The 108,144-nt window shown below is 30.2% G+C and overlaps 4 protein-coding genes, 1 long non-coding RNA gene and 1 other non-coding gene across 22 annotated transcripts; 3 read left to right on the top strand and 3 right to left on the bottom strand.

The window, feature by feature from the left end:
• Positions 1–5,901: 5,901 nt before the first annotated feature.
• LOC100141538 (uncharacterized protein) lies at positions 5,902–17,789 on the bottom strand. The gene is made up of 3 exons (XM_008193093.3): positions 17,359–17,789; positions 12,740–12,963; positions 5,902–10,669 (listed from the first exon to the last, which is right to left on the bottom strand). Exons 1-3 carry the CDS (start codon positions 17,402–17,404, stop codon positions 10,085–10,087), a joined length of 855 nt encoding a protein of 284 aa, XP_008191315.2. The 5' UTR covers positions 17,405–17,789; the 3' UTR covers positions 5,902–10,084.
• LOC135266339 (uncharacterized) lies at positions 16,174–17,320 on the bottom strand. The gene is made up of 2 exons (XR_010334323.1): positions 16,602–17,320; positions 16,174–16,553 (listed from the first exon to the last, which is right to left on the bottom strand). It is a non-coding gene; the product is annotated as an uncharacterized LOC135266339 (long non-coding RNA).
• Positions 17,790–20,865: 3,076 nt separating the features above from the next.
• Positions 20,866–21,896, bottom strand: LOC103312448 (uncharacterized). Its single transcript, XR_010335359.1, has 2 exons — positions 21,764–21,896; positions 20,866–21,706 (listed from the first exon to the last, which is right to left on the bottom strand). It is a non-coding gene; the product is annotated as an uncharacterized LOC103312448 (transcript).
• A 3,815-nt stretch (positions 21,897–25,711) lies between these two features.
• On the top strand, positions 25,712–79,264 carry LOC656926 (par-1 protein kinase). 17 transcript variants are annotated; one of them, XM_015978430.2, is made up of 18 exons: positions 25,725–25,849; positions 32,892–32,989; positions 33,047–33,249; positions 51,145–51,378; positions 53,828–54,048; positions 54,102–54,246; positions 54,301–54,563; positions 56,178–56,240; positions 56,631–56,811; positions 59,580–59,748; positions 59,809–59,820; positions 59,888–60,058; positions 60,177–60,321; positions 61,876–61,989; positions 67,089–67,274; positions 71,534–71,590; positions 74,234–74,508; positions 77,866–79,264. In XM_015978430.2, the coding sequence occupies exons 3-18, from the start codon at positions 33,085–33,087 to the stop codon at positions 77,922–77,924; spliced, it is 2,460 nt and encodes an 819-aa protein (XP_015833916.1). In that variant the 5' UTR covers positions 25,725–25,849; positions 32,892–32,989; positions 33,047–33,084; the 3' UTR covers positions 77,925–79,264. The 17 variants fall into 17 exon arrangements, with proteins under 17 accessions (XP_008191312.1, XP_015833916.1, XP_008191301.2 ...); XM_008193090.3 differs by lacking the exon at positions 32,892–32,989 and having other exon boundaries at positions 25,712–25,849; XM_008193079.3 differs by lacking the exons at positions 25,725–25,849; positions 32,892–32,989 and adding an exon at positions 49,872–50,852 and having other exon boundaries at positions 33,109–33,249.
• Positions 79,265–82,374: 3,110 nt separating this feature from the next.
• Ctps (CTP synthase) lies at positions 82,375–101,163 on the top strand. Its single transcript, XM_064358188.1, has 7 exons — positions 82,375–82,662; positions 86,966–87,136; positions 87,194–87,411; positions 90,208–90,752; positions 99,660–99,961; positions 100,212–100,538; positions 100,592–101,163. Exons 1-7 carry the CDS (start codon positions 82,497–82,499, stop codon positions 100,666–100,668), a joined length of 1,806 nt encoding a protein of 601 aa, XP_064214258.1. The 5' UTR covers positions 82,375–82,496; the 3' UTR covers positions 100,669–101,163.
• Positions 101,164–101,963: 800 nt separating this feature from the next.
• On the top strand, positions 101,964–106,444 carry Fib (Fibrillarin). The gene is made up of 3 exons (XM_963258.4): positions 101,964–102,124; positions 102,175–102,539; positions 105,778–106,444. Exons 1-3 carry the CDS (start codon positions 102,112–102,114, stop codon positions 106,363–106,365), a joined length of 966 nt encoding a protein of 321 aa, XP_968351.1. The 5' UTR covers positions 101,964–102,111; the 3' UTR covers positions 106,366–106,444.
• The last annotated feature ends 1,700 nt before the right edge of the window (positions 106,445–108,144 follow it).

The raw sequence follows: 108,144 nt of genomic DNA on the forward strand, positions 1-108,144 counted from the left end.
TACATTTCTATCAAGAAGTGAATAACAAAAACAATATTTCGTAAAATATAAAAATTCAATTTGGTTGAAAGACAAACTCGCTAAGACATTGTATAATTGTTAAAACATCGCGAAACCAATTTTCAGGTTTCAGTCTTTATTAGAATTAGATCAATAAAAACACTCCAATAATTTCATATGCAGGGTGTATCAGAAATACCTGTGTTAATTTTAACACGTAATAAAACTCATCAAATACAACAACTTTTCTATACAGCGTGCTCAAAAACTGGCGCACCAACTCAATGGTGTGTGGTAGAGAACTGGTTACATATAAAGGTAAAAATAGTAAAAAAATTCTTTGTATAAAAGTTATTGATAAATAACGGATTTTAGATAAATGATATGTGGCAACGTTGTCTAACAGTCATGATCGCAATAGAATTTGATCAACAATAAAAATAAATTATTTTTGAAACGGTTTCCTAGGAAATAATTCCCAGTGTTGGCACATCTACACATTGTGATTTTTTAGATGAATTTTAATGTTTTTAAATTAAAAAAACTGCTAAAATCTGATAGTAAATTTTAAAATAATTATTCATTGTTTTGTTACGATACGATTACCTAGTATGAAACATAAAAACATAAAAAAATAATAAAAACTAAAGAAGTTAACACAATAAGTTTGTAGTTCCAGATTTTTTAAAATATGACTTTAGGGATTTTTTCAACATTTTTCCCATAATCTGCACTTGCTTCTCAATAACGTACCACTGAGTTGGTGCGCCAGTTATTGAGCACCCTGTATAACATTTTGCAAAATTTTCCTTTACAATTTTCACTGTTTTCCTCCTATCTTTTGTGCAAACAAGTCGCTCAGTGTTTAATAATTAATAATAAATTGTTTAAATTGTCCGTTTCTATCATAACGAAAATAGTTCGGCTCCCTTATTTTTGTATTTATAGGCGGGTACACGTTTAGTATGTTATCTTTTTTCAAATTTTAAGTACATTTGCGAATTTTTTATTGAAAAATTTTAAATAGAAAACATGTTTTATTTGATGAGTTCTGTTATCTGTTAAAATTAAGACATGTATTTCTGATACACCTTGTATATTTTTGTGAGAATTTTTGGTTTTTTAGTTCCGAGTGAACAAAGAAAAAATTCCATGAGGTAAAATTGTTTAAAAAATGTATTTGAAATGAAAAATATTTCGTAATAAATTCAACGTTGTTCGACGAGATAATTGATTTACAAAAGTTTCGCGATTATTTTTTTATTATTTTCGAGTTATGTACGAATTGCATCAAGTTTTTAAGGTCAATAAAATCTTCTCCCCGAGATGAGATAACAACACCAGTAGCTGCCAAACGACATGAATAAGTCCTTTTGATCTTTCAACAACTGGAATTACCACGCCCATTATGACAGATTTGTACAATTCAGTCGGGATCCCCATCTATTTTGTTATCTCACTATCCTTCTTCGTTGCAGACGACCAGAACACAGATGCAAGCGGCAAGAGCCCTCGACGTAATCCTGTAACCTGAAACGTTCATTGTCAGCGTGTAATAGTGTCGCAAATCTGGACTCGTTGTTGCACTCTATATCCAAATTTGTTTGCCTTTTACAGTCCCTTGTTCAGTCCAACACTTGTGTGTTGCTGCTGCTGCTGCTGCACTTTTCGTCTCAGATTCTCCTAATTAAAATGCAAATTCTACGAAAACATCAAATGAGTGTAAAAAATCTTAACAGAGCGTCTCGCTAGTTTGGCTTTTCGACCAGTCTTTATGTTCTTTCTTTCTCCGGTGGGTTTTGATTTGTTTCGTAATATGACACTCTGGTCCTTCGCCGGAGCTGTAGAGAAATCTGATCCTTATGATAAATTCCTTAAGGACGTTACGGCTTTTGCACCACCTTGTTATTAAATCAGTCGGCTGCTTGTTATTTATTATTGCGTTCGTCGACTGCCCTTTTAAGAAACGTGAAGAATTCCAATAATGCTAATAAATATTTCTTTTAATTAAGCAAACACAAAATGCTTTGACAGAAGTTAAATAGGCAATTGAAAAAACGTGCGAAAACATTAAACTCCTACCTGTATCTACTTTGAAATCAATAGTTTTACCTACATGGTGATTCAAAAGGGTCGCTCATTCAGCTTATATACCGGGTGATCGGTTTTGATACCAAACACCACATGTAAGATAATGTTATAGAAATATTACGAAAATTTTATATGTGGTGTTCAGAATTGAAACCAATCACCCGGTATAATAATTTTTACATTATCTCTTACTAAGAAATAAATTAATTAATTAATTAATGGAACAAGTAAGAACTAAGGTTTTTTTAATAATCACTCTGTATAACACGTCCAAACCTATTTCCAGAAATGAGAAACACAGGCAAAAAACAAATGCGTTTTTTGACGTTGAATTCTTAATAGAATTAAAACAACGTAATTTTTATAGTACTACTAATAACGAAAATCTGTTAACTGTTAACTATTTGAGTAAAATTTTGTGAGAAAAAATTTTTAATAACTAATTTTTAGTTATTTTTTAAGTTCCAAGTGTGCAATGTTTCACAAGCTCCTCTGATCAACAGAATCGGTCATAAGAATCTTCTGGTTATTTTGTACTTCTTTGTTTTCTTCTTCTTCTTTTCTTCTTCTTTAATTTATTTTCTTTTTCATTCTCTTTTTGTTCACTTGATGTATTTTTCTTCTCATATAAGGTTTGAGTGTAAAAGCAGAGAACAGCAACTTGATATTTATCTGAACTCCGCCTATTTTTTTTACAAATAAAGTGTTTCTATTATTATTATTATTTTTAAAGCAATTTTACAAAAGTAAGTAAGACCCATTTTTAAAAAATCATTACGAAGTCGCCTATGAATAATTTCCTGCAAATTTGCAACAAATAAATTCAGAGTACCTTGTAGTTTTAGCAAATAGACAAATTTTAGTTAAACCACGCAGATAATATACAGAGTGTAAAAAGTTGAATAACTCATTTTTATAATAAGACCACCCTGTTTTTTTTCATGTATCAAAAGAATTGATAAGCTTTCTAACGGTATGGGGTTTGTATAAAAAATTTAAAATATTTTTCGAGATTTTTCAAAAAAATGATTTTATTATAAGAAAATTTGTTACCATAGATTCTGATAAGTCAAAAAATGGTAATTTATTTTTTGATATGTACTAATGTAACTAATTACATTAGTAACCTAATAATTACTTGATACATAAATGAATTCTGCTCAACAAGAATTAATAATAAAATAAATAAAAAAAGAAAACGATTTGTTGAACACTAAAAAATATTTCAAATTTGTTATACAAACTGCATATCATTAGAAAGCTTATAAAAATGCTATTAATATGTGTAAAGTAATTCACAAGGTGATTCTTGATGTTAATTATTTGAGTAAAATTTGAGAAAAAAGTGCGTTTTTAAATTAAAAATGTGTTTAAATACTAAAAAAAGAAGCTAGTAGTCTTTTTTCGGCTTTTTGCTGTGACTTTTTGAGACAAATTTCGTAGAAAATAGAAATATAAAATACAGTTTCTCACTGTAAAACGAATCATAATGAATGAAATATTAAAATAGCCTTATTTTAAACATTCGTTGAAACATTTTTGTCGTATTAGATGATTTTCTACATCTTTGGATAATTTTTTAGCGTGATCTGAAATGAAATCAGTCAAATCACTCTGTCAATTTTTTTATGTAATTTAGTAATTTTTTGACGAAATTTTACAAAATAAATCAGTTTATCGCTTATAAACAACATATATCTAGCAAAAAAGATTACAACAATGCCAGTGCTATCTTCACTCTTCTTAGTTTAGAGTAATTGATTTGCGAAATAAGCTCAAAAATTAATGAGTTTTTGGTTATTTTGCTTTGATTCCTCATTTACTCAATTGCTTTAGTTTTATTTTAAAAAGTTTTTTAGGGAATTATTAGTCACCAAAAGTTACCCCAAAAATTCAGATTACATTTCTTATCTTTAAAACTACTTATCCAATTCTTATAAAATTTGTTACATTGTTATAGACAATTATTTAATAGTGCAAAATGCGCTGGTTTAATTAAATTAATCTTTAAAGAAAGAAAATAGATAATTTTTAAAAAAATTATGTAGTTTCATAATAGTTTAGAATGTACTTCTTGATTTGATCTTATGTATTGAAAACATTGGCCTTATTTACAAGATTAAGAACCGTTTTACACAGATTTTATTCACGGCAACGAATCCTGAATTAAATTTTAACTTGCTTTCTGAAAATCAACCCTTTGTTAATTCATAATCTAATTACCTAGTTGAAAAATTGTTCTATAAACGTACTATTATTATTTTTTGATTGAACATATTATTTATTTTTTCCAACACTAACAATTTATACTATTTCTATGGTTCATTTAAACTTATGTTTTTTCTTCTTCTTCTTGTGTAAAAATAAGCATAAATAAGTTGCTATTAACAATTTATTTTATAGCTTCATAAAGTGCATGTCCCCATACAATTCAAGTAACATTTGATTTGTCATTTTCAAGTTACTAGAAAAATTAAAATTAGATACAAAACCAACTGTTGACAATTCCAGTAAACTGCCCCATTTTTTAACATTTTTTGGGTTAGAGGTTGGAAGTGTTAGTAGTTTTTTGAACTGTTGTAATCTCTCATAAAAAGTTAGAGTTAGAAAAAAAAGATAACACGTGTTTTTTAGTTTAAAAATTTTGCTCAATACGTTGTTTGAATTTAAAATACGAACTAAATTTTCAAACTATGTATAAAGCACTGTAAAGATCTATAAACTTTTAAAATATTAAAAAAAAATAATAGGGTGCGAAACAGCCAAGATAGATACAAAAAAATTTCAGAACAATGAACGATGACAATAAACAACTTGTTTACTTCATAATCCTGCACTCAAATCAGTCCCGAAACTTTGTAGCATTAATTTCAAACATAACAGACATCGGTTAGATTAAACTGATTAGATAATCTGATCTTAAATTAAAATTAGATTAAATTAAATTAAATTTAAATCTGATTTTAAATTGGTGTTTATCTTGATTTTTATTTTTATTACTAACTTTCACGAAAACCAATTGATTTTTGTTTTCAGACGCCAGAAGTGAAAATAATCGTAAATTGCTTGACTAATTAGTAATTAGTCATTTTTACGATTAATGCCTTCTAAAATAAATGAGCTGATTTCGGTAAGAAAAGGATATTAGAAAAATAAAACGCAACACGCAATTTTTGTAAAGCTTATCATTTATCTAAGTCACCTTTTTATTAATTATACAGAGTTCTTTTTAAATGTATTTTCCAAAAACAAATAAAAAATCCAGTTGGAAAATATTGGGGAAAGACAAGGAGTGTTATATTTTTTATAATTTTATACGTGTACAAATTTTTTGGTTCACTTTTAAACTGTATTTACGAGTAGCAGTTTATAGTCGTTTCTTTGACTAAATAATAAATAATAAACAGCATAAACAAAATTTCGGTTATCTTTATCATCTAAAAAAAGTAAAGAAAAATCAAAAACGAAAAATGTATAATAATAATTGATTTTGTTGTTTTTTTTAATGGGTCCACAATCAATAATTTTCAATTTTTTCTACCAGATGACCATATTAATTCAAATTCTTGAATAAAATATTTTTCTTTTCGTTTATCCCCTGTAGGCTTTATTATTTTCAAGCTAGCCTAATGGCAGGCAGCCAACTATACACAACCATGTACTAGTTACAAAATTTAAAATTTTTAGGTAAAATTTGTATAAATAACCACGTACGTTTGTACTTACTTTGCGTAAATTCTGATCTTAAATTAGATTCAAATTCTGTGAGTAAAAAAAAAAGTAAGGATAGGTAATAAATTAATGAAAGTCTTTAATTCAATATCATTTATTTCTAAATACTTATAATATCAATAATTGGATAATTTTATGTTAACATTACTGTGTCAATGTACACAAGCACATAAACTACACATTTAGTTTATTTTATTTTATGGAAGACAGACCATGGCAATTTCCCAAAATTATTTATGGAACAATTTAATTTTAATAAATTTTTCACTTCAATAAAAATAAATTATTCCATAAAAATTTTGTCTCCTTACGTTATTAAACTTTTACATAATAGTATTTACAGTGAAATTTGTTAATCAAAACTTTAACTAAGACACTAAAGCTGATCTATATTTCGAACAAATCAGACATCACAAAACTTGTTACTCAAATGTACATAACCACTACTACCAAATATTTCATATAAATACAGTTACTTGGATCACAATTACTTATCAAAGTATCACTAATTATAATAAATGTAATTTGGTGGTTGTCTGTTCTTAATGTTTTAACTTGTTTCTTTTCCGGTTTAATATTTAATTTATTTAGTTGGTTTAGTTAGGAGGTTTATTAAAGAATTTTTTGATTAATATATCACTCATAAAAAATCCTTAAAACACACAGTCATTTTTTAATTTTTATAAACTATCGTCGAAACGATTCACAACAAGTCGTTTAATTTGCATTAATTTTGTCCTAACATTATGTACATCCTAAGTATACTTGAGACAGGAGTTTAAACATCATCCTGAACGTGTGTTACCATTTACACATACAGAGATAACTGGGAGAAAAGAGCAGTACAAAAAATGATCAACTCTTTGTTTTCTCTTCCTCCGGTTTATCTCTGCTTCTTGATTACGTTTAACATTTGGTGAAACTGTTGTAAATATTGAAATACAAGCTGACTTACGTAAGATGACGTCCAAAAATTGTACGCAACACAATGTATTAAGTATTGCATACTTCTAGGGGCGTCATCTTGCGTGAATCACTTGTTACTTGCTATACGCCTAAAAACAGCATTATTATATAAATTGTTTGAAATTGAAAAAAATTACCTTGCCAAAATTTAACTACCATCTATCACATCTGATTTGATATCTTTTCGCAAAATTTTTCTGTTAAAAAATTAAATTAAAAAAAACAATAACAATAAATTGTATATTCTAGCAAGCGAACACTCAGTCTAATTACAACATCTCATTAAAATTGAGAATAATGAACTTCACTTACATGTTATTTATAATCGACAAATATATTTTTTTAAATAAATATCATAGAAAATTTATGATATGGTACCTGAAATACTTACATAGTAATGATATATACATACATAGTATCTATAATAATCAGCTTTTCAAAAATTGTCTTATTAATACATATTACGTTTTATGTTTATAGATATGCGTAGTAATTTTTTCAATTGACCAACAAATATGAAGTAGCGAAAATTCCCAATGAGCGAAACATTAAGTGGTGCTCTCTGTTTTTTTTCTAACTGTTAGTCAAATAATTAAATTTCTTTTTTCGAAAAATTATAAATACCGGAATTGCCCAAACATTACGACAAAAAATGACTACAATAAAATAATTATGACAGTCGTACAAGAGGAATTCCGTTTTTAAAACTTTCATTCATAAATTTTTGGACGAATTTTTGGCTTATTTTCACTTTTATGCATTAAAAACTTGCTAATTATAACGCAAAAATTGAAAAATGTTATTTTCTGAAGTTGACAAATTCTTAGGTGATTTTTCAGCTCGGTTTATTTAGGTAAACGTTTGTAAACATCAGATTAATGTTATTTTTTATTTATTTTCTTACAAAATAAGTGAGTTTCAGGTTTAAAAATGGACTAAATTGACTGAAATAAGATAAAATTTATTGGTTTCGATCAATTCGTCAGGCAATTTAGCGAAAGTTTTCGAAAAAAGCATTAATTATAATTTATTCTGATTTAATTGTATTAGTTCTTAGTTTTTTGTTTTTTTTTTTTGAAAAAACATTTCCATTTCTGGCTGATTTACTGAAACACTTAAAAAAGCAAAAATCTTGTAATTTTCGACTTAATTTTGAATTTTTTCGGTTTGCTACCTAAAGCTAAAATTTTTAACCCAAAAACTGAACGTGATTCGATCAAAAATAGAGTTTTTTCGGCTTATTTTGTTAAAATATTACTCAGAAACGAGTAAAACTATCAGCAATTTCCAGTTATTTTGTAATTTTCGGTGCGTTTTGATAAGTTTTTCGATAAAAAACTTAATTTTTACTTCATCAAGAGTCGAAGAAGGCTATTTTAGTATAATTGGGTGACGCTTCAGTTGGTTTTTAACGATATTTTGCGTTTCTGAAAAATATAAAGCACTTTGGATTAAAATTGATAATTTTTTGGTCTCTTCTATCCAAATGTAGAGAAAAAGACTGAAATTTTAGCTCTAAAGCATCCTTAAATGCTCAAGAAAGGCATAAATAACATTACTTATGATTAAAATTATTTGCTGAAAGATGGTTGAAATAATGCCATTTTCTATACTTTTAGCAAAATCCTTTAAAAAAAAACTTTATTATTTTATGTTAAAAACATGTATGAAAATTAGAAAAATGCCGAATTCACACAATTTTTGGTTCAATTTAATAAAATTTTGGTTTATTTTTACACAAATTTAAGAGACAATTTCTTTACTGGATGTAAACCATATAAAAACATTCTGAAAAGGAAAAAAAATATATGTTTTGTTCGATTGAATTAAACGATTTTTCGCTTTGTTTCTCACAAGAAACTGAGAAATACAGACTAAGCCAAAAGTAACACAAAATTCACATCTTTATTAATATTCACTTAAAAAAATCCTCGAACAGGTCGATTTTATTATTATAAATTATATAATTTTTTTATTTATCTTATAGTAACATTTGTGATGTCATTTATTTTTGAGTTGAAACATCATTTTTAACTTTATTAAATGGCAACCATATTTTTGTTCTGTTTTAGAAAGTACACATATTTATTATCTTACTGACAATAAAAAGAAAAATAAGTTAAAAAATAAAAAATTCTGTACAATTAATTATATAAAAGATAAAAGGATGTATCTTTTTCTGCTCACCTTACTTTATAAGTTGTTTATAAGCAATTGTTTTTATATGTTTTTTTAAAGCAATGCAAATGTTTTTTTTAATTTTTTTAAATAATTAGCATGCATCACTTAAAACCTATAAAACCTAAACCTAAAAAAATTAACAAAAAACAATCATCCCTTATAAATTATAAAATAAAGCAAGAAGAGCTTTTTGTATCAACTTTTTTATTTTTTTTTTGATTTATTTCTTTGAACTTTTTGAACTTACCGGAAAGATAACGATCTAAAACGTTAATCAAAAATAAATTTTGACATTTACAAAAACTAAAAATGACGTCATAAATGTCAGTATGGTATTAGAATGTGGCATATAAAAAAATGGAAAAAAATAAAAAATTAAAAAATAGAAATAGTTCGAGGATTCATTGAAAAATGACTAAACAAAAATATAAATTTTGTACGTTACTTTTAGTTCAGTCTGTATAATATAACTTACTTAAAAAATATAAAAATTATACATTATTCGATCGAACTTTATAGTAATACGGCTTATTTTGAATAAACTTCGCTCAAAAATGAGCTAAATACAGTAACACAAATCAAAAAACCTTTGGCATGATCTTGCAAAATAAAGTTGAATGAAAAATTGAAATTTTCCAGCCAGTGTTGACGCTGATAAAATTAATAGAAAAAATTACGTATTGACCTCAAAAAACATATGCTTTTGTACAATAAATTTCTTGTTCAAAATCGAGCAAATTAACTAAATTAAATCGATTTCGACCTTATTTACTGATTTTCCAGCTAAAAGATTTGAAAAGGTTTTTGATGCAATTCCGCACAAAAATGAACTAAAGGGAGTAAAATACCACAAATTTCGACTTAGTTTTGTGGATTTTAAACGTGTATATTCCGTAAAATAATGAAAAAAAAAATTAAGTACCACATGTTACATGTCCCACTCATTTAAAATTTTCCACTTTAACCAACATAAACCTCACACCATTGCTAGTAAACCGCCCAATGGAATTTACGTGAAGAAGCTTTTTGAGACTATTGCTTATCTATTTGTAATTTGCAATGGTGCAACAAAACAAGCAATTTTGGAACAACAATAAACTTCAACAATAAAAATTTACTCCATAGTGTTGTACTGCACATTTTTAATCTTAAAGTATCTAAAAATCCCATACCCCGTCACCGTCATCAAAACAGCTATCGCTAGAGTGGACCCAACAGCAATGGGTGCAGTTTCATCACGATATGTTCGTTGGGGTTTGCATTCAAAAGTGGGCCCGAAATCGTTACCTTTGTACATAAAGGGCTGCAGCTGCAGGAGTCTTAGGAGAAGCGTTCCACGGAGACCTGCAGGCGGATTGTCTTCTTCGTCCGTCTGCAGCTCGATATCAACCTCCTGACAAGCGTACGATTTACCGACTGGGGTAGGAATCAGCATTTCCTTGTGGTAGAGCTTGATAGGGTTGCCATGGGTTTGGATGCTCTTAAATTGGGGCAAATCCGGATTGACGGTCAGTTCGACGTTTTCAATGTACCAGCGTTCACCTCCGGGAGTTTTGGCAAAGTTTAACAATAGATTGTAGCCTGACCATGAGATGGTCATGAAGGAAGTGTCCTCTTTTTTGCAGTTTCCGTCAACTAAAGCCTTGTCAGGGATGAAGGAATCGGCTTGCTCTTCTAGGTTGTGCAACAAAAATTTAACCTACGACAAACGTTTGGAAAATAGCTATTTTATGCAAGACTATAAAGAGATTTTTAAAATGCTATTTTATTTTATCTACTCGGAAGAGTTAATAAAGAAATATACAGGCTGTTCCGTCTAAACCCCACATTAGAATGTAAGCCATTTTATAGTTTTTAGGCAAGAAATTGTTTAATGTTAAGCACTTTTCTCTAAACTGGTATATGAACATTCAGTATAGGAATGCAATGATCGGTATTTAATAATAATAGTAATAATAGAAGTAAAAGTAATACAAATATTAATCATTACAAATTTTATAAAAATAATAATAATATTAGTAAAAACAATAATTGTTATTATTATAATATATTGTTTTTAAAACTAGAGGCTTAATTTTTCTGAGCAAGAATAAAGCTTATATGAGTGTTATATGAACGTTTTTACATTTCTATAAAAATGATCATTTATAATCTAGGTTCTCAGTCAAAGTAAGTTATTTTCTAATTTTTATGCAAGAAATTGTCTAATGTTAAGCACTTTCGGCTAAGCTGGTATAAAAACATTCACTATATAAGAAAGTTATGATCGGTATTTAATAATAATAATAGTAATATTAATAGAAATAATAATAATAATAATAATAATAATAATATTGAACCCCATATTGAATGTTCTAATAAAGATATTTATTTGGAAGTTGAAACTCAGCTAGTCCGTTGAGTTCTACCCAATAAAAATATTTTCAAGATGGCGACATTTCCGGTTATAACGGAAGTCGTTACCAACTTTGTTATTTTAAATGGAAAGTTATGTTTTTCACTCTGTTTTTTGATTAACTGAGTTATTTTAAGGCCGTTTTTATCAGCTTTCCCTTTACCTAAGTTTAACCGTTTTCGAAATATTTAAGATTTTTTGTAAATTTTTGGATTTGCACGTGTCACTTAAAAAATCGGTAACTCTCTTAATTTTAGAGATTTCAAAATCATATTTGGAGAATTAAAAGAGAAAGCCTATATCAGTTCTCCACAGTGTTCAAAATTGCAAAAGAACGTAATAAACCCAAAAATTTTTAAGGTTAAATTTGGATAACTTCAAGTACCTATAATTTAATTTTTTCAAATGGGATGTCCTAATTTTAATTTTACTAGATGGAGAAGATGTTTTTTCTGCATCGATCTGTATTAGCATTCCCTATACCTATCTATAGTAATTTTCAAGTTATGTTGGTTTTTTTGACATAGAAAATTTCTTACTAACCACAGCTTTTTGCAGAGTTTGCCATCAAAACATTTCTAATCAAACAGACGATAAAATCTGTTTAAAAATGTGTTGTTTGTCTTGTGAAAACAAAATAAATTTATTGAATAACGGTTTAAAAAAACTTTAATTTTTTACATTTTTTCTGTTGTTTCTATGGCAAAGTATAAGAATAGACAATCTCAACAAAAAGTTACTGTAACTTGAAAATTATTAAATATAGGTATAGGAAATGCTAATACAGATCGATGCAGAATTAAATTCTCTACGATTTAATGAATTAAAACTTGTGCCATTGCATTTGAAAAAATTTAGTTGTGGGTGCTTAAAGTTCTGCAAACTTAACTTTAAACAGTTGGGATTTGTTATTCTTTTTTAGAAATTTGAAAACACCAAAGAAAAGATCTAAGCTTCCTCTTTCAAATGAGCTAAAAAAAATTTCCAAATTTTTAAAAATGGCAAAGTTATCGATTTTTGAACTGGAAGGTGCAAATTCAAAAAAAAATTAAAAACCCTAAATATTTCGTAAACGGTTAAATTTAGGTATAGAGAAAGCTTATAAAACTACCTTTAAATAACCCTAGTAATCCAAAAACGCATTAAAAACATAGTTTTCCATTTAAAATAAGAAAGTTGATAGCGACTTCCGGTATAACCGAAAGTGTCACCATCTTGAAAATATTTTCCTTGAGCAGGACCTAAGAGATTATGGTTGTATAAAAAAATTCAGATGACTATCGTTATTAGAATTACCGATACATCTAGTGTGGTATTTAGACAGAACACCCTGTAGTTTAACATCTGCTATAAAAAAAAAGCTGAGAAACTTACCTCAACTACGGCATCAGTCTTTAGTAAAATACAGGTGGTTCCGCCATTTCCATTATATCGGTAAATGGCGGCCCCTGAATTGTCTTTAGAGGCCGTACTAGATGGTGTTGCCAAAGAACCACTTCCAGGTTCTGTAGTTGAGGAACTGAATTTTGTATGACGCGGTCTAGGTGTGATTTGATTTGGAAGAGTTATTGCCGACACCAGTGACGAAATCGTTGCATCTGGCAAATTAGAAAAACTTACAGAGTGTCTCAAAATTGGCGAATTCTGAGTTCAGGGCATTGTAAACAATTACTTCAGTAGCCCAAATATAAAAAAAAGATTTGAGGCTTCCCACAAAGATGCACTGGCTTGAAATTTACTTTTTGAATTGTGTTTTTTCAAATGCAGGCTAAAAGTTTCAGTGTTTTTTGTTTTTTATGCTGTAAAAAATTAGCTTCATTCTAGAGTAAAAAAAATCTTAAATTTTTGTAATTTTCCGTTTCATTTTCAAGAAAATTATTTTTTTTTACCAAAATAAAGCTAATTTATCAATAAATAGTTTTACACTATTATTTTCCACAATCAACACTGAATTTTTTAGCCTGCATTTGAAGAAACGCAATTCAAAGTGCACCTTCAAACCAATGTATCTTTGTGTGGAAGCCCCAAATCTTTATTTCTTTCCTATTATTTGGACTACTAAAGCGATTTTTTACAACGCTCTGAACTCGGAATTCGCTAATTTTAAGACACCTCGTATATGATACGATATTTTTTGTTTTTTTTTTAATAGAGAATCAAAGAAATAAAACTGAAAAAAAGACAAAAGATTTAAAAGACAATTTTTGAGGAAAATTTAGCTCACTGGACATAAAAATACCTCAACTCATCGTAATTGTTGAGCACAGGTAGTAAAGTCAAGTAAATGCTTCTACTTGTAATAATAAAAGATAGACGTAGCTTTAAACTTTTTCTTACTATGGCTAAACAAATAATTTACTGTAAAAAAACAAACAACTTTATTAAAATCTACCAAAACTTTTATTCAAAAATTACGGCACTTGAAAAATCAAAGTAACTAGTGTGTAACTTTTATAACAGCAAAGATTTGTTTGTTAGCGGAATACGGTTTTGAACATAGGTAATTATTCTTTCAATAAATGAACTCTAAAGTTTATCGTATCGTTATACAGGGTGTCTGTTTTTCGAGTACCACAATAGAGATCTCAGTTATAAGAGATACAAGGTCAATTAAATTAAATTGAGAATTTTTATGCTGAATAATTATCTGAAAGAAAATTTGATGTCCCTTTTAGTTTTTCAATTACTGAAAAAAATAAAAAATTTGTAGTTTGTGTTTTTATCTTTTTAAGCGAAAACCAAAAGAGCTACACGTTTTTAAGTAGGACATTCTTCAGGACATTTTAAATCTGTCATTGCCTTTTCCAAAGCGTTCTTAATATCAGAGTTACAACACTCAAATCTGGTTTTTCCTACGAACGCCATTTTTGATACCTACTTGTATTTTTGAAAAGTTTTTTTGTTCCTGATTACAAGAGATTACATGATATGATTGAATCTTACATGCTGATTAAATTTAAGGAAAAAAAATATCTTTTTAACTTCTATCTTATCATGTCGTTTAGTTTTTAATATAAGTAAGCTTAGAGCTTAGAGGAATTGTGAACCTTTCAGATCCAAAATCAATTTAACATCCAAAATCTAGTTTGTTTAAAAACTAAATTGTTGTCGTTTTTTCCAAAGCACTCTTCGCAAAAAAAACAAAAACTAAAAATGACACATCAAATTTTCTTTCAGATAATTGTTCAGCATAAAAATGCGCAATTTTGCCCTAATTTAACCGAACGTGTATCTCTTATAATAACTGAGATTCCCATGGTGAAGCTCAAAAAACGGACACCCTGTATAGGGTTAGTCTGTTAAAAGTATCTATGTTTTTAACTGTATATCAAAAATGAGCGTTTGTTCATAAATACTCTATTTCTTTCTTTATACTACCTATGTTCCAAAATAAGTGATATAACTTTTAAAGTAAAACTGGACATTTATTTTGGAAGAGAGGTAGAATTATTTTTATTTCTAATGATATTCCGAAACAAACATTATTTAAAAAAAACATTGCTAGCTCCCAGGTAAGCCCCCCAAAAAAGTTAATTCGTTGCGTAGCTCATATTTAGTTCTAATTCGCCATTAGTTTAACATTTGCCAAGTAAAGCAACTTAATTCAAAATAGTTTTATTAGTAATTAATTATTTCTTAGTATGTCATTAAATTGAGTTGTCATTTACTCGTAAAAACATTTCATCATAATTTATTTCATAATTCCATTTCAGTGACTTAAATTAATTAATTAATATTAATAAATTGTATAAAATTCTGAAAAAAAATCACATACATAGAGCAATATATTTAATGGCAAACGCCCATTTCTGTGTGATTATTTGTATTTAGCAGACAGTAAAAATGTACTTTAAAGGGCTCACCCTGTATAGGTACTTCTGTTTGTAAACCTTTTAATTTTACAATTATTGTAAAGATTGAAACATGAAACAAAAAAAAATTCAAAACTAAAAAGTTTTTTTATTTTCCACAGTTTTATTCCTTAGATATTTCAAACATTTTCCGATAGAATTTTTGTATTTTTTAGTTTTTCTTAAACATTTCTTTACTCCAAAAAAACCTGGTAGAATTTTTTCATTCAAAGCAAATTTTCAAAAGACAAAACAACAAATATGGCATATTTTACAGTAAACAATTAGTAATAAAATTAGCTAATGAACCCCGATTATTTAAAACAAACAGTAAAAAATTTTGGTTGGAATTTGGTATTTTTCAAAGATAGCACTTTCCCAATTACTTTAAAACTAGAGGCTACGTATTAAATTATTACCACTTTGCTCCGGAACTTTTATATTTTATAACGGATGATAAAGGATGGGTCACCAAGAGCATTAAGAACAATTTTTCCATCTACTTATTTGTATAACTGCAACCAATGATTGACTTTAATTTTGCAATGCAATAAGGACACGAAAAATCTGTGTCTTCAAAGATCCTAAATATTTTGTTAGCATATTTTTACAATAAGCATAAGGACAACAATACATCAAGTGTATAAAACTACAAGGACTAATTTTTATCATTAAAACGATGAAATTAGGACAAGTGAATCATCCCCTATAAAACTAACAAAGTATAGTAATTAATTAATTAAAATAAAAGGCATTGAAAAGACTAGGGCCTGAAAATTTAATTGTTTCCACTTTTAATACTAGATTTGTTACGAGAATCAATCCAAACAAAGTGGTGAATGCCTTAGAAAAATACGTTTAAAATATTTTATGTACGACTGAGTTATAAAGTAATGTTTATAATATAATTATGCGGCCATAAAGTACTTCTTTATGGTACTAGTAAAATAAAGTAGCTTTATTTTCAGAAATGTCAAAATTTATTTGAAGTTATAATAATACATACATATCAACTTTGTAACATTGTAACCATATAAACATACTATTGCTTGTTGTAATAATGATTTACATTTATAACACTATTATTGTTGCCACAAATATTCATTCCTACAACTTCCTCGGTTCCACGCAAACTTGTAAATTTTTCGTGATTTTCCGAAGAAATGCTATTGCAGGCCAATGGTTCTTCACCCAAGATCAAGTTTGCAACCTTAATTTTAGTATTTTCACATTCTTCGATATAACCTTCTGCCACTGTAGTTGAACGCCAACCTCCGTGTCTTTTTATCCTTTCCATAGTGGCCCCTGCATTTGCCAGAAGAGAAGCTGAGCTACGTCTGAAGCAGTGACCTGTATATGAAGAAGCATTTTCAAGACCCAAATACTTGGCCACTATAGCAGGCACACCCCCAATTTTGTGGATTCCAACTGGTTGAATGGTACATTTTTCCTTGGTGTAGTTGATAAAAAATCTGTTGTGCGGTGTCTTGGTGGGTCGAATTTCCATATATCTTCTGACAAGTTCAAGTAGATTAACATTTTTGAGTTTACCTGCTGTTATTATAAAACATCGATCCACTTTGGTTTTGGTGTCTTCCAGCTTAATTAAAAAATGGGTTTTGCAGTCTTGAACACATGTTGTCGTTAATGTCACTAGCTCTTGACGTCTACATTATATGTTTCTTCGTACAAATGCTTGGATTTTGATGGTAACAGAGAATCTTTCGCATCAGCAGCAATATTTGATATTTCGCTGCAAGTTTCTTCTTTATTTGAACTGCACGTTTGCATTTTGCTTTCAAACACAATTTTCACATCACAAAAATAATAAACAATTCCGTAACCAAACAACCGAAAAAGCACACTTGGTGCGTTTCATTAAAATTTATTAATTTATTGAAGTTTATTAAATTCATTAATAAACCAATTTCGGCAGTCGAACATAAAGCTTTGTATGCAATTCGTACATAATTAGGCTTTTTGGACTTGTCCTATTTATGAGACTCGCTCGCAAGCTCGCTCGTCCATAAACTTAGGGCTCGTCCAATAAAGACCTGCATTATGTACTTATTACATAAATAGCTATTTTTTAATTTTTGTGTCACAATAAAAAAGAGTGATTTTTAGAATTGGAGTACTTACAAATTAAGAAATATTTTAAATGAACAGCCATTTCTTGTTGAGCCATATTGGTCTAGTTGCACTTTTCACCATCTACGAGCTTAGACTGTTCCAGTAATCCTTCAATTTGAAGACTATAATTCCATTCTAAACGTACTTACGCAGAAGCAAAATCCTCATCAATAAAGGGGCGCATGCGAAGGTAAAGACAACGTGGGTGAATTCATTGATAGAATTTCATCCTGTACTACACTATCGAGATTACCTTTAACCTTAGCAACAATATCACGTAGAAGGAAAATTAATGATAAGAAGTTTGGTATATTATAAGTTACAACGTCAGAAAAATCGATTTGTCATCTTCTTTTTTGTTCCTGTGTGGGTGTAACTTGTTATTACATTACTTGGTGTGTAGTTCAAGCTATTATAACATTCAAAGTAATTTACCTACCTACTCTATTTAATTAAAGGAGCAATGATAAAGTTAACTGATGGCTGTAAAACGCGCTACATTATTTATTAGCGTTGATTACTCGTTATCCAAGAAATTATATTAGGTTTTGCTTTATTTTTGAATTTTTATCTAGAAAATAAATATTTATCATCATATAAACATGATGTATTTAGTAAATTTCGTCAAACTGGTTGAAAAATACGCAAATTTGGACAAAATATAGGGTATTTTAAAAGTAGATAAAATAAAAAAAAGGGAACAAAAATATGATTATTTTATGTTATGGCTACCACTTTGTTTAATACCTATAGAGCGTGGAATTTTTAACTGGAATAAAATTCATAACTTTGATTTAGCTGATTTGGGTGAAAATTCCCAAAACAAGTCAATTTTTATTTTTCCTTGCCTACTTTTTGGTGAAAATGGTTTTTGTTTATCTGTTGTCAGAAATGCACAGCCACCTCTAACTTTTTCTTCAATTGTAATGGTATGTCAAGTGTCACTTCGTATGAAAGCCCTTTTCGCAAGCATTACAACGTATTATTTGTTTTTTGAATTTTTTCAAAGCCTTCGTGATAAAAAAATAAAAACCAATTATATAAGTTGGACATTATTTAATGCAACAATTGTTCAAAATGGGCACCGTTCAACTCCTGGGAAATAACATAACGATAGTAGCATGAATTTCTAACATTTTGCAACATTTCTAGTGTGATTTGCCTAATTTCAAATTATAAAAATTGGTTCTAATTTTTTTATCACATAGGCTTTGGAAATATTCAGAAAACAAAGAGTGCGTTGTATTCCTTGTAAGGTGCTCTTTCACATGAGGTGACACTTGACATACCGTTACTTTTGAAAAAAAAGTTAGAGGTGGCTGGGCATTTTTGAAAACACATAAACAAAAACCGCATGCACCAAATGATGTACAAAGAAAATAAAAAATGGACCTGTTTCAAGATTTTTTACAAAAATCGCTTATTTGCAAGTTACATGTTTTATTTTAGTCAATAATTCCACACTGTTTTAATTTTTTTATTATTTGGGCATTGACAATATTCAGAAAACAAATAGTGCCTTGTAATGTTTCGAAGTGCTCTTTTACATGAGGTGTCACACGACATACCGTTACATTTGAAAAAAAAAAGTTGGAGGTGGCTGTGCAGTTTTGACAGCAAATAAACAAAAACCATGTCCACCAAATGGTGGGCAAGAAAAAACAAAAAACGATCTGTTTCTGGAATTTAAAAAAATTGCCTATTTCCAAGTTATGAATTTTATTCCAGTTAGAAATCCCACACTGTATGAAAAAAATATTAAGAGCTTAATTATTTTTCAATGACAAAGTTACAAACGTACGTGTTTTATATTGAGTTTTATTTACCAGAAATAAAAAGTTCCTAATTAAATAAAAAACTAAAATGCTTTATCCCAATAATTGTAAGTTTTATATTAAAAAAATGTGTACTTAGATCAGCTTCAAAGAAATGATAATCTTTCTCATTAAATTTGCATACCTAATATTGTCTCCAAGACAATGTCAATAATACATTCTTAACATTACCTTGTACAGGTTTGAAACTGATAATTAGAATTATTTTTATTCTTATTATTTTATTTATTACTACACTAAAAAAACTTTAATCTTATTTTTTTAATAAATACTTAATACAAAAACTTAATAAACAAAATGCTTTTTAAATAATAATAAATAAATTATTGATATTTAATAAAATGTGATAGGAAAATTCTCGAAAAGTGAAACAAGGAAGTTGTATTTCATGTTGTAGTTTTCTTATAATTCTTAAATTTGTCAGTGCATGAAATCCAATAATTTCAAATTTTCAAAAACTGAGCAAAAAAACTACACCAATATAGAGAGTTTTATTTAAAAAAAATATATAAATTTACATTGATTCAATTTTTACAAAAAAAAAAAATTGGTGGGCATAAATTTTGTAAAAATGTATTTAAATATCTTAACGTATATCGAGAGAAAAACTTTCAACCAACAGCTTAACCTTCACCATTCTGAAAGTATTTGGATACAACCAAGAAATTAGCTTTTGCGATAATATTTTCATAGTGATAGTTAAATAATAATGTGTTATCCAAAAAACACCAAGATCTTTACTTTTCTTGTTTTGATCCGTTATTTAATTATATTCATTTTGTTGTTTGTACTTTATTTTTGGATATTAAAGCCTTTGTAATGTTAGATCCCTGCATAACTGTATACTAATGTATACTAATAAAAAAAACTGTATATAGAGAGAGGGTGTATCAGAAATACGTATTAGCTGTTTCAAAACTATAAAAACTATTAATGCACTTCAAAAAAATAATAGCTAATGTAATTTATACTTTCATTAATAATTATTTTACATTTTTATTGATCTTATTTAAAAAAAATAATCAGCAAAATGCGACGTTGGCGTTTTTATAGTTTTGAAATAGCTAATATGTTAATTTTAATGTGAATTATAGAAATGCCAACGTTACATTTTACCGAATTATTTTTTTTATAAAAATGTAAAATATATGTACTTATTAATGATTAGATCTCTCACTGAAACTACAGATTATATCCCATTTCAGTTCATAGTAGAATTGCATTAGCTTATTTAAATTTTTCGGAGTGAAAAATAAAGCACAAACTGAGAGTTTCTAAAAAAGAAAAGAATTCTGTGTTAAACTGTTGCAAAATTCTACTATGAACTGACATGAGATATACATTAGTTATTAATTCTTTGAAGTACATGAATAATTTATAAGAAATAACTTTTAGTTTTGAAGCAGCAAATATAAAGTTTTTTGTGTTTAATTTTAATTAGTTTAAAGCTGTAAGTTATTTCCTAACAAAAGCAAAAAAAAGAAAACCGTGATTTTTGTTGTGTATTCTTTCGTTTTTAGATTAGTATTTTGCCGCATTCACAACTTAAATTAAGCAGCGCACTACGTTTAAATTATTATGAACAACCATTTCTGATCAATGTATTTTTGCAATCAGCATAATAATTTTTCTAAAAAATAATAATTTTAATAATAAAAAAATTAAAAAAAAAATCAATTACTTTGAAAAGAAAATACAATTTATTTTTGATAAGTAATAATAAAATTATACAACAAAAAAAGTTACTTAAATGAGAAAATCAAAATAACGTGATCTTCCCGAAAATTTTCATCAAGTACCTATTTAACCAAAAAGTGAAAATGAAGAAAAATACCCCTGTGTTTGTGCCCTCAATTTGCAAAAAAGGCAAATAAATAAACAAATATACAAATAACTGATAATAAATTAAGTGTCTCAACAATTAGTATTAATAAATTAGTAACCAGCCTCTTTTAGTACATGGAGGGCATAAACAACCAGCTCGTCTTCTTGAACAGCCTGTAACAAAATATTCCATTCTTTCATAGTCTGAATTTCACAGGTTCTGGATGTGTTCGAATTTCGTATTAACTTCTCACGCTCTACAAGACATTCCTTGAGCTTACTCTGTATTTTATTTTCTATCAAGTCTATAACGGTATCATCAGGGATTACACAAAGTTTTACATATTGTTCAATTTCCTCTGGACTCGCAAAGGACAACAAGCGTCTTAACTCCATTTTATATTCCGCATCAAACATGCGAAATAGCTTAGAAAAGCACCGAATTTTCGCCTTTTCGCGTCTCAAACAACACCGGTGTAGAGTACTCTTCAAAGAGACTTCAAACTTCTCAACCAACTTTTTTTCCTCAGATGTAAGATTGGAGGTTTTTACTTTATTAGAATAATGCTTATCGCACAACTCGGTGTCGGACATATCATCAAAATCGACTGGTGCATCATTGGCGTTTTGTTTCAAACACTTCTGGAGCAGTGCGTCGTAAAGTATTTCTTCTCTCTCAGAGTCCTTCATGGTTTTTTCTACAAAATCGAATTACAAAGCCAATTAAAACGGAAAAGGCAACTTTTCCGTTTTACTTTTACTTTTACTTTTTGGGCTCATTTTTCACAAACAAATTATAATTAAAATAAGTAGTTGAACGTCTCCTAACCTAACCCAACAAATAACTCGCGCCAAATTGATTCAAGAAGTGCGAAACCCAAAATCCCTATGAACATTACAGTCGACCAGACAATCGCTGCGCGTATGGAGCTAGACCATTTCGTAAATCATTATAAAAACAGTTGCATATCACATTTGTAGAACATCTCCTGACCATTCTAATGTGTTCTATTACAAATTAAAACTTAACTGCATTTAATTTCTGCATTTTTTGTTCTCATATTCAAGCAATACAAACTGATTTTTTTCATCCCTTTATATCCTGCAATTTTCTTTATTTTTGCAGGAAATTAAGCCTTTTGATAGGGCCTTCAACTGTAAAAAAATCTTTGGATCTTAACAAATTTTTTAAATTGTTATCAAGTTTCTCTGTTTTGCAAACTTTTTTTTTTCACTTCTTTTATATCCTGAAACTTTTTTTATTTTTGCAGGAAATTAAGTCCTTTGATAAGGTTTTTGATTGTAAAAAAATCATAATCGGACAAACACCCCTTGGAACCCTAATGAATTTTTTAAGATTCTTTAAAATTTCCCGATTTCGCAAACTTAATTTTTTTTCACCTACTTTATATCTTGCATTTTTTTTATTTTTGCAGAAACTTAAGCCCTTTGATAGGGCCTTCGACTGTAAAAAAATCTTGTTCGGACAAACAAACCTTGTAATTTTAACTAATTTTTTTAATTTTTATAAAGTTTCTTTATTTTGCAAACTTTATTTTTTTCACTTTTTTTATATCTTGAAACTTTCTTTATTTTTGCAAAAAATTAAGCCCTGTGATAAGGCCTTCGACTTTAAAAAAATCTTGTTCGAACAAACACCCCTTGGAACCTTAACGAATTTTTTAATTTTTATAAAATTTCTTTATTTTGTAAACTTCATTTTTTTCACTACCTTTATATCCTCCAATTTTTTTTATTTTTGCAGGAAATTACGCCCTTTGGTCCACTATAATGTTCGTGCCGGCACCATTTTTGGTGCTATCTTCACCGATATAAAAACCCTAACTTTTTGGAACTCCAAGCGGTTTTGGAGCGAACTAATATTTAGCGGGTGTTTCAAGTTTGTGACCTTTCAACCACACACCACACCGAAATTAGAAAAAGAAATTTGGGTAAGTATATTTTAACAAATATATTTAATTAGGTCACTCGTTGTAAAGCACGATTTTTTGTTTTTGTATTGTTTTTTGTTATTTTGATTTTTATTTAATTTAGAAATATAGAATATTGACCTAAAATACACAATTTTTGTTATTCGCTAAAATTATGAACGAAATTAGTTTGAATTTTTTTAAATCGTGTTTATGTGAATCTAATTTTAAGAAAGCAACACGTTATGTTTTATAAAGACTGTTGTGTATATTGTGTTGCCTATATTAAATTTTTAATTTTTTTTTAATTTGTCTTTTTTAAAAACAGGCAAATTGTACGAAATCTTGGTATACTAGATGCTAGTTGAAAGTACATTTTTAGTATATTTTAAAAAACTATTTATTATACAAAAATTATCGTTTACTATCAAGTACTTTGTTCTTATAATATTAACTCACAAAATTTTTCATGTCTTTGTTACTAATCATTTTCCAAAAAAAAATGCTGAGACAAGTCAATTTTATTATCTTAAGAGCTACATTTTGACGTAATAATGACATCTGTAACGTCGTTTTCGAGTTGTGACTTCATTCTTATTTTTTTAAATGACAACAGACATATTTGTTTACTCTGTTTTAAAAAGTATTAGTTTTCCAAAACATTATAAACGCTAACGTCGCATTTTACCAAATAATTTTTTTAAATAAGACTGAAAAAAATTTAAAATACTTATTAATGATTAGATCATTAAAAAAATAATCTAATAAAATAAAATAATATTGACAATTAAACATAACGGACTTTTTTGTCTGTGATGACTTGTGTCCTAAGCGGCAATTGTTTTATAAATATTTTTGTATAATTGTATAATTAGAAAACATTCAATATGACACCTAAATACAAGAAATAATAAAAAAAAATATTTCGTATTAAATAAAACAAGAACAAAAAGTTAAAACTCTTTGAATCATACTTTCATTATTTTTTATAACTTCTTTTGCTTTATTTTTTTTAGTTTTTTTATACTCACCAGAAAGAAAAAATATGTATGTAAAATACTAATCAAAAATGTCAGTTGTCATAAAAAAATATAAATGATGTCATTATCATTACTCTAAAAACTATGGTCTCAAAATATAGCATTTAAAAAAATTAAATCGACCTGTTTGAGTATTTTTTTGAAAAATAATTCATTACAAATATATGAACTTTGTGCGTTACTTAAAAGTTTGCTCTGACGTTTTTTTACAAAATGACTCTACAAGAATTAATTAATTGCTAATTTAAACTAATTTGAATTATGCTTCCATTTCAAATTAATCGCGAATTAGAATTTGGTTACAGTTCAATATAAGTTACACAACAAATAAACTTTTTTGAGAGCTTTTTTAAAGGCAACGAATTTTTTTTTTATATAATTTTTGTACAAAACAACAGGTTGTTATAAGAAATAATTAAAATAAAACAGTTTTTTGCGACTCAATAATAATATTTAATTTATTTTTACTATAACTACAAGGGATTGTACAAAAATTCTAAACTTTAGATTCATTAGAACTGTAATAAAACCTTTCAAACTTATTTCAAACTTATAGTAGTTAATTGTTTTTGCTATGGCAATAACCAATGAAATAGCCAAACGTGTGTTAAAGTTTAACTACCACCCTTTAAAAAGTTACAAAATAGATCTTGTAGAGAACAAAACATAAGGTCATTCTCAATGACTGTGTGATTATTTCTTTTGAAATACAGCAAAAAAATACAGACTGTTCCAAAATGGTTGTTTATGAAGTCATTCTAATTTTATATTCAAGTAGCGTCAGAAATGGTCAGAAATAATTTAAAAGTGTTAAAGTGAAAAAATAAATATTTCTTATTTCATATTTTTTTTACTAAAAATGGTGCAATTTTTCCAAAGAGTGAAACCTCCGAATAACGGACACCTTTTCACAACAGACATTTTTGTAGGAACGTAACAAAACCTACATTTGGTTCACTTTCATAAAAATCATTATGGTGGCAATTGGGTACTCTTGGCATTAACTTTTATATGAGTTGTCATGGTAACAGGTTAGTCAATTCCACCACAATGGATTTTATGAAAGTGAACCGAAAGTATATTAAAATTTTTGCCTCCCATAGGTGTCCGATGTTGAGAGGTTTTACTGCATGTAGTTTGAGAATGTCTATTAAGAGTTTACAAAAATAAATACCTAAAAAGTATTTTTTGTTTCCCGTGTCTTGTGATCATTGTGTATTAGGCGCAGTCGTTAAAATTGTATAAAACATACTGTATAGTATTATTTCCAATTTTTTGCTAATAAAACATTTTTTAATCGTGCAGCTAAACAATAGATGCAGGCGTTTGCAATTATTTCCCGTGTCGTCACTTCGTTGTTAATTACTTAATAAATTAGCGTTTGACTAATTTCTTTTTTTATGATAATAGCTTACGGAAGTTATTCTGTGGTTCATCGTGTGGGGGAAGTCCGGAATAGCTTGACTAAATATGAATGAAAAAATGCAAGAAAATCGTGCTACTATAAATCGATGAAAATTTATTTATATTCATTCACTGCAGTAAATAAACCGTTGAAAGCAAATAATTCGAAGGAAGAATGCGAGAATGCCACTGTTTGATTACCCCTGAAGTGAAAATACAGCTACACTCTGGCACATGCGCACAACCAGTCACCTTGCCAATGACGTCACGGTAATTTCGTTCAATCCCCGCGCTACGTCTGCGAATTTTCGCGCAGGTTGGGTAGATGGTGCGCTGGGCGTCGCGTCGTAGCTAGTTGGCATGTATACGTTCAGTCTCCCAGCCATCTTGTAAAATTCTAAAAGTATGCTTTTTGAGGTGTGTGTTGGTTTTATGGGATTTTAAAGTGACCAGGGTTATTTTATGGGTGAGTTTTAAAATTAGGACCATTTCGTGCATTGTGTGTGATTGAGCTGCGGCTAAAAATCGCCGTGAAATGCCCAAGTTATGGTCGGAAAGTGTGTCCCTGTCATAGCTTTCACTCCATCCGCAAATCGAAGAAAATCACTGAAAAGCCCCCCGATTGTGCTCGAGCCCGGCTCGGGGGCGTAGGCCCCCAATTTGGGGATGGGGTTGTTTGTTTGTGTTGCGTTTTTGGTTAGAAATTGTGCCGTTTCTGCGAGGCGTTTAGGGTCATTTTTGCCTGCCCCAACTGTTAGCCTTATTAGGCAGACCTTTGACTTTCGTATTTGTAAGAAAATATTACTTTTGCAAATTATTTGTTTCCATTTATTTGGGGTCGTGGACTCGTTTTTTTATCAAGATTTTTACGTTCGACGGTCTGTGGCTTAACTATCACCGGAAGTCGGTTATAATCACTCTTTAAAGGTGTTTGGCTCTTCTTTTTAACGTAGGTATCTCTCGACTCTCAAATGACTCATCATCACCAATCCAAGACATTGCTTGAGGTCAATAATTTCAATCAAACTTTCAACTTCATCGCATTTTTACTTGTTTTGCCAACGGAGGTTTTTCCTTACTTTCTGGTTCGGTTGTTCTTTCGAAATGCACACTTCTTCCAATTCAATTATTCTAATCTGTTTCACCCACTTTTGCTTTTCTAGCCAGTCGTAAATTGATTATTTTGACATATCTTCCAAACAGCTGACTCAATTTTTTCTCATCAATGTAATTCTTTTCATCTTCTTTGTTCCTCCCTTTTGTATTTAGTTTTTAATCAATTTTTTGAATTCGCAGTGTAACAAAACTGTTTTCCACCGTATTCATGTTCTTCGAAATTTTATTTATAATTTTATTTATAAATTGCTTAAGGGGTGTTCCACGGATCGATTTTAGTTGTTCAGTTGACAAAACTCTTCGTAACCTTTGTTTTAACTAAGTTTTTTACGATCATTTTCATTAAAAGTTTTGTTGATCAACTTGAACAATCGATCTGTGAGAACAGCCCTTGTTTTTAATAAAATAGTGTTTTGGAGAAGCGTATTGAAAGATAACCATATTATTAATTTAATATTTGCCTAATATTTCCGCATAAATGATTGACAAATTTGCAGATTTCAAGTTCAAATTTCGATGATAAATTATTGTACATATTCATTTGTACCCATTGAGTGTGCTTAAGTTGTTGAAATTTTTTAAACCACAGCAGAGGGAACTTTATTTCTGTTTGCAACAATTTTTTGAAAAATTTTGATAAGCTTTAGCAAAAATCTCACTCTGCTTTCACCTCAAAATAGCGATAGAATGTGTAAAACACATTTTTACCAGCGATGTGGTTGTAAATTAATTAACAGTACATATTCTTGATTGAAAAAAATAAAAAATTGCTTAGTTTTCCGCAATTTTTACACTCACTAAGTAAATGACAATAATTATTGCATATTTATTTGTTAGTTAGCATTGGTACCATTGTTATTAATTCATTGTCTTTATTGTTTAGTCTACAAAGTTTGTTTTATAGTTTCACAAACTATTCTTTGTCTTATAAAGAGTGAGTTTAAAGTAACGCATATTTTAAAAAAAAGTCCTGGGGCAGGTCGTTTTTATTTTCGTAAATGCTGGATTTTGACACTATTTAAGATTTCTGACATCATTAGTTTTTGAGTATTGATATTAACTTTAATTTTTTCTTCGCTGTTTTTGGTGGCATACTTTATCTTCTTGGTAAGCATTAAAAATTGAAAAAATAAATTAAAAAACACAAAAAAAGAAGATATCAAGTAAAAAAAGTTAATTACACATAAAAGGCTTCATTTTTTCGTTTTTGTCGTCTTTAAAAAGGGCGATTGTTTTTTTTTTTTGAAAAATTACAATGACAAAAATATGAATTTTATTCGTAACTTCACTTTGTATATTTTTAAATTTAAAAGTAGATACTTAATGCAACGTAAAATCTTTTTGATCCTTTATTTTAATGTCAATTTGAAAATGGTATATGTATTAGACTTAAAAGATCTTATTCTAATAAGTATTTAACGAAATAAAATTGAGTATTTTTACTGTTGGCATATTTTTATCACGTGATTCGCTTTGTTAAAATAAAATACACAATACAAAACACATAATACATCGTGTTAGGCTCGACATCTTACTTGAGTCACCTTGTATCTAGTCATTGGACAAAGCAAATGGAAAAGAAGTGAACAAAGAGATTAAATTAATGAACAAAATAAACAAAACATTTTAACTTGCAAATTAAAAACTTAATTTTTTTTGAGTAGAATTTTTTTGTTATTATTTCAAGGCAAAACTAGTTTTGTCGGAGTATTCTTAGATTTACCAAGATTTAATAACGTTTTCATCTTTGAGAACGGGATTTAAAAATATTTTTGACCGTAAAGTGTAGGATTTTTCAGTCAGTTTTTAAATAGTATCCACTGGTATCAAATAGTAACTGGTATCCAGCTATTGGACAAAAGCAAATGAAAAAGAAGTGAACAAAGAAATTAATTTAATGAATAAATGAATTATTTTTACTTGCATATTGAAAACTTAAATTTTTCTTTGAGTATAATTATAATTATTCAAGGCAAGATTAGTTTTGCCGGTGTTTTTTTGGATTTACCATGATTTATTGACCTTTTCTTTTTTGAGAAGGGATTTAAAAAATATTTTTGACTTTTAGGAACATGATCTAAAGTAGTATTTTTTTAACAATGTCGTTTGGGCAAGATTTTTAGGTACTAAAAATTGTCATGTTGGTGGTTTTACCTAAATTGGAAAACGACCTAAGGAATTGCGTTTAACTTTCATGACACTCACTTCGTTCGTGCCATTTCGTGACCCCTTTTTTAATAATGAAATGAAATGTGTTAAATGAAATTTTTTAAGTAGTACCTACATTTTTTTTCTGTAAATTCTGTAAATCCAAACGGATATTTCTACAGTATGTGGTGCACTAAATTTTAAAATTAACAGTTGGACTGTATTTAAAAGCAGGGTAAAGTCTGCCTAAAGATAAACCGAAACCAAAAATATTTATATACAGCATGCTTGACTGGATGTCTCTATTCTTATTTTTTGAGTAATTCGCATGTGATTTCTATTTTATATCTGTGTTTTTGATTTTGACCTGGAATAGTTTTTTTAAGTGTCATTATGGTGATACAGCTACTATGTTGGATACAAATTTTCCATATTATCACTCACTCTGATTTTGCGCTTCTGATTAATTTAAATTCCTCTTATAAAGAATTTAGAACAAAGTTAACACGCCACAATTGATATTAATTGACGTTGCTGATTAAAAATGAATTAGTTCATTTTTGAGATGTTTTAAAGTCTGCAAAGTTAGATTAAAATTTGTTATCGCGTGTTATAATTTCACCTGATTTTATTTGATTTCTGTATCAGTAGTTTAATCTCTAAATTAGCATAGACAAATTTCTTTCTTCACTTTCTCATTTTAGTGACAATTTTCGATACAACTTGATCTAGGTCTTGGAAGAACGTTGGTATTATTAGTAAGATAATACGAGTCGATTGACCTACACCTTGAAGTTTCCTTATAAGTAAATGTATTGTGCTTGGCATTTGAGTGCTGTAGTAGTGTTTTCGATTTTTATTTTTCGTTACATTGAAAGTAATTCAGGTAATTATTAATTGTGCATTAAGAATGTCATAGCCACACACGATCAGTTAACCGCATTATTGTTATTATCTCTTAATGAATAAATTATTTTCTCCAAAGATTCCATGACGTTATTGATTGTTAAACATCATGTTTTTATATTTATGTGCCTTTACGCCATTCACAAACGAACGTAATTAATGGAAATTTCGGAGAGCATTTGTATAAAGTGCAAGAGTTTTTAATACAAATTAAGCCGTGGATTTATCCGCTAAGTTTGTCGAAATACATTATGGAGATACTAATGTTGATTTTGTGTTTGAAGGAGCCCAAGAACTTCCTGGTAACAGTGTATTATTATCGCGTATCATGTCAAATGTATACAAAGCTGTTGCAATCGATGACATGTTGATTTTGTCTTGGAAATGGCTACAATTCGGGGAATAAAGCGGATTTTAAATGAGTTAAATTCACACATTGCAAGGAATTCACTTTCCTAGAAGTGAGGTAATTATTGAAGTGATGTATTTTGTAGTTTAATCAGTTTTATTTTTGGCATATTTAATAACGCACATGAACTTAGCACATTCTCCACCTAACTGTAAAAACCGTCTTACAATAACTTATTTAAAAAGGTTTATCGATTTCGTCTACAAATTTAGTTCAAGTTGAATTTATCGAGTTTCCTTGGTTGACAATGTCATTGACTCTTGCAATTGTTGGTTGCTTGGTGGAAATAGAAATGCAATAATTTCAATGCAGGTCAGTTTTAAAATAATGCAGACTGCAAGTTGGTTTATTCACCTGTTGCCAAAGAAAAATTTGGTAAAACGTTACGTTGCATACTATTAACTGTATTTTTCATGTAATAAAAACCCCATCAAAGTGTAAGTTTCTAAACTTTTCATGCTAATGTGCACTAATGTCTAGTTGTAACTTTATATCTGTACAAGGTGTACTATTATCATGCATAGATAAATAACTATGTGTAACTCAGGTATAAAATTTCTGATTAGAGTAGTTGGAAACTTGATTGTTTTACTAAGGTTACAAATTAAATACACAGTATTTTATTTAAACGACAAGTATTTTTGATCAATAAAAATAATAAATGCATAGTAAAAATAATAAATGCTCAGAAAAATAATAAATGCACAGTAAAAATAATAAATGCTCAGTAAAATAATAAATGCACAATTAAAATAATAAACGCACAGTAAAAATAATAAATGCAGAGTAAAAATAATAATTGCACAGTAAAATTGTAAATGCACAGTAAAAATATAAATGCACAGTAAAAATAATAAATGCACAGTAACAATAATAAATGTACAGTAAAAATAATAAATGCCCAGCAAAATAATAAATGCACAATAAAATAATAAATGTACAGTAAAGATTATAAATGCACAGTAAACTAATAAATGCTCAATTAAAATAATAAACGCTCAGTAAAAATAATAAATGCACAATAAAAATAATAAATGCACACTAAAGATGATAGATGCAAAGTAAATCTGAGCGTTTATTATTTAAACTGTGCAAACTGAAACTTGATATTGTGCATATACGATTTTTTCACTGGGCAAATTTTAATAAAATACTGTGCGTGGTTTACTTGTCATTTAAATTTTTTACTGTGCAAAAATGAATTAAACACAGATCATTTATTATTTTTACTGATTAAAGTCGAATTTATTACTGATCGCTTTATTACTACCCTTTTACTAATTTAATTTTTAAATTTTGTAACTGATGAATAGGTGAAATATTTCCAGTTCTGCGTTTGAATTGACCGATCACTTTTTATTTTTGCCGATACATATGGCAAAGATCGTCGGAATGATAGCTATTCGATAAAAATTTGATGTTGGTATGTTATAAATAAGAAAAAAGGACAAGAAACGACCGTAACATATATTTATTTCACGTAGATTAGAATACACTTTAGAGATGGAATTTTCTTTGAAATGTGTGATTGATTTAAAGCACACACGGGTGTACACAATGCTTGCATTAAAATCAATGCATATTAAATAACTGTCAAATGATACAGTTTTATTGTTAACCGTTCGTAACGAATATGATATTATAGCATGTAGCATAGTTGGTTTAGGTTATCGACCTTTATTCAATATGTTATGTACCTAATTATATGACTCACATTTTGCAAGGTTATTTATTTTTTGTTCCTCTAATAATTAGAAACCAAAGAATAGATGAGTTAGACGCGGTGGCTATAGTATTGTAATTTGTTGAGGTCACCTTAATTTTTAACTTTTTCCTATAGTTTTGCTGACTCCGGCGATAATAAACTGCATTTGCGGCACTTTATCGTTAAAAATAAATAAAAGACAGATTTTTACTTCATATTCGATTAACTCGGGGCCCATGGCCTAGTTATAAATGCAAATGTAAAAGGAATAAATGTAATGAAGGTCGAAATTCAGTTTTTTCACGCACATTTTTGTCCTCAAGTGTGGTAAAAATTTATTGATTTCTTAACATTTTATCGGTTATTATTGTTTGACTAAATACGTTTTGCAATAGTTACGCTGCCACTGACATGAACTCGCAAGTTTCAACATAGAAAAAAGGTTAAACGGATAATTTGGACGAAAAATAATTATTCCATAAAGTGGCTGAATTTTCTTAGAACGGGGAAGTTTGAAGAATTGTCGGGAAAAGTGGAATAAAGTTCGCACCGACAAGGCGAGATTTTAATTTTTGGGGCGCAAAAAATTGATTTCGTAGTCGTTTTAAATGGAATTTAAATTTGTGAGTCACTTGAATTGTTTGGAACGTCCATTAGGGATTGCGATTTGAATTTTTTGAAATGCGAATTAAATAACTACGTTAGTTACTGTAATAAAGCTAATTGTAGTCTTAATCTAAATTAGCTTTTCGGTTTGCTTTGTATTAGGAAAAGATGACACGTAGTTACTGTACTTGAAATGCTTTAGATGCACTAAGTCGTTTAATTACAAAATACAATAAAGCTAGATATTGCTAATTAAAACCCATCACATGCCTGAAATTTATCGATCAACAATGAAGTAAGGTGATATAATTTTGGTTTATATTTTCTAAAAATAGGATTGTCGGTTAAAAATAGCAGAGGCATACATATTTTACAATGCATGCGTCGATAAAACCGATGGATTTTTACAAGTTGATGGATGGTGTCGAGCAATTAAACCGCAGTTTCGGTAAAATGTTTTCCTTTCTAATTTCGGTGGAATTGCAAAAATCGCTTTCTCTCGTTGCGTGTCGTTTTTTCAATTAAATGATACTTTTGTAATAGAAATTGAATTAATTAAGACTTGGCATTGTACTTGTAGTAGTGTCACAAAAAATAATAAAATAATTAATTTTGCAGAATGAAAATTAAGTGGAAATCGTGATTATCACGCTTGTAATTGATTAGAAATGTAAATTTATATGCTGATTGTGACTATCCCACTGCGTCTCTAATTGGTAATATTTGTGTTGTTGTGCCTTGTGTTCACACACTTGATTTTGGTTTTGTCGTAGGTAATGTGAGCTGGAAAGTACGATAGTCAGTGGGGACAATGTCGGCAGCGATGCGCTCGACTCTTCAGACTGTCCCCGAAAGTCTGGAAGTGACCAAAAACGCCGACCCCACTAGCAGTGCCAAGACGCCAGTTAAAGTTAGCTCAGATGCCAACAAGTCATCCCGTTCTTACAACTATCACACACCTTCATCGACAAACAAGGTAAAAACCCTTTCAAGTCGACAAAAAAGAGGAATTTTATTCTTTATTTTCATTAACAAAGACGAATAAAATCCCTCTTTTTGTGTCTTTTGATCAAAGCCAAGCGCACATTTTTGTATTGTTTGGTGGTGGGGCCGTTTGTTGCACCGAAGCATTTTCGCTTGTATAAACTTAACGGAATCTGTACTGTGTAAGGGAGAGGTTTCAAGCGAGCGACATAGAGGACGCTCTGCGACAAGTGAATGTGATTGGCCTTTGAAAAAAACAAAGTAACACAATTCGGCAAAGGTTAAATAATCCCAACAACAAACACGGTATAAAAAAGATTAAATGATAAGTCTTTCCGTTTTCGTGCGTTTTTTTCACGTGATTATACGTCCGAATAAGAGATAAGTTGTTGAAATTCTTTGTATTTTCAATACAAATATCATTAATACGCGGCATGCATGAATTATCATAATGAAAGGAAATTTTATGAGATGAAAAGTGTTGGCTTTGGGAATTTTTTCGTGGATAAAATATTCAATTTATACTTTGTCATTGTTTTGATCAAACTTGTAAATTTAATTTGTTTGGTTTAGGTACTTATACAGGGTGAGTCGTAACTTAAACGCTTGAACTTAAGGATTGACAGTATCTGGTAAATAAGGAATAGTGAAACAAGAATCGGAATTGTTAAGAAAACTGTTTAAATATAACTTTGTGAAATAACTTTGAAGAGTCTCTTTAAGATTTTTGGTTTTATTTTTGTCTTTTTATTTTTTTTAAAGCCCTGTTTGATTTTCGTAATCAAACTTATCTTATACAATGGTCTGCAACGAAATCCTCCTTTAAATAAAATTAGTATGAAAATGAAGATTTAAATGTGCTGGATATGGATCTGCTTTCAGTTTTTTTGGTGTCATATAATAGGTTTTTTCTAATGATTTTTTAAAATTTACCAAAATTATTTTTTTGTGGTATTGCATTTACGCTATTTTAATATAATTAAATCGTTTCTTTACGTACATACAAAGACGACTTCAGTGGATTGGAAAAAAGCTGGGAACTAGCAGGCAATAATCATTCAAGAATTTTTTCTACGTATAAAGGTCTGACTTGTACAATATATCTTTTCAAAAATTAATTTTTTTACTCACAGATTTTTTACCAAAAATCTTAGTGTAGTTTTGATAAGCATAAACAAATGTTTCATTTCAAGGAAATATTACACATAGATGAGAGATGATCCAACGGGAAAGTAATGAATAATATGAAAAAGAAAAAAACTATAAAAAAATACTAGTTACATTTAAATGGTTTAGTGTTGCAACAAGTTATAACATTTGTTGTAAACTATTGTCGCAATCATTACATTTACAGTTAAGTTTTAAGTAAAACCTACGATTTATTTAAAAAATCTATTACAAAAAAAGTGTGATACATAATTTTTGTCATTAAAGTATTTCGATTCAGAAACATTTTTATGATAATCAGTGATTTTATTAATTCATTTATTAATCACGCATAATAATAATAATAAGAAGGAGGGGGAAATAAAGTTATATTTGAAAAAAAAAGTTATTAAGGAAAAAATCGTTTTACTGATTTTCATTATATATTTAGATATTATTTATTTTTAATGTATAGTAGAACGTTTTTGCTATTGGTTATTATTTGGAAATGTCAATAATTCCTCAAGTTTATGCGTATAAGTAAGTATACATACAGGGTGGACTGCTAAATGTGTCCTTCATTATATCTCAAAAACTAATAATCGCACCACCGACTTCAGCCTTTGCTATAAAATACTCAATGCTTGTCTGTATGTATGTGAGTTTTCTTAGAATTTCTCTATAATAAAAATTAATTAATTAAGAATATTAATGTTAATCAAACTAAAAATATGAAAATATTAATTAATTGTAATTTTATGATTTTTAGTATTATTCTAGTACCACGCAAATAATAATAATAATAACACTTTATTTGTAAAAACCAACAGGCGGAATTCAGATAAACAGCAAGTGTAAGAACACTCATAATGTTTTCTAGCAAAAATTGTTATAAAAATTTTTGATACCACCAAAATTATCTTTATCTGAATTTATTAATTATTCTTTAATGCTAGCGAATTTTTGTTACGAATTTTTATCACAAAACAACTTGTTCTCAGGTGACACAAAAAATAACAAGTGTTCGCAGTTACAGTCAAACTCTGTTTTAACGAACCAACGAACCTTACAAAACGTTTTTGTTAAGTTCTAGGAAACAATTAACATTTACGTTATGCAAAGAGATTTCAAAATAGGTATCCCGAATTCCATCAGCTGCTGATACTAGTATTCGAATTTGTAGCAAAAATATTAAGTACAAACAAAACTAAGGAAATAAATAGAATATTTGCCGTATTATTATCATTTGTATTCATATGTAATTATGTCAAAAAACTTTAAAATTACTATGGACTGACAACGTTCGTTTAGAGCGAAAGAACCAATCTGAAGGCCCTTGGATGTTCGTTATAAGTGAGTTCCACTGTATGTAGTAATTATAGGAAATTATAGAAGAATTCTAAAAAAATTCGCATGCATAGAGAAAAATATAAATAAAGCAAACTCTAAATTTTAAGATATAGTAAAAATATACTTTTAGTAGACTTATCCTGTGTATTGAATAAAAAAGACGAGCGTTTTTATAAGTATGAAAACGCAAATTTTTTATTTGTTTCGTGAAATATTTATCGTGTCCTAGTTTTGAAGACACTCGTTTGAGTACAGCGTAAAGCACTTGCTCAGTGTTTAATAAATTAGCGCGGGATGGAATTACAGTGAAAATTCATACACATTTTCCGGCACGTTGTGTACTAAATTCCGGGTGGACGCAGGACAGGTTAGAAGCACGAATCTAAATCAAATATGCAGCTTGTGGAGTTCCGCCTGTTGTTAGCAAACAGCTTGCGTAGCAGTTCCTCTTGTTCCCTATTTGCCTTGGAAATAATTTGAAGTATGTGGGTTTAATACCTACGAGGACGACAAATAAGGATATTTGATTATTTCGGTTTAGTGTCGAAATAAGATATACGAAAAAATTAAATTAAATTCACTTTTTGGCTATAATCCACGACGTCTCAATGATCTCGGGTCGTTACACAACTTTTATGGTCGTAGTTTTATCTACCCTGACATCTGATTTCATCATGTTATAAAGTGGATTTTTTATATTGGAAGACTTTCAATTTTGTGCTTTACTGTTTCACGTGACAGTCATAATGAGGGGATGTTTCATCGTCTTGCTGTAATTAAATGTGCTCATAATTTTATCAGCACTTGACAAATTGGGTGTGAAGTTAAAGTCGTTCGTGTTTTTATATATTTCTAATTAAATAGAAGGAAATAATATAAAAATTACGCTGGAACAAAACAATTGTTTATTTTTGGCTTGGACGTTTTAATTAAAAGGTAAAAATGTTTTCACCAGCTTGAAAAGAAACCCAGGAAATTTTTATTATTTGTCCTAATGTGAAATATGAGTAGTTCACCTTGTTACGTATCTTGATAAAAGAATAGAATGGGTGAAGAATCGCTCTTATAATAATCTCTCAACAAATACAAAACACAATGTTGACGATGCTACACGTACTGATTACTGAATAAAAAATGAAGCAGAGGAAACTACTATACAGGGTGAATAAATAGTATGGAAAGTCACAGTTCTTGTCACAAAAATTTTTAAAAATAAATTAATTTATATCTTTAAAAAATTTTCACTTTCTTTATTCATTATTTATTAAAACGTAAGTTGATTAAGCAAAAAACGCTTGGTTAGATACATTCTGTTAGCATTATTTAACGTAAATTTAATTTCTGAGACTCAATTAAAATATGAAAACTACAAAGAACATTTTAAGAAAAGACCATTTTATTGACCTGACCTGACCATTTTATTTGGGTTACGGATGACGAAAAGCAACACCTGTTTTATATATTTTTTAATGTACTAAACACTGTTTATTTTATTTAAAAGTACTGAAACAGATTACATTGTTATTTTATTTGCTAAAACTATTTGTTTTTTTATATTTTAGTATTTTATTCGAGTTACGGAATTCATGCTTTATACGGCAAAAAATATTTAACAATCTGTTAACAACTTCTATTCAGAAGTACAGTCACGATCGAAAAGAATGTCACCCTTACCAACCTGACCTTATACAGGGTGCTCAAAAACTGGCGCACCAACTCAGTTGTACGTTGTTGAGAAGCATGTGTAGATCAGAGGAAAAATCTTGAAAAAATTCTTAGTCATTTTTAAAAAAATCTGGAGCTACAAACTATATTTTGTTAACTTCTTCAGTTTTCATTAGTTTTTAATGTTTTTATGTTTCGCACTAAGTAATCGTTCCCTAACAAAACGATGAATAATTATTTTTAAATTCCCTATCAGACTTTAGCAGTTTTTTGTATTTAAAAAAATACAAATTTATCAAAAAAATCACAGTTTGTAGATGTGCCAACACTGGGAATTATTTTCTAGGAAACCATTTCAAAAATAATTTATTTTTATTGTTGATCAAATTGAATTGTGATCTCTACTGTTAAAGAACGTTGCCACATATCGTTTATTTAAAATTCGTTATTAATCAATAACTTTAATATAAAGAATTTTTTAACTATTTTTACCTTTATATGTAAGCAATTCTCTTCCACACTCCATTGAGTTGGTGCGCCAGTTTTTGAACACCCGTTAGAAAATTCCTTCTAAAATTTTTTTAGTCATAAATTCCAACAAATAGGTTCGTTTACAAACTGTCCAGCTAGTTTATAAACTAGTCAAGCGTACACATTAAAGATTTGTGGGTGCGGGTTTTTAGGATGTCATTCTTTTGGATTGTGACTGTACATACCTAACAATATTTAAAAGAAAATGTTTAAATATGGACATTTTCTGGAATGTACGTCCTCGTAAATATGGTTGGATTTACAATTTTAAGTGTGTTTTTCTGGCAGATACAATGATTCCTTTCGAAATACAAAGTTGGTATAACTTTAAAATAAGTAAAATTTTGAAAATGGCGGTGAAACAGTTTTCGTAATCCAAAAATTTTTAATGAGCATTTTTTGCTTATTTTTGCTTTTCATAATCTAGGAAAATTTGTAACATAGTTATGACTTGAGACGAGGTGATGAAATACGATGTATAAATTTTCCAACAAGTCGAAAAACGGAAGATAACAGCATGCTGTTGCAACGCTCTATTGGGATTTTATATGAAAAAGCACTAAACCGAGCATTTTTATTTGTTTCGCCGGAAATGAGCCCAACTTTTCTTTTTCAAGATGAAGTGTAGCGAATTTCCATCATTGTAAAGAAGAGATTACTAATCTCCAAGTACGCCGATTTGTCATCTGTAAACTAATTCCTCGCTTTCTTCTCTAATTTACGAGCAAATTAATGCTTTGTTTGTATTTTTTTCTGTAAAAACGGAACTTAAATTATTAAAATAATTTATTTGTTCCAATGGAATGATGTGCGAGGTTAACGGTAGCAAATGCCCAGTGCTGTTACTTACCATAATTTTTAATTTTCGTGTGTTAGTCGGACCGTCAAATGTCAGAATCAAAATGAATTAGGTTCACATTTACCATTTCGTGCAAATACTGTTATTAAAAGTTAATTTTAAACCCGGGTTTGTCTAATTTCATTAACTCGGCTACTTGAATTTATTTTAACGACCGTACTTTAACCTGAAAACATACGAAGTATAGTTTTCACAAATTGTATATTATCTTTTAACTGGATTAAACTTAATGACATTATACACAAACAGTCTTGCAAACAGATTACTTCAGGCTTAATTTTAGTGCACGTCACGTCTCTTCGTTTTTATTTCGATGGTGGTGGAAACAGTCACCCGAAGGATGCGGCTCGGTGCGTTGTTGAGGTCGCTTTCGTGATGAAACAGGACCGACACGCGTGCTGTTAACGTCAAACATTAGAGAGTGAGTGCGTCGTCAACTGGGAGGACTTCCTAGTGTTGGGTGCCGTTCGATTGTGGTGCGCGAGGAGGTCGAGATCAGTCAAAACGCGCTGCCGCTGCATTCGGGTCGTGCGGGCTCTGTTTTCCACCCTTTTTCAGTGCTGTGCAAGGACCTCGTCCTGCCGTAGTGACAGTGCTTGAGGTTATTATTTTCGGAGGCGGAGAGATAATTTTGTATTCTTCTTCATTTATTTATGATTTAAATTTAGTTGCGTTATCTATTCGTGTACATAGCGACAATATCGTAAATTATACACACTTAAAAAAAAAACAGGTAAAGTAAATTTTTAAATGACGTGAAAATACCAATTAGAGACCGCTTTTTATACTGACGTGATTTCGACTTTTCAGGTAATTTCTAATAATATCAATGATCGAATTGCAAGAATGTCAGAGATTGTTTTTGTTTTTATTTCATTCTCGTTTCGGAGTTGGCATTATATAAAACATTTCAATTAATTAGTAACTACATCTCCAATTAATTTATTGTGTAACTTTGAAAGAGATTCCTTGGACTTTGGCTGTTCTTTAATTCATATCTGTAAATTGCATCACTCTGGAAGGAAAGTTTTTAAATGATGCAGAATTATTAATCATAATCATACTGTAACGTTCACATCCAATATTTATTAGTTTCCATAACAATCTCCAAGAAAATTTAAATTTTTAAGCAAAACAATTTTTGCACTGGGTGGCTTGTTAAAGTTCTCATCTGTGGAAGGCTTTGAGATAGCGATTTCATTTTTGCTGTACTTAAGAGATAATACAGTGAAAATGATTCTCGCAAAATTACAGATAATCATTTGCTTCGATTTTTCTCTTAAAAATGTGCCACATCTTGTGGAATTGTTTAATCACTTTATTTTAGCACTTGTTTTGTTTACCAAAGCGATTTTTACAAATACCTTCTACCTTTATAAACTACTCTAATCGTGTCACAATTCGAAAAATTGTTCGATTTTAGCATTTTTTTGTTGAAATATAAGGACAGAAAATTTTATAAAGGATTCAAATTGTCAGAGAAAGGAAAAAAGAAAATTACAAAAATTGTAAAAAAATTTTACTCCAAAATAAAGCTATTTTTTTAGAAACTATTTTACATTATTATTTCTACAATCATCTACACCAAAATTAATAATAAACACTGAAATGTTTGCCTGCGGGGAAGCTCTGAATCTTTATTTTGTTTCCATATTTGCACAAGTGAAGTGATTCTATACAACGCTCTGAACTCGGAGTTCGTCATTTTTGAGGCACCCTGTAGTTCAATTCTGTGTAAAAATGTAAATGTTGCCTTCTGTAAATCGGTTCTACTTTTTTACTTTAGTTTTGTTTAGTTAAAATATGTTGATTTTAAGCGATTTTTTTTTGTTATCAAACATATAAAATTTTGTAAGGGCAGTATATTTTACGTACGACTATAAAATGTGTAACTGTAACTTCTCCATTTGTATCTTTTTTTTCTATTATGGTAGCAGTTTGTTTTCTGCTGGATTAATAAATCAATCAAATTTTTACTTACTTGTCTGTTTCATATTTTTTGAACAATTTGAGTTCCTGTTGTCTGAATGAATTGAAATTTTGCATACTTACGTAATCTGTGTGAGAATATAATTCTATATACGAGTAGTATGTGTGTTTTCTAATTTCTTAATGTTTTTATTTTGCAGTTCTATAGTTTTTAATTTCTCACTCATTCAGTTACTTATTTGTTTTATACAATTTCAGTCTTACTGTTTTATTATTTTAGCTTTTTAGTTTTCAAATTTCAGTTATAAACGCAATTATTTTGAAAAATTTAATAAAAGCAAGTAAAAATTTACCAAATTTAACTAAATGGTCTTAAGTTTTTTTGAAAAATTAAACACAAAGTGAATGAATATGAATACAGTCTACTTTCATCAGTTTAGTTCTTTTGTGAACTACCTTTAGACATTTATTTTAAAACACGTCTAAAAATCACAAAAACTGAAATCAATGGTATTTTGCATGTTCTATCAATTTAAATTTTTTGAGCAAAAGTTTGCCAAAAATAACCAAAAAATTTGTCCGAAAATGGCTTTTAAGCATGTTTTTTTACCTAAAAACACAATTATTTTTGTGAAAGAGACTAATAATAAGATCGATAAGTGCACTCTTCATTTACTTATAGAAATATATTAATACCTAACAATTTTCATTACGTTTTGTTTCAAAGATTTGCCGATATTTTTTTTATTCATTTATTTTGGATGAAAGTCAGGTGCACAAATCAGCAAAATAATGGTGTTACAACAAAATGAATTTACATTTCAGAAAAAAGACGATTAGAAGAAGTAAAGTCTTAAAAGCAAAAAATAACAAATATGTAAAAATGTTTTTTTAAGCGTTTCAGAATTACTTTGTTCAGTTGACCAGTTTCAAAGTTGTTATAAATTTTGGAATAGTAATCTGTAAGCAAAATATTCTATTTTGATAGAAACTTTTTTGTGCATTTTTTAAATTAAAGCTTTCTTAAAAAAACTGCATTAAAATGCTCAAATTTTCCAGGTGTGTGCATTCGGCTCTATTTTTACCGCCTCAAGTACAACTTATATTTTTATAACATTGCTAGTAACACCGAACATATGGGGGCAATAACACAAGTGTGTTTGTTTTTATTTTTGTTTATTTTTACGCATGATTCGACTAGATTAAAATAAAGCACGCCTGGTTAGATATTGTTATTTCAGATTCAATTTTCCTCACATACAGTCTAAATTGACGGATAAATTAAATTCTTCTTATTATTGAGTTTTATGTCATCTAAAAAGTCGAGCCGCAAAATGTCAAGCGAGCTCGACAGGCGATTCTTTGATAAAAATTAAATCTTAAAAGGAAAAGGTGAAATTACTTTTTTTGTCTTACTTTCTTTATCAATCGAGAGAGAATTGTTTCGAGAATACTTTATGAGAAAAGGTGGATTAAGAGGATTCGAGAACGTAGTAACAGGAGGATGATCCATTTTAGCGAAGCGATCTTTATTAGAAATGTTTTTGGGTTCATGACGAAGTGATTTCCTAAAAAAATATTTTTGTAAACATGTTGATTAATTGACAAATAATTGTGTGGAAATACTATTAAGAAATTAAAGAGGTGCGATAGCAACAGGGTGGCCTGTTGACCTTTTTGTCAAAATTAAAAACCAGTTAATTAGGTTTTTATTAAATAAAATGTTAACATTACGTTAGAATAAACAGATATCTTTTATTTATTTTTACGTACGGGTGTCGAATGCATAACATTTGGAAGAAAAGGTCATAACAGGGCTTACGAGCTTGTCACTAGGGTTACGATGATGCATCTCATATCAAAAGCAATATTTTTAAAAACGACTATCTTGTTTTTATTGCAAGAGGATATTTTCTTCTCGGTTTCAGTGATAATAATGGCCGAGGGACTGACGTACTGGATGTGAAAATGCTTTTATAAAACGAATAAATTAGAAATTTTATAAAGCCAAAAGGAAATTAATTGGAGAGAATCAACGCTCAGAAATTCTAAATAAAGCTTGATAAAACTTTCCTAAGGAACGCTTTGATTTACTGATTGCATAAATTTAATCATTTTGCAGGAAATGTGATAATATTAAATAATCACAGGGTGATTCAACTGAAAGTTGCGTGCGATATTTTAACTATAATCGTAGTTGTTTCTTTTCCTTGACCACTGAAAATTCGGAAAATGACACTTCCGTGTTACTATTTTACATATTTTCCTACTTTTTGTTAAAATATTTAAGTGTAAAAATTTGCTTCCTAGTTTACGCTGACATGGGGGATGTTACCTTCAATAACCTTTGTTAAATAAGGTCATTTAGTTGACTCACTTTGTATGAAATGCTAATAAGTCAATAGCAGATAAAATATGATAACTGAACATGTTTTGAGGATTGCGCTTTTTAATGGAATGAAAATTCAACAGAGTTTTTTTATCGCGTAAACAGACATTCCGTTTTTACGATAACACGTCCAGTGATTCAGAAATATTATTGATACTAAAAAAACAAATTGAAAATTGGAATGTTAATACCAAACACATGAAATTCATTTTGACCGTCAGTTTAATTAATAATTATCCAACAGAGATAACTCCAAATAGTTTTTCCCCACGTTAATTATTTACACAAGTTGGCGTTACACAATGTTACAACGCCCAGTCTATTTTCTCTTGGTGTTCCAGTTTCAGGACTCGCATAAGCAGGTGCAAAAAATTAAACAAACGAAAACGAATTTGAACTTTTTTGTTCAGACTACGGAGGACTATAACTTAGGAGACAAAACGAGACACTCAAAAAATAGTACGTCAGAGTAAAAATTGTTTTAAATCCAAACAGTTTACTAATACTCAACTAATGTTAAACTTTACACACTTAACAGACTGAAAAAACTGAAGACAAAAATTTTCATAAGAAACATGAGAAAAAAATTATTTAAAATTCACGCTTCGTTCTGTATTTTTTAAGACGCTGCGAATACGGTTAAAAATATAAGAAAAATGTTATGAAGAAAGTTGTGGAGAATTAATTTTCCTATAAAAAAGTTAGCGAGGTCATATCTCTATCTTCAACCGTTTAGGCCCTAAAGACGTTCAAAACCGCTCAAGCGATGTATTCGTTTCATTTTACCAGTGGTCAAGTAACGGAAAGTTAATTTATACTTAATATGTAGAAGATAGAAATATGGTGTTCCAGACTTTTTTATAGGAAATTTAATTCTCTACAATTTTGCTTTTTATACTTTTTTTGTATCTTCAACCGTATTCCCGGCGTTTTGATAAATATGCGATGTGCGCAAAGAATAATCGCATAGAATTATAAATTTGCTGCCAATACGGTTGAAGATAAAAAAAGTTGTAGAAAATAAAATTTTCTACAAAAAAGTCTGCGACACCATATTCTATCTTAAAAGGTTTAGGAACAAATTAACTTTCCAATACTAAATCACCGGTAAAATGAAGCAAATCAGTCGCTTGAGCGTCTTTGAATGACTTTGGAGCCTAAATATTTGAAGATCGGGTTGTGCTCTCATTGACTTTTTTGTAAGAAATTTAATTCTCTACAACTTTCTTTCTAACATTTTTCTTGTATCTGTAACCGTATTCGTAACATTTTGAAAATTGTGGGACAGAGTGTAGATTGTTTAAAGTTTGAAGTTTTTTAAAATATATTTTATATATGTTTATGTCATACGATTGAGAATTTAATGCTATATCTGCTCTCATTTTTTTTGTTTGTCTTGTGCGAACTTATACTAATACAACAATTTTTTTTAACTCATTGCTCGGTATGTAACACATGCGCTCTCTGGTGACATTAACGGAACTATAGAGGACGGGAACATTTTATTTGTACGTCGTTTCATCTCCTAACCCTTAGATATCCGTAGTCCAGACGTTCCATGCTTGAAATATTGTTATCATTTCTTTGTAATGCGTTTAAACTTGGCAACTGAAGCCAGCTTTGGCAAAAATGAATCACTGGATCAATTACTTGGTTTTTTTGTTCCTCCTAATCACGTCAGTATAAAATGATCTCTAATATTCGTATTGATTTTCAAAGTACTTACGCTTCCTGATTATTTATGTACATAGGTACCAGTTGATTTGATAAGGCCTGATAAGTGCGCTTGTAAATAAATGCGGACCAAAGACTGCGACCAAAAGCCACAGCAGTATTACGAAAACTTCTTGGTGCTCTCGTTGATCGTTCGGTCGGGATTGTTTCCGAAAGATGCGACCAAGTCCTGATTAAATTTTTCGTCGAATCAGTATGTTCGAAGTGTCCAGTGTTGCTGGAAGTAAACTAGACGCGGCCGCTGCAATACGACAAAGTGCGGTTCGTCCACATTACAGTGTTAAAAATCAGATGATGAGGCTGCTCAGGAGATCAAAATCGACGGCTAATCCGCCAACTGAAAAAATCCAACCGAGGAAAAACGGACACCATTATCATCATAATCACAATAATAATCACGATGCGAGAAACGGCGGAATGGTCGTTAATATTGTGGAAGGTCTTCCGTTTGTTGTTGGGGGCAAAAACAAAAAGGTAAAGTGGCCATGGACAAGCACAGAGACTTGTCTCTTAATTACGAGTAATTTTAACTATATTACATAAGACTGAACCAAGCATTTAGGGAACAAAATGAAAAGGAACCTTTATCTCTTACACACATCTAGTTATTTTGTCATGTTTTCAATAACATGCAAATTATGCAAATCTAAAACCAATGTCATTTTCTTACAATAACATATTTTTATATCTTTTTGAACAATTCTTTACACGTCTTTTACATTCAAAATACAGTCACATTGAATTTGGAAACAAAAAATGCGTAAACTATTTTTGTGACACTTTGTTATTATTTAACACGATCGTGGCGAGTGCGTTTATCGTCGAGACTATTAATTGCCGATTAACACACGTGTAGTTCGGGTGAACTGGAAGCGTGATTTATAAGTTTGACAGTATTTAGTATTTTTAGTTATACCGCCATAAACAATCATTGGAAAAAATAAACTCGAATTTTTCTACTGCTCAATCAATTATTTAGTGGTAAATTCCATTGCATCTGGTGTCTGGTCTCAGATGTGATCAATTGACGAAAATATTGAAATACGCACATGTTGAAAACTTGAACTGGTTATTGTTTAGCTTCATAACATTCAAGTGACTTGTCATTTGATTAGTTTTATCGTAAATTGATAGTTGATTTTACTGTGTTAATAATTTTAAGAAGACACCGCGACTGACGCAAACCAAATCATTCGTCATTTTGTACACAGTGCACCGATACTTATTCACTTTTTCGTTTTGTGGGCGTACAGTATAGTTACAAATGAAATAAACACAACCACGCATCTGGTGGCGGGATTAGTCAGCGAAGGTTACAATTTTCCTTATAAACGTTAATATTATTCTGTGTTTTTTTGCGAGCGATATGTCCAAATAATTTTACATATTTAAATCCTGACACAGCGGATTAACAAATTATTCATGTGCTCTCAGTGGTCCTAGGTGTATTAAAATTTCAGGATCTGCGACGAATTAAAATGTCAAAGTAAATCTTTTCCTGTGAGGTATTTATTTTAAATTGGGTGATTTTTGCGTTGCAATATGTTTTCGTCGTTAATTTATTTGTTAGTAGTTTGGAAAAAATGTTCGCCCTAACTCTAATCTTGAGCTGATGGATGGAAGACTTAGGTAGTGCTTAGGTCATAATTCCTTAAGAAAATAACAAGATTTTCTCGTCATTCGGTGTGATGATGATAAATTGTAGCTTATCCTAGTTCGGGTTGAAGTTTTATTTGGAAAAAAATATATGGAAAAACTGCATAATTACCGTGCGTCTCAATTGGCAGCTTCTGATGTTACGTTACATCGGAGACAATGCCTTGTTGTTCACACCAAAGCAAAGATTGATTTTCACAAAGTTTATAATTAATTAATCCTGTCACAATTGCTTAGAATGTCGTAGAGATTGCAGTCGAGTTTATGCTGTTAATTGTTAAAATAAGTCAAGTGGAAAGAACTGATACAGGGGGTGGAATTAAACGGCTTTGTTTTGGTAATTGTTGGTGCTTTAACTAACAAATTGCTGGATCATGATGCTGAAAAAACCAAGCGAAGTTTTTCAAACACTGACTGAAACTTTTATTAAAGATAGACACACGATTTAATAGCTTTAGTCGTAAACGATGTGTGTTTAGTTCAGCACATCCAATATTAGCTCTTAACGATTGATTGATTTTATTTAACATAGGGGGATCAATAATTATAGTTTCAGGATCACAGAATTCAACAGGTTAATAATGCTGGATCTGAGGATCAGGCATAACGCACTTCAAAGCCGTTTTAGTTTCAAGTATTATAATAGTGACCTACAGTGGAGTTCGGTTATAACGAACCTCGAAAATGCATCAGAATCAGTTCCTTATATGCGGTAAATTAAAAAAAGTGTTTTTAGCCGTTATTTATATGAAATAAGCCAAAATAAATAAATATTTTTTGGAAAAAAAAACACGAGTTTTTTGGGAAACAGTAATATGTATACTGTGTGAATTTTTTAGTTGTAATGGGTCATAGTAGAGCTCAAAAGAAGTGAAAATAACTCAACCTGCATTATCCGAATATTTACAGTTTCTGAGATATACCTAGTGAGCTTTGGTCGGTGGATAAATTTAAGACCAACAAAAAAATATATTTTTTAAAATCAATATGGTCTCTGAGTTTAGTCCTTCAAAATTTATTACATTGAGTTAAAAGTAGCAAAAACAGTCACACAAAAACAAGTCTTCTCATAAAAAAATATGAAAATGTAAAAATTTTGCTTCAATTAATTTTTTTGGCTGTTACTCCTAATTTTCATTTCTTCAAATGTCGCCGCTTATTAGTCATGTAAACTTTGAAAAAAGTATTTAAAAGATGGAAACCTACTTGATATTTCGTTTTTTCACGAATTTTTAGACCTTGAAGTGGAGGTTGCACCCTTATTATTAATAATACGAATGCAAAAACACAAGTTTTAAGTTAGAGGGCTGTCGTTATGCAACGAGCGTACGCGTGTTTCAATTTTTTTTTGTTGGAACATTTTTATTTAAAACACATTGCTGTAGGAAGCGTGTTTTAAAATGGTGGAAACATTAATTTAAAACACGTTGTTATGGGAAGCGTGTTTTAAAATAGTGTAATAGTGTTTATAATCTAGGATTCAGATATTAAAATGAAGGCTTAAAATGTTACCAACAAAAAAAAGGAGTAAAAGTTGCGATAAAGCAAGTTGGTTTATTTTGACTTTCTTATTCTATCATAAAATATTTGCACAAATATCAAATTCGCACTTAATTATGTTTAAAACACATTTTTATGGGTCAACATGTTTTTAGTTAGTAATTCAATAATCTGTTCATCAGTTAACACTTTTTTGCTTCTTTGTCATTATCAACTCCTACATATTTCTCAAAATTCGGTGAAAAGTTTGTTATAACTGAAAATTGCGTCATATTTTAAGTCAAATTTAGTTCGTTATAACTCGACTTCACTATAATTAGTCAAGAAAATAAATGATGAGTTTTGTTGTTTCTTTTTCTTTAAAATTTTGATTTTAAACATTAAACTGAACTAAAAAAATAATACTGCTACAATAAAGTTTGCACTACAGCAATTCGAGAAATGATCACTAGAGAGTACAAATTTTTTACTAAATGATTTTTTGATGTAGAAAAATGAAGCGAAGACTCTTAATGTTATTTTTGATCATTTTTATTTGATTTTACAAGATTTGATCACCGTTTACATTTTTTTAGCGTTTTGCATTAAATTACCTGTATGTTATCAAAAATTATAGTTATTGAAATCACAGAAACAGAAAATTTGAATTCCTCACATAAATTTGAAATGAGTTGTACTTGATATGTTAGGTGTTTGTTCGTTGTACACACATTCCGAATTGGTTGCATAAACTGTAGGCGATTCTCACTGAAATTTTCAAGGAGTGTGCACTTCGAATTTTATTATCACGAATATCAAGCACAGATAATGGCCGCGTAATTATTAAACAATTGTTCAGTTTTAACCTTGACAAGGACATTGATAGAAGCTCACGTGTTACGTATTCATTTCATCTTTCTAGGGAATGATTATGTTTGCCATATTATATTTTTAATTTCTGATTAACCGCAACCTTTAATTTATTTAATCAGTTACAAAATTAGCGAAAGACGTTTTAGATCAGACATACGGCAATCTTATCCTTATCTTTTTTTTTTTTTTGGGTAAATCCCGTTTAGTCACAACTGAGGAAAAAGTGTATTCAAAATATAGAAATCGGTGTTGTGATTTTAATCATCCGAGTAGGGATCTGATAATTCTTAGCATTATGGATGTTTTTTTACTTTTCCATTAATCTGACTCATTCTATTATAGGTGTGTTCGAGTGCGGTCACAGTGATAAAATATAGTATTCTTTCTATTGTGTAACGTGCATTACATTTTGTAATTAAGGTTTGATTGTTTTCTTTAAATTAATGTTGGTAATTTCGTGTCTGTATTGCTTTAGTTAATGTTTAATAGCAAACACAAGTAATTGCTAGGCGGGTAATTACATTATGATCTCACATACACGTCATGAAAAAGTATCACTAAACACTCGAACGTGACCTTGGTAGACATATGACATATTTTTTCTCAAGCATTATAGTCTCTCTATGTTTATAATAATTCAGGTAGTCTCGCGTTGAAAGTGTCATTTTATGTCGCGAGTTTTTATTCGATTAAGAATAAATAATTTCATTAACACACTCGGTTTTTTGAGATAGGAAGTGTTAAATTGTGGTTAAATGCAAGTGTTGGTTATTGAATGGTGGCAGCAGATATTCCCATTTTATTAAACTATTATGGCTGAGTCTGTTTTATCAGAGAAAAATATAAATTAAATAGTGATAAGACTGATAAAAATTGCCGTCCTGATTGTGCCGTCCCTTATATGTTATTTGTATAAATGTGAAACAGGGCTTGTGCTTTTGTGATGCGGTCGTTTTGAGTAAATTAATAGCAACCGATAAAAATTTTCCCCTTTTGCATGCAGAGTTAAATAATGAGTGACAGAAGCCAGAGTGTTGCAAAAGACGAGGATAAATCAAGTCATAAGGTGCAACCTAACCACGACTTTGCTGTGAAATTGTTAAAAGACCGACGTGGAAGAATCACAAACGCTGGGAAGTATTCCGAGCGTTACAAAAACTCATTTTCGCATCAAGTCTCCGAGGAACAAAATCAAAGTGTTTACGATCGTTTGCGTAAATCATCGACTGGCGAAATGGCGGAAAAAAGCGACCGAAACAAAAGTAGTAACGCAACCACGGATCTTAACAAGGCACACAATACCTTAACCAGTTACAAGCAGTTTCCGGATGGAAAAGTCCGAAAGTCGCCTCAGATTGGCGGCCTTATCAGGAGAAAAGACGTGAATGTCTACACCGTTTCGGAAAACTCCTCAAGCTCGCCTCCGGTGAGGGGAAATCCGGTGGCCCTCCAGCAGATTCTGGGAGAGCCCAAAGAAGTGAAACTTAGTGTCCAAACGCCGGTTTCACCGAATTCATCGGCCGCGAAGGCGCTTCCGGTTAACGTGGTGGTGAAAGATCGGGACTCGGCAATGGAGCATCTCCAGAAAGTTGAGTGGTATATAAATAAGTTGAACGAGAGGGAGAAGGAATTGGAGAATTTGAAAAAATTCGAAGCTTTGCTTCAGGAAGCGAAGGGACCGCCGAAGAAAGTTGCACCGAAAGTGATGGAGAAGTCGCATGATTTGCTCAAGTCGCAAGAGCACATTCTTAATCCGATCAAGCATTGCACGGAGGTTGAGGATTTGCAGAGAAAGGATTTGAATTTTATCGCAGACGATTCGCAGTTTCAACGAAACACAGGCGGGAGAAAAAGTTTAAACAACGAGAGTGAAAATAAGAGTAAAAAGGCGGCGCCTTTGGATCGCACCGCTTCGGATGCACAAGACAGAGAGCTCAAAATAAAACCACGCATTACTAAACAAGTAAATCGTAACGTTGCAAAGGTATTTCTATTTATTTTCTTAAATGTCTTATCGTAATTTTGATTAAACGAAAGGTGAATAAGGTTCCTAATCAAAAGTGGGAATTATAATCTTATCGCATTATCGTAATGGTGATCAGGTGACGATTTTTATAACAATGTGACTCTACTAAAATAATGTTGAATTATGTCCATGACAAAATACACGATTTTTTTATCAAGATTCTATTAATTCTTTGTTTTTTATATAATCTTATTTTTGTGCGTTGTGTGAAGTGGCTTTTGCAATAATACTATCGATTTTCTTTTTGCAGAGTAATGACAGTTCGGTGGAATCGACCAGAAGCGGTACAGCTTCGACAAGAAATAGACCGAGGGTGGGAGACGAACCAACCATAGGCAAATACAAATTACTTAAAACTATCGGCAAAGGAAACTTTGCCAAAGTGAAATTAGCTAAACATGTCCCAACTGGGAAAGAGGTAGCAATCAAGATCATCGATAAAACACAACTTAACCCTAGCTCACTGCAAAAACTATTTAGAGAAGTAAGTTAAAATAATAAACTTAAAATTTAAAAAATTTCCACTTCTTTGTTACAAAAAGTACGATCAATAGCCTGGATAAAGGCTAATAAACGTTAATAAAGTATTAACTAGTTTTGTAAACGAAGAGGAAACAGTGCAAACAAAAACGAACGAAAGTGTAAATCCAGCTAATTATGTAAGATTTCATTAGTGCAAATTAATATTCAAGCTGGCATTACGAAACAAGCCACATATACTCATTATCAAAAAAACCGATGCACTGGAATGGAGTGGAGGTTGAAATTTCAGCCTTATTGATATACTGAGTGACATTAAAAACATATGCGTAATTATTAAATAATGTTAAATAAACGAGGGTAAATATTTTACACAGGATCGCGTTTTTTGATTATTTAAATTACTAACGCGAAATCAGACCAAAAAATGTCTAAAAAGGAATTTTTATTACAGGGTATGTTAAAAGCACATTTTTGATTTATCTCAAAAATTTATAATCGCACGGTATTCAACGTTGGTTGTTAAATACTTCATATTTTTCTCTATGCTTGCGATTTATTTCAGATTTTTTTTGTTACAATTTTTAAGTGAAATTATTAATTATTAATAGTTGCAAAAAGTATTTTTTTTATCTGAGAGATTTTATTTTTTTTTCTACAAAATGCCACTTGCTTAAAAAAATAATTGAGCAAAAATTAAAGATTTTAAATAAACATAATTTTGGTGCTAGCAACAATTTTATTAAAAAATTTTGCTCAAAACATTTTTTAAAATATTATTGATTAAAATTCTTTTTGTTGATTATTTATTACGTATAAGGGTAAAAAAAATCTGAAAAAATGTACTTACATAGAGAACAAAATAAAGTAGTAAACGCCGATTTCTGTTTAATGACTAGTTTTTTGAGATATACAGTAGAACTCCGATTATCCGGTTTTTTCATGGGCAAAGTCAAGCCGGATAATTGTAAATCACGAGTAATTGAAATAATGATTAAAATGAGTTTAATTATTGGATCTTTTTCATAAAGCTTTTTGCTCTCAGGTTCTACTTTTTATTTATTAATTGTTTTATAAAAAATATCTTTTGATTGATAGCCAAAAGTTTCCATTAATAATTGAAAGTATTGCTGTTTTAGCTCTAAATTGAATACCTACTACTGATGTTTTTAAGATATTAATAAATATACAAGAGTATTTATAGAAAACGTTAATTATACCGATTAAAAACTAAAAAAAAAGAAACAAATTAATAAAATTTTCCTTTATTACTGAATTTATTTCGTGCTTCGATGTCGGTTTTATTGTTTTTTTCGTTTTTTGTGGAAGTAAATTTATTTCCAAATTATTTTAGGTACATAGAAACTACCTAATTTGGTTATATAACAATGATTTGCGATTATCTATAGTTTCTTGAGATTGTTAGAAACTATTTTTTTGTTTTCTTTTGTGTCAATAAATTATATAAAGAATAAAGAAACCGGTAAACGGTTGAATTAAGAATAGCTTCGATAGTTGGTTCATATAACCATGTTTAAAAAAAATAAAAATTAAAATAAAAATAACAATTCAGTAGGAAACACATAATGTTGGTTTTAAAATGACTAGAAACGGATATTCTAAAGTGAAAAGTCTTGATTTTACTTATAGATTTGATAGTTGGTTACCAAGAAGCACAGATAACGATCGGTACGCGGATAATCGAGGTTCTACTGTACTAAAAAATACTTTTTTTAATACTGACCCTCTATATAATTGTAGTATATTTATTATTTATTACGTTATATTGACAACCAAAAAATATGTGACAAGAAAGATTAGTAAACATAACTTATGAATGTTTTGCGAGATAAATATTATTCAAAGAAATGCAACATTAAAATGACGCTTATTAAAAATAATAATAAATTCTGCTGCTTTCTATCAACAGAAGAGTCGTTTATGAATTAAGGAAATATATCAAAAATTTCTATCTACTATTGATATTTATACCTAATTTTTTTTTCAAAATTTAGATTGTTCAACAATTGTGGTTTTATTACTCTTCTATGTTGTCACTACTACTATTGAACTTTATACCCAAATTTTTTTCTTAAAGAAATTATTTGAAAGTGTAGTTTTATCTCTTCCATGTTGTTGCGTTTTTAGTGTCACTTTGTATATTTCTTTAAGATATTATTGCGTTTTTGGGAACAGAAAAGTCGTTTATGTTTGCCTAGGAATTTTTCTAAATATTTTGTAGTTAGATTAATCACTAATTTGGTTAATTATGCTTTGGAAAATTGATTTTCTTAATTAAATTATTTAAAAACATTTTTTTAAATAGCATTGTTAGTCACTCAGTATATTTTTCGAAGACATATATTACCGTTAAAAAATATTAATTTTATTACGAATGCACTACAATGTTTTGTATTTTTCGGTGTGTTAAAAATTCGTTGTTTGTTTTTAAGGTAAGAATAATGAAAATGTTAGATCATCCAAACATAGTGAAACTATTTCAAGTAATCGAAACCGACAAAACTTTGTACCTGGTAATGGAATACGCCTCTGGAGGTGAAGTCTTTGATTATCTAGTACTACACGGAAGGATGAAAGAAAAAGAAGCTCGATCTAAATTTAGGCAAATTGTATCAGCGGTGCAGTACTGTCATCAAAAAAGAATAATACACAGGTAGTTTACAATAAAATTGCAACGTAACAGTATTACAAAATTGTGATTTTTAGAGATTTAAAGGCTGAAAACTTACTGTTGGATAGTGAAATGAACATCAAAATCGCCGACTTCGGATTCTCAAACGAATTCACGCCCGGAAACAAACTGGATACTTTCTGTGGGAGTCCCCCGTACGCGGCACCGGAGCTGTTTCAAGTAGGTCCTTACAATTTTCAACCAATTAAATTGCTCACACGTTTTTATAAATAGGGGAAAAAGTACGATGGTCCCGAAGTGGACGTTTGGTCGCTGGGCGTGATATTGTATACCTTGGTCTCAGGAAGTTTACCATTTGATGGTTCGACGTTGAGGGAGTTGAGAGAACGAGTATTACGAGGAAAATACCGCATACCTTTCTACATGAGCACGGACTGTGAAAATCTTTTGAAAAAGTTTCTCGTATTGAACCCTGCCAAAAGGGCGAATCTTGAAACTATTATGAAAGACAAATGGATGAACCAGGGGTATGTGGGGTTAGTCTTTACAATATTATAGGTGTTGTGTAACAAGTTAGGTTGGTGGTCGCAATTTTTTGTTTCTGATTTGAGGCACTTTTGCATTGGCTTTAGTTAGTAACAAATCGCAACAAATTCTAGAGTAATGAATTTTTTTTGAGATTTTTTAGTAGAAAACTGGGATAATTCTTTAGTTGACTAACTTTTTTTGTTTTTTATTACAAAGACAATTAACCACAATCTGACACTGGTTTTCTATAATTTTAGAGAAGTTTTTGACGTGTGTAACATTTGCTTAAGGGGTAGAATACCCACGCTAGAAAGCATCAAATTTCAACCATTTTCCTCGGTGTTTTACAGCCGTTGTAAGTAACGTTTTTGCAAGTTATTTACAGGATACAATCTGTAGGAGAAAAAGTATTTTAAAATGCTATCAGTGCTTTATTTAATTTTGGAAAAAACTGACAAGAAATTAGAATTTTTTTGGACAATTTTTCTTTTCATTGTGGCACATTTTTAGATGTAGGGGAGCCGAAGTTAGTTTTTCGATTTGCAATTCAATGCTTTAATCATGAAAAAGACTTTTTTGGATATTTGGGAAATCTTAAAATTGGTTAAATTTTTCTTTCACCAAAAACTTCTTTAAGCTATTAGCTTTATTTCAGCTCTTTTTTTTAATAAAAATTTCTCGCATCTTCATAATTTCACTACGCTAATATGAAAAAAAAAAAAGAAGACAAGAAGACTGCAATTTTCTCAGTTTTCTTTTGTCAAAACTAAAACTTGTGTTTATTAGAATCTACGTTTATTGAGTATTTTTTTGAAAAAAAAAATTAGTTTTTAGTTTCATCCAGAAGGTAGATATGACGATGTAACAAAAATTTGTCTAATTTTAATTTTTTCAAAAAACTGTACAGTAGCGACGTTTTTATGATCAACGCAATTGTAAACAAAAAATCGAACTTTGGTTTCGAAAATTTTGCAAAGGAATCAGTTATAAAAAAATGACTCGTGTGTTATTGTTATGTTGGAAAAATAATAATTCTTCCCCTTAAGTTGTCATGCAATAAATCGCAACAAAATCTAGAATAATGAAATTTATTTGAGATTTTTTAGTAGAAAATTGGGCGAATTTTTTAGTTGACTAACTTTTTTTCGTTTTTTTTTTTTTCACACAAAGACGATTAACCACAACCTGACACAGATTTTGATAGAATTCTAGAGAAATGTTCTGCATGTGTAACATTTGCTTAAATAAAACGCAATGTTGGTGTTTCCTTAAGGATATGTAGCCTAATTGACTGGCAATTGTCATTTTATTTGAAGATTACGTTTAAATATAGCAGATTTTTTAGGCTACAAGTTTTCTCCAATCGACGCATTTTGAACTTCTGAACAAACTATCGTTGTGCCAAATATGTGTAGCGTGTTAGAACTTTCACTAACAATTTTTACTTCAATCTTTTAGTGATATAACCTCTGTCAAAATTGTTAGAACGTGGAATATAACTTGAATTGATTATTTAAAACTACTGCCGCGTATTTTTTGTGCTTTGAAATAATCAAATTGAGTTATTTCCATGACTTGTTTGCAAGTTTTGGATTTAAAACATTTTTGCTTATTCACAATAGGGGTTTAAAGACAATTCGGATCCAGATCGCCTCAGATGTTCGACAGAAAAAGATAATGAACAGGTAAATTCTATAATCTATTCTAAATGAATGTTAATCAAAAAAATTAGGGTTGTACCAAGTGAATCGGTTGAAACTTAATTTGTGCTAATAATTGTTTTTTCAACTGATTCATTGGGTATTTTTCGGCGTAATCGGTGTTGCGAAATTTGTAAGTTTTTATTGGGTTGGTGGTTTTAGATAATTAAACTTTTGAATGCCGGCCTCGGGCCACTTAACGGATTAACGTTGTTTGTAATGGTTTTTTTGGTAAAAACTGTTGGCACATCAGCAACTCATGTTATTGATGATTTTAACACAATTTAGCACAATGGTAAAGTTGTCAGAACGCGTCGATTGATTTTTTTTCAATTTTTTATTTTCGAATAATTGATGTGTTTATTTGTGTTTTAGTTACGAGAACGACGAGCTGAAACCATACGTGGAACCAGAGGCGGATATGAACGACCCTAAACGAATAGAAGCTTTAGTCTGTTTGGGTTTCAATCGATATGATGTTGAAAACTCGTTGGATTCACAAAAATACGATGATGCTTACGCTACGTATTTACTACTCGGACGAAAGAGTACAGATGTATGTATTTTTCACAAAAATTGATTTACTGTATTTTAAATTACTTTTGGTTGACAATTGTTTTATCTAAATAGTTTTTCGCAAAAAAATGCGCTTTGATAATGCATGCAATACAAAGCTTTATTTAGTTTATGTTGAACGTACACATAGTTATTTTACAATTGAATTTATATAATTATTTATTCAGTTTCTCTTTTAAACAATTCTCTGATTTGCGACTAAAATAAATACAAGAGTACACTTTTTCACACATTTTTACTAAAAATGTATATAATTAAGAGTTAAGAGGTAGAGCGATAAATGAGTTTTTGTTTTTTCTTAATAATTATTATTTAAGTTTAAAAAAAAACAAATACATAGACCTTGGTCTGAAATAACCAATTTTGAATGGTCTATCTTTTTTTTTTCGACAAAAATCACTCATGTGAAGAGATTTTATCGAAACAAAACAAATTTAACTTTAAAACATAATTGAAAGGTAAAAGGAAAAGAAAAATATTAAAGTAAAATAATAACTTGACAAACTTGACTTCAGACAAAAATAGAAATAAAAAAATATATTGCCTTGTGTGATCAGTGGGGAGACCAGCTGCAAATTCACAAAGAATATCAATAATTGATGTATTTTTTATTGATTACAATTCTTTTTGTAATATTTTACGTACTTATTTCACTTCATAAAATGTACTTCTTCTAAATTTAACACAGGCTACACAATAATTGATTTCGACTGTGGTGTAGCAGAGATCAATAATAATAATAAATAATAATAAAAGAAATTAATGCCATTCATTTTGTAAATGCTTACGTTACAAGCTAGACAACGTGCTAAGAACCTGAGAAAAAATTGTTCTTGATTTACGAAATTTTGTTTCCGGTTTAATGAAATTTGGGAAAAAGTTTTTATTTTATATTTATTTATGTTCAAATGCTCTAAAAAGAAAAAAAGTTACACTATTTTCCATCCAATTTAACAATTTTTTACTTTAGATAAAGATTTTTTTTTAAATAATCTATTTCAAACTGAAAATGTACATGGTTGTTTGTAAAAAGCACGATAACATTACTATCGATCAGATTCTTCTTCTTTTTCTTTAGTTTTTAGCATAGTTTAGCAAAAATGCATTTAATTACCAGAAAAATACAAAAATTACACTATTTTTGTATGAAAAACGTGTTATATAACGCAATAATTGTAAAATGATATTATTTTCGATTCATTTTATTGATTTTTTTTAATTAAGTTTATCAAAGATTTGCACAAGATTTGCACAAACTTTAAAAAAATTCAAAAGTGTTTTTCAAATTTTACGTGTAATTCTTGGCGAAATTTTTACTAAACAACTTTTGTGTCTGAAAATATTATAAAAACAGGCTTAATAATACTGTACTTTTCGATCAGTTTTTTTATTTATTAGCTGATTTTTGAGAAAAGCTCTAAACTATAAACTTTATTTCGGCTTATTTTGAAATAAACTATTTAAAATAATTGTGTTTCTGTTTTAACATGTTAAAACGGTCAAAAAAAGAAAAAAATTTGAAATTTTTACTTGGTTCTGTTAGTAGTTTTGATTTTAGTAAAATCTCACACATAAAAAAATTCGATATTTTTTGGTTTAATTTTGTTTAAATTTGGCGAAATAATTGCATTTTTGAACATTGCCCTAAGATGCTTAAAAATGGAGAAATAATATAATTGTTTGGCTAATTGAGTGATTTCTCATTTTTATCTAATAAAAATTTCGACAAAAATTAAGTTTGCTTTGTTTAAAGACTCGAAAACGACACTTTTATCCAACTCGACGATTTTTTTGAATAATTTTGTTTTTGCAAAAAAATAATAAACCAGTACAGTTATTGTAAATTCTTACATTGAGCTTTAAAAGAAGTTTCGTGGAAATAATGATGATTTTCTTCGTCTTCAGTTTACTATTTTCTACTTAGGACGTTTTCTACAAATGGATGAAATTGGTTCAATAAAAATTAAAAGTAATATGTGTACGATAAAATATAATGGGTGTCAATTGCAGGTTATTTTTAAATTTTTCCCAAATACAAAATTAATCCTCTATTGCGTTCTGAATGTTATCAACTTTCTTGTGGTAATTTTACGTACCGTTATTTTATTATTATAACGATTTTACGTACTATTGTAATAAAACAATTTTGATGCAATTAATTAAAACGCCCTAGCAAATGTAATGTACGTATTTTTGGTTGCACCAGAAAATTAGAAAATTAAAGAAATTATTTATAAAAATGTTTAAATTTTTTTTAATTTTTTAAAAGTTTTTTATTGGTGTTCCATTGTGCATTTTTTACATTTGAAAAAATTTTGAACGTAGTTTAGACAACATTACCCAATTTTTACTTTAACAAAAAAGTGTGTTTTGTTCTGAATTAAAAAAATGGTTCTACCGTTTTACACTTTTAGAAAAAAAAATGGTAACGCGCATTTGCATTGTTTGGGTCTATGACTTTTTATAGTATAAAAATGAATTCTGTATGATAGTCAATCCTATTGAAAAATTTAGTCAGGGTTTTGTTAGAGATTTAATGGGATGTGGAAACTGGTTTTAATTTATACTTATTGGCGAGTTTTTGAAAAAAATTTTTTTTGCAATTTATTAAAAAAAAATATTAACCACCCATGAATTACTTTTTGAAAAGTAGAATAAATTACTTGGTAGTACCTACTATACTTCTTATTGTCGGTTTGGAAATTTTGAATTAGAATTTTTCAAATTTTCAATTTGTTGGTTTTCCAGCCGGAAAGTGACGGCAGCCGAAGCGGAAGTAGTTTGTCTCTCAGGAACATGTCAGGTCAGCCGGCCGTCGGCGCTCCTCAACCTACGGCACAGAGTCCTTCGCATCGTGGTGTTCATAGATCAATATCGGCAACGCATGCCAAGCCTAACAGAAGGGCCTCTAGCGGAGGTTAGTATTTAAAACTAGTGTTCAATTGTCCATACTGATTTTCTCCTTTTCTGTACCCAGGTGGCACGATAGGTTTGTACAGTTTTTTACCCGCCTTGAATTTTATTTTGTAACGTTTTCTTTTTTCTTCAAATTTTAGGAGAAACGTTAAGAACAGGACCACAATCACAAGTACCTGCTCCACAAAGTAATAATCACCAGTCCGGTTTTAAAAGACAAAATACTGTCGATAGCGCTACGATTAAAGAAAATAGCGCTAGACTTAATGCTAGGCCTGCCAGTGCTCAAGCGAAAACCGCAACCGAAAACAGTAAGTTTTGTGTCAATCGAGTTTTGTCATTAAACCGGTAGTGTTTTTTTTTTTGTTTTTATAGTTACCTTTTCCCTTAGAGTAGTTGTAACATTTCGTTTTTTATTTTTTAAATTAGGTATACAACCTCCAAGTAAAGCTCGAACTGTATCTAAGAACACCGCCTTATCTTTAGGAACTACCGTCGGTCGACGATCTACTATTAGTTACGATGGAAAATCGGAAAGTACGGAAAAAACTAATTTAGCCGCCGAAGTACCGAGGTAAGTTTCTTAATTGTTTCTTTAAATACGAAATTATTCGGTTGATTTTACAAAATTGATTTTTGAGAACTGAATTTTCTTCCATAAAACGTAGTGTTAGTGCTGTTTTTTCTTCAACTAATTTTCTAGCTACTTGCTTATCTAGCTATTTTCTTCTACTCTTTGTTTGTTTTTTCTTTTTCTTTGTCTGAGCTCAATTAAGCAAAATTGATTGCTCTTTTAGGCTAATTTTTGAAACTTCAATTTTTATTTGTTTTTTTTCACACCTAAAAAACGGTTATCTTAACGTCGGTTGCAAACATATCTTTATTTATAAGTCAGAAAATAATTTGGATTTTTTTCCATTTTCAGTTTTATTTTGTAATTCTTTTTTTTATTGTGCTGTGAACGTACAGTCGAACAAAGTGAAAATGACGCCTCAATAAATCAGTCCCTGCTCTGTTAATTATCGTATTGCAAACGAACTAAACTTATTATTTTATTTAACCAGGAAAAAACGCAAAATTTTTTGTTTTTTTTTTTTAGTTCTGCTACAAAATGATTTTTTTGATAATATTTACTTTTAAATTAAATAAAAAGTTTAGTTTTTTAAATAGTAAACAACTCAACATTCTTGTGTTAAAGAAAATTATGCATTAACAAGATGAAATTGACAAAAGACAAGTTATTATTATTACTAATATTATAATTCTTTTTCATAAACTGTTTTGCGAAATTAAATTAAGTAACATATTTATTGTTGCACAAAATTGGCTTTCTTTACTTTAAACTTGATTTTATGTAAAACATTAATATTTTAAATGTTTTATAAAAATTAATAACTATTAATAAATAACTTGCTATTTTTTTTCATAACTATTTGTTATTAATCAGTTGCGACTTATTTGAGCTTATGTTGTAAGAGCTTAGTGTTTTTTAGGTTTGACATCGAAACAAATTAGATTTATATCAATTTAGGTTTGATTTATACTATTTATGCGAAAATTTTTAAACATTAATAAAGATAAACAAAAAAATATCTGGCTTTCCATGGTTGTTAAATTTTTTATTAAAAAATTTTCATTTAACTTGTCGTTTGTCAATGCAAAATAAACTAAAACTTCGAATTAGTTTAATTCTGAATTAAAATTTAATTTCCCTTTCTTTAAAGTGGCTCATAAAAGAATATATTTTGAAACTACACCTAGTTTGCGTTAAAATGATTTATTGAGGCGTCATTTTCACTTTGTTCGACTGTACTTTGTGACAATACCGTTCTTTCAACTTACAGCTAAGACTGTGATTTTAAAATTAAGTTGGCAATATTGAAGACGACGTTACATATTTTATTTTTACGTGTATTTTACGTGGAAATTTAATCAAAGGAACATTATTTTTGTTATTCATTCCGTTAAATTTAAAAAAATTCAATAAACGCCCCCTCACTATTAAAAAAATTGCTTTGCAACTGACGTGCGTTTGTAGTAGTTTTTCGCTTATTTTTTTAATATTAGTTGACTTGTAAGATTTTTTTAATGCTACTCCAATATTTCTCTTTACTAACCGCATGTGCAGTTCTGGTGAAGGTGGGGGCACAGGAGACTCTTTACGGCCTGCCAAAGGTCATGTTAAATCTGCATCTGTCAGTAGTAGTGGACCAGAACCCGCCTCTGATCCGCTACGTTCTAGGTAGGTTTCCGTTATCAAAACTATTATCATTGTTTTTCATGCGAGAAATGTAGATGTTTTAAGGAGGTTTTATGCTGTACTTAATTAGAATAAACAGTTAACTGGTTTTAACTTATTAAACATTTTAATAGTGTTTTGGTTATTATCATGCAGATTCCTTCAAGGTTATTTCCGCTACGTGGAGTAGACGTATTATTTTCCACTTGGTTGTCATTCATTCTGATTGCTTGAATGAAGCGAGGCATAAAGCTTGTTTGCTTTGAATTATTTGCTTATTCGGTTGCGTACTTGAGCATGCTTTGTTGACTTTGCGATATAAAAATACGTAGAAAGAGATTTAAAGATAAATTTCGTAATATTTAGTATTAACTTTTTTGTTTTTAATTAAATAAGAACAATGGTGAATCAGTTGAAGTAACACACTTTTTATGACTGTGTCATTACAACGTTTAAATATGAAACGAGACTTGGAAGAAGCGCGCTATTTGTTAACGGTTATCATTGGGAACAGAATCGAATTCGTTCCTTTGTGTTCTTATCAAAAACATCTATGAGAATTGATGTTAAAAATCGAGTTACTTGATATTTTATCATTTAATTGAATTTTTCTTATTCATACATTGAAATCAGTTTTTTACGAATAAGTGAATCGATCACGTCAAAAGTCAAATAATGGAATATTTTCGTAATGAAATACTTTACAAAAAACTAAATTAACAAAAAGTTCAGTTCACTACGAATACCAAAATACGATAAGACGTACAAATAAAACATTCCAGTTTTTGTAAGTTCCATAAGTTTTTTCTAGTTTTAAGAGAAATAAAAAAATAACTGTATTGAAATAAAGGTGAGCACAACACAAGTAACAAAATACAACCAGATACCACATTAAATTTTTATTAATAAGAGATAAAGGTAATGCAAAAATTTAATCAAAAATAATGTATTTTTTTACTTTTACTAGTTGTCTCATAATTTTTTCAAAACGACGGCGAATATAATCGAAAGAAACATAAATTTAGGGAATTAAATTTTCTCCAAAAAAGTCCGAGAAACCAGGTCTCTATCTTCAACAGTTTAGGTTTAAATTGCTTTAAACTGTTAACCACCGGAATAAAAATAAAAAGAATCAATTTGTAATAATTAGTTTATTTAACATAAATTTCTTGTAGGTATATTTTACCAAATTCGCAGCGTTTTAAAAAATAAAGGACGAAGGACGAGTTTTAATTTTTTAATATATTTTTTTCTCAAGTTTATCGTAAAAAATTTAGTCGGTAGTTTTTTGCTTTTTTTTGCTTATTAAAAATTTGATGAATAACGTTCTTGTCTTTTTTCCAAGCAATTAAAGAATCATAGTTGATTATAAATTTAAAAACAATTAGACGCTGGAAATGGCCTTATGTTTACTCCGCTGTATTTTTTTTTTTATCGAGTTATTTTGTTTCTCATTTTTCTTTAGTTCTCTGCAGTTTGATAAGAACAAAATCTATAAAACATTAGCAAATTGTTTCTTTTAAAATTCTTAAAAAAATAAAAATAAAACAGTATGTAGTATGTTATGCGTTATTAATTATTAATTATTATAGTAAGTAATAGGTTCGTATTTAATGAAGTTTTGTGATTAAATTGATTTTTTGTCATAGTAAGATATAGTAAGTGCAATAAAAATTCATGGATTTTAATTTATTTAATTTTCTTACAAACTTTACTTCTTGAATGAATAACAATTAATCAAAATGCTTTTATCTTTGTACAGGATGTGCAATAAAATTGAACTTTTTTATTATTTGGTTAACTGAATAAACTGACATTGGAAATTCGTTTTCTTTTTTAATGAATCGGTGTAGTTTTGCTGTATTTTTAGCCAGCAAATCAAGTGGGATTTTGTTGATTTTTATTATAAAATCTTTCCACAATATGACATCCAAGTAAACCAAAGAAATTTTTTTTGAAAAACTAAAAAAAAGTTGCGAATAAATTTTAAATTTTTCTAGAATAGATCAAATTTCTACTTCAACGATTTTATGACACCTCTGTCATATTTCCCATAGATAATCAGAGCAAAACATATAGCTGTGATAAAAAAATCTGTGATAATTTTAATTTGTATTTTGTAAATAGTATTAAGGACATAGCCAATAGTATTACTTGCAATAATGTTATGCCGACAACTGATCTTCAACTTAACATACATGTAAATAGTAAGTTTTGTAATTTTAAACTTTTGGAAATGAAAGAGCTCAAAAGTATAATTTTATCTTTCGAAAATAAAATTAATATATATGATTTTTTTAATCCCACATTATTAAAACATTTTTTTTATGTCATTGGTCATGTCCTATTACATTTTGTTAATACATCACTTGATAAGGGTGAATTCCCTGATGCTTTAAAAACTAGTACGATAATTCCAATACCAAAAATTGCTAATACTTCAAAAGCTGAAGAATTTAGACCTATTAATACATTACCCACATTTGAAAAATTGATTGAAAGAGCAGTATATGAACAGTTAGTAGAATATTTTGATAAAAATAAATTACTGTTTACAAATCAGTCAGGTTTTAGAAAAAATCACTCTTGTGAATCAGCCCTGCAGTTAACTGTTACCAAATTTAAAAGAGAAATTGACGGTGGTAGATATGTGGTAGCAGTTTTTTTAGATGTTAAAAGAGCATTCGAAACTATCGATAGAAATATTTTATTAACTAAATTGCGGTGCTATGGTATTGGGGGTAATGTCATTAAATGGTTTGAAAGTTATCTAACAGACAGGAAACAAAAAGTTAAATATAATAACGTTTTGTCTGATGAAGTGTCTAGTGAATTTGGTGTACCACAAGGTAGCGTTCTTGGCCCTCTTTTATTTTTAATTTATCTTAATGACATTGTAAACTATTGTGATTGTGATTTTGTTAATTTGTTTGCCGATGACACATTGGTAGCATGCTATGACACTGATCTTGATAAATGTATTCAAAAAATGAACAAGGCTCTCGAAATACTTGAAAAATATTTTAACACAAATAAACTTAAAGTAAACGTGTCCAAAACTAAAGCTATAATTTTTACAACTAAATATAAATACAACCAAATTAATTTTGCCAACATTAATTTAAGCATATATAACATAACTGTAGAGTTTGTTAATAAATGTAAGTATTTAGGATTTTACCTAGATAGCTTGCTCGATTTTGAGAGTCATCTCGATTATGTTTGTAAAAAAATTAGGACGAAATTGTTTTTTTTTCTTAAGAATATCTACGCATGTGTCAATGCAAACAAGAATTTTAATTTACAATTGTATTGTCCAACCACATTTTGATTATTGTGCCACACTTAGTACCTGCTACGGCCTAGTCATGTTGTACAACTGCAAAAGCTTCAGAATAGAGGAATGCGTATAATTTTAAGATGTAACCGCTTAACACCTATAAAATGTATGTTATCGGCCCTAATGGGGTTTTCTGTGACGCAACGACTGTATTATTCTACCATGATTTTTGTATATAAAATAATTAAGCTTGGAGTACCAGAGTATTTCAGTGAATATCTTATTTGCAGAAATAGTGTACACAATTACCAGACTAGGGATTCTTCCAAAATTAATGTTCAAAGTGTAAATTACCGACAAACAATGTTATCTTTATTTTTTAAGGGTATTAATGAATATAATAAGTTACCAAACAATATTAGAAATGCAGGTACTCTATCTATATTTAAATCAAAAATCAAAGATTATGTGAAGATAAATGTGCAATAAGTGTGACTTTTATCCACTAATGTAATTTTTTTATTTTTTTTTAACTATTGTAACTAGGTTTCCTATTTAATTAATAAATTCTTCTTCTTCTCTGATTGTATTATAGGAGTTACTATTCAACTTAAACCTGATTAAATGAATGGTATAATGAGCTTCGTATAAGCGAGTTGTAATGTAAAATAAAAAGTTAATATAGGGTTATACTAAATAAAATCTGTGATAAAATCCACACCACACGATTAGTTACTTTCATTAAATTAATATTTGTATTAAATTAATAAATTAATTACTCTTTTACATAGTTTTCTAACTGCATATTTGGGGTAAACTGAAATGATTTAACTTTGTCATTTCTACATAACACCTTTACTTTGCTTAAAAATTTTAAAAGATACACTTATTACCTAACCTGTACTTCTCTGTGAAAATTCACAACGATTCACAACTTTAAAAAAAGCTGCTTTTTTAGTTAGGGTGGTGTACACTGCTCTTTTAATGATTTTACATTAAGGAACATCACCTTTTGTTAGAAACACAAATATTTGATTACAAATATTATTTCATTAAATCAAATATAATCGTGTTTTAGTGCAGCCTATTTCGGATAAAGATAATAATATAATTAAATAAAAAGTCACAATGTCTTAAATACAAACATTATAGCATTTTCTTTTATTTCTGGATTTATTTTAATTCTGAGATTGATATAAAAATTTGAACAATAGAATTGAGTGTTTTTCGAGAAAAATATAGTTGTAGTTATCACTTCTCATTGATAAAATCCATAATTTGCAAGTTTATAAACAAAGTGGAATTTCCAAAATAAATTGTATAAAATAATTCCAATTTTAAGTTCAATTGGTGGATTCGCATGCGATCAATTTTGAATCATAATTATGTTTTATGTTTTGTACTTCAATTAACTTAATAATAAATAAGCAAGGAAACTGGAGATACATTTTTAATAAAACTAGCAGTTTTTATTGTAATATATTTTTTTTAAATGAATACAATATTTACAACAATCCGTTTTGGACATTCATTGAGTATCATCTTGTTAGAAACAGATGTTTTTTACAAATATTTGATCAAAATAAATGTGATTGTGCTACTGCAGACTATCTTCGGAATTTAAATAATAATTAAATAAAAATTGTCTCTTAGTGTAATGCTTCCTTAAAACGTTGTCTGTTGAGATACAAACATTACAGCATTTTACTTTTTTCTCTCTCATACTTGTTTCAAAATTGCTTACATATTTGTGACTGTTTTGTATTTCTCTTCCATGTTGTCATTTGTATGAATATTTTTAATGTTTCTTTCCTACTTGTAGTCGCACAAGTGCATCGCCGGCGACGACAAGGCAGCCCGCATTCCCTAGAAACACATCGTCCAGAAGCACGTTCCATTCGGGACAAACCCGGCCGAGAGCTACTTACGCGCAAGGCTCTCCCGGAGACTCGCCGCATACGAGACCGTCGTTCTTTGCAAAATTCAGTCTTCGGGGCTTTACAAAAAGGTTAGTATCGCTATTTGCTTCAAACAAACTTGTAAATAAAGTAAGACCAGACGAGAAAAGTTTTACATTATCTACAGGTTGACTATTTTTTTTTTAATAATTGTACCTCTCCCGCTTAAATCATGCTTTTTGTTTGCTTATTTCATTGTATACATCTATACTGTACTCTAGTTTCATGTACGCTGGGTTTTCGTTCTTTTTATAAATATAACATTTTTGGCTCAGGTTGTTGACTAATAAACGAGTAATATCACAACTTTTATTTTCTGACTGCACCTTCCTCTAACTCCTCGTGCAAAATCACTAAATTAGAGCATAAGTGGTAATTACTTGTGGATTTGTGGTTGTTACAGTGTTACATCAGTTAATTTTGCTCATTTCATTTCATGTCGACACAATAATGATAATTGTGAAACTCACTAACTAAAATTTGTAATCCAAACGATTGTTTTATTATGCGATAATTTACGGGGTGAATTTGATAGTTTTGCGGATATTTTAAGGTGTGATAGAAGAGCTCAAAACAACTCAACTTGTTTATATCAAGCGATTTTTTTAAATTTTGATCTAGTTATCTATGATAGTTATCTCAGCAGTGAAATGTGTTGTGTAAATTACTTCAGCATAAAAAATTTAAAAAAATATGTGGGAATGTTAACGTAACTGTCATGGATAACTAGATCAAAATTTTAGAAAATCTTACGGTAGTTTCTAAGATACAAAGGGCGAAACTTCCACTTACGTAGTATAAGAAGTTTCCCTATTTTGAGTACTTATTCTGATGTTCTCGTGGCTAAAATTGATGCAAAATTTTTACTTCTTTTATAATTTTTTCAATCTGAAAATTATAAAAAAAAATAATTTATTAGGTTTTGAAAAACTAACCTCGAAGATATTTTTTTGCAATATCTCAGAAACTGTGAACATTTGCATAAGACAAGTTGAGTTATTTTCACTACTTTTGAACTCTGCTATCACTTCTTAAAATATAAGCAAAACTATTAAATTCTTTTTGCATTAATAAACGACACTTTTGGCTATCAGATTTTTTTATTACAAAAAAATCACAATACAAAACAGAGAACGTTTCGGCATAAAATTGCCACCATCATCAGCTACAAAGATTACACATAAGTTAATACATAGGTGTAAAAATAAAGTGTGGAACCTACCTCTAAATTACAATTACATAATAAACGAACGCTTTTAACTCTGTCTGACCTTACTTTTTTAGGGTGGTTAAGATTGGAGCTATTTGTTTAATACACTTTTTTCTTTCTTTAAATAAATGTACATGGATTCCAATAAAAGTCTCTTACCCCAAATTGGCTCATTATGTAATATTTTTGCATCGTTAAATTTAAAATTATGATGGTTACATAAGGCACTGGTCTTTATTTAAATTTTGGCAGTGGTATTTGTGTTGATAGATTCTTGGTTTATTATATTATTCTTGTATATTATATTAAACTTTAAATTTCTGAGAGGTTTCGTATACATAACTGCATCACATTGTCTACAATATTTATTATATTTAGTTATTATTAATCTCTAATTCTTTAATTCTGTTATTAATGATTTTAGAAAAGTATTTAATTGGATAATTATTTTTTATTTGTGTTAGTTATAATATTTATGTTGGCTTGAATAAGTAATAGAACGGCTCGGTCTATTAATACATTATATGGTATTTCTTTTATGTTTCATTGGTGTAGGAAAGAAAGTTGGTTTAAATTACATTATTACCGTTGATTTCAGCGGCGTCTGAAAAGTTTTTTTTTTTGTTATTACATGTGGATTTTCAAATCATTATTATTTATAATGGAACTTTCCACTTTTGGTAAAACAAGATCAGCTATGGGGTTATTTAGACTAAAACCCGTAGGGGTGCCACCAATTTGTTTATAAATTGTGTTATTATAAGTAAAAGTGGAGCTATCAAGACATTAATTGACTTTTATAATGAACTGTTTTTCCGATAATTGTGTCTGTTGGTTTATATTGTGCCAATTTTTTTTATAATTTGTACAACAAGATTTTAGGAATACTAGGAAATAAAGAAGTAACATCCAATGAACAAAATTCATAATTTGGTTGAATATTTAAATCTTTAATATCTTGTACAAATTGGAACAATTGTGAACTGATGTCATTGAGCTGACTTTACTTAGGATGTGGGATAAAACTTTAGCTACTTTATACGTGCATGTGTTATTGGTGGATGTTATAGGTCTAAGAGGAACAGACTTGTGTATTTTAGGTTTCAAATACATTTTACCAAAGTTTGTTCTGTGTCTTTGAGACCCTGCATTTGTTATCTAGGTTGGTTAAACTACAATTTTTTTATTGGTAATCTATTTTGCTTTTCAAAAACGCGTGTTTTTTAAAGTGTCCATGGCAACATCAAAAAAAGTGAAGAAAAATGGCAACTTTTTAATGATTTTTTATTATAGTCACAATCATTCCATGATAACGAAAGGTATACATACTATTCTCACGTTATATTATTTTCATTTACCGATAAAAAATAACGTAAGAATTCGTGAATAACTGGTCTTTAAATCACTTGCTCTATTTCGAGCACTCCGGCTACGCCGTCGTGCTCGAAAAATCGCGCGTGTTTTAAAGACCTCAGTATCCACTTATACTTTAATATACTATTTCAAGCTTTGTATATGTTGATCAATGATCGCATGTGCCAATTATTATTGTAAACTTGCAATAATAACACTATAGGGGAATTATATACTTATTTTAAAGATAAAATCAACAAACTAGAGAAAAATAATATAATATACAAAATCGATTGTGGTCAATGTGTCTCAGAAATTTAAATCAAGAGTCTATCAACACAAATACCACTGCCAAAATGTAAGTGAACATCACTGGGCGTTATGTAACCATCATTTTCATACAGGTCACAATTATAAGATTAATGATGCAAAAATATTACATTATCAGTCAATTTAGGGTAAGAGAATTACTCTTATTATTATAATCAATGTTCATTTATTTAAACAAATAAAAAAGTGTTAACCATAAGTCAAATATGCAACATTTTAAACATATAGCTTCAATCTTAGGCATCTTAAAAATGTATGGTCAGACAGCCACTGCTAATTTCGCATTTTAATGTGTTAAAGGCGTTCGTTTGTTTCGTAATTCCACGCTTTATTTTTATTTCAATGTTTTAACTTATGTGTAATTTTTGTCGCTGATAATGGACCTGATAGCCAAAAGTGTCATTTGTTAACAAATACGGAGGTCCATAAGTAACTATTTAATGCGATAATTATAGTTATTGGGCTGTAATTAAAAATGACCGAGTTGGTGATGTGCTGCGAGACTTGTGGTGGAAGAGGAGCAACCGATCGGTATTTTTTGTGTTTTCTTTCTTGTGAGAAATTTTGTACATATTGTGTATTGTTGATGTAACGCTTGTAATAACCGTTTGGGATTTGTGTGTGCGAGTGGTTCGTCCCTTACCGGCCATATCATGATGATCAAGATTATTTCTGGTTCAGGAATTAAGGGCATGAGGGACGCACCACCGCATGCCCGATGCCTTCACCTCTCTACAACTACTGCGATCGCAACGGACGCCGCAACTCGACACGTTCTGAGGAAGTGTGGTGGACGATGAACGCTGCGACAGTGATTTTAGTACACTTGTTAAGATATTTTTAAGAGTTTATAGTCAGTTTTTATTTATTCCTTTGGGTCTTCCTTAGACTTGTTACTATGTGCTAATTTTGTCCGAAATTGAGTCATAGTTTGTTTTCCTTTGTTATCTTTTTATCAGATGCCTTGTTAGCTGATAATTTAAGATAGTTTGTTCTTTCTCATATTTTAATAACCAAAGTATTCTACACTATTTTAATTAGATATTTGTGTAAAGGTCTCCATACAATAATAATCATAAAAGTATCATTCGCTATTTTTAATTATAGCCCTAACTAACTAATGTGAACAACACCTCATCAGGTTCCAGGCCGTTTAAAATTTAATTATTTGTGCTTCTATTATATTTTATTAATAGTGAGTTGCAATATTAGCGCAGAACCTACTAATTTTGCACTTCCTTCGCTTTATTTCAAGTTCGGAATTTTGTATATTTTATTACACTTGTTAATAGACAGGGCACCTTTTTGTTTTTTTGATGCATTTTCTAAGCGCTTCGTCTTGTTATCCAAAATTATATTCATTACTAATGTATTTCATCTTTGTGTTTCTTATCATTTTGATTTTGTTATTTTCAGAGCATTAGATCCCACCCAACATGTTAAATATAGCAACTCACCATTACCTACTGTAGGGTAAGTTGACCACAGGACGGACAAAATCGAAAAATACACATACGTGCCATAAAATCAGGACACGAAGATTTTGATTATTGATTTATTTGGTTTTGGTTTTCTAAAAACCAGTGGAAATTTTTAATTTCAGCCGATCAAGAAATTGAAGACTGGACGTTTTTTTTTATTTAATGTTTGAAAGAATTTCGAATGTCCAGAGTTCGATAAATTAGAAATTTAAGGTGGAAGTATACTGAGCACACTGTCCAAGCGACCGTGCGAATGGACAAATTTGAATCTCTAGTAAAAAAAAAAGATACAAGCGGTTTTTTTTGAAAACGGATGATGTTCCTAGGTTAAAACATTACCTTGTAGACCAATTTCATCTTGTTTTAAATATTTGGAACGAAGTTTTGTCGGGTTAAACAGCTTCATAATTGTTTTTAGAGAAAAATCTTATATCCAGTTGGCATGACAAGAATACAGTCATAAATTTAGTAAGTCTAATACAAAAAAAAATCAAAAAAATTCGTACCATTTTTTAATAAAAAATTAAATGACAAAAAAATAAGGTTATTTCATTTTGTTTTAAATGATACGAATTTTTTTTTCAAATTTATATATAGGTTGATTCTTTTAGGGCCTACATTAGAAACTTTGTAACTTCTAATGTAGCTAGAACTTTAACTTTTGTATACGATCCAGTTGATAGTACTTATCTGTCATAATTTTTGACATATGTCAATTTTTTTGTTTGTAGGGGTTTATTTAAAATATCACCGCTTTGCGATAAGTGAATAATTTCTGTTGCATTTGATAACCGAGGGTTCGAAGAGCCTTCTAGAATTTTCAAAATTGTCAGCTTGTCAAAATTCAAGGCTGGTATGATTTTTTCAAAGTGGTTATTAAAAAACGGCTATAACTCAGTTTTTTTTTCAAATGGAATGACCCTATTTTCTTAAGGCAAAGTAAAGAACTTCGAAGTTTATCGTGACTTTTGTTAATAAGTTTTATACGTATCTTTCCTGTTTTTGAAATACAGTGAAACTTCTCTTAAATGGAAACCTCCGAATAACGGACACTTCTTCAGAAGGGACATTTTTGTAGGAACGTAACAAAACTTATATTAAAATTTCTCACCTCACATTTAGTGGACACTTTTCCACAACGGACAACAATTACAAATTCCCCATCGGTGTCCGTTGTTGAGAGGTTTTACTGTAATCACAAAAAAACGGTTTTTACATTGTAATTCTTATCATTAGTCAAGTAGGCCTTACAAAATGGTTTACAATAATTATCAAACTCCAACATTTTATTCAGTTTTAAGCTGATTTATTATCGAATAAGCTGTAAAACAATAATATTTAATTATAGTTTATTATAACTTAGTGAATTTTGTAAAGTAATTCAATCAGTCTTCCTTCGAATTTTGAACTTTTTGAATGAAAATAGTGGACAGATCGAACATTTTTTTATTAATTGTACAACTTTATCGTATTTTTTGAAAGTTTATTCGATTAAAAATGAAAATATTGAGCTAAAATTCAGTTTTTTGCAATTATTTCAGCAACTGCGATAGATAGAAGATGTTGATAAAAGTCACCATAAAAATTGATGTTCTTTTGATTGCCATTGAAAAAACAAGGTTATTTCACTTGAAAAATTTGTGTTTTTTGATCATTAATAAAAAAAAATCATAGTTGCCTTACAATCTGACAATTAACAATCCTGAAGATTTTAGAAGACTCTTCGAACCTTTTGTTATTAAACGCAAAGAGAGTTTTTCATTTATTGTAAATAGTTCAGGAGCTGTGATATATAAAATGAACTCCTGCAATTGAAAATTTGTTTTAAAAAAAATTGGCATACGTCTGTGACAGGTAAGTACTAATAACTTGGGAAATTTTACTCATAGTGTTGGTTACAATTTATAATTTCAAAGTTGGCGCTAATTTCTTATCGCTCTGAAAGTTTAGCTCTTATGAAAATAATTTAGTTGAACTCAAAGTGGTCGGTTTTAAAGCTCTAGCTACACCAGAAAATGTTTCTATGAAAAGAATCTACCTGTATATTGTTGCTAAGGCCCTCAGAGATATTTTTGTATGCGGTTTGAACTTCTTTTTTATAGAAAAATAAATCATTCGAATTTTTAACCCGTTTAAACTTGGATACTAATATTTAAAATGAGGTAAAAACTGACCTGTGAGGTTATCATTTATTTTAGGAACAACTTCCAGTTATATAGAAACCATATTATTTATTACTTTTGGGTTCACTTTACAAACGTTTCTCAGTATAGTTCAACCTTAACAAATAAATTATTAATGTATTCTCACTTTCTTCTAAATTTTAGTTTTGTGAGGGAAGTTAAATTTACAATTGTTAAACGTGCAAGTTAAGTTTTTTCGTCTCGAGATTGAACATTTTGTCCTCCTGACACCCACCAGACTAAAATTCATAGCTTGCAAGTCGTAACGTTACCTAATTTAAAGCTTATCATAATTAACTGTCACAACTTGTCCACGCTGAAGGAACGAGCAATTTTCGGAAGTTTGTTGTTCATCCAGTGTCGAAACGAACGATGTAGAGTTAGTTAGACGAGATAGTTTGGAGTTTTAGGTGGTTTAGCGCGTAATTAGGTGATAACCGTTGTGTTTTTAGGGCTGGTGGAGCACAAAACGACGACCAGGTGAAGCCACGATCTCTGCGCTTCACGTGGTCGATGAAGACGACTTCGAGTCGAGATCCGTCGGAAATAATGGCCGAAATTCGCAAAGTCTTAGATGCGAATAATTGCGATTACGAACAACGCGAGAGATTTCTCCTACTTTGCGTCCATGGAGACCCCAATACCGATAGTTTAGTGCAGTGGGAGATTGAGGTCTGTAAGTTGCCGCGGCTGTCGCTGAATGGAGTGCGCTTCAAGAGGATTTCAGGTTTGTGACTATAATTTTCTTCAGTTAAATTACAGTGGTGGCTTCTGTGTTTAAAATTAAGTGAAGAGCTAATACAAAAATTACAAAACAATTTTTATGTTTTGTGTAGCGATTAGCCTCCAACATGTTCTCAACCCTAAATGTCTGAGTTATCGTATCTACATGATGCGAATATATTTAAATTACCTTTCTTAAAAAACGCTTATTTAGTGAAGTCTGCTTTTTAATACTGCGGGAAATGTCTAATTTAAGTCGTTGTACGAGTGAGAACCTACTATTTTGTGATAGCGTAGGTAATTTATTCAAAATCATTAATTTTGCATTCTTCAAGATGTCTAAGAACATTTTAATGTACAAAACTTTTCTCGCGAAACATTAAATACACCGAGACACATCTGTAATACGAATATTACGTATTTTTGCCATTACTGAGAAGGTGTTTCAACCAAAAAATCTATTATTTCGCATAAGGATACTAATTAACTTTTCTTTGAGGGAATTTTTTTTACTTATTTTAGAAAAACGCCGAAAATTATCAATTATGAACGTCGAAAATTACATGGTTTTGAGCTAAAAGTCACTTATTTTGATTTACTTGATTGATCAGTAGATTTACTTGATTTAATAAGAGAGAACTTAATTTATGGCCAAATTTCTTTCTGAAAGCCGAAAAACTACGTTTTGGTTTTTCTATTTTTCAATTTAAAAACACACTTTTTTGCGAAATTTTGCTCAAATATTGAATATTCTTCTGATGATTGTTACTTTTTTTGAGCATGTTAGCCCTTACTTCACATAAAACAGGCTAAAAAATCCCAAATACATCGAAATTAACGTTCTTTTGGTGTGTTTTTGAAATGAGTTTCCGTTCACTATCGGTAAAACAGGGTGAAAAATCTATTGCTGAAAATTCACTTACTTTGCGAAATATCTCTGTAATAATATAATAATAGGGCAAAAATTTTCAATGAAAGTGGCATTATTTTGCTCTTTTTGGTTCTATATCCTTGTTTTTTTTTAAACTTTATGGAATTCTCTCAAAAGATGGATAGAAAGAAGTAGCTTTTGTTCTGTTTAGTGTAATTAAGGCACTTTTTGGACAAAATTTTGTTAAAATACGCCCGGAAACCATCTAAATTAACATTATTTTGGTCTTTTTCGTAAATTTATCTTGTTTTTAGACACAAAAAAACAACACTGATTTTGTAAAATTCCATCAAAGATGAATAAATCAATTAAAAATTGAAGTAACTTTTACCTGTTCCGAGTGATTAAGTCACTTTTGAGCGAAATTTCGTTAAATCACGCCAACCAAATATTTATTAGTTACCTTAAAAACGACGTTTTTTTCACCTTTTTGCGAAATTTCTAATTACAAATAAGCTTGAATTGACTTTTAGACGAAATAAAAAATGTGTTTAAAATGAAGATAATATTTTTTCTTGACCATAAGGTTTGTTATGATTAAGAAATGGAAATTTGGAAGTTGAGTTTTAAAAAATATCATTTCTAACAAACTGGATTCTTTACAGTGTTGCTTGCGAATTACCTCACAGTTCAGTCATTATCTCATAGTATTAAATATTGATTTGTAAGGGTTTGGAAAGTAAATCTTTTTATTTTTTATGAAATAACTTAACATGCAAAATGTATCAAGAAATTATCGTGAGTTAATTAGGGCTTTAGGAACAGTATAAATATAAATTTGAATAAAAAGTATCGTTTAAAAATTAAAGACAAACCTCTATTTTTGATTTATTTTTTATGAAAAAATTGTCTGTACATTTTTTTAAATTTTTCTACCTTAAAAAACTGCTAGTACTTATAAGTACTATAGTGAAAAATGTTGGGGCAAAAATTTTTACCTATTCGGTGTTATGAAATAAAATAGATATATGTAATAGATATAAAATATAGAAAAAACTTTTATCATTACAAGTATTTATTTATGAATATCCATTGTGTAATTAAAATACTACTACAACTTTAAAATTTTAAATAATACCAAGATTGTTATAATCAATAATAAAATAAGAGTTATAATCAATTAAGTAAAATGCAAAATAAGTGAATTGAAACTTTTTTTCACTGACATTTAATAAATTTGAAAACAAAAATTAAAACGGTAGGCATTATTAAATAAATCGAAAACAAACTTTAGTGTTCTTTCCACTGATTTCATACGTTTCAGCTCGTACTAAATTAATTTTGAACAGTTCACTTAATTTTTCCGTTTTTTGTATTTGTTTATTTATTTATTTTTTTTTCGAAAAATACAGTTTCTTTAATTTATCGGACTATTTTTACAAATAAAAATTGTTTTATTTTACTCAATTTGCATTTAGAAAACTACAACATTACTACATTTTTTCGTTATTCGTAATTATGTGGCAAATGCTGTGATTCTCATTAAGTTAAATTTCTCCAAATTGGGCTTTTTATATGAATAAAGAACTGAGTAATAAAAATTTCTGAGTCAATCCCTCATTTATAATAATAAAATAATTTACATTTGAGTGGCAGACCGATGTAAAAAGGAAATTAAAAGAGTTACAAAAGTAATAAGAAATATACCAAAAAATTATCAAATTGCCTATCACACTGAAATAAACTTTAGTTGAATATTTAACACGAATTCATTCGTATGTAATAACTTCTAGGGTGATAATTAGGTCTTCGTCTACACATTAAAAATTAATTTCTCTGTATCATTTTGGTAAAACATACCATAAAATAATGAAACATTTTTTATCTTGCTTTTAAATAACGTCAAAACTGCAAATTTGTAAATTGAAAGTTTTTTGTAATTATATTGTTTTTTATTCAGTTGGGTTCGTCTATTTTTGCGCTCACCTGTGAAGTATTTGTTTAATTTAAAATTTAAGGTAACCATTTTATTCACTATTTTTCTTATTTCAAAATCTAAAACGAATTTATTTTATTTCAACCAAAATTTATTTCAATTTTTTTATTCGAATTTTTGGTTGAATATTTCTATTACATATTATCAATTCAAACATGTAAGCGTTTAATGCAATTTTTAATGATAACATGCTTTATTAGAATTTATTAAAACTAATAGAAAAAAGTTAGTGATATTAGTTATTAATATAAACAAAAGCATCATGCAATTTGAGTTAAGCCGTTTTTAGGGGTGAATTTTTTGTCAAACGGTTCAAAACTGGCACAAGTCTAAACGATAAAATTAAAAGTTTCACAGCAACTTCACGTGATTTTTTTTCGATCAGTTATTAGCTTAAATATGAGTACTTTATCTACTTTATTTATCGAACCACCACTGGTTGAACAGGTTCTGTTAAATATTTTTGGGTTTGTGAGCGTTTGCGTTTGTTTCAGGTACAAGCATCGGATTTAAAAACATCGCCAGCAAGATTGCGAACGAATTGAAACTGTGACTGCTCGTTAAAGAACCGGAGGAGTCCGACGAACCATCGTAAAAGAAGCAGTGTAGTGATTTCAGACTCGACAACTTTTATTTTGCGAATATTATGGTGTAAGTTGCATTCACACTGAATCATAGCTATTACAATCACCACCACAGATTTTTTTTACAAAAAAAAAAAAAACGAATAACCTGCGACTATAGCTTGTGATATCCGGAATTGAGCCAAGAGTAGGAAATCTCTACACATTTTAAGCAACCATTCTGAGATCTCTTGTTGTTTTCTTAGAAGATACAATACATAGACATTAAATGATATGCAACCCGTTTATATGACGCTATTAAATGGTACTTGTAAAGTATTTTAACGACAAAAGTCATTAAACAACTTATCGGTGATTTCCTCAGTTTTCTACATTAATAATATAATTCACGCTTTTGTTATCTAAGGATTAGGTACGTGTAACTTTTTTAAGCGGTTTATTTAGTAACATTACGTTATGCAATTACAAATCAGGAGAGTTACAACAATCGCAATAGGAATTTTGAACCTGATGTTCGAATCGATGTCAATTCTCCCGCTCTCGAGTCTCATTGGAGAGGAATTGTGACTTTACATCATCATGATCATAAGTAAAAATTGTAATCAATTGACTCATTTTTTAGTCGTTTGTCTATAATTTTTATGTGATATGTATTTAATTTATATAAATCACAAAGTCACTGTAATGGACTTTTAAGGTGCATAAGCACTAAGTGTTTTTCAATTTGTAAATATTGTATGAAAGTGCGAGTGTGTGTGATTGCTAAAATAATTTTTAATATTATTATTCGTGCCGTTTATTGCGTTCTTCAGGTGTTGTTCGAGAGGCTTCGTTTATTTATTTATTTTCGTTAGATAGAGTTACTTGCAGTCGCAAAACGGAAAGGATTTGTTTCGTGATTTGATTGAAGTGAACATCTGTTGAATGCAATCGTCGCGGCAGAGCACATTATAACACGTCAAATCCATGAGTGTACTTAGATAAAAGAAAAAAGTCATTACCTTCACATGTTGTACTCCTTGCTTCTTCTGATTTCGAGTTTGGCATCTGTTCCATTTACGTTTGTACATTTTTATTTGCTGCAATCTTAGAAGAAGTAAGGTTATGTTTGATTAAATTTATAATAATACTGTAGTGATATGTAACAAAAAAATATACCTAATTAATTGTTAGGAAAGAGCTTAGATTAGTATGCTGTAAAAAGCATTCTTGCTTTCCATGATTACCTTTACAATTTTGTTCACTGGGGATGGGCACTTTATGTTAGTGAAATGAATAATTGATCATTTATAATAAAAATAAAATTCTTTGCGCGACTTTTACTCATTTACCCACCATCCACCCAAAAACCAATCACCTTTTTCCTTTAAGCAAGTTTTTGAGACAATTACATGTGTTACCGAATATTCCAAACAAAACTGTAAGTTATAGCATAAATTTACGTTTTTTTAACGAACATTTGTTTTTTGCATTTTTGGATGTTACTGTGACAATACAGGATGTCCTTTTTTCAAGCTCCACCGTGGAGATCTCAGATACACAACGTCGGTTAAATTAGGGCAAAGTTGGACATTTTTATTCTGAACAATTGTCTGAAAGAAAATCACTTTTAGTTTTTAAATTATTAAAATTATTAAAAAAAATTAATAAAAAAATTGGAATTTTGGTTTTTTTTAAGTAGATTATTCTTCAGGCACTTTTTTACAAGAAATTTAAATCTATCATCGCCTTTTCCAAGGCGTGCTTGATGTCATAGTCACAACACTCAACTCTGGTTTTTCTTATGGAAGCCATATTTGATACTTGTAGTTTTTAAAAGTCTTTTTTTCCCTGACTATAACGATGTATCACATGATATGATTGAATGTTACATGTTGATTAAAATAAAGAAACTAGTTTTTTTGGAAAAAACTTGTTTAATAAACTAAATTTTGACAGTTCTATTAAATATGCGAGCAGAATTTTTATAACTTTGTCTTTATTCTTCGCAAATAAAATTACTAACTTATGGTGTCGTTTTGTTTTTAAATAAGTATCCAAAAATCCAAATTCAATTAAACCACCAAAATCTAGTTTGTATAAAAACAAAATTGTTCGCGTTTTTTTTTTCAAAGCACTCTTCGCAATAATGCTTTTTTCTCCATTTCGATCATATCATGTAATACGTAGTCAAGAATAAAAACACTTTTCAAAAATCCAAAAAACGAATGTGGCTTCCAAAAGAAAAACCTGAGTTGAGTGTTCTAACTCTGACATCAAGAACGCCTTGAAAAATACGATGACAGTTTTAGATTCCTTGTAAAAAAGTGCCTGAAGAACGTCCTAGTTAAAAACGTCTGGTTCTTTTGGTTTTTGCTCAATAAATAAAAATGAAAATTACAAGTCGAGTTGGCCACGCAATAATAGTAAACTATTAGCTGTTTCAAAATTATAAAAACGCCACCGTAGCATTTTCTCTCAAAATTAGCTGTTATAAATTATGCATGCACTTCAAAAAAATAACTAATGAATTTATACTTTTTTTGAGAGATGTTAATAACTATTTATCAATATTATTTATAAAAATATATTCAGTAAAATGCGACATTGGCGTTTTTAAACAGTTAATATACAGGATGATTCAAAAGTGACGGACAAACTCTCGTATGGCGTTAAAAGACGTTCACTTAAGCACAAAAAAAAAGAAGGCTCGGAACAATTTTTTGTCATAGGAACTTTTAATTCAGTTTGATGTCCTTTATGACCACCCTAGAGATTGTCGGTGCTTTTGAATCAATCTGTACACCCATCATACAATATTTTCTTTTCGTTTTATCTAATTTTCTCTGAATTTAACAATAATATTGGATACTTTTCGTTAATTACTATTTTTCCATTTTTATTGTATTTACATTTTAAATGTTGTAACAATTTTTTCCAAAATTTTTTCATTACGGATCATATCTTTAGCTGCATATGGACATTTCTACAGTATAAATAAATAATCCAGAGCGTTCAATTTTAATATTCATTTTAGACTATTTCGTTATTTTTGCCCAACTTTATGTATTAATATTTCTACCATGCGTTCATTTGAATTTTTTTCGTTTTTTTTTGTGACTGATAAACTAGCACAAACTGAAGTAAAAATTAATTCTAACAAATGTTAGTTAAAAATTTTAGTATTTGACTTTTCAGCTTGATTAAGTTAAAAAAAATATTAAAGTCTACTTTAATTACATCTACTCGTAAATTCAAATGATCAAAGGGAATTATTATACAGTAATTCACTAACAATTTTTCCACAAAAAGGCACTAATACTTCTTTAAAATAAATCGAATTCAAACAGTTGTAAAATTTTGTGACGAGAGGAGAAATTCCGATCCTGGATGTTGGGAAGACATCACTTATTATTTTATAAATTGTATACAACGTAATCTAATCACTCGATCCTTGAATTTCCGTGTGGTTATTTTTTTATTTTAAGAACTTTAACTTTGGATCCCTCACACCATAAAAGTACATAATTATTTCTCAATAAATTGTAAAGTTTTTTTAAAATGGCTGGACGTCCTGGTGTTTCCGAAAGGGACAGTGTTTTTTCTAAACAGTCAAAGCTCTATATTTCTCGGTTTATCTCAATTATTGATTAATATTTACACATTTTCTAAAAATGTTAATAATTCAAATTGCTAAGTGCTACAGGGTGAGTCAATAGTGGGTTATTTCTGACATGTCCTAAGATGCAGCCAAAAATACTAATTATACTTATTACTTGAAGACTGTTTAATTTTTAAAAACATTATTACCTATCTAACATTCACATTGCTATGGGAAGCATATTTTAAAATAGTGAAAACACGTTGCTACCGGAAACATGTTTTAAATAGTGTTTACAGTCTAAGTTTTAGATATTAAAAGGAGGCTTAAAGTGTTACCAACAAAAAAGAATATTTAGTGCTAAGTACAGTATTGTCTTATTTTTGTACATATGAATTGTTCAATTTGTACTACTTGAATCAACATTGGTTTTTTATCTTTTAAATTATTATTATTGTTTAAAACAAACTTCAGAACAATGTAATCGTGGATTAATTTTGAAATTTTAATGATAACCGATTTGGTCTGCTGGAATCATTATTATTGGTTGCTTCAGAAATAACCCACTATTGGCTCACCCTGTATGACAGGATAAGAAATTTAAAAAAGTACCTACAAGGGTTTTAGATATTTTGATGCAAATTTCAGTGGTGTTTTTAATTTTCTTTTACGACTTTTAGTTTTTGCGAAAACCCGGGAAGAATTAACATTTTTCCCTACACCAGAATTTCGGTTTAGTGTTCTGAAGGGTCTTACTTGTAGCTTTTTTGTTGATCGGTGTAATGCGAATTTTAAATTGGCGCGCTTTCTCGTTCGAAAATTTCCACCAACCCAATAACGTCATTCATTAGTGCGCCAGTTGAATAAAACCAGCAGCACGTCCGGCTCCGCCATAAGATAAAACTCGCAGCAAGTGACGAGTAATTGCACCAAAAGTGAATTGATTTGCTCCATTTACACAATGAAATACATTCTCATAACGGGGGGAGTCATTAGTGGTGTTGGAAAAGGTGTTATTTCAAGTTCGTTTGGTGCAATTTTGAAGTGTTGTGGCATTGAAGTAACGTCTATAAAAATCGATCCCTACATTAACATAGACGCTGGCACGTTCTCGCCATATGAACACGGTAATGTATAAATTTTGATAAATTGAAATCAGGATAATCCAAGGCTTGTTTGTTTTAATATTTTTTACTGAAATTTGTTGAAATTTGAGGAATCCAGACCCCATGTGGCCGCATGGTTGAATTTCGCTGCTGCCAACGTGGCGACGCGAAAGTCACCAAATGACTGATTTGAATTTGAACTTCTGCCACGTAGAATCCACAAAAATGGAAAATTATAACACTGTTAACAGAAAACAAAATAAACTGTTCTCTTAATTAAAAGACGTAACACAATATTGTCTGTGCTAATATTTACCAAGATACTCGTATCATGTTCGTATGTGAGATATGCACAAATATGAAATGGTGTAGAAATTAGTTTCTACTTTTTAATGAATTTTATTAATGTCATTGAGATCAAAACAAAACTCTAATGTATCCTGTAAAGTAAATAAATATGTAATATAAAATTTGTTAGATTTTTTTGTTTAGGTGTGGTATTTTCGAATTTTTACATAAAGAATTGTTTTTACTTGCTTATGCATTTAAAAAATGAAAGACATGTTTAGCCTTAATCAGTTAATCCTGTCATTTTTGTTCATTTTCACAGAATTTTTTAAATTAATTGCAATAACTGAACCTAATTATTGTCTTAATTTGTTTAGGTTCTGTGAGTTTTCGCAAAATTTTAACAGAATCTGAGGATTTAGTATAAAAAAACTATTTTAGACCAAGGGTGTTTTTGTTTTCTTGACGGTATTATTAAAAGAACTTGAATTTTACTTGTAAAACACATCAATATCAACATCATTTTTGCCTTAATTTGGTACATTTTGGTTTATTTGTAATAAAAATTTGCGGAACAATTATTGTATTTCTAAGGGACAAATGTGTTAAAACATCCGAACAAACAAAAGGTAAAGTTAAATATAACTCTTTTACCAAATTGTTTTATTGGTTAATTTTTTGACAAAATTTTGATCAACAACCAACTAAAATCGAGTAAAACAAACGAAATGCAGTGTTTTTCTTTTGGTTTTCTACTTTTTTCAATTTTCTTTATGGAAAATATTACTACTAATTTCGATTTATATTTTCATGATTTTTCGGGGAATTTTAACAAAATTTTAGGAAAAAAATGTTTAATTAAACATAAGTTCGGGTTAATTGCGTAATTACTTTTAGCATAATTTTGCGAAATTATTTTTTTTTCTGGCTGTAAAACACAAAATCTAGCGAAAAAGAAAATGTGTTATTATCATCGTATACTGGGTGCCCAAAAACCGGCACACTAACTCAATGGTATGTGGTGAGGAGTGCTTACATTGTAAAGGTACAAATAGTAAAGAAATTCTTTGTATTAAAAAGTTATAGGTAAATAACTAATTTTAATTAAGTGATATGTGGCAACGTTGTCGAAAAATCGCAATTGAAGTTGATCAGTTATAAATAGTTAGTTATTTATTGTATAAGTGTTTTTGAAAGTATTTTATCCACGCAAGAATGTTTAAACACGAGGCGTCAGCCCGTGGATAAAATGCCACTAAAACACGAATGCAATTCAACGTTTTATCCACAATCACCACATTAACAAAATTGAAATTAATCTAAGTTAAATTAAAAATAATCGTATTCGTAAAATGAAATTTGGCCGACTTTGTCTGGTAGTCATAATTATTAGTTGCTATGGCACTAGTGGAATAAAGTTACTTTATCTACGATCATCAAATAATATAACCATTACTGTTGTGAAAGTTCCACTGTAAATTTTCATTTTATCCATCGACAAATTAAAAGAAGTCTCTGATTGGTTTTCACCCATGGGTAAAATTGACAGAATTTTTTATCCATTGGGATTGGGACCAATCAAAATTGAAAATATTGGAATTTTATCTTTTCCACCACTTTTATGTTGGCAATTGTGTGCCGTAACCGCAGCAATATAACCAAACAAGCCAAATCAGCTGACAACAAAAACAAACAGCTAATTATTTAGTCGGAACTAGTAGTGAAATCTGTGATTGTTCAAGCAGTTTTTTGTGACAGAAAGTTATTTAAAATGTTGGAAGAAGAGAATGAAATGACCTGCACGCCACCTGACATTCGCAATATCGCAACGAGTGCAATAGAAAATCTTCTACCACAAAAATCGCGGCACAAATATGAGTGTGTTTATGAAAGGTTTTTAAAATTTTTTTTTTTTTTGGTTATTTGATCGTAGATAAAGTATAGTATTATACTCGCAAGTAAAGGTTTTTATCCACTCAAATGATTACATGCACTCGCCTTCGGCTCGTGCAGCAAACTTCATTTTTGTGGATAAAAACCTTCTTTACTTGCTCGTGTAATAATATACTATTAGTCCACTAGTGGATAATAGGTCACTTTATATGCTTCATAAGTGTGGATAAAAATCCAATTATTTATCATTAATGTGGATAAAATAGATTATTTTTGAAACGGTTTCTTAGGAAATAATTCGCAGTGTTAGTACATCTTCAAATTGCAATTTTTCGATGAATTTTATTTTTTTATCCAAAAAACTGCTAAAGTCTGATAGTAAATTTAAAAATAATTATTTATCATTGTATTGGGGAACGATTAATTAAGTAGTGTGAAACATAGAAACATTAAAAATAATGATAACTGAATAAGTTTGACGTAGGAATTTTTCTCGTAATCTACAACATTCACTGAGTCGGTGCGCCAGTTTTGAACACCCGGTATAATTGAAACAAACAAAATTATATCAAATTCCATTGATATTTATAGATTTTTTTAATTTTTAAGCGTGTTATTGCAAGATCTATTATTAGGTTTAAAAATGGTTTAATTTTTAGGCAATTCTAGCAAATCTGTTCGAAAAAAAAATAGTTTTAATCTCGGTTGTCGGCTTGATTTTAAGTGAGTTTTGCAAAATAATTGTTTTTCTGACTGAAACTAATTATTTTCTTAATTTGGTGACTTTGGTCTCTTAGCAAAATCTCAACTTTTCCATTTCCGACCAAGTTTTTTGTTTGTTTGGCAGTTTTAATTAAACAAAATTGGTAACTGTTTTGAAAACATTTTAAAAAACAAATTTAACATGATTTTTGTCTTAGATTGATAAATTTTCGGACCGTTTTTAACGAGATTTTGCTCGAAATATTTGTTTCTAAGTTACAAACGTGTTAAAAACAGAAAAATAATGTGATTTCCAAAATGATTTAGTAATTTTTCAAAACAAAACCACTATTTTTGAACTAACTACAAAATGTCAAAAGACAATCGGCTATGTTAAAACGCTCAAGGAAGCATAAACTTCGGTAAAATCAATTTAAACATGCTTCGGCATTGAAACTGTTAGTTTCTTTACAAAATTGTCTTTTTTTCGGTTTATTTTTCTATGAAATTTTGATAAAAAATTAACTTAAATTAGATAAAACAATGAAAATACAGTTTCGATTTAAATTCATTTTTTGGGAATTTTAGCAAAATTTCTTGAAAAAAACTTGCTCAAGTAAATAAAAAAGACATAACAACATGCTTTAATTTTACGAAATATAATTATAATTGCATTTCTGGCTGTACAACACAAAAAAAGGTTTAAGAAAAAAAAAGTTTTGTGATTTTTTAGTTGCTGCTAGCAACACACAAAAACTAGAATTTAATTTTTGGCGAAATTTTGTGATTTCTTTGACACGTGTTTTACTCATAAATAAATGGGTGTCTAATTCAAAACCGAACTAATCGATTGACACAATAAAAACTTTGCAGAAACTCAAAAGCTTGTTCTAAAGATAATTACGAAGTAAACTGTGCTCTTAATTAAAAAATAAAATTATTGATTGTCTCTTACTAGAATCTGTGCTAATATTTACCGCGATATTCACCTCCTAATTTTAAAATACATATGCTAATTAAAAAAACAAGACGTCACGTTTTATTGTTAAATACAGAAGTTTTAAATTGAAAAATATCAGGTGTTTTTGTTTTTTGTTGTAGATGGCATTTTTTAATTTCATTTTTAAATCTTTCGTCATGCAGAATCCACATCCGGTTAGGAAATGTTCTTAATTTTGTCACCAACTCAAGCAATTGACCATAAAATACTGACGTTTGTGTTTCATTGCCAGTGTTGCCAAATGAAAAAAAAAATACATAGGTCATTGGATCAGCAATTTATTACATCAGTTTTTAAAAATTTTATGATTCGCTTGAGATAAGGATTAATGACCATTAAACGTTAATATTTTAATGATTTCATTTCCTTATTGTTTCTTATCGTTATCAACTATTTATTGCCGTTTTTTAATTTATTAATAATAATAATAATAATTTTCAGGGGAAGTTTATGTATTGGATGATGGAGGTGAAGTAGATCTTGATTTAGGAAATTACGAACGTTTCTTAAACATTACCCTACATCGTGACAACAATATCACAACCGGAAAAATCTATCAAGCCGTGATAGAAAAAGAAAGGCACGGTGATTATTTAGGCAAAACGGTTCAAGGTAGGTAAATCAATTCAGTGCGACTTGATAAAACTAAATTTATTTTTAACACATTAGTTGTGCCACATATTACTGACGCTATCCAGGAATGGGTAGTTCGTGTAGCAAAAATTCCCGTCTCAGAATCGGGGAAAATCCCCGAAGTATGTATAATCGAATTGGGAGGAACGATCGGTGATATCGAGAGTATGGCCTTTGTGGAGGCATTCAGACAATTCCAGTTTAGGGTCAAACGAGAGAATTTTTGCGTAGCTCATGTGTCTCTTGTTCCTCAGGTATGAAATAATTCCAGTAGTATACGGATTACTATAGGTTAGGAGACGAAACGAGATACAAATAAAACGTCCTCGTCTTCGATAGTTCCGGTAATGTCGCCAGAGAGCGCAGTTTTCACAAAAATACAGGCAGATCGAGCGTTAAATTCTAAATAGTAAGAAATAAAAATAATGAAAAATTATATCGTGAACTGTATTAAAAAAAATTCAAACTTTTACCAATTTGCACTCTGTCTCACTTTTTTCTACGGTACAAATATAAGAAAAAATGTCGGAAGTAAATTTGTAGTGAATTAAATTTCCTACAGAAAAGTTCTAAACCTAAAGTATTGGAACGTAATTATTAAAATGACTGCATTTGTCCCACTCAGGCAATCCTGAATATACTTCAAAAGGAATACAAAAAGTTGTAATGTAAACAAAGTAAAATTGTATTTTTTTATTAAATCCAAAATATGGATACTTTCTCTTGTTTAGTTTTTTTTGTGTATGAAGTTTATTTAAAGTAATAGATAAATAATACATTCGAGTTAAAAGAAATATCTAATTACTGCTTTAGTTAGACTCTCACCAAGAATTTGTCAACCAATTAATAAATTAATATCTTCAAGTTACGTGTGCTACTTTTAGCTCTTGTTACTTCTTTTATTCTAGCTACATTTAAAAAAAACGCTGATTGCAATTTGCCACTAAGGTGATACAAAAATCGTGATGATACGTTAAATAACCTTTTGACAAAAATGAACAGGGATTTGTTAAGTTTTAAATTGTCTTGAACAAGTCCCAAAAAAGTTGCGAAACGTAGACAATAAATGATATACCAAAATTAAATGTGTCTGCATTCTTGAATATCTAATTAGTTGTTAAAACAGATGATGAACTACCAATTTATATTAAAACTATATTTAAAAAAAATCTATTACTAATTACGTAATTCATTTACCAATTTGCTGAACGTTTCATATTTATTAAAACGCTGCTGCGAATACGGTTGAAGATGTAGTAAGGGCCGAATATTTCATAAACAAATGTAATTTGTTTAAATTTAATATGGACTTTAACCTAAAACTCTATTTCATAATCATTTTAATTGTACATTTAAAAATTAATGCTTCTTTAAGTTTAAAGTCACATTTTTTTCTTAATTCTTCATTTAAATTATGTCATTACTACATGTCATTACAACTACATGTCATTAACATTGCAGTTCGTCTTTTGAGGGTGAAGATGTGTGATTGTTGCAAGGACGAAAAAATTACAATTTGAGGAAACAAATTTATGAGGTTTGGTGAAAAGGGTGATTTAGAAAACGAAAATTTTTTGAAGAAAATGCAGATGCTAATTTCAGAGCACTTTGGTTGAGAAAAAATACTTCTAAATTTATAAGTTTTTTTTTCAAAGATTCAGAACTGCAAAAAATATAATGGTTAAACGAAGATTGCTAATGTTGAAAAAAATTTAATTACAGAGCACTTTGCTAGATTATAAAAAAAATAATTACTAATTATAATTCTTTATCATTTGTTCCTTAAATTTTTTGACAATTCCAGAAGCATAATTTTTTTGGTGTACACATTAACTGTCAATTTTTTTTCTGTAAGATGGCACGCTTTGACTTACTTTTTAGTTTTTCCTTGGTTTTTTTTCTTGTATTGTTTCCAATTTTAAACAAACATCTTGAACTACTAAATCCAAATCTCTGCTTTCATATGGTCTTGTATAGATGTTTAATTGTCTCTACAGTTACTTTTCTGCCTTTGTTTTTCAAATTGTTGAATTTGATTTTAATTGGCTCCAAATTTCTGTGGCATGATTTTTTTAAATTAAAAATTTAAGTACATTTAAGTACATTAACCTAAATTAATTTTATTAGTCATCTTATACGTATATTTGATAAAATATTTCTTCAAACAGTAAAACCTCTTCTTCTTTGAAAAAATTGCTTCCATGATTTCTTGTTCCACATTATATTCAGGCATGCATCTTACAAACTCAACAGCGTTTGAGAGTAAATTGACAAATTTCTGTTCAAAAGTGGTACCAAAATGACATAATTTATATTTAAATGAAATTTATGTTAAAAAATTTTCCTTAAATTAAATGTCCAATTAGTTAATGTGGCATTAGCGGTGTATTTATAAAAACAGTCTTAAGGAACAAAGTTGTAGAGAATTTAATTTTGTTTAAAAAAGTCGGCGACACCATATTTCTATCTATATGATTTAGGTATAATTTATTAACTGTTTCAAAACTATAAAAACGCCAACGTCGCATTTTCTCTCAAAATTAGTTATAATTATTCATACACTTCAAAAAAATAATAGCTAATGTAATTGGTAGTTTTAATGAAAGATCTGATCATTAATATCTATTTTAAATTTTTATCAGTCTTATTAAAAATATAATTTGTTAAAATGCGATGTTGGCGTTTTTATAGTTTTGAAACAGCTAATAATTTTCCGATACAGAACACAGGTAAAATGAAACAAAACCGTCTTGAACATAGAGATATGGTCTTGAAGGACTCTTTTAAAGAAAATTTAATTTTCCCCAACTTATTTCTTCACAATTTTCTTGTATCTTGAACCGTATTCATGACATTTTGAAAAATGTGGGATGAAGCGCAAATTTTAAATTGTTTTTTTTTCTCATGTTTCTTGATTGAATTTAACTTAATTTAAAACACTGAAAGTCTTCAGTTTTATTCTGCTGTACTATATTTTTTGTATGTAGTTACGTCTCCTAATCTAATAGTCCTCCATCCAGTAGTAGAAAAAATAGTTTATGGTATTCTAGCCCCGCACAACCGGCGAACACAAAACCAAGCCCACCCAGTCTTCCGTGCGAGAGCTCCGAGGACTGGGTCTCTCTCCCGACATAATCGTCTGTAGATCAGAGAAACCAATAGGCCAGAATGTCAAAGATAAAATATCGAATTTTTGTCACGTCGCTCCGGAGCAGATAATCAGTATTCCGGACTTGCGTTCGATTTATGAAGTTCCGGTGTTTATGGAATCGCACGGTATCGCCGAATATCTTTGCAGTCGGCTGGATTTAGGCGTGAAACTTTTGCCTCCAATGAGGAAATACATGAGGCAATGGATTGAACTCACCGAACGTATCGAACATTTAAAATATGAAGTTAATGTGGCTTTAGTCGGGAAATATACGAGATTGGAGGATTCGTACACGTCTATAACCAAAGCACTACAACATGCTGCCAATAAGATTGGGTATAAAGTTAATATTAAGTTTATCGAGGCTTCGAATTTGGAGAAGGCGATGTTAGCGGAAGATCCTGCAGCTTATCATGACGCTTGGCACCAGCTTTGCAAATGCGAGTGAGTAAATTTTTGTTTAGTTAAAATATTATCTGTGACTAATTTGCTTAAAGTCGAGCACAATTTAAACACTGACGTCAGTTTGCTGTTTAAAACAGTAAGACAAAGGGGTCAGATTCCAGCGTCTGCTAACTAAAATTAAAAATTGATATCTCGTTTCGACGAAACTATTTAAATATACGTATGACCCGTATGACAAATAAATTATGTTTAAAGAGCAGTATAGCAATAAATGAAAAATTATAAAATTTATGGAATCGATAATTTGGTTCTAAAAATCATATCTATCTTCCCATAATGAAGCATTATGTAAACAATATTTTGTTGATAAGTAAGTGGTTATTATTATTAAATAAATCTAATAAATGGGATCTCATGTCACACCACATCTGATAACTTGTACAATGTGGCAATTACTATTTAATTTTTATTGTTTATTAAATCGCATATTTGGACGTTGAATCAAATTTAAAGTTGTTATTTATTATTTGTAATTACATTTTTAATTAAAGTAGTTGCAAAATCAATGTTTGAGCACTTTACACGTTTATGATATCGCATTCAGGAAATTAATAAATAATCTTTAAGTATGTACCACGTTTTACAGATTTGTTATTAACAGCTAAAATAAGCATTACATAACCTGAAATTGCAAAATAGGACTTGAAAGCAATATCTGAATTATTAAGTACCTAGTTAAGTTTTTTATCTACTCTGTTATAAATGATAACGTATAATTTTTGTTATATTTTTTCCTAGCTGAGTGAATAGGAGCAATTATTTCTGTCCTAGAGCTGAGATTATATTTTCGTCTGGTTCACTGTTAACAAAAAATAATATAATTTTCACTCTAATGATATGAATTCGTAGAATTGTAAGGGATGCTTGGGAGGTCCGAATGGTTAGTGTGTGTGAGGGCTTTTAGGGCGAGTGTGAAAGATGGGAAACATGTGTTAAAGATGAATGCCGAATGTCTGGATTTTTAGAAAATAAGTTAGTCTGTAACTGGCTTTTGTAGAGTAAAGTAAAATTAAAAGGTCCTGTTGAGAAGATCGTAGTTTATTTACCCTATAATCCTGACGTAATAAATTATAAACTATAACAATTTATCAGAAGTGGGATCGTGAAAAAAAAATTATTCGTGGAGACTTAGTTTGGTTTTATTAGTGTTAGTTTGTTAGTGGTCAAAGAAATAAAGGAAAATGACGGACGATAAGAATAAAGAAAGCCCGAAGGAAATCATCCCTCAATCAGGACAGGAATTTTTGAACTTAGAAACAATTTTACAATTAGTGAAGGCAGCGGTGAGCGAAGCGTTACAGGCTCAGACAGGGACAGTGGCGGCGGCGGCGGCGGCGGCGGTTGACCAGGAGGTAGCAGGGTCGCCAGACATACAGGAGTTGTCCAGAGATAAGGAGGCGTCGGGGACGCTGGGGTCGTCTGGAAACGGGGTGGTGTCGGAGACAAGTGGCCTGCAGAACAGTCTTCCGTTGGGCCGGGTGGAGGCGCCTGGGGCGTCGAGAAACATGGGGTATTGCGTAATGCCCGATTTAACGCAAAGTTTACGCGTATTCAATGGAAAAGGAGGTGCATCAGACGCATTACAGTGGTTACAGGACATCAAAACCATGGCGGGACGTCAATTTTGGGGTGATGCAATTTTGTTGGAGGTGGCGCGTCAACACCTCGTAGATAGCGCGTTGTTGTGGTATCGATATCACCAGGATACCTTAACAACGTGGGCAGCGTTTGAGATGCGATTCCGCGAAAATTATACGGATCGAAGAACGCTCGCCGAAAGGTTTAGAGAGATGTCGGAGAGAAAACAAAGAACCAGTGAAAGCGCGGAAGATTATTTTTACGCAAAAATGGCGATGTGTCGCGATTTAAAATTGTCGTTCGCGGAAACGAAAGAAATGCTGCTCACGGGGTTGAAGTCCAGGGAAGTTGCGAGATCTCTGCTGACTGTTCGACACGACGATGAGTGGCAGCTTCTTCGTGATTTGAGGAACAATGAACGGTTGGATTTAATTTCGGTTCCAGAGAGGCGTATTTTGCCAGAGAAGAGAAAGTGTTTTCGCTGTGGAGCAGAGGGCCACATTTCTAAAAACTGTAACACTCCGAGAGTGGAAAATAACACCAAATGTTTTCCGTGTTTTAAGTGCGGGAAAATGGGACACTTCGCGCGCGAGTGCCAAGTACCGGGTCGCGATTCGCGAGAAAGACAAGTAGTAGGGCGAAACGAAAATTCGCAACGGGGTGCTACTGCAAACGAAGTGGCGGCGCAAGTAAAGACAATAAATGCTCAGTCGGACAATCTAAAGTATTTTAAGGACGTGAAAATTAACGGGGTGGAAGTTAGGGGTTACGTGGACATGGGAGCGGAAGTTTGTGTCATCCGGGATGATTATGTACCCAAATTAAAACTTATGTGTGACTGGGACAAGAAGAAGGACGTTACGGGCTACGGCGGTGCAGTTACAAGTGTTTTAGGAGCCGCACAGGTGGATGTAGAAATCGACGGCATCAACGCCCAGATCGAACTCCTGGTGGTGCCGAGGGAAACCCAGGAGATTCCAGTGATAATCGGGCATCCATACACCGAACAGCCGCACATCGAAATTGTAAAAACACCTCACGAACTTATAATAAGAAAATGTGAAGAGAACGGTGCGAATAATGCTCCAAGAACGGTTTTGTGGGCGAGTGAGGCGTCTGTAATTCGAAATAACTTCCTGGGGCACATCACAGTCAGGACACAGACACCAGGAAGTACCCTTTGTGTCGAAGGTGGACTACGCGAGTCGGGAGAGTGGGTACCACGATGTGTAATAAGCACAGACAGGAACGGTGACACGGTGTTACCCATTTTAAATATAAGTGGAAAGGACATAAAAATTGTTGAAAATCAAAGTGTTGCGCGAGGGGACGTGTGTCGAGAATATACACATCGGCGAGATGTTAACACGGAACCTATTGACGCGTGTGAAATCAACACTGATTTGGCCGGGAAAGACGCGGAAAAAGTGTTGGAACTTATAAATGATTATCGAGATTTAGTGGCCCGAAATGTTAAGCAAATTGGATGTACGAATCTAGTAGAAATGGACATTGAATTAACAGACGATAAACCAGTTGTCTATCGACCGTATCGTATGTCGTTTTCCGAAAAAGAACAAGTGCGAAATATAGTGCGCGAATTGAAAGAGGCCGATATAATTGAAGAAACTGATTCTCCATTTGCAAGTCCGGTAATTCTCGTAAAGAAAAAGTCCGGGGAAGTGAGGATGTGTGTCGATTATCGAGCGCTCAATAAGAAAACAGTGAAACAGCACTACCCCTTGCCGTTAATCGACGATCAGCTGGATCGACTTCGGGGCCAAATCTACTTTACCTCAGTGGATTTGTCCATGGGATACCACCAGGTACCAATGTCGAGGGACGCGCGAGGTAAGACGGCTTTCATTACCCCTGATGGGGTCTACTGTTTTAAGAGAATGAGTTTTGGGTTAGCGAATGCGCCCTCGCAGTTTCAAAGATTAATAAACATAGTTCTTGGGAATTTGCGATATGACACTGCGATGGCGTATTTGGACGATATTATTATTCCGTCCAAAACTGTAGAGGAAGGATTAGCTAAGTTAAAATTGTTATTTAATAGATTTAGATACGCGAACTTGACGTTAAACTTGCGAAAATGTTTTTTCTTTATGACAAAAATTGATTATTTGGGTTTTACAATTTCAAAAGAGGGTATTGAACCGGGAAGGGATAAACTTAGGGCAGTGGCTGAGTTTCCGGTACCTACAGACGTACACAAGGTCAGATCGTTTTTGGGGTTGGCTAGTTATTTCAGGCGTTTTGTCCGGAATTTTGCAATTATTGCCCGTCCTCTCAGTGACTTATTAAAAAAAGGAGGTAGTTTTAAATGGGGGGTAATACAGCAAAACGCGTTCGAGTCGTTAAAGAAAGCGTTAATGAACAAACCAATCCTTTGCGTTTTCGACACGGGCGCCTATACAGAACTTCATACAGACGCGAGTTCAACGGGGTTAGGTGCCGTGCTTCTGCAGAAACAGAATGACGGAACATTGCGACCGGTGTCATTTTACAGCCGAAAAACGACACCCGAGGAAGCGAAATACCACAGCTATGAACTAGAATGCTTAGCAATTGTAGCGGCACTAGAGAAATTTCGCGTTTATTTGTTAGGGATTCATTTTGTAATTCGTACTGATTGTAACAGTTTAAAATTGTTGGCAAATAAAAAAGATATGCATCCAAGAATAGGGCGTTGGTTTATTAGGTTGTCAGAGTTTGATTATACCGTTGAGTACCACCGGGGCGAAAACAATAAAGTAGCAGACGCCCTTAGCCGAAATGCGGTAGAGGCTGGTCGGGCCGTGCCAGTGGGTGGACTTCCAGATGTCATGGGGATAAAGATAAATACGGATTGGGTAGCGGCATTACAGCGTACCTGCAATGAAACTAAAAGCGTTTTACAGAAATTAGAAGAGGGCGATCAGGCAACGCACTCTAAATTTACGTTATGCAATGGTCGTGTTTATCGGGTAAAAGATGGAAAGTGGCGATTGTATGTACCTGTCGATTTAAGATTTGATATAATTAGTAACGCTCATAGAGAACTTATGCATTTGGGAATAGATAAAACGTTGGACAAAATAAAAGAGAGCTACTATTTTCCAAAAATGCGGGAAGAGGTAGGAAAATATATCAATCGATGCATTAACTGTTTGTATAGTAAGACACCGCGGGGGAGGCAACCGGGAATGCTGCACCCGTTAGACAAAGGCAGTACTCCGTTTCAGGTGGTGCATATCGACCATTTGGGCCCTTTTCCGTCAAGTAAAACAGGAAACAAATACGTATGCGCTATTATAGACGGCTTTAGTAAGTACACAGTATTAAAAGCGCTGCCGGATGTAGGAGCCGAGGGAACTCTTAGTTTTTTGAAAGAATTCGTTTCTAATTATGGAAAGCCCAATAAAATAATTAGCGACAGAGGTACAGCGTTCATTTCGAAGTTGTTCGAAAAATTTTGCGGTGATTGTGAAATCCAACACGTAAAAATTGCAACAGCAAGTCCTAGATCGAATGGACAAGTGGAGAAAGTAAACGACGTGATAATAACATGCTTAAGTACAAGTACGGATGACATAGAAGGTAGTGATTGGGACGAAAAATTAAGCGAAGTACAATGGGCTATTAATAATGCAACCCATTCGGTCACTAAAAGAACGCCTTTTAGTTTGGTCCGGACATACACGCGAGACGGGTTCACTAATAATCCGTTAGCAGCCGAAATACGCGATTTAAATACACGCTTAAATACGGAAGAAGAGCAAAATTTAGTTGCGGATCGGCTGAAAAGAAATGCGGATCGTATGTGCGCGAATTTTAATAAATCGCGGCGTCAGGCTAGGGTTTTCAAGCAAGGGGATTTGGTGTTGGTACGGGCTGAGGTACCGTCGACCGGCCAAAGTCGTAAATTGAGCCCTAAGTATCGAGGACCCTATGAGATTGTTAAATTTATAGGGAATGATAGATATTTAGTGCAAGATATAGAAGGCGAACAACAAAGTAGTCGCTTCTATAAAGGAATTATTTCTGTAGACAGATTAAAATTAGTTAGTAATTTAGAGGAGTAATAATTAAGATAAAGTAGGTTGTACAAGTGTTAAGGGTAATGTTAAATTTTTATCGGAATTTTATTATTAGAAAAATTTGGGGACATAAGTAGAGTGTTTAGTTTCGTTATTTTAAGTTATGGTAAGTGTCATTAGGGGAATGAGTGATTAGATGGTTGGGATGTGTTCTCGAGGACGAGAACATTGTCAGGAAAGGCCGAGTTGATATGAATTCGTAGAATTGTAAGGGATGCTTGGGAGGTCCGAATGGTTAGTGTGTGTGAGGGCTTTTAGGGCGAGTGTGAAAGATGGGAAACATGTGTTAAAGATGAATGCCGAATGTCTGGATTTTTAGAAAATAAGTTAGTCTGTAACTGGCTTTTGTAGAGTAAAGTAAAATTAAAAGGTCCTGTTGAGAAGATCGTAGTTTATTTACCCTATAATCCTGACGTAATAAATTATAAACTATAACACTAATAACTGTTAATTCATGAATGGTGTAAAATATAAAGTTGAATAAAATAATTGATTTAACTGAGGTTTAAATTTATCTCTCCGTTAAATATGTTTCCAGAAACTGGTCCTTAAAGTTTTATTACTCCTAACATTATTTAAATCTTATTGTGTTGTACTCAAAAATTACATTTACACATCTTATTTTGTAATAAGAATTAATCAAATAAATTGGACATACACGTCTCCTGTTACTAGTATTTCTTACAAGTCTCTTCATCCTCATCGAACGAATGTCCTTTATTGAAAAAAAAATGAAATTAGTTGAAAGTATTAGTTTTAAAGTAATTTAAAAAATATATATTGCAAATTAACTCTACTTCGGATCTTTCTAGCATTTTTTTTCATTTTTGAGGCATTTGATCGAAACCAACAGTATACAGGGTGTTAGGAAATGATTTAGCAATATTTCGTCATGATCAGACGAGTTAAAAACCCTTTTATCATTTTTCTAATAAGTGCGTAAGAGATTTTCCGCGCTATCGAATTTTGTTTTTGATTTACTAACAAAAGTTGACATATAAACTTTTGAAAATCTGTGTTTTTGACGTAGGTAGACATTTTTTATGTAGAATTTAATAGTATAGTTATTTTTTTAAATTTGTGCTTGTTTAACTGAGATATGATAAGATAAGCTCGTACTAAATATTAAATAAAAACATTTTTTTTTGAATATGTAGCAAATGGTCTTCACTGGTTTATATTTTTAAATATTTCTGTGTGGTTCGATTTTAAATTTTATGCTAGAATGTTCAATAATGTTCAGTACTCATCTTTACAAAAACTGAATATGTGATGTAGATAATAAAGAACAAAAGTGCCACAGTTAGCGGCGTTTTTTTTTTCTTATTCCATATAAATTGGGATAGACTTGATTTTTCACTTTTTATTTCAAATATATTTGAGATATGTACAGGGTGCTGCATTTTGTATGTCCGAATAGGCGATCCGTTTTTTGAGAAAATACTTTTGGTCAAAACCGCATTTCGTTATCGTCTTTTGTTTCCGACTTATAAACAAAAGTTGACATTTTTGTGAAATAAAAAATGCATATCTTCCTTATTATAAAAGATACACATTTAAAATAAAGACATTATAAGGCACTTTTTTACAGAGAATTTAATAATGTTATCAGCGATTTTTTTTAATCATTCGTTTAGCTGTAATAACATAAAGTTGTATTTTTTTAAATGAGAATCATAGTTGTCTATGACATTTTCGAAAAGCTTATTTTTTTCTGAACTCAAAACAATATAAATATAGTTTGATATTTTTATATATTTTTGATAAAAAATATATTTAAAATATTTGAAAGTAGTTGGCCATGGAAAAATTATTTCACATAAAATTTTGTGAACGGTTATTAAAGTAAAAAATGTGAAATTATAAAAATAAGCTTTGTTAAAGTTATTTTCAATTGAACAAATATATGATCGTCCCAGATTTTAATTATATAAAAAATGTGCAGAAAATTGCAAACGATGTGTCACTACCATTTGATGACACTTTTTTATGATTTAGTGAAGTGCAATGTTGTGTATTTTTTTACCGTAGATGGAATTTGATTTTGGTGTTTGGATTAACATTTTTTTGTAAAATAAAATTTTATTGATACGCAATCATACAATCAATAAGATTTTTCTTCTTCCGACATTTCATGTTTAAAATTGGAAAATAGAATAACAACGTGAGCTTGCCGTTTTAAATATAAAAACAAATAATTTTTTATATTGCAAAAATTTGATCAAATAAAAATTTATTATGCTGTTTTTGAATTAATTAATGTTTAAAAATTCATTAAATTATAAATACTTGTTGTGTAATACAATTTTTATAGTTTTAATTAAAAATCCAAAATTTTTTCATGGCCTACTACAAAGAAAAAGCGAAATGTTTTGTTTTTCTTAAATATTTAAAATTAATGTATTACACAAATAGACATATTAAATCAGAAAAAAAAGCTTTTCGAAAATGTCATAGCAACTATGATTCCTATTTAAAAAATACAACTTTATGTTATTACAGTTAAACGAATGGTTGAAAAAAATCACTGATAACATTATTAGATTCTCCGAAAAAAAGTGCCTTATAATGTTTTTGTTTCAAATGTGTATCTTTTATAATAAGGAAGATATGATTTTTTAAGATTTCGCTAAAATGTCAACTTCTGTTTATAAGTCGAAAACAAAAGACGATACCGAGATGCGGTTTTGACTAAAATTATTTTCTCAAAAAACGGACCCGAGAATGTCTCACTCGTTTTTCTCTAAACCTCTTAATTTCGGAGATCCTGTATTCGGACATCCAAAGTGCAGCACCCTGTACAATACTCATATTTAGTTTAGTTTAGTAAAATTGGTTTACCTTTAGCAATTACTAGACTTTACGATATCGATTCGTATTTTCTTCAAGTATCTATGATAGCTAGAACTTAAAAGAAGTAAAAATAACTCAACTTGTCTTATTTGGATGTTTATGGTTTAACTTAGAAGGTTTTGGTCAGTGAATAAAGTTTTTGGGGTGGAACACTAGCTTCAATAAAAATTGTAAACAAATATGACTACTGTGGTTATGGATTCTTCAAAATCTATTACATTGCATTAAAGAAATTACGGTAAAATTTCTGTCCTCACAAAAAGATTATAAAAATGTAAAAATTGGGTCGAAGATTTCAATGAATTTCATTAAACACCTCGAATGAAATGGAATAAAAATCTTTGTTTTTTGAAATAATTTCTGGTTTTAGCTGTGTTGTGGTTCCTGGAGGTTTCGGCAAACGTGGCGTCGAAGGCAAAATAGAAGCATGCAAATGGTGTCGTGTTAATTCGAAACCATTTCTGGGCATTTGTTTGGGATTCCAAACTGCTGTGATTGAATTCGCTCGTAATGTACTTAATTTTAAAGATGCCCATTCGACCGAATGTAACGAAACCGTGGAACACCCTGTGATTATAGACATGCCCGAACATAACACGGGCGATATGGGAGGAACAATGAGGTTGGGCAAGCGAACGACGGTTTTCAAACCCAATACCCAGAGCAAAATTAGTAAGTTTTAACGTTACTTATATTAAACATTGTTTTTTTTCCTATATGAAATGTTAAAGTGTGCTTTGTTCTACTTAAAATAGTAGTAGATCAAGTAACACTCTATCTGCAAGGGTAGGTAAAATACTGTATTTCTTCCGATTTTTTTTTAATACACATTGTTAATTAAGACACTACTGCAATTTGGAAGAGAATTAAATTTTTAATTAATTGTCTTGTCTAAAAATAACTAATAATTGATGTGAATCAGAGCGTCTTTATGGCAATAAGGAGCAAATCGAGGAGCGTCACAGGCACAGATACGAAGTCAATCCCAAATACATTGAAGATCTCGAAAAGCAAGGATTAAAGTTCGTGGGAGTGGACATTGACGCAGAACGAATGGAAATCCTGGAAATCCCAACCCATCCCTATTACGTAGCAGTGCAATTTCATCCCGAATATTTATCAAGACCCATGGAACCCTCACCACCATTTATGGGTCTTATTCTAGCTGCTAAAGACAGGCTTAACTCGTATTTTGCTAGAGGTTGTAAATTATCTCCCAGAGAACCACAATCGGATTATTACGATTCTGGTACGAATTAATTTTGTTTGCGTTATTTTGTTTTGTATGCCGTTATATTTTAGATGATGATGTGGATCATTTAACGTTGAAACAAGCTACGCTTTATTCCACAGATGAAACTGATGGAAGCAGTACTTAAATTATTCTATGAGAAACTAACATTCCTGTTGTCATAGTTGCCACAAATACTGTTTAAAAAATTATGATTTTTAAGTGATGGGCGACTTGATAAATTTTTGATCAAAGTAGTGTAACATTAACTATCAAACGTCAAACTTGACAATTGTCATTCATAATTTGTTGTTACGTTTTGATCAGAATTTTTTTTTATTAAAATGTTGCTTACGTAGAATTGCCGTTGTGTAAAAATGGCATTTGACTACTATTTTTATCGAATTTGACTACTTCATCACATGAGGGAAAGTAAGTTTATTTTACGAATCCTCCTTTTATTTATCTTTATATTTGGACGTTAATTGGCATTTGTGCCCATCATTATTCATAATTTTTTAAGCAGTAACGTAACGTGTTTACCATATTCCTGTTTAGTGTTAAATTATTTGAGTTTATAAAAAAAAAGCGCAACATTATTTTGTTTATTGAAGAGTTTAAGAATAAACATATTTTTGCTTTATTGAGTGTTTTTTTAACCTAAAGCCATGCATAAACACACAAGAATCTAAAAACTCTTATTCTGCGTTCAAATAAATCTAAAAACCGTCCTAAAATTGAAAAATTGTTTTTCTACTTTAGTTTCTTAAATTGTTCAAACTCTTTAGTAAATTTTTAGGAGTTGTTTTGGCAGTGCTGGGTCTCACTGTCATCACTGTAATTTAATTTGTGATCTGTCAAAAGGGCCAAGTCGTTTATTGATAAAGTCCAAATAATTAACAAAATTAAGAGGAAATAGTTTGAACTGATTTTGATAAGTGAAACTAAAGAAACAATAAAAATAGAAAGTAGAAAAAATAGTATATTACACTCGTTTTATATGACTTAATTGTGGCACTTATTCTATTGGAGCACTCCTTCGTCGTGCTCCAAATCCATTCGTTCCACAACAGAACATCTTACAAAACTCGTATAATAATATACTATTATATCGTCTTTGGAGCTAACGTCTCTGCGCCTTTTAATGAACACTTTTTAAATTTTTGAACCGAACCTACAACTGTGGTTTTGGTAAAATGGAAAATTGACTAAATTAAAGTAAAATGTAAACTTATTTTGTTACATTTAAATTTTCCGTTATAAATTGCAGAAGTTTTTAGATTTAACACACATTAGAGTCGCAAATGTTGCGTTTTTATTGGTTATCGCTATAACAACAATTAACGGCATTTATGTTTTAACTTTAACAATTTTAGTTAGAAAACTAAACATTTTTAGAACTGCTGTCTTACTAATTTTTGAATTAGGGAATTTTAGTTGCCACATCACGTGGACGCTAGGGATTTTCGTTTCTTCGATGCGAGTGGTGCGTCAAATTGAGGTTAGATTCTCAAAACCGCGTGTTTTGTACATACAGCGTGTTCACTGAACGCGTAAACAAACGTATTTTTTAATTGAAAAAGAAAACACAATGGGTAGACCAGGTGAGTGATTAAGTTATAGAATCAGTGATCCTATGATCAAAATCTACTAGGATTCTCGCCGGGTGGCCGCGGAGGAGGCGGTCGAGGCGGCGGTGGTTTTGGTGGTCGTGGAGGCCGCGGGGGTGGAGGCCGTGGCGGTGGAGGCGGCGGACGTGGTGGTTTTGGCAGGGGAGGAGGAGGCGGTGGCGGCGGTCGCCCGAGTTTTGGTAGAGGTGGAGGCGGCGGTCGTGGAGGCCGCGGGGGAGGAAGAGGCGGCGGCGGCGGCCGAGGCGGGTTCAAAGGGGGCAAGACAGTGGTAATTGAACCGCATAGACACGAGGGCGTGTTTATCGCCAAAGGCAAAGAGGATGCTTTAGTTACTTTGAATCTTGTTCCGGGGTCTGAGGTTTATGGAGAGAAGAGGATATCAGTTGAGGTACGATTTTACAAATGTAAAGTATAAAAGTAATAATTATTTCATAATAAATCAACAATTAGTCTCTAAGTCGTATCAGAGTATCTGAGAAGCTGAACTACAGTGACTTATCTGTATATTTGGTAACACATTTGTCTTTGAATTTTGGAGAAGGTTGAAGGTCTGAAAGTTTATTATTATTTAGTTTTATGGCTAATGTTATTTTTTTCTTATCTAGCTATACATTTAAAAAAAAATTCAATAAAAGAAAAAACTTAATGAGTTTTTAGATAACATTGTTTTATTAATATTACCGATCATATTTCTGCATTGAAATTTTCGTGAATTTATTCAATAATTGAATAACTAATAGTGTACTAAATGCGCGTTCTCACGGATCGATATTAAAAACTTGATAAACTTAGTTGAAACAAAGGTTCTTACGATGACTTTCATTCAAGTTTTATTAAATGAACAACTAAAACCGATCCATGAGAACACGCCGTAGTCAGTAATCAGTAATTTTTTTGTTGTTTTTTTATCATTTAATTTGAGCCGTCTAAATGCAAAACTCACTTTGCCAAAAATTCGAAAAATGACTTACTTGCGTTTTCATATTTAGAATATAAACAACAATTTCATGATTCTATTGTTTTTTTACATTTTTTTTAAATAGAGTAAAACTATACAGCCTGTCCCAAAATTGGCGGAACAGATATGTGGTACACTAATAGGTACTGTTTAGAGATCATAGAAAAAATGTTAAAAAAATTCTATCTCTTTTATTTAAGCTGTAATGGAGGTTTCAAGTTGGAACATTTGACCTCACTTAGTTCAGTACCTACAAAAATTTCATGTATTTTTTAAATGCGGTTTGTTAGAGAAATAAATAAAAAAGTTATATTCCAAGTTACAGCTTTTAACGGTATTGTCTGTAGCTTTTACATAAATTCCGAGTTTTAAGTTGTGCTTTACCTTTTTGTTTGTAGTCGGTTAATGCGTTGTTGCCTGTAAACAAAAATGTTTGCTATTTTTTTTTATTTTGTCAGCATAAATGCCCAAAGATTCAAACCGGATGTAGAAACCACTTTTTAAAACCGTCTGCTCTGGTCTTACCGTACCAGGCCAAAGTTGCATGATTTCGACCATTGTTACCACAAGAACAAAAAGCGTCGTAGAACTGTGGCAGAGCTGTATTAAGACGGATTTTCAATTTACCATTAAACTGTCATATTTACATTGACGTTTTGAAACGATTTTGTGACTTGTGAAGTCTGGTTTTTATTGTCGCTATTATATGGTTTCCATAGTTTTTATTATTGCATTATTGTTGGGGCACGTGGATCTTGTTTCCATGAACTTAAGAGGTCACCTTTATGCAATATTGCCAAATTTTCTATTAAAAACAAGCGAATATCTTAAACACTAAGAAAGATGGATTTTTTTAAATATTTTTTTGATGTTTCTGGACCATAGGCCACACCTCCCTGCTAATCTGTTCCGCCAATTTTGGGACACCCTGTATAAAAGTTTCGAGTTTAGCGCAAAACTCACTGTTCGGTTCGACACTTCAGGTACAAAACTAACCCTTTATTTTTGGAACCAATTAAGTCTGTAGGATGGCATCATGTGACTTTTTGAATTTTCTTACATCAATTATTGCTGAATTAAAAATTTAAAAAGAAAGTTTGTTTCAACATACTTGCTATCTACTACCTAATCGTTTTTCAATTGTTTTAATTAATTTCGGATTGTTTTAATTAAGTATTTATTTATATTATAACTATTTACATGAATCAGATACAAATTCACTCTTTGCTTTTTGTAAATCTAAATCCCTATTTTATCCTTGAACAACGATTTGTACAGCATATGACATTCAATTTTTATAGTTATAATAAAGCCACATAAAGAAAAATGCCCTTTAAATGGTATTATAACTTTCCAAAATAGTTTTTCGCAAATATCTCAAAACTAACTCATTATTTGAAGACAAGGAGGATTTAATTTACCTAAAATCTTGACACCATTTTACTTTTTGTTTAATAAATTGTAGATATTTAGATGAAAAATAATTATAATATATATGTCATGTAAGACTGAAAGTATTGTCTCTTTATAGAATATTGTTTCTTGAGAGCCCAAAGGCCTTTTTGTTGAAAATGCATGGCCGGTTTAACTATAAACCAGAATTTGCTTATAACTTTTTATTGAAGCAAAATTCTAACGAAACTCCTTAAACTTTTTTTCACGAATTTTCTCTCTACCTTTTTACATTTACGTCATTTCTTTGCTGGCTTTATAATACCTTCTTTATAGAAATTGTTTAGCTGAGTGGATAGCCAGTTATGTGCAAAGTTTTTCAGTTCATCATCAAATATAGTCCAAATATATACACAGGATGTCTCACCTAAGACTTTCGAGCCTGATATCTCAGATATTTGTCAACGGATTTTTATGAAATCTAAGATTATTTAAGATTAAAATCTAAGTAATGCAACAACTCAAGTCTTAAAAACGTAATTTTTACATGTCTTTAAAATGTTAAATAATTTCAAACTTATATTAATAAATTCAAATGCTGTAAGAAAAACTCATCCCTGAAAAAACGTTTGTTTTGTGTGAAAAAAGAAAAAAAAATTGTTAAACGTGGGTACATATGCAAAAGCATAGATCCCTATGAAACAAATGCGCACTACCACTGAATCTTGTTCATTCCTATTCGCAGAAACGTATCACGCAAGTGACATTTCACATTTATCTTCTGTTAGCTTTTACATAGTTTTGAAACAGCTAATATGTTTACCTCACCATTACAAAGTTAAAAAACTTATTTGTTGTACTGAAGGCTTTAATATTTTCACAAAGGACTAAACAACTAAAAAATTCTAGACACTTGAACGTTTAGGAGTTTGGAAATATTTCGTACACTGCTGTTTGAATTTCCTTCAAAAGCTTGAATACTGCCTCAAATGTTTCTTCGTTTGCAGTGACTTGTTTTGTTCTCACTCGATTTAGTTTACTTACGCTTTCTGTGTTTTCAAATTGTTGCCGATTCTTTTAGTTTTAAATTTTGTGAAGGCTTTATTTGAATAATATTTCACAAAAAGTCCAATAGGAGAATATTCTTTCCATTTTCAACAACACAGAAATTTCTGCCACTGTTGTTTCTTTTTAAAGTAATTTCACCAAGTTAATACAAATATTTTTTTTATAAATCTCTTCACCGGATTTTCTTTGGAACATTCATATTTTTCAGACTGATGGAAATAAAGTCGAATACAGAGTTTGGAACCCCTTCAGAAGCAAACTAGCCGCTGCTATCTTGGGCGGAGTCGACCAAATCCACATGCCCCCAGGAAGCAAAGTATTATATTTGGGGGCTGCGTCTGGCACCACCGTGTCCCACGTCTCTGATGTTGTGGGGCCTGAAGGCCTAGTCTACGCAGTGGAATTTTCACACAGATCAGGACGCGATCTAATAAACGTGGCCAAAAAGCGAACCAATATTATTCCAATCATTGAAGATGCCAGACACCCGCATAAATATAGAATGTTGGTTGGAATGGTTGACACTGTTTTTGCAGATGTTGCCCAGCCTGACCAAGCTAGAATAGTGGCCCTAAACGCACAGTACTTTTTGAAAAATGGGGGCCATTTCGTCATTTCTATTAAAGCCTCGTGTATTGATTCAACAGCGCAACCTGAAGCCGTTTTTGCGTCCGAAGTTAAAAGGTTGCAAGCGGATCAACTGAAACCTCAGGAACAGATCACTTTGGAACCTTACGAGCGGGACCATGCGGTTGTTGTGGGGGTGTTTAGACCGCCCCCCAAGAAGCAGCAATGATTCTTTTTTGTATCATCTAAGAAATAGCATTTTTCCTTTCGTTCCGTTTTAATTTTAATAAATATATATCAATAAATAATGTTATTTTTTTTAATTATTAAATAAAATAATAACAAAATGACTTAAAATCCTAGTCATTGATATGGTTATACTCAATAACACTTGTAGGGTCAATGATATCGAAAAGAAGGTCACAGCACATGGGAGGCCAAAGTGTAGATTCTAAAATTATTTTGGCCTATACAGTGTGTTTCATTTAACAATGCAGCCCATGACATTTTTTTAATGACGCCCCCTGTTTATGGTAATAATAAATAGTCAGTATTTAATTAATTTTTGCACAGTAAAAATAATAAATGATTAATATTTAATTTATTTTTGCACAGTAAAAAATTTAAATGACAAGTAAACCACGCACAGTATTTTAGTAAAATTTGTCCTGTAGAATTTGTAGCCTGCAGGCTGGGGCTTTGCCCCAGCGACCTAAATGGAAGCATACCCTTCGAACGATTAAAGTCAAAAACAACAAACTCGAAATGTGGAATTCTACACTCTCTAGTTTTGAGATGCTATTATTTACTGTGCATTTATTATTTTTATTCTGCATCTATCATTTTTACTGTACATTTATTATTTTTATTGTGCAATTATTATTTTTACTGTGCAATTATTATTTTTTACTGTTCATTTACTATTTTTACTGTCTATTTATTATTTTTACTGTGCATTTATTATTTTTTACTCTGCATTTATTATTTTTACTCTGCATTTACTATTATTACTGTGTATTTACTATTTTTACTGTGCATTTACTATTTTTACTGTGGATTTATTATTTTTATTGTGCATTTAATTTGTACCGTATATTTATGCATACTTAAATTTGTATTTTTTAGGCTTTACAAATCCATCTAGTTTTGGCGCTTTGTTTTAACCGTTCAAACGTTATTTACTTTTTTCTACAATTTAGTGCGTCTGCAGGCACATTATCAAAAATTCGCAGTCCCAGTGCGCTTGGTTTTCGAGATATCAAGGTGGGACTTTGCCTCTGTGTAAACAACTGTTTGGAGTATTTTTTCGGGATCTTATTACAGTTATTATATTGTAGCATTTCCGTGTTGTAACACATTCATTTTGCTAATCTTTGAAGGCCTATAATTTGATTTTTTTAAATAGCACCCCCTGTATTTTATGACTAAGTATTATTTTCTGCGCTTCATTTTCTTTCCTAAATCTCTTAAGTTGATCCTAAAAGTTTGGGTGATAATTTGGTTTTTCTAATAAATGCACATAAAATATCTTAAAAATTAAGGTGGTGTGCTATGACTATGAAAAACTATAACTTCTTCTGACATAATAACATCAAAGTGGCGTTTGTTGTTTGTCACTTGATTTTTTTGTCAAAATGAATTTTTTGCGTAAAAATCTACAAATTTCATGGAGATAATGAACTTTTAACTTTGACAAGGAATTATTAAAGAAAAATGAAAACAACTTCAAAGTCGGTACAAGGAAATAAAACTGATATACTGAAGTATAAAAATCAATAGCGATAATATTTCACTTGCAATAAAAATAAAATTCAAAATGATGCTTTCTTTTTTAACTTCTAATATAGCTGGCTTTAAAATTTTATATACGATCAAAATCTCTTTTATTCTATGATCAAAATCGACTATTCTGAGTTCAACTAAATTATTTTCAAATTGGATCAGCTTCCGGAACGGAAAGATATGCGAAATACGCGTTAACTTTGAAATTTTAAATTGGAATCACCTA

This window comes from Tribolium castaneum, chromosome 1 (assembly GCF_031307605.1).
Source record: "Tribolium castaneum strain GA2 chromosome 1, icTriCast1.1, whole genome shotgun sequence".
NCBI lineage: Eukaryota > Metazoa > Arthropoda > Insecta > Coleoptera > Tenebrionidae > Tribolium > Tribolium castaneum.

Bases quoted from the DNA above. Each gene is read 5' to 3' on its own strand.
- LOC100141538 (XM_008193093.3), bottom strand. From the start codon at position 17,404: ATGGCTCAACAAGAAATGGCTGTTCATTTAAAATATTTCTTAATTT. The intron at 12,964-17,358 runs GTAAGTACTCCA...CTAATTTGCCAG, and splicing joins TTTAAAATATTTCTTAATTT to ATGCAACGATTTCGTCACTG. The intron at 10,670-12,739 runs GTAAGTTTCTCA...CGTTTGTCGTAG, and splicing joins AGACTGATGCCGTAGTTGAG to GTTAAATTTTTGTTGCACAA.
- LOC656926 (XM_008193079.3), top strand. From the start codon at position 49,881: ATGAGTGACAGAAGCCAGAGTGTTGCAAAAGACGAGGATAAATCAAGT. The intron at 54,564-56,177 runs GTTAGTCTTTAC...TATTCACAATAG, and splicing joins ATGAACCAGGGGTATGTGGG to GGGTTTAAAGACAATTCGGA. The intron at 60,059-60,176 runs GTAAGTTTTGTG...TTTTTAAATTAG, and splicing joins GAAAACCGCAACCGAAAACA to GTATACAACCTCCAAGTAAA.
- Ctps (XM_064358188.1), top strand. From the start codon at position 82,497: ATGAAATACATTCTCATAACGGGGGGAGTCATTAGTGGTGTTGGAAAA. The intron at 82,663-86,965 runs GTAATGTATAAA...AATAATTTTCAG, and splicing joins GTTCTCGCCATATGAACACG to GGGAAGTTTATGTATTGGAT. The intron at 99,962-100,211 runs GTAAGTTTTAAC...GATGTGAATCAG, and splicing joins CAATACCCAGAGCAAAATTA to AGCGTCTTTATGGCAATAAG.
- Fib (XM_963258.4), top strand. The intron at 102,540-105,777 runs GTACGATTTTAC...CATATTTTTCAG, and splicing joins AGAAGAGGATATCAGTTGAG to ACTGATGGAAATAAAGTCGA.